Here is a 144,179-nt window from a genome sequence, read left to right as displayed (position 1 = left end):
AGATACAGTGAAAATAATCTTCTCTGAAGATATTTCACAATTCCAAAACTCAAAAACACATGCTCTCAATGCACTGTGTTTTCAGATATTCTGGGTCTAGTTCAGCTGGCGGATGAGCTGATTGATGTGTTCACCTCGATAGCCGGGTGAGCCCATCTCCTTGAGAAAGCCCACTTTATTCTTGGTAGCATGACGGGCCACTGAGAGTTGGAAAGGACGCAAGAACCATGAGATCTCCTGGAAATGCTTCCCCGGGAAGGCAATTTCATGAATGAGGTCTTCCAAGCAAATGACACCAAATTTCCCCAGGTGCTCTTCAATCACTGTGTTATCTGTCAGAGGGATGGTCTTATTCTTGACCTTGGCTTGTCCACGTTTCAAGATGAGTTCCCGGACAGACTTCAGATTTGGAAATCCCCAGGTCACATAAGGTTCCACCATACGCAGCAATTTTAGGCTCTGTGGGGTGACTCTAACAAAGACACCACTGAAAATTTTCTTTAGGCGAAGTCTCGCGATGGTCTTTTGCACCAGTGAGCTCACCCCATTAATCCTTTGGATGCGTACAACAAAGGCCAAAGAATGTTTATCCGGCAACTTCAAGGCATGAGGTTTTACTTCTAGTCGTCTGAGACGCACCCTGTCGCGTTGCTGCCGCCAGGAATCATGTAAAAACGATTCCAGTCGCTTAAACCTGGGCCCTTTTCCTTTCCTCTGCTCCTTCTTTGCCAAAAGTGCCTGCTTTGCCTGGGTGGCTTTGAGGGCTTGGTAAGCCTTCCTCTTTTTCAGGAGATTTTCTGGAACCAAAGGGATTTTTTTCCTTTCCTCTTGCTCCGCCATCTTTCCAGTGTTGCAGCTACTGATCATGCGCCTGCTTGGGATTTTTTAATAATGGGCTCTTCATTCCCTCACAATGAGCTGCAGAAAATGTGGCTCATTTTAGTAAAAATCCTGTTTATAGGGCAGCAACATTTCAAAATATTTTTTAAGAAAGAGGAGAAAGAAACTAAAACACTTTTCTATTTTGAAGTAGAACCTACAAATATATTTAGATTTTAGACAAAAGCACAGTAACTCAGAAATGATCATTTTTATTTTCTCATGTTTACTCTTCTTTCACCACAAATATTACAAAAGATAAACCCTCTGTCACTGGAGAAGTGACCCCACTTTGCGTGGTTTGTTAATAACTCTGCACTATCTATCACCTCTGATGTGTGTGCTGGCATGCGATGTATTTACGATAACATGGTTAGAACATGCTTTTGTTCCTCTGCAAGCCAGTGACACAGCAGGAGCTAACTGGCTTCATTTATCCTCCATCTTCCCTAGACATAATCCAAAATAGCACATTTACCAATCCAATATGTAGTTTATTAATAGAAATGCCAACATAAGCTGCATTTTGGTGAAAAAATGTTGACCCCAAAACAAAACTAATACTCACCATTTGAAATAAAGAATCGTATGCAATAAGATTGTACAGAACTGCTCTTAGGGAAAACTGGGAACACCCCCAACCCAAAATAATCATCTGAACTTATGCTATTGTTCAACACTTTTCTGAGCACCCTGGCCACTCAGAGAATAAGAGAAGTCTTTGAGTTTCCAAAGGATGCACTTCAGGCTTCTCTCCATTAGAAAATTGTCCTGCATTATAAAAGGAATTCAGTTTATATTAATAAAAACTAAACTGCTCCACCCTCAAGCATTTGAGCAAAGCTCCTCACTCCCTAACAGGGAACTATATAAAGTGACTCCCATCCAAAGAGTATAGTATGGAAAAGGAAAGGAAAAATAACTTTACAATAAAGAAACTTGACAACCCATGAGAAAAGTATCAGACAAACCCAACTGAGGAACATTCTATAGAATTCCTGATCACTACTCCTCAAAACTTTCAAGATCATCAAAAACATGGAAAGTCTAAGAAACTGGCCGGCCAAGAGTAGCACAAGGAGACATGACAACCGAACATAATGTGGTAGCCATATGGCAGCCTGGAACAGAAAAAGAACATTGGGTCAAAAACTAAGGAAATCTGATTAAAGTTATGGCATTTAGTTAATAACAGTGTATCAATGCTGGTTCATTAGCTGCAACAAATGTACCATAATACGGTAAGAGATTATTAATATGGAAAAGTGGACATGAGCTATATGGAAACTCTCTGTACTGTCTTTGCAATGTTTCTATAAGCCTAAAACTGGCCTAAAAAATACAGTGTATTTTTAAAAATTATTTTAAAAACTTAACCACCTTTGACTTTATAGGAATATAACTGATCACTCTTGTGTAAAAAAAGCTGGAGAACTGGGTGGATTGTAGTACCACCTGTGACCCAGTGGAGTCTCTTCTCCAAGAGAAGTCCCATAAATCTTTAGGCACTGTTTTATCCACAGGCCTGTGTGGTGTGAGGTTAATGGGCAGCTCCAGAAAGATGCCTTCCAATTCCTTCCCTGGGAATCAGTATTTTATAGCTGCTGTTTTGCCTGTGATGGCTCTTGATAGAGGGGAAATTAGTGAACAGAGCAAATACCATCAAGGACAGCCCTGAGGCCAAGACAACCCTTCTGCCCACCCACGAGTGTGTTGTCTGAGGCTTCTCGGGATTTATTTTCTTTGTTTGGCTGCCATTTTCTTGAAAATGATGGAGAATATTCCTCATCAAAGCTTGTGCAGCATCAGATCAGACCACCGTCCCCCTTGAAAGATGGCATCCCTCTGCTGGGGGTGCCAGAGGGAAGGAGGTCGGGAGCAAGAGAGGTGTTCTCATAGCCCATCCTGCCGCTGCTTATAGAAGGTTAAACCTCTGCATCTGAGAGTCTGTCATTTTATCTCTAGTAACTGTAAGTACAGAGTCAACAGATCTTTCTGTTGCGTTTCCAAGGAAAGTTGCGTTTCAGTTAATCCTATGATTTAAAATAACAGATCTTAGACTTGCTGCTTTACTATGATTCTTTACAATTCAATCATGTCCCATATTTATATAGGGCCACCACGCGCTGGATTATGGGAGACACGAAATGTAAGAAGCTTTGGTGGTCCAGAAACCACACCCTGGATTCAGTTCATTCTTTGGGTCCAGAGCCATGGCATCCAGCAGGGAAACAATTCTCTCTGCCCTGGAGTTAGAGGCAGCTCCGTGTTCTGTGATCCCTAAAGACTCTATTTGGGGTTGTCTCTGCTTTGGTATGGGGGCTTTGGGTCCACTTGCCTTGTCACCAGCTTGGTACCCACTCAGCCTCTTGTGCAGCAGTCTGACTTAGCATGTGTCTTAGTCTACTCAGGCTGCCATGACAGTATGCCACAGACTACGTGCCTGAGACATCATTTATTTCCTCACAGGTCTAGAGGCTAAAAGTCCAGGACCAAGGTGCCATTGGCTTGGTAGCTAGTGAGGCCTCTCTTCCTGGCTTGCAGACTACTACCTTTTTGCTGTGTCTTCACACGGCCTTCCCTCTGAGTATGCAGGGGAGGGAGAGAGAGATCCCTCTAGTATATATTCCTCTTACAAGGACACCAGTCCTATTGGATTAGGTCCCCACACTTATGACCTCAGTTAATCTTACTTACCTCCTTAAAGGACCTATCTCCAAATAGAATCCCACTAGGGGTTAAGGCTTCAACATGTAAATTCATAGGGGACACAATTCAATCTATAACAACATAGAAATACAGGATAAGTAGCTTAAATAATGTAGAAGGAAATCATTAGTTTTAGAGTCAGAAAAACCGAATTTGAAACCACGCTTACTAGAGGGATCATGGAGTATAAGCCACGTGCCTTCTCTAATCTCAGTTCCTAATATAAAAAACAGAATACCTATACTTATAAATAAACACCTATGAATCAGATTTGTCACAAAGGTAAAATGAGGCAAAGCCTGTGAAAATGCATTGTCATTGTTAGCAGTCCTCAATCATAATAAATTATGGGCCCATTGGTTCTGGAAGTAAGTGCTACAAAAGTAAAGGATTCAGAAAAAAGTAGTAACAGATTCTAGTGGTATCTCAATCATAGAGCAGCCAGGACAATCTCAGGCATCCCAGAGTGTGACAAGCTGTGGACTTCCCCTAGCTCCAAAAGAAGGTAAGCCATTGAGCCTATCTGAATAGGTTCCTACTACAAAGCTCAATCAGGTAAAATCTGCACCTTGGGACATTTATTGCTGCTAATGAAAGGAATTTAGGGAATTAGGTTGAGGCAGTTGAGTGCTGCTAATTGCCTGGATCTAAGCTAATAAAAACTGAAACCTCTGTTTAAAGGACTTATCAGCAAATGGATTGAATCCCCCAGTGGCCAAGATTTTTGCTTTGTACAAACAAATCTCAACATCAAAGACAGAATTTCTTTGGTCCAATCGACAGTTCTTTATTCCTAAAGCCATACGTCATCCTCATCCCAGGCAAAGACCTGGCCTGAGGCCTCCTGCTCCTGGTCTACAATTATCCAAGGTATCTAACAAATAATATTGAGCACCAGCTGTGCTAAGTTCCAAGAAGACAGCAGAGAACATAGCCAGATATTATTCAGCCATCATGGAGCTTACACCCCATAATTAATCAAATAATTAATCAAATATTACACATACTTAAAAAATAAGATTAGTACTTTCATTATTACTTTCAGAGGTATGTGACATCATGATAGGTCAAGGTGAGTGGCCCTGAGGACTTAAGTGACCATGTGAGCAGGATCTGGAGGATGAGAACCAGTAGCTAGGCAGAGATTAGCACAAGGAGAAGTTAATGATGGCCGGGGGAGTAGGCTGAGTGTCAGGGCATGGAGCAGAGCAGGGTAGTGGGTGCTGGAGGCAAAGAGAATGGGGAGTGTGATGTGAGATGAGGCTGGAGAGACAGGCAGTGGGAAAACTACAGGTGCTTACAAGACATGGTATAAATTTTTATTTTCCTAGGAGCAATGAGAAACCATTAAAGTACATTAAGCTGGGGAAAGGAAGATGATATGATCAGATTTGGTGTTTTGGATAGATGCCCTTGGTTATAATATGGAGAACTATTCAGATGAGGGAAACATATCAGGAGGCTCTGGAAGCTGTTCTGGCCAGAGCCCATGGTAGCCTGGACTAGGGTACTTGGTGGAGATTCATTCATCCTTGCATCAAATATTTATTGAGTTCCTCTATATGCCAGGTTCTGTGCCAGGGGCTGGAGATAGACAGAGGTAGAGAGATTTGAGCAGCAGTAAAAGAGAAAATAAACATGACTTGCTGATGAATTGGACATGGAATGCAAGAAGAGGGAGCTGTGAATGGATAGTGGAGCTGGAAGGGTGTTTGGGGAAGAAGGTTGGTCATTTGGACCTGGATGTTTTGAGTTTGCAATGCCTTCAGAGCATCCTGTGGAGCTCTCGATGACTCAGCAGGTTAAGGGAGTCCACAGCTCCGAGGCAAGGATTATGAAGTGGCAGTGGAAGCAGTGGGTCAGATGCTTTAGGACAAGAGCAAAGTATGAGAAAAGATAAGGGCCTACAACTGCCTCTCAAAGGCCAACCAACACTTAATGGCTGAGGTTAGAGAAGGTCAAACCTGAAACAGAGTCCTAAAAAGAGCAGTAAGAGATAAAAGGATAACTAGGGCTACGCAAAGTCAGGGAAACCAAGAACAGGAGAAATTGGTCAATAGTGCATGATTCTGCCAATAGAGCAAGATAGAGCAGGACTAGAAAATATTCATTTGTTCCAGAACATGGAGATCTTTCATTACATTAGTGAGAACAATTAGATTGAGGGGACAGTGAAGGGATGAACCCTCTCTAGAGACATTTGCTATGAAGAGGATGGGAGGATGCAGGGTGGATACCTACATAATTTTCCCACTACTATGCACAGCTTTTCCTTGGCTTGGACATCCTAGGATTTTTACCTCTATATTCCCTGCTTCACAAAAAAGCACAAAAACTAAGACCTCAATTTGTCACAGGGGGAATCCTGAGGCTCAGCTCAGAGCAGTCAACCTGGCTCTGAAATGCAGGTGAATATATTGCATTTGTCAAATCATCCCAAGGGATAAGGCTCCGGAAAGGCTGTGGTCCACGGTCAGGAAGCTGTTTGGAAGGGTTCCAAGGATGAGAAGGAAACATTTGACAGCCAACAGAAGGCCTATATCTTTATTAACAAAATCACTGCTCTGGGTGATGTTTCAATATGAGCAAATGTTTCTGTTAATGCCATTGCGTTCACAAGTAACAAATTCAGTGCTTTACATGGCAAGCCATGGTGACAGATCTGCTCCTAAATACTTCATTTCCTTAACCGAAGCTGTCTGCTTCCTTAAGCATTAACTCACTGAATCCTGCCACTTAGATAAACTGCCTGAAGCACAGATATATTCCTTATGATTCCACAAACCTTCCTTCTCTATAGTTCCTTTTTGTTTTATTGCACAAGCTTTATGGTGGTAAAAGGTTGCAAACTGTCATTTGTCACTTTTTGGTGGCAGTAATTTAGCATCTAATGAGCAAACCTCACAAGCCCGCCAGGAAGTACAGAAGCTCAAGAGATAATGCTGGGGGAGGCAAATGGGAGAGACTTTATAAAGCGAGTAATTGTGCCTCAGACGTGGAAATCAAGCTGAGAAAACGGGCTCCAGGGTGTGCTTGGGCAGAAAACACAAGGAGGAAACTTTAAAGGCAGGTTATAGATGGATGTAAACTAAAGAGGGCAGCTGGTGCCATAGTAGAAATAAGAATAAAGTAATAATCATATTGGTGACAGTAATCCTGATTTATTTATCAAGTGCTGTGTCTTGTGGGCTCATGCACCATGCAAGGGTCTTGCCATTTAATTATTACAGGGATCCTGTGGGTTGTTCAAAGAATCCAACTGATCTGAACTTTTGTTTACAAGTCTGCAAAATAAGAATTATACTAAAGGACTCCAAAAGCATGGGCAACTAAAGCAAAAATAAACAAATTGGGCTACTCCAAATAAAAGTCTTCTGCACAGCAAAGGAAACAATCCACAGAGCGGCTTGCATCAGTTCTCCTTGTCCCTCACGTCCTACAAGTACACTGCAGAGCTGTGTTGAAGAGCTGCATGTTGAAGCTGTGCTTATAATGGGTCTGCATCATAGCTGGAGATCCCCAAGTTTATGAAACCCTAATCTTTTGGAAGGGGTCTATTAGTAAACCTGCCCAAATTTTGCCCCAGAGGGAAACACTGTGTTTATTATCCTGAGCAAAAAATACACCTTGCTTCTGCACTGGAGGTTAGCACTATATATTCCAAGGCTTTTTACTATATAAACATCCTTGAAAAAATGTCCCAAACAAAAGCGGATACAAAACATGCAGAAACACAAGAGACCCATAGATAATTATTGTCACTCAACCATATCAAAATACCTTAAATGCTTTAAAGGTAAGTGCTAAGAAAAGTCTTATAATCCACTATAATCAGGAGGTAAAAGGGAAAGAGGCAAGTTGAGAGGAAGTTGAAGTGTATTGATTTCATCATCAGTCATCGTAAGGAGTCAATGGCACTGGCTAAAAAAATTTAAGAGTAAAGATAAAGAAACAGCACATGGATATACTTGAAACATGAGAAATAATGCATGCAGCATCATTTGTAAAAACAAGATAACTATTTAACCTTGAAGTTTCAGCTGAAATGTCACTTCCTCGTAGAGGCTTTCCCCAAACACCAAGCCCAGGTTTGCAGTTCTTGGTATCAACTCCCATAACTACCAAGATCACATAACTAGTTAGTGGAGTAGCTGGAATTCATGCCCAAAGAGCTGGTGCTGAAGTCTACACTCAGAACAGCCAAGCTCTGCTGGCCATTCACTGATGCATCTAATTACATTTTACTCACACCTAATAGTTCAGAGTTCATTTTGTTCTCTAAGTTTTTAATATACAAGTCTTAATTCTCCAATGTTCTTCTAAGGTACCCTGAGACATAACTTATGTTTTCTCAGTATGGCCCCCAGGACCTAGTACAAAACAGGTACCCATTGAAATCATTCAATGAATGATAATGAACACGCATGGACATTTGGGGAGTCCATGCAAGTGCAGATCACCTGTACTGCCGTATAGTGCACAAGTAGCAGAGAGAAGGAGAAAAACCAAGACTGACTCTGTGCCCTGCTACTAACCACTAGATCATTATCTGTCTCTAATGAATTATGTGTGAAATTTCTGAGGTTATAAGGGGAAGCCACACAGAGACCTTGAAATAGCTATAAAGGGTGAATAATGCATGCTCTATATTTAATGCATGAGAAAGCAAAATGCAGAAAATTGCACAAAAAGAGGTCAAATTCCTGTTCCCTGCAAGGAGGATGCTATCTGTCTTCGTAATAAATGAATCACTGGTTGTCATATATTTTTAAACATCTGAACAGCTCCCCAGGGATACATAAAGCCTGTTTTTCACTGATCTCTTTGTTGCAAACCATTCTCCTGATCACGAGTATAATCACCTGCGTAAGTGATGCCATGGGTTTTGCACCCTTCTAAAAAGTGGGTGTCACAGCCATATTTCCTATAAAACTGGCTGCAGTGTTGCAATTAGAGGAAAAATAAATCTCACTATCTTGATGATAGCTTGTGCAACTGAAACCAGCTCTAAGAAAATGGGATCTTTGACAGCATAATTTTAACACTGCCAAATTATTCATCTTTTTTCCTTAAAACTCAATACTTTAACACAGATATTACTTTTGCCACCAAATATCACTTTGGAAAAGTTAATAATTCAGAAACTTTTAAGTGTTTTTTTAAATGGTTAATACAACAAACACGTGAGATGCCATAATCAGATAGTTCTCCCATCTTGCAAGTTTGGTGTAATTGCTTCAGTCTCAAAGTAGCGTATCAGAGAGAAGGGAGTGGCATTAAAAAGGCACTTTCAGTCATCCGGAGGCCAGAGAGCCAGCAGCAGCATTAGAAATGGTTTAAGAGGATGCTGTGACTTTCACTTAGAGTAGGACTTTTATTTTCCTATCCAACAATAGTCTTTTCCTTTTAAGGTTTTCTAAAACTTAAATAAGAGATCTTGTTATCACTAAGACTTTAGTCTTTGAGATAAAGCTCACTGGTAAAGGAGCTTTCATAACAGTGATGATGATGATGGTGGTGATGATGATGACTACAATTGAGTTGACTGAGAGCTCACCAGGTGGCAGGCACTGTCCTAGATACTTTACATATGCTACCTAGTTTAATTCCCTGATGTACCCCACAGGATGGGTAATATCATTATGTCCCATTTTACAGATGTGAAAAATGAGGCACAGGGTAACTTAGCTAAGGTGACACTGGTAGTATGAGTCATACCTGCTACAACCACTACACTTTGCTGCTTCCTAACAACAGTTACCAATTAAGTACATGCCAATGGGCCTCATAGTAAGCGTTTTCTCATTTGATTCTCACCAAAAAAAAGTGGTAGATCTTTGTATTCTTCTTTTATGCATGAGGCAACTGAGGATTATAGAGATCAACAAGCATACTTCCCACACAGTTTACCAAACCAGCCAACCCTACACCCTGCAAGCCAAGTACCTTTGGCAATGGAAGAGAACTGGCTGTAATTGTCGAGGTACTCTCTTCAAAATTGCCTCTCTGTTTGAGAAAAAGAGTTAAAAGGAATCGAAGAAAACCACCTCATTCCTATCTTAGAATCTTCAGGGATGTGACTAATGAAGACTTTGCCTCAGCACACCACCTTTCAGGGCAAGACTGCCCAGTTTTCTTCTGGGAAATTTGAGATAACAGGCCTCGGTGAATGGTCATGAAAGTTCAACTGTTCCATGAAAGGTTCCTCATAGGAGGCTCAAAAAGGGATGAAATCTAGGCAGACCTCACCACTGTGCACTAATGGGAGCAAAGCCCTGTCTGTAACAAATGGCAGAGCTGAAACTTTTCATGCTGTGTTTTCTTCAATGGTGCTATATTTCAGCTAACCACAAAGTGATGCAAAATCAATACTTTCTATATTTTTCCAATGCACACCATCTAGCCCAATCCAACTCATTGTGTCACACAATGAGTGACACACAACTCATTGTGTGTCACTGAGCAGTTGCTCAGTGACACACATGAGCAACTGCTGTACACAAGTCTTCACACCTGCTCCTGTCAGCCTTGGGGTGGTACTCTTCAAACCCCTCCACTGTCCATCCCCTAAACCTGTGGTCTCCAACCCCTGGGCAGCAGACTGGTACCGGTCTGTGGCCTGTTAGGAACCAGGCCGCACAGCAAGAGGTGAGTGGCAGGTGAGTGAGCAAAGCTTCATCTGTATTTACAGCCATTCCCCATTGATTACATCACTACATAAGCTCTGCCTCCTGTTAGATCAGCAGGGGAGTGGGGCATTAGGTTCTCATAGGAGCACTAACCCTACTGCAAACTACACATGCGAGGGATCTAGGTTGCATGTTCCTTATGAGAATCCAATGCCTGATGATCTGAGGTGGAGCTGAGGCGGTGATGCTAGTGCTGGGGAGCAGCTGCAAATACAGATTATCACTAGCAGAGAGATTTGAATGCACAATAAATGTAATGCACTTGAATCATCTCGAAACCATTCCCCCATCCCCTGGTCCATGGAAGAATTGTCTTCCATGAAACTGGTCCCTGGTGCAAAAAATGTTGGGGACCACTGCCCTAAACTCAGAGCATGGGCTAGCGTCTACACCTCCCATGAGGTTTTTATATCAAGGCTTCTGCTCTCACTGACACCCATCCTCAAGAACGCAAAGGAATGCTTCTTATATATACTCTATTTAATAATTTTCTGTAAGTGATAGAAAAATGCTTTTCTTCCTAACTGTTAAATATTAATTATTTAAAGATAAAGACTCTGTCATTCATCTCTTCCTTTTAGTCACAGCATAATAGGCTCAGTAAATATTTGTTGGTTGGTTCATTATGACTTCTGTGTAAATAAATGCTATAATACAAAACTGAAACACTTCACAATAAAATATTCCTTCCTCATCCCTGATCTTAAGAACACAGCATTTTAAAGCCAGAAGGAACCTTAGAGATCCCTCATTGGACCTCCTCATTCCTTAGATTAAATGACTGAGGCTAAGAACACTGAAGTGACTTGATTAAGGTCACGCAGCTAAAGGGGAGCCAATCCGAGCCGGGGCGGGATCTGCAGACTTGCGGTGAAGGTATCCCTTCCCGATAGGAGCACGTACCTTGGGATTGCACTATGCTTGTAATGTGGCTGTAGCAGTTCAGTAGAGGGAAAACCAGACTGAGAGTTAGCTGGCATTAGGCCAAGTCCTTGTTCTTTCACTAGTTCATTATGTGGCTTTGGAAAAAGCATTTAACCCTTTGGTCTCAGAGTCCACAGCTGCAAAAGGAGGGATGGTAAATCCTACATAATTTAACCCAGAGTTTGGCAAACTACAGCCCAGCAGCCAAGTGTGATGTGCAACTGTTTTTATAAATCAAGTTTTACTGGAATGCCCATTGATTTGCCTGTTATCCACAGCTGCATTCATGCTACAAAGGCAGAGTTGAGTAACAGTTAACATAGAAACCATTTGACACGCAAGGCTGAAATATTTACTATTTGACCCCTTACAAAAATAACTCATTGATTCCTAATCTAACCTACATATAGTATGGTTATATGAATCTGATATAGTTCAACAGTTTATGCAAAGACTGTTTTAAATGGCAAGGTGCTATACTCACATTGTAAAAAGTAGTAGTATTGACGATAATAACAGTAATAGCAATAGTTAATCGTGAAAGATCATTGCAATAGGGGCAATTAAAATTTTCTTTGTTTAATAGGAAGCATCTAAATGTCAGTATTGCTTGATTTGAGATTGCTTCCGAATTATTCATAGTAACATGTTTTTGCAGAATCAAGTGATAATTTTAATAGATTCCAGAAATAATTAGATCATTTGTGTATAAAAAACTAAATTCTTTTCAGAAGAACAGGAGGTCATCCATGGAAGGATCTGCTCTCACTTTTATCGCTGACTTGACTCACCAGGTGGTCACCATGCTGTGTTGTAAGTACCTATAACTACTATGTCATGGAATAAACATTCACCTGGAAGTATTGACCTACACAGCTAGATCTTTCTTTCATGTTTATCTCTGTTGCTCTAAATGCATTAAACTTTTCCATTGACACTTTTGAAAAGGAGGTTGGTGCTCCCAGGTGGTTGCCCTGGTTTATGCTCTGAGAATGGCCATTAGCCAAGGAAGACAAACTATCCTCAGGAAAGTGAGAAAATTAATCATTGGCCATGACCAATTCACCGCCCTTCCCACCCTTAGGCCAGAAATTAAAGGCCCAAGAGTCAGAAAACCAAATTCTGCTCAGCCATCGCCAGATGGATGACCAAGGGTAAGTTATTTAACCATCCTGGGCCTCAGCTTTCTCACTGAAAACAGAGAGCAAATACCTGCCCTCTCTTCTTCATGAGTATTGGAAGGAGAAAGTGAAGAGCGAAATAATAAAAGTAATAACACAAACGGTTCAAAAAGCCTGAAGTTTCATGAAATTGCAAATTGTATTATGTATAAAATTAGTTACTGTGTAGATAATACTAATTATTAATACATTCCAGACAGCATTCTAAGCGCCCTTATTAAGAAAATAAAAGCAAGGTACTGTTGTAAGTCCTTGACATGCATTACTCAATGAATCCACCTGACATCCTATGAGGTAGGTGTTATTATTATCATCACTATTTTACATATGAGAAAAGAGACCCAAAGACATTAAGTAACTTGCTCAAGGTTTCTGACTAGTGAGTGGAATTGCTGAGATTCAGACCCTGGCCATCTGCTCAAGAGCTCACGATACTAACCACTGCACTTCACTACCCTTCTTGTGCTGTGAGAAGGGATACGACAGGTGCAGGCATGATTGCACTCTTCAGTCAGTGCTACGAAATGGTTCACACATACGGGCTTCAGAGAAGGGAGATGGCCAACCAAAAAGGGCTTCCCTGAGGAGGAAGGGCATAAAAGAATCTCTCTTTCCTCATTGTTATGTAGCATGTAGGCATTCGCAGGTGGAGGTTGGGAGCAGAGGCCATCTGCAGCTGATGGGAATGGCATGTGCAAAGTCATCAGGAGCAAAAAATAATAACAGAGTCACTCACCATTTCTAATGTGGAAACAGGCCCCCCTCGGGCCTACAGCCTCTTATTTGATTTGCATGGCCACCTTTTCGAGGTAAGTTGCAGTTACCTGTCACTTATAAGTATTTCAGAGTTCATCTCCTAAAATTCATCTCTTAAATTTAAGGGCATTTCCTACATGTGTAAAGCACCATTTTTAAACTTATAATAGTTTATAATTGTTCCCTAATATCATCTAATATTAATATTCATATGTCCTCATTGTCCAAAAAACAATCTTCAATTACCTTTTCTTTCAAACTAGAATTCAATCAAGTTCTACCCATTGTACTTTGTTTTTATGTTACCATGATTTTTATTTCTTTTATCTTCTCCTTTCTCACATCCTTTGGAATTTTCTTTATTTTTCCCTTTTATTCCAATCAATTGCAAAGTTATAACAGTGTTATATTCTGTGCTTTCAGAGGTTATTCTTCAATATTAGCATGCATGCCTGCCCTTGGAAAGTTAAAAGCTAATCACTAACCTCCTAACAAAATAAGGACCTTAAAAGACCTTCACTAAAATTATACCTCAATATCTTTCATTTTATTGGTGTCTAGTATTTTAAATTTAGCTTTTTTAAAATCCTCTATTTGTGATAATACTAGTTCTAGAGAATATTATGGTTATAGTCAATGCTTACTTAGATTTATCTATATAGTTATCATAATAGTTTCCTCCTTTATCACTCTTTCCTTTTTGGGTTACTATTTTCACATTGAAGTATACTCTTAATAGTTCTTTCAAGACTAATTAAGAACAAAAAACACATGGAGGGGATCGGAGAACATTATGCTAAGTGAAATAAGCCAAACACAGAAAGACAAATACCACATGCTGTCACTTATATGTGGAATTTAAAACAGTTCAACTCTTGGAGGGTGGAGGAAGAGTGAGGGAATGGAGAGATGGCCATCAAAGGGTACAAAGCTTCAGTTAGACAAAAGGAATACATTTGATTTATTTTCTTTTTGTGAGATGAATTACACAGCCTGGTGAATATAGCTAATAATTGAGAGCTGCACATCTAAATTTCAGCAAGAGAGTAAATTTCAAATGTTCTTATAACAAAATGGTTAAATATTTGGGGTGATGAATATGCTAATTAGCTTAATTTACCATTCCACATTATATTCAAAAATCATAACACCACTTTGTACCCCATAAATATATACATCTATAATTTTTCAATTAAAAAACCAAAGCAGAGAGATAAATACAAAATTACAAGAGCCATGTATTACAACAGAGAAGCGCGTGGTGCTACCAGGGCGAAGAAAGGGAGATGGGATCTGGGCAGGGTGTCGGGGAAGGCTTCCCTGAAGAGTGATGACTGAGCTGAGCTCGGCGGAGCAGGGTAGGAGTGGGAGGCAAAAGGTGTTCAAAGCACAGGGAAAGCACAGATGCCCTGAGGAGGCAGAGCAAGGTCTCATCCAGACACCACAAAGATCAGTGATGATGGAGCCCAGAGGGGCTGGTGTGGGATGAGCAGATAGAGGTAGGTGGTAGCAGACCATGCAGAGTGTTGTGAGCCACAGCGATGACATGGGATTTTATCCCAAGAGATATAGACGGTCATTTGAGGGCCTTCCTCTGAACCACAGTGTAGAGAATGGGTGGGTGGTGCAACAATGGGTGAGAGACGTGGTTAGGGAGCTGTAGGACTAATCCAGGCAGGAGCTGAGGATGCCTTTGACTAGGGTGATGTGCAGGTGGGGATCAGCAAACCCAGCAATGAAGAGCTGAAGCTGGGGTGATGGAGGGGCAGGCGGAGAGGGGAGGTAGAACAGGTTCTGGCTTTGTATTTGTCCAAACCTAACCCAATACTGCACAAAGGCAGTTAGGCAGAATCCAACCAGATCGGCCTTCCCCTCAAATTTATTGCCTGCCTCTATTTAAAATGGACTTAGAGGCCCATAAAACCAATTCTAATTAGGGCCCTTTATTCCTCTCCAATAAAACTGAAAACTTTCATTAGATCCAGTAAAATTCTTAACAACATCTTCTTAATTCCCTCTTTAAAAGGTCATTTTTACATGTTCTAAATATAATAATTATTTGGTAATGACAAAGGTCTTCCTAATTAAATAGGTATTTTATTATATATTATCAGTTTAAAAATGCTTAAAGTCTCAGATCTGTCAGGAAAATTAATTATTTTATTTACAAGAGTTGGACTGAGAAACCTGATCTTCTTGTACAAACAAGGCAAAACTGACCGTGATGATGTGAGGCAGGATTTATTAGGCTCTATGGCTGAGGTTCCTATTCCCTCCAGTGATTCCTCTCCCTGTACTTACATGTGCCTATCTATGTCTGTGCATTTATACATGTCCATGTGTGTGCATACAGGAAAGAGAAGTATCTGTGAGACATGAATCTTCTCTCCCCATCACTAAAATATTCCTATGAAATCTCTATGTCAGAAAAGAGCCTGAAACCCCTAATGGTTTAAGGCAAATATCCCTCAGAGAGGTGAAATAGGAAACTCTGGTCAGCTGTAAATGGCTCGGTGATAACATAGGTGGTAACACAGGTATCAGATCTTTCATCTTCTCCAACATCTGAGAATATAGCATAGGAGCCATGGGAGCTTTGATGAGGGGCACATTAAAATCATAAATTGGAGACCTAGTACTTGTAGGCACCATGATGGGAATATCTAGAGCACTGGGCACTAGCACACAGTTGGTTGAAGGAATGGTAACCAAAGACCAAATTTCCAATATCACAACTTTATGGAAACCAGCCCTAACTCCTAACTTAATCATCTATCAAAGTTGGGTTTGGTTTCTGTGCATGTGGACAGGTTTCTCCAAGCCTTGTCTTGGCCCAACCTCCTACCCCAGAAGTTCTCTGGATGTTATGAGAATAAGGGGGCTCTAATCATGTGGAATGTACACTCAGCTTTGTGAGTTTGTTTTCTAATAGCAGGAATGGACTTGTGCAGACCAAGGTGGAAAACTTGTGACTTCACATGTGCCCCCCCAGTTCCCCAAATGCAGCCCCTCAACTGAATCCAAACTTCACAGAACAAACCCCTTTATTAAAAGGATTTGGATATTCTTTCTTCTTTTTTTAGTTAGTCTAGCTATTGGTTTGTCAATTTTATTTACCTTTTTGAAGAACCAACTTTTTGTTTTATTGGTCCTTTGTATTTTTTTGTTTTTGTTTTGTTTTTTGGTCTCTATTTTATTTAGTTCTACTTTAATCTTTGTTCTTTTAGTTCCTTGAAGTGTTCCTTAAGTTGTTAATTTGTGATCATTTTACTTTTATGATGTAGGCATTTAATGCTATAAACTTCCCTCTTAGCACTGACTTAATGGTACCCCACAAATTTTGGTATATTGTGTTTTTAGTTTCATTTATTTCAAAATTTTTTTTAATTTCCATCTTTATTTCTTCATTGAAATATCATGAAGAAGCATGTTGCTTAACTTCCATGTATTTGTTCCTCTTCATATTGATTTCTACCTTTATTCTACTGTGGTCTAATAAGATACTTGATATGATTTTGGTTTTTCAAATTTGTTCAGACTTGTTTTGTGGCCTAATATGTGATCTATCTTGGAGAATGTTGAAAATAATGTATATTCTGTAGTTGTCGGATAGAATGTTCTATAAATGTATGTTAAGTCCATTTGGTCTAAAGTCCAAATTAAGTACAATGTTTCTTTGTTGACTTTCTGTCTTGATGATCCATCTGGTGCAGAGAGTGGGGTATTGAAGTCCCCCACTATTATTGTGTTGCTGTTTATCTCTTTCTTTAGGTTTAGTAATCTTTGTTTTGTGACTCTGGGTGCTCCAATATTGGGTGCATATATATTTAGGATCATTATATTCTCTTGATGAATTGATTTCTTTATCATTATATAATAACCTTCTTTGTCTCTTCTATCATTTTGATTTAAAGTTTGGTTTATCTGCTATAATTACAGACAATGACAACTAAATTTCAACATGAATTTTAAATGGGACATTCAAACCATAGCAGCTATGGACATGGTTATCAGTTACGGAAAGCAAACCCCTCTCAGGAAAATGGTAAAAGTCATCATTGGACCCACCAAGCACTCCACCCTTCCAGACCTTAGGTGAGAGTAAAAAGAGCCTTTTCCCTGGAGTCAGAAAATCATTTTCTGCTTTCTGTTCCACATCCTCCAACTATCTATCTGGGTTTCCATTTTCTCCTTCAATACATGGAGTCAGCATCTTTTCATCCCCTTCTCATAAAGAGTTTTGAGAAGAAAATGAAAAGCAAAATAGAAGTTACAATGAACACAGAATATTTAAAAATAATGAAGTACTAGGCAATTGTATAATATAGAGAGAAACTAGACAATGTTTATTAAGTTTTCATTTTGTGCCAGACATCATTCTAAGCACTTTATATAAAATAAAACCTACTGGCTAGTAAAAGCAATAAAGAAATAAATTTAATAGAAATTTATCCATATGACCATTCATAATTTTCAAGCATAATTCCAATGCTTTTTAGCTTTCTCCTTGAGATTAGTCTGTCCTAATCTCAGGAAGGACAAAGGAATGTGGTTGCTGAGCCTTATGTGATCTGCAAGAAAATCAGTGCAAACTGCCTTCCCCCTAAATGGCCTCGAGTGCAAGGCTCTTGGTCTTTGTGGTTCTCAGCTCAGTGGATGGGAAAATAGTCTTTCCCAGAGGGGTGGGGAATAAAATTACAACTTCTCCTTCTGATACAATTCTCCCTGCCAGCATTAAGGTATTGACTGCAATTGTAAACCCTGTGGATGAAAAGATAACTTAAAATGCACATTTCATTCCACTTGTGGGCATTCTAAAGGACTTTGGGGTTGATCAGGGGACAGGAGGGCAGTAACATGATAGTTATTTAAGGAAGAAGAGGATCGAATAGCTTTGTTCAACTGCTTCTGGACTGACATGCCCACAAATAAAAGATTAGAAATTTGCCCCCAAGTGCAGGAAATAAATGTATCCTGGCTTTTTGTTGTTGTTGTTGCTGTTGTCTTTGTTTTCCTTCTACAGAAAGTAATATCTGAAATGTAAGGCCTGAAAGTGAAAGTTTCTTTAAAACAAACCAAAAAGTCTCCAATGAAATAAAATATGGGTATGACCTAGAGAATGTGCAGCTTGTTGGTCATTGGTGTAAATATGGTAAGAAATAAAATTTTGCAGCTGATGAGCTAAATGGTTGTTGTCACAATCATTCATTTTGTTAATTGAGCACTTTTTTGTGTATCAGGTACTGTATCAGGTGCTGGGTGAGATTTTAAGGGGAATAATATACTTTCTGCCCTTGAAATTACCAAGGTGTCATTTCTCAAGTGCTACTATGTTCTGAGCATTGTAGTTAGTACCCTACATGTAATAGTCAACAAATCCTCATAGCAATCCAAGAGATAGGTGCTATCATTATCATCACTATTTTACATATGAGAAAAGAGACACGAAGAGATTAAGTAACTTGCTCAGGGTCACTGGCTAGAGAGTGGAATTGCTGGGATTCAAACCCTGGTCATCTGCTCTAGAGCTCACAATACTAACCACTGCACTTCACCACCCCTCCTGTGGGAGAGGGGATATGAAAGGTCAAGGCAAGATTCCACTCTTTGGTCAGTGCTACCCAAATGTTTCATATATACAAGCTTCAGAGAAAAGAGATGGATGATCAAAGAAGGGTTCATTGAGGAGGAAGGTCACAAAAGAATCTCTCTTTGCTTATTCTTATGTAGCATGTAGGACTTCACAGGCAGGGCTGGGCAGAGGCCATCTGCAGCCACTGGGAATGGCATGAGCAAAGTCATCCTAGTACAAGAAATATTTAAGAACAAAAAGCTGTTTAGCACAGTGCTTCTCAGACTTTGATATAAATACAAGTCACTGGTTTCTTGTTAAAACCCAGCCCAAGCTCAACTTAAGGCTGCACAGGGGTGTTAGTGAGAACCCAGCCAGATGAGACTTTTCCCCACAAATTCATTTTCTGCTCCTATTTTAAATGAACACACTGGCCCATAAAACCAATTTCTATTAGGATCTCTTTACTCTTAACAGCCTCTTTTTTATTTCCCTCCTTTGAAATCTATTTTATATGTTCTAAGTGAAATAATTACTGGCTAGTGAGAACATTTCCCTAATTCCATAGTTATTTTCTTAAAATTAGCAACTTAAAAATGCTTACAGTCTGAGATCTGCCCAGGAAATAAATTATTTAATGTGTATTATAATTTTCTCTCAAATAATTTTTTAGGAGATGGAGAGAAAATGAATTAGGCTGAAAAGCTCCAGTGTGTTAATTTTAGTACTAACCTCCCTGGCAGAAATCAAGCAGTATTTAATACTATGAAATGAGGGAGGGTTGATGAACCTCTGTGGCTGAGGCCCTGGTTTCCTGTAGTGTGTGTATGTATGTGTATACACATGCGTGCATGCATGCATGTTCATATATATGCATCATGTGTGGATCCACGCAGGTGTGTATACTCATGGATTACCATAAAAAGTTGTTGTCTTGGAACAAGAGGCTCATCTTCCATCTCAGTGGCCAGAGTTGAAATATAGTGTCTATGTAACAAATGCCCTCCTGTCCCACTGAAAGATTGCTCTCCACATCACTAGGATAGCACCTGAAATGCATGTTTTTGAAGCTAACTCCATAGACAGGTGGCATAGGATACTCTAGTCAGCTATTAATGACTCAGTGGGCATGTAATTATCAAATTCTCTGTAGTATCAAGTGAGAATAGATCCCTGGCTAATGGGAGCTCTGCTGGATGGCATGTTTGTATCATTAATTGGAACGTGGGCTCTTCAGGACTCCTGATGAACAAATACAGAGCCCTGAGCATCTTCTGTGTTATCATAGCATCCTGTCCCTCTTTAATCATACTTTTTATCTTACATTTTAATTATCCTCTCATTTGAGTTAGACAGATGTCACTGAGGGCCATACTGGCCCTTGAAATCAGGGAAAATTAAGTTAAAGCTCCAAATCCTTTGGGCTAAGGAAGTCCAATCCCTCCACAGATGTCTGCTGAGACTCGAGGTGAGGAGAAGAGGGTGTTTCCATAGGTCATCATACATAACTTTATTCTTTATATGAAAGTTCAGCTGAGTCCTTTCCTGAACATGAGAAACGATCCTTGCCATACACTTCCAAAGGACTATTATTATCAACCCAACACCAAATAATATTGTCATAAATGAGATAGACACTAAATGGAGGTTTCCAATCCCTAGCTAAGCATAGAGTGAGAAGCCAGTTACTGTCTGCTGAGACCTCGCAGGGTGCCAGACACTGTGTAAATGATTTGTACACATTATCACAAGTGCTAACAGGAACCTTATTCTCCCATTTTACAAATTAGGGGCGAGGCTTAGAGAACTGAGGTGACTTGGCCAAATCCACACTGCTCATACACAGGAAAACTGGAAATAAGACTGTTTTATCTGACTCCAAGACATCAAGCTCTTTCTCCTACACCACACTACTGCAAAAGTTTGATTAATCAGAACATGCAGGGACTGTTGTCATGGAAAAGGCTTTCAATCTGGATCTTAATTCTTCACCAACCCTCTGTGGGACTTGGGTAAGTCACATCATCTCTCTGGCTCTTACTGAACTCATCTGTAAAAGGGGCTTAGGGGATACATTATATCTATTGGAGAAAAAAATAAACAGATAGTGGTTACCCCAGGTGTGGGCATATATGTCTTAAAGAGAGCGCAATGGGGGTTGAGGTCTGGTAATGTTCCATTTCTGGACCTGAATGCTGTTGCAAGAAAGCATTTACTTTGTGAAACGTCATCAATCTGCATGTTTGTTATTGGTGCACTTTCTATATGGATCCTGTTCTTTGAGAAGAAAGTTTACATTAGAAACAAACAAGCCAAAAACATGCTAACCATTTCAAATCCTAAACGGAAAATAAGGCTGAGTATAAACATCAAGAAAAAATGTTTTTAAAAGTGTTTAAACCTCCAATGAATGCTCATCTCATTTGTAAGGATAAAGTAACTATGAGAAGGGAAAAAACACCTCAGCTCCGGCCGGGCGCGGTGGCTCACGCCTGTAATCCTAGCACTCTGGGAGGCCGAGGCTCAAGGTCAGGAGTTCGAAACCACCCTGAGCAACAGCGAGACCCCGTCTCTACTATAAATAGAAACAAATTAATTGGCCAACTAATATATATAGAAAAAATTAGCCAGGCATGATGGTGCATGCCTGTAGTCCCAGCTACTCGGGAGGCTGAGGCAGGAGGATTGCTTGAGCCCAGGAGTTTGAGGTTGCTGTGAGCTAGGCTGACGCCATGGCACTCACTCTAGCCTGGGCAACAAAGCGAGACTCTGTCTCAAAAAAAAAAAAACACCTCAGCTCCAAATCACAATGGGCAGCAAATCCTTACATGACTATCTAACACAGGTTTCCCTTCTGGAATATGGCTTAAATACAGCATAGCTGGATTTGTTCTAATACCCTCTATTCTGAAGCGGTGTGGCATTTAATAAATTGCATTTAACAGCCATTAAGCTGAAGCCTACTGTCATCAAAACCATAGTATCATAGCAGTAATATGGTCACCCTATAGTGCTATGATCCTACAATGTAATGGGACAGTCAGGGTGTCAGGACACAAGGAGACCAGGAGCATATGAAAAGGGTCACAGTCAGTCCTGCTAACAGAGATCATATTTAGATAAAGGTAACTCTTTGCCATTAAAGGCAACTGTTGGGGCTCAGAAAATAGTACCCCAAAATGAAGGCCTCAGAAGCAAAAGTTTTTCTCTGACCTCTCCAGTCCTCCTGCCTCTCAGGCCCATTCTCCCCCAAGGCTAGCCATAGAAACTAGAATTCCTCTTCCCCAAGGCAGGCCACAAAAGCCAGAAATAAAACCTAAAATTATTCTGTTTATAAACTGGCCATAAAAAAATGATCTGACCTACCTTGTTTGACTGTAGGTCCTAAGACCCCCATTCCAGCAAGGGTCCTGCCCCTCACCCAGAAGGAAGGAATGCCTGCTCCAAGAGGTCAGGAAGAATCTAGACAGATAGGATTTACTAGGTTTCCCTATTCAGTCTATTAACATTAGCTCATACCCTTTTGTCCAATCATATATCTACACTGCTCTCCATTCTTTGTTGAACCTAACTTTTAAAATGGACAATTTCCTTTATATCTTTGGATCTTCATTCTGAAGATTCCCATGCATACAGGTTGAATAAATTTATATGCCTTTTTTTCTATTAATTAATCTGCCTCACATCAGTGATTTTTAAGCAAACTTCTAGGAGGCCAAAGGCCTCAATCCTATACAACATTCTATTTTAGTGGAACCTGTGTTAACAATAAATGGACTGTACACAGTTGGGGGTTAGGAGGAAGGAACTCCAATACTTCAGACACTGAGGAAGCATGGTAGCTTCAGCTCATGAAACAGCAGTGAAGAAAGGATAATCTACTCAGGTCACTGTGGGCCAGAGCCCCAGCCCTGTGTCACTGAAAGTTCAGCACTTGTCCCCAAGGTCACATCAGAAGAATGAAGACAAGTGGTTTGAGAAGAAGGAAAGGGAGGTTTATTAATTTGCTGGAAAATGAGGAGAATGTCAGACTCACATTTAAAGTACCATTTTCCTATCTATAAGCAGAGACACAGAGCTTTTAAAGGGAGTTTTCAGCTTTGGGCTAATACTGTTTAACTATAGTAGTATCTCTGGTGATCCCATGATCTTTGCTTGGACAATTCTGTTGAGCCATGTCCCGTGGTACAAAGAACAAAGGACACTCCCCTGCCCTTCTGATCACTGAATCACTGGCCTCAGGCAGGAATGCAGGTTTGAATTCTCAAGAAGAGTGGGGGAGGTTTTAAAGAGACAATTTTTAAAACATTTTATCTTTTTTCAGGCCATTCCTTCTGTTACACTTGAACAGATACCAGCATGTCTCAGAGGCCCTCAGGCAAGCTTGCAGCAGAAAGTATTCTCTGGCAGAAGTCAGCACCTAAAGAGGTAATCACTACTGTTAGAAAACTGAAGTTTTATAAATGCAGATCCATGGGAGTATAAACTGGCACAACTGTATTGGATCATTTCCCCACCATCCTAGGAAAGTTGAGGGTATGCATCCCCTGTGACCCAGTAATTACACCCCTCAGGAAGCACCCTGCAGAATCCCGCCTGTAGGTGCCCATAGAGACAGGAATAAGAATTCTCCCAGCAAAATTGTGTGTAATTCCATCAACAGGAGAATGGATAAATAAATTATGATATATTCATATAATTACACACCTTCCAGCTGACAAGATGCCAAACAAAAATGATGTATAACAACACACATTTATCTCACAAATATGTTTTTGATTATAGATCCAAGTTTCAGAAGCATACAACATGATAATATTTTGCAAATTTTAAAAACAGGCATAAATAATGATGTAGTTTTTGTTAGGAAGCCATACATATGTAGCAAAGATAAAAAAGAGTAAAGATAAAATTGATGAACAGCAAGTGCAGTGACTTTGCTGAGAAGGGAGCTATGAACAGGAAGGGGCCCAGGTATTCATAATGCAAGGCAGAGCAGTGAGTTCACAGTTATTCATCGTGTTAGTCTTTATAACTTTTTGTATATCTCATATTGCATCAAATTTTTAAAAATTTAATCTAAAAAATAAAATTAGAATTCATTCACTCATCCATCCATCCAAATGTTCATTCATTCAATAAATATTTATGAGTATCTACTTTATGCCAGGCGCCCAAGAGGTAAATGAGAGAAGTAGAAGGACAGTCAGTGACCTCAAAGGTTTATAGTCTGGCTGGGATAAAGAGACACATGGGGAGATTTAGACAATAGTGTGAGCATTTAACAATGAAAGAATTTGTATCTGAAAGGAACACACAGCTTGAGGCAAAAGCACACACAGAACCTGTTTCTCAGGCATGTGGCTAAAGATGAGGGAGGTCCTGGGAGGAAAGCAAACCTGACCCCATGGAAGCATAGGACATAAACCCCACTCGGGATTGCTCTTCCTTCCAGCCTGCAGCGCCATCCATTAACTTGGCAAGTGCTCCCCACTTACGCCTGGGATATTTCAAACACCTTTTATTTATATAATACAATGGCTGAAATTCTGCACAAAGGTTGATTTCATGCTGTGTTGTGCTCCTTTTTCAATATAAATGTCACAACTCTTCTAGGGGAGGTGTAACAACGATGGAGCTATATTCATCAGTCATTCTGATGCCTTGTGTTCGAAGAGCACTTGCAGCTATTTTTTCCCCAGCTTCCTAATATAAGAACATATTGGTGGAGACTAAAGCCTGTGATCTTCTCCCTCACAAAGGAATCAAAGGATGCATTGTAGGAGGGTACAGTTGTTCTTGTTCACAACTATTTGTGTAGGACTGCAGAAGGGATGATACTGGTCATTGCACAATATCAGAAATTGCACAAGGGTGGGGGGCATGGCAGCCTCTTTGACTCTATCATACTCAAAGGAAGAAATAACTTGCAACATTTTTTATAGCCTATATGATGCTAATGACAGCAATAATTAGTAAACTAAATAGGGAGCGACATACATACACATTATTCAAGTCATAATTCCAAAGATGTTCATCATTATTAAATGGCATACAGAAAGCCCAAAAGTAGTTTATGGTAGAAATAGTATTACTTCTGCACTAAATACCTATTAGACATCTGGAACAAAATGAATAGTAGCTAACATTACTAATGTTACCCATATCCACGATTCTAAATGCTTTAATAATATGCACAGGTGTTAATTTATACTTCATAGCTCTTCACAGCTTGTTACAGGAGGACTAAATCTAACCCTCGTGTTGTGCAGATGAGTAAACTAAGACTTAGATGGGTTAAACAGCAAAATCTAAGAGTTAGTAAAAGAGCTGGGATGAGAACCTCGCTCTCCTCTCGCCCTGACACAGAGCTTCCAGACTCCCATCAATGCATGTAACAATGCTGAATCATTGGCAATAGCTCAGAGAGGCAGCGGCTCTCACCTAAACTTCCATTTGGGTTTGAGGTTTAGGGATTATTCTGAAATAAGCTGATTTTTGTGCATGGGAAGCCAGGGGCCCTGTTCAGAGAACCCTGAAAAAATTAGAAGGGTTGCTTCTCTCTCTCAGTAGAATGAGACATTGAGGAATAACTGCCTGCTGCATGCAGGATTCATAGCCACGAGTTTCCTTGTTCAGAACTTGATAGAGATCATTCCTACCCTCTGTTAAAGGTAGCATCTGTGCTATAAAGAATCAGAGTACATGCAAGAAATATGAAGTGTAGCAAGCTCAGAATAAAGGAGCAATGGTTTTAATTTGCCTTGAAATATGTGATGAAATGGAGCACTGGGGTGCAGTTTGGGGTGGGTCGGTTGGTTGTTTATTTGTTTTCAACTGTAGGGGAAATGGAGATGCAAGACAGATCTTCCCTAGACCTGGACCTGTGTCTGCAGAAAGGCTACATGTCACCACGAATTCTCCGGCATCCCATCACTCACCTAGTAAGGTCATTTACCCTTTCATTGTGTCCTGTAAGTCTGAGCACTGGTATTCATGTCTGAATCGCTCTGGAGTCCAAGAGACATGCACTCAGTCCTAGAAATGCCTGCCACCTGCACATGTGACCCAAGTTCTTCTCCATGTGTGAGCCTTTAGTGGTCCAGCTTTGTCCCAGTCAGAAAGCAGGGTCACCTCCATGTCTCTGACTGGCTATAAGAACAGGTGATTCTCCCCAGAAGGCAGTATTCATGAGGTTGACTCAACCACCTCTCAGGTAGCTCCAGGTTTTGCCTGAGCACTCTCTGTTGAGTGGGAAGTGGTAGTTTTCCCAATGCATTGACCCTCAAACTTTGGATACTCTTGTTTGGATTGGTAAGAGCTGTATGTGTCATCTTCCTTTGACTTGGTTCTCTGAACCCAGTCACCTTACTATCTGTTATTTATTTTTTCTTAGGATTGGATGAAATGTAGTGTTTATCTTGCACTTGATAGTTTTACCAGAAATTAGCCCCATTACCGGAAGACATACAACTTCCAGAAAACTACCTAGAGACTCTAATACTGCCCTGATCAGCTTCACCAGCAGGGCCTCTAAACCGGTGCCCACAGAGCCATCTGCTGTAAAGCACCAGAGAGTTTAATGTGGAGGTGACCTCTGGTCCCATAGAGCATGAAGCTACCAGATAGGATGGGCAGCCAGGAGTCATAGACCCAGGTGCTGTTCTCAGGTCACACGCCTTCATGACTTTTGCTCTCTCCGTCCCATGTTACATGACTGGCCTTAAACAGTTAACTTCTTTGAGGCCTAATTTCATAATTTATAAAATGAGAATAATAACCCCACTCAGTGAGGATCACGCCCAATACATTGCATATTTGGGCACATAACAGAGTCTTTCAATAAACAATGGCTCTTATCATCATTGTCATGATTAATAGAACACATGGAAATTTCTGGAATATTATAGTTGCCAAACAAGCATTTGTGGAAGAATGCTGGTTGTTTCAAGGCCTTTTTCTTTATCTCCTTACAAATGTATAAGAAAGCAGGTGCCCATCAATCTTTTCACCTGCTCCCACCTTTACTATGTCTCTTCTTTCCTATATCATGTAATTATCTCTATGGCCATTACAGGGTCTCAGAGGGCAACACAGGACAATGTCAATAGCGATGTGTGAGCATTTGCGTAGCACCAAAACTGTTTGCATTCCTTATTGATTACACCCTTACAGTAGCCAAGTAGGGCATCTAAACAGGTGTTATCCCCATTGCTTAGATAAGGTCATTGAAGACCATCTAACCAGCTAAGTGGCAGAAAAGGCACCAAAGCCCAGATTGTATAATTTCTCATACTAAATTTCGATTCCATTCTACAAGCTGAGTCTATTACATGCTCCAAATCTCCCCAAAAGTGAATCAGGTGATCAAAAGCAACTGTGCCACCTATAACCCCTCTCTTCTGTTGTATGTCTATAGTGAGCAAAGTCATTCTGCAGTGCATCAAACATCAACTATTAGTACCCCCATCCTAAGTAGGGGGCAGTGCTGACTCTGGAGCACCCTTTCTAACTATAGAGCTCCTGTGGTCTCATCGGAGGGACAAGCATAGCTGTCATGATGAAAGCAGCATAAGGCCAGATATATTTTGTAGCCATAATGTAAAGGAAGGATCATTAGAAGATATATTAGGATCTGAGTCCATGTGCATTGGGTGCTTGGATTTTAAGTAATTCATTTGTCTTCCTTGAGTTTAAAGTTACCTGCAGAAGGGTTTTTTGGTTATCCTTCTCCTAGAAAAGAACTAGAAATGGGTCAAGCAAAAATAACACTTGGACAAAGATAATAAAATTGTCTGCTTAAGACCTGCTTCAGGTTAGGAGAAAAGATTTCCATCACATGCACACACACACACACACACACACACACACACACAAATTACCAGCACAATCAAGCTAGAAGCAAAAAGCAAAAGGCATTGCACTATTTTTTAAATCTCTCTGTGCCTGGAACGCAACTTTTTACTTTCTGCTACAACATTCCAGGAGCTGCCATTTGGTCTGTTAAGGTGCCTTGATTTCCTGATGAACATCTGTATGTCTGTAACATCTTGTAGATCAGGAAGAAATAAACCTCCGTGGAAATGCGGTTGGTTGAGACATGGCAAGATGGAAACTCATTAGAGAAAGCCAACCCCCATAAAGGGGAATAAAACTTGAGAAGAATTGTTGAAAGCCACCTATGTCACTGGATAGCTTCACAAAGTACGTTGTTGCACACAAAAGAGACGTTTGTAACACAAGAGCTCCTGAAATTGGAAAGTTCTAAATATATTCACAGCTGTCTCCCCTCAGGGTGGAGGTGTTATACACTGGAGCCAGTTTAAGCGTCTCATTTCAACTGCAAGCTTTTACCCAATCTGAAATGCACTGAGATTCCATCAGGTAGAATCCATTGAGCGAAATTGCTTCCTGCAATGATATATGATTCATTCATTCACATCTCTGAGCTATTTAGAGGAAATTATCCATGGATTGTATCATTAGTTTAAAAGCCAATGCACTTGTTTTTCTGTCTGTATAATTTTAAGCCACATAGGATCATTAGTTGGGAAAACATATTTGAAAAAGGTATATAACTAGTTCTCTCACTGGAACGGTATGATTTATGTTGGAGAAACACAGCATTGGAAATTAAACTGTGAAGCATAAGTCATCCTTAGGAATGACACCTGAGCCTATCCTCTCCCTTGCCATACCCAAGTGCAATCCAGAACAGGAATTCACAGATTCAAAGATGTCCAGAAAATACAAGGATATTTCCAGGGGGCACAGAACACTACTGTGAAGACATCCCCTTAACAGCTGCAAAATTATTGTGATAATAAAATATGTCTCTGTTGGTTCACACAACAAAAAAAAAAAAAAAAAAAAAAAAACCAAGACATTCTACAGCTTCATTATTCTAGTTGCCATTATTCTATTAGACCATAAGTGGCCTCAGCTTTCTTTCTAGGTTTGGTGGCCTGTCAGTGTTTGGCTGCTGACAGCTTTCTTGACCTTGAATTAGGAGGCAGATGTGCCGATTATACCTCTGCCCAGATCGCTAATGCTGCTGTCTTGAGTCTTGTCCTTGACTTTTAGATTACTTCTTCCTCTCTCCTATATATGAGAGTAAAATCCTATGTGGGATGAAATTCAATGTGAGATCCACAAATGTGATGCTGTGGTTATACCACCTAGAAACATCAGAACAAAGGTGTGCTCAGCATCTTACCTTTCCTTCTTACTGTATTTCTTACTATCCAGTACCTCCTGAGCCATTCCAGTCTTTCTTGAGGATAGAATATAGCCTGAAGTATCTCCATATACTACTTAAACAGAGATGGAAAAGTCAAGGGTGAGTGAAGCCAACAATTTTAATAGAAGGAAAAGATTAGGGTTGGCTTGGCCATGCTTTGGGCTACCCTCAGGACTTTGATTCTATGACTTGCACAAATTAGAAGTTACAGAAAGATCCAAATATGATGGTCCTCAGGGAATCATGGCATCTGTTCCATAACTTTTCCCTGACTCACCTGTGATAGAAAGGGCTAGAAGTCCAATCTCAACTCTGTCAACTTAAAACAGTTTTGTGATTTTTGAGTAAATCATTCTACCACTCTGAGCTTTATAATCATCATATGTAAATTGTAAATATGAAAATGTAAAAACTAACTGAATTTTGAGAGCTAAATGAGATAATGTGGGCAAAGCACTTTGCCTCCTAGTGCCTAGTTTATATTAAGCAAATAAAGAGTTGCCATTACATTAGTATTACATTTCTTCATGAGGACTTTATAATTCATTTTTAAAAACAATTTCTCTCTCCAATATACAAATAAAGGAGAAAAAATATTCTCAAAATCCTAATTCATATGATTACATGATAATCAAAGCTTTTTCAGACAACCCACTCTTCCCAACTACACATTTGTGGGAGGTAAACCAAGGTGATCCAGTCCTATAGCAGTGGTAGGATCTGCTGGGTCATCTCCAGGATTAGGATGGGCAAAATCTCAAGATGGGAATGAGGGTGCTGATTGCTGGGAATTTCTGATGCTTTCTCTTTACAGCAGAAAATAACTAGGCATCCCTATTCCAAGATTTATAAATAACCATAATAATAATTTTAGAGGCCCAAAATACAAACTAGGGTTGTGTGTTGCATTTAGACATCACGTCTCATTGGTCTCTTTGGTGTTAACAGTCTTTCCTTGTCTTTCATGACATTTTTAAGAGTACAAGCCAGTTGCTTTATAGACAGTCCCTTGTTTTAAGTGTTTCTGCTGTTCTGTCATAACTTTTGCATTTTTTTACAAAAATCCCACCAAAGTGATGCCATTGTCTCTCAGCGCATTGTATCAGAAGGCACATGATATCCATGAACTCTGTAATGGGAGATGTTAACTTTATCATTTGACAAAGTGCCTGCCGGATTTCTGTGTTGTAGAGTTAATTGATAACAACGTTGTACGTATTTGAAGCTATGTCTCAGGAATTTGGGGTTCTGCATCATGAAAAGTCTTCCTGCTCAAGAGAAAAAATAGTGTTCCCCAATTCTCAAGAGAGGACTGATTGTCATAACTTCAAACAAAGAGTGAGGATTGATTAAATAATTTAAATAAATTAACGTAAGAGTATGACTTGTCTCATTCCCTTGTTGTCAAAACCAATGGATAGATTCTCATCCTCATTTTATTTGACATCTTAGTGGCATTTGAGATTTTGACCCTTCCATATGTGAAATACTCCCTTGCTTTGTTTTCAGTGGTGCCAGTCTCTAGTGTCTTTCTCCCTAAATGGCTGGCAAGACCTACTCCCCCATCTGTTTACATATATTTTTGGTTTTTTTATGTATGTAATGATATATAATAATAAATGCATTTATAGATAAATTACCTTTTTGCCAAAAAGAAGCAGCTTCTTCTGGTTACATAATTTTAGGTGGACTTTTTCACTAAGTGAAATATTGAGAAAATTTTCCTGTACCTCTAAATATTCATATAAATAATTTTAATGGTGGCTTGGCATTTCATAATAGAAATGCACTGTGATTTACCTATCTCATTTGGGGATATTTAGGTTGTTTGCTTTTCAAAGAAATGCAGTGATGCTATAGCAGGGGACAGGAAAAAATACAGTAACAATAGAAGAAAAGGAAAAAGAAGTTATTTCCCCTTGTAACAAAATTAGTGCAGATGCACATGCACAAACACACATATGATTCCCTCAGGACCATTGTATTTGGATCTTTCTGCAACTCCTAATGTGTGCAAGCCATAGAATCAAGGTCCTGAGGGTAGCCCAAAGAATGGCCAAGCCAACCCTAATCTTTTGCGCAACTATCATCATTCATCTGCAGAGCAGTTTTCATCTTTCCAAACTGAAACTCTGTATGCCTTCAGCAGTTAACTCCCCATTCACCCTCCCCTCAGTCCAGCAACCACTATTCCACTTTCAGTCTCTGTGCATTTGACTACTCTAGGTACCTCATATAAATAGAATCATACAGTATTTGTCTTTTTGGGACTGGCTTATTTCACTTAGCATAATGTCTGCAAGTTCCGCTCATGTTATAGTATGCATCACAATTTTCTTCCCTTTTAAGACTTCAATTTTCTACTATTAATATGTGTATATGCCACACTTTTTATCAATTCATTTGTCTGTGGACACTTAGATTGCTTGTACCTTTTGGCTATTGTGAATAATGCTTCTATGAACATGAGTGTACAAATATCTGTTCAGTTTCTACTTTCAATTCTTTTTTTTTTTTTTTTTTGAGACAGAGTCTCGCTTTGTTGCCCAGGCTAGAGTGAGTGCCATGGCGTCAGCCTAGCTCACAGCAACCTCAAACTCCTGGCTCAAGCAATCCTCCTGCCTCAGCCTCCCAAGTAGCTGGGACTACAGGCATTCACCACCATGCCCGGCTAATTTTTTGTATATATTAGTTGGCCAATTAATTTCTTTCTATTTATAGTAGAGACGGGGTCTCGCTCTTGCTCAGGCTGGTTTCAAACTCCTGACCTCGAGCAATCCACCCGCCTCGGCCTCCCAGAGAGCTAGGATTACAGGCGTGAGCCACCGCGCCCGGCCTACTTTCAATTCTTTTGAGTACGATTCTAGGAAACAAAATTGTTGGAGGAACAGAGTAGGTGAGTACATTTTAATGTTTAAATTTATATGTCTTACTTAATTAGTGAAGAGTCACATTTTGACCATTTTTATGGGTATTGGTATTTCTTAATTTGTGACTTTGTATACATTTTTGAACATTTATAATAATTTGTCTTACTACTGAGAATAGTAACTATTTTTTCTCATGTAACTTGCAAGTATTTTTGATATCATTACTTTTTACTTCACTTAAACATGTGTCTGTTTGTGTATGTATTTATTTTAGGAGCGAGAAGAGAGGGATGGAATGATTCTTTCTAAAATAGATACTTACAATGTGAAAACTCCAAGTTCCTATTCCAATGTGAGGCATGGTCTTACAGAAGGGGTTTCCAGAGAATAGCACACCTGACATTTGATTCCTTGTCTTTGCCATGATCCTTGACAAGCAGGCACACCTGTTTCACAGACTAAGTTCCCCTTTGCCCAGCATTTTAAAAAGTGATGTTCTTACAAGCAATAAAATAAATCTACAGGAGAGATGCCCATAAACTCTTGTTCAAGATGCTTAGTGTGAAAGACTTTGGCGGAAATGGAAAATTCCAACTATATTGTCACTAAGCTGTTTGAGAAATAGTCAATCGAGTCCTGATTACTGTGCATTTCCCACGTCATTTATGCCCAACCCCTCTACAGTTTACTTCCAAAAACTCTAATACCTGGTCCCAGAGGAAATGCCACTTTCACTGGCTGTGAGATCTCCTTGCCCCCTGCGTCCAGGGCTGTTTTCCGGGACACCCAGACAGCAGCCAGGTAGCCCAACAGAGTGTAAGAATTGTCAGACTTAAAAAACAAACAAGACAAAGGTAAAACAAACAACTCTCAAAATGAAAGATCTACTTTAACCACTTTGGTACCAGCATCGACTATCGTGGATAGCCACGGATGAACACGCACGGCAACTTTAGCTGACAGCCATGATATGAAGGCGCACAGCCAAGTGTTGACTTTAGCTGACAGCCGTAATATGACTTTTCTAATTTTTCATTTATCAAAATAAAACTGTGGGCCGGGCGCGGTGGCTCACGCCTGTAATCCTAGCTCTCTGGGAGGCTGAGGCGGGCGGATTGCTCGAGGTCAGGAGTTCAAAACCAGCCTGAGCAAGAGCGAGACCCTGTCTCTACTATAAATAGAAAGAAATTAATTGGCCAACTAATATATATGGAAAAAATTAGCCGGGCATGGTGGCACATGCCTGTAATCCCAGCTAATCAGGAGGCTGAGACAGAAGGATTGCTTGAGCCCAGGAGTTTGAGGTTGCTGTGAGCTAGGCTGACGCCACGGCACTCACTCTAGCCTAGGCAACAAAGCAAGACTCTGTCTCAAAATAAATAAATAAATAAAACTGTGAACATTTGAAAATAATGTAATGAAAACATATATGTATATGTTACGTATTCTGATTTACATTACAAGTAAAGCTGCCTGTAAAGTAAAACAAGCTTTCAGTGCTTTCAAGCTTTCCTCATCACACAAGAGCAAAATGGATTCGCCGTCAATGCACAGCACAAACTATCTGCGGACTGTGAGTGCCCGCTGTGGGCAAGGTTTTATGGCCGGTGAGCGCAGTATCGAAGTGGTTAAATCATAGCCCGCAACCTTAAATTTTTTAGAGTCTTTTCTTGTCTCACTGACTACCAGCTAACTCTGCTTTTCCTACTTACAACTCAAGAGTGGCATTAGTATGAGTTAGTCAAGCAGAAAGGCAGTAGAAAATTTGTCTTTACTTTAAGGTTAAGATCAAACCCACTTCTTTACAAAAGTGTTTCTCAATCGTTTTTTCATCATCATCTCCCTAAGGAGCCCTTTAGACATTCTTTCCTAATTGCCCCCTCCAATAAAAGTATAATACTACAGATACATTAGATCTGTACTGTATGCACATCTATACATTAAAAGAGCAGGATTTTTGTCACCACCTCTCCCAAAAGAACTAATTTTTGCCCCCTTGAGAGCAGAATCATCCCTGTTGAGAATAAATGATCTACACTGTTTTCTCTGATCAATACACACTCACATTTAGAATCACAGCATCTCAGAAATATAAGGGAATGTATGGTTCTGCTAATTGAATTGTTCTTACCCATTAGTTTGTGGTAGCCTCATTTAGGAAGATTCTTTCTTTCAAAATACAAATGTCAGGGATACATCCACGATGTCTTGTATCAGACTCCATACTTAGGCCCTAGGTAATTTTTTTAATGCCAAGTGATGTAAGCCTCTCATCAAGTCCAAGCTTTATCTATCAATAACTTAAAAAAAAACAGCCTACATCTATGGAATGCTAGTGATTTTCCAGGCCATGTTCTAGTTCTTTATGTCATAGATTTCATACAGTAATCCTATGTGTTAGGTACTGATATTATTCCTTTTTTTACAGATAGAGAAACTTAGGCACAGATGAATTAAGGAATTTGTTCAGTGATACACAAGTCCAAGTAATCTGAAGCCAGAATCTTGATTTTCAATCATTAGTACACATAGCCACTAGAGCCCACCCCTTCCAGCTGATGGGATTCACTTTTTTGTGTAGTAAATTCTGGGAACATCTTCTTCAAGATTCTGGTTGATCTCTTTTCCTAGTGAAGAGTCATACCCATATAGAGCCCATGGTGATGAATTAATTCTTTATCCCTAGGACTATGAATATTTCCTTATTAACATCCTGGCTTTATTTGGAATAGTGTCTGTGTATCCCCTGTGTAGAAAAATCTCATTTACCTGTGCAAGAAGACTAACAGGGAATAGATAAGAATGCACAGAGAGGAAAAAATAGAGTCCACAGAGAATGCATCCACTTTCAAGTTTGTGCAGCTAAATAACAGAGATAAGGACATAGAGAAAGAAAGATCATAGTGAAGGCCAAAAGTAAAAGAAAAGGGAAGGTGATCTCTGTGAGGATGAGGATTGGAACAATGAGAGACAAACGGATGGACTTCAAGGAGTATGAACTGGAGAAGTGTAGAGAGAAGTATGCACAAGCATGAGATCTGATCATCCAATCTGGGGAGATTTGAAATCAAATTACTAGGCTTGGACATCTTTTGTCTGAAATCAGGACTGGCCCAGAGAGGGGAGGATGACTTGATAAGGGAAATGAAAGGTTAGTCCGGTGGATCATTGAGAGAAATGGGCAGCTTGCTCTAGCAGATGGGACAGAGACCTTCTTGGCTGTTCTCGTCAGTGCTCCCATCTCTTTCCAGACTGGGTCTGAAGAATAACCTGGCAACATGTTTTCTGTTCTGCAGTTTTGATCAACTTATATACTGAACACGGATTTTATAATCACCTTATGTTTGAAATGAGCTATTTCTGAGAAGCAGAGGGAAAAAAATTAAGTCATGGCCTCTCTTCCTGTAGCTTATAGCAGATGTTTGAATACTCAAAGCAGTGACAGAATGTGATTTCCCTGAAGTGCAGGTACAGAACGGAAGTTCTGCAAGACCAGTGTTGTTCAGAACAGTGGAGAAGCCTTCAGATGGGAAGTGGGCTCTGAAAGATGGAAAGGATGTCAGATACTGCTGTGACATAAAAAAAAGATGGAAAGGATTTGACCAGGTGAAGAGTAGAGAGGGAATTTTCAAGGCAAGGAGAGCACATGAGTGAGGTATAGTCTGTGGAAAGAAGTCAGGCACATAGAGAGCCCAGCCTGGCTGGGTCAAAATATTCACCTAGGTGCCTGCTCTAATTTTCTGAACTCTTTTGTCACCTTTCTCTTTTTACACTCTGACAGCTCTCACATTGTATTGTTTATACTTTTCCTGTCTGTTTCCTATTTTATTAATTAGGCTGCAAACATTATAAAGGCATGGTGTCACGTTCTGTACCACTAGAGTCTAAACCAATGCCCTTGAAATGAAGGACTTCTAGAATTCGGCAGCAGGAGGCTTTAAAATCCTTTTATGGTGCCACTAATGGTTTTTCTCCTTTCCTGACTTAAAAGAAAAATAACTAATTGCTCTGATGAAACTGGATGTATCCAAAATATGCCAAACTTGTTTGAAATGAATATACATTACAATTGACTGCCACCCAGTCCCAACTCCAAGACCCACAGAGAACAGGGAGAGGAAGCGAGAAGACAGGGGTGGTATGAGCTTTACTTGGGTAGTACAACCCCCAACCAAGCAAATGTTGTAGGTTAAGGGATAAGTCAGTGGTCACTAGATTCAGGTGGCACTTGAGGTGCTCCTCCTATTGTCTGTGGAGTAAACAAGAAACTGTCTTCAGAAACAGGCTCATGTGACCGTCTCATTGTGTTTGGAACAAGCATCTATTTTGTGAGGGACTCAGGAATCTGGGGACCTTCTCTGTCCTCCATGCAAAATATTAATAGTCACTTTCAAATACATGCTCTTCAACAAATACATCTGAATATTTCCCACTTTGATACTACTCCTATCTGGTGCACACTTCAAATGCAAGTTCAATATCTTTATTAGTGGAGGTCAGTACATCATCTATCCCTTTGGGGGCCATATGGTTTCTGTCACAACTGTGCAACTACATGACTACCCAATTCTGCTGTTGCAGTGCAAAAGCAGCCATAGGCAATACATAAATGGATGCATGTGTTCCATTAAACTTTATTTACAAAAGCAGGTAGTACACTGGATTTGGCCTGAGCACAATAGTTTGCCAATCCCTTTGTTAGATAACCCTGAAATAGAGTTTTTCTCCAAGACCTTTGAAAGTCTGACCCTCTGTGGTGCTGTGTGTCTCCCAACTTGCTAATGAGACTATGTCAGAGCTCACAGAGAGCAAAAGAAGCCAAATCTCACTAATGAACAAAACCCAAACAAGTAATATAATGGGTGTAAGCACTGGTTACAGAGGAATGAGATTGAATGTATCAACTAGCATGTCTGTTCTAATCTTTCTCTTCTAGTGTCCTGTGCTCATGAAAACTCCAGAGTCTGTGCCTAAGATCATTCCCTAAGATGCCAGTACAGGAAGCGCGGGTGGGGTTCCCTATGGAAAGGGGAAAATGGTCCCTTCGCAATTCCATGCAACATTTGTTCTCCCAAGTCCCAAGGGGAAACCGCTTGAGCCTGGAATCCCACAGAGCCCCCATTACAACAGCTCCCTCACTGTCTCCCCGGACCCTCGCTTGGCAGGGACCAAACCTAGAGCAGGGATTTGGTGGGGGTGTGGGGAGCCTTCCTTTCCTTCTGCCAATCCCTCCTGAATCAGCCCACAAATAAATATATTTTTGCCAAAAGCTAATAACAGCCGAACAAAAGCCATGCATTTCAATTCATGCAATGCAATTCATTCAAATTCAAGCCCACTCTGACCCCAGCCAGTCCCCGCTGCTAACTGAGAGCTGAGGGCAGCAAGGCTGCCTGGACTGAAGTTATACATCCTTCCATGCACACCACGCCCCGCACCCCAAGCTTTCCCTGCTGAGGCTTTAACAAGTGAAAATTGGCTTTTAGGAAAGTGTCATCCCTGCAAAGGGTAGCCTTGTATTTCTCTGTGACTTGAGCCATGTCAGTAGTGCCCAGAGAATGGTGAGAGAGATTTACTGCTTAAATGGCTTCTCCATATCTCATTGGCCTCAGCAGAGATACACATCCATAATTTAGAGGAAGTGATCAATCACTAGAAAATACATCCTGCCCATTAAAGTGAGCTGTCGGCCTCCTGCCAGCCCATTTCACTGAACTGGAGGGTCTGGGCCAAGGGCACCTAGGACAGCCTCTCTCTGCCATTTCACAGGGCACAGACAGGAATTTTGTCATGGCCTCAGAAGTTCTCAGACCTGTAAAGGAGCTGGGTTTTGGAAAATAGATTCATGTGGAGGCAATAGGAGGGGAAGAGTGGTCTATGTTTCTTTCATCAGGTCTGGCTAAAGGGAGAAGCTCTCAGCTATTCCTGCAGGTGACAGAGAAGCAAACTTGAAATGAGATTTGGAGATTGAAGGCTGGGAGCCAAGCTGGGGTCATAGAGATGCACAAGGAGCAACTGCTTGGCTATTCCACTTGCAGAATAAGAGGAAAGGGCAGCATAGAGAGTGAGGGGGCACCCAGGAGAGCAAGTGAAGGACAGAAGCAACCAAAGAAGAAAAAAGAGGTTAAGTGTTTACTAATCAAGAGCAAAGGGAGAAAGAGGAAGTTGAAACCCAGAATCATAATTGCCTGCAATCGCTCAGCAATCCAGCTAACTTGGCCCAAATCCAACGTCATTCTCATTTTCAAATGCTCAGGAGCTCTAAGAGATATCTATAACTTGTTTCCCATAAGTTAAGAAAATAGAAAAGCTCAGACATTCGGTGTCACACTGGCTTGAGCACCCACTGGTTTTCCTGAGCACACAGAGGCAGCTCTGGGGCCACCAGGTCCTGACCCGCAGGTCCCATCTGTGAGTCCCTGCTCTCTGGAGAAAAGGAAGGCTTTTGGCCAATAGGAGGACTGGGAGATATTCTGTTCCCTTGCTCCCACTGAGGCACTGCCATAAGGGCCTCTGTGGACCTGAAGGAGAAATAGCTCCCCACTCGTTACTGTTCCTTTCACTCAGGCATCTCATAAGAGAAAGCATCCACCTCTCCCCCAATGCAACCCACTTACAGAGACATCATTTATACTCATTTATAAGTGGGACTTCCTCCCACTTGTGTGTTTTCACATTTTAATTGGGATCAAGCCCTAAGAATGAATTGTAAAGAGTGGAACTTAAGGCAATAAACAGTCTTAGGAGTGAACTGGAACCCAGTGAAATCACCCTCGAAGTGGCCCTCCAAGACCCCAGAGGATCTGGCCTCTGCCCGGATCTCTGACTTACATCCTACTACTCAGGGCACTCATCTTCCCCTTCAGACATACCACCATCCTATCATACAAGGGCCTTTGCACGCTCTTCTTTCTCTCTAGAACTTTCTTCTGCAGCTCTACGCATAGTTACCCATCCAGCTCAGCCTTCCTGCCTCCCCAGACAAGGTCAGGTGTCCCTGCTAGAGCACCACACACTCCTCCACAGCACACAGGTTCACTCCTTCTTTGTCCCGAAGGCCCTCGGGTCAGAACACACTTGACAGTTTCCACCCACCTGAAGAGGGCCAGTGTGGCCCAGGGATAATGGGAAGGGTGGAAAAATAGGTCAGAGAGGCAAACTGGCCGGATGGTTCCGACCCATGAAAGCTTCTTTCAGGATTTCATTCTACACATGATCAGAAGGGTTTTAAGCAGTGAAGTGACATGATCTGTATTGATCTATACTTTAAATGATCACTCCAGCTACTGTGTTCAAATGGATTGCAGCAGAGGACAACTTCAGAAGCACCTGGAAGGCTATTTTTGCCCCAGGGAGGTTTGGTGGAGGTGCAGACGGGTAAAAGGATTCAGCATAATAGGTCCCACACTGTACACTGATAGATTCGATATGGTGTTGGAGGGAAGGAAAAGAACTAGTTTTTGGCTTGACTAGTAAGTGCAGCATTGTTTATTGAGATTAAGAAGATTGGAAGGAGTAGGTCGAGGGGAGGAAGTCAATGATGTTGTGTTAAGTTAGATTCGAGATGTCTTTTAGATATCCAAGTAGAAATGTCAAAAAAGGCAATGGAATTTCTAGGAAAGGTCAGAGCTTAAAAATGGTACTGGGCAATTATTGACCTATAGAGAGGTTTCCCAGAGTCAGGGCTGCTGCTTGGGTACAACAGAGGCAAGGGCTGATATCAGTGATGTTTACCAGGAAGTGAACGTGAAGAGTCATAGGTCCTAAGTGGATGAGAAGGGAAAGAAGGATCAGAGAGCAGTGAGAACAGGAGGAAAGTAACAGGGTAGAAGATTGATGCTGTGTAATTGCTAAAGTGGGAGACCTAGAGCAGGTGAGATGGAAGGGTAGGAGAGGGTGCTCAGAGTGGATTTAAGGAGGCAGAGACCTCCTCTGCAGATGCACCTAGTTAGGCTGGCTTCCGTGTCTCAAATCCCAAGCCCTTGCTAGGCTAGGGGTCTTCCTCTGCTCCAAAGTATCCTCCCTCCTTTTTAGGCACCAATCCACCTGTGTTATATACTCTGTAACTTTAGACCAGCCTATGTGTCTGTGGCCTGCCCATGTGTTGACCATTAAATAGAGATTGAAAGAGCTTCAAAACCATCTGTGGACACCTTCCCAAATCACTTCCTGATTGCTATTGTGCTGCTTGATTCCTGACCTGGTTGAACTCTGCTTGGCTCTTACACTCTTTGCTCTAGTCTAGATTCTTGGCTCCATCATCCGTGCAAGATCATGCTCTTGCTCTGGATTGTCTTGGATGGTAATCACTGCTCCAGTTAGTTTCTTGGAGCTAAACCTCTGGCTGACATGGCACCCAGCTGGCTCCTCCTGCTTCTGCCTGTGGGAGAGGATGAGAAAAGACTCACAAGTTCCTTTGCGAGCTCCTTCACAGAACACCTTCTCTAGCAGATGCATCTCCATGCTGGTGGGGGACTCTTCTCGTTTTCTCTCCGTACATGAGAATATGTTCCCATCAACTTTGTAAATGTGTTCCTTCTGGCACGCTTTAATTGTTTGTTGAAATGTTATTGTGCTCCTTATCCATTTTTTATTTTTAACATATTTTTATAGAATTTGATATCAATATTTTTGTTGTTCATTTTTTCTGTGAGATTGGGTTCTTTCCCTAAATCCATGGTTCTAGAGCTCCCTCTTCTGCTGTCTTTGTGAAATGTTTGTGACATGCTCTTCCTTTCTCCTAGCTCTGTTCTCCTCCCTACTTTGAAGCAGGATTTTGTGTTTTCTTTGTATCTATTGACTTCATGCTGCTCACTCTGGGTCTTATTCCCAGTAGTTTCTACTCACTGTGGGGCTTTGTCTGAGATGGGAGTTTGTCTGGGGAAGGAGTTTTGTCAGGCCCCTTCTGGGCTGACCACCTGCACACACCAGGAGCGGAGTCTGCAAAGCTCCTCCCAGGTGAGCAGTTGTTCTCAAGTTTGCCCGCCGAGGTTTCCAGTGGACACCTACGTGCTTGTCTGGGGGCTGTGGCACACGTCAGACGCCCCATCGCTCCCTGTGCCTTCTCCAACACGGTTGTTGGTACAATTCGGGTCTTGCAGTGCTGGTGGTCTGTCCCCACCTGCTTATATTTAGGTTCACGAGGATACTTTGTCAATTAAGTTTGTTGTAAGTGTTGACCATAGATTTTGGAGGGCTTGGGCTTTTTTTCTACCTAATTGCTCTGTTTAACTTTATAATGATACTTGAAGAAATCAAAAAATTATGCCACCACTGCCATTTCCCTGTACCCCTCCCTCAATCCCCGGGTTATCTGTTTAAGCCACTTAACTCTCTGAGGTATTTGCCATTGTTGTTCTCATTATATAGATCAGAAACTAAATCCCAACAAGATTAAGCAAATTGCCCAAGATCAGACATTGTACGTGGTAGAAGTCAGATACGAATCGAGGCATCTGGCCTGTGAAGCACACACTACTCACTACTGTGCAAGGCTGCATCTAAGTGTCATTAAGCTATTAGCAGGATGAGTAGAAATTAAATGAAGAATAGGAATAAACCTGTTCTGGACTGAGAGAATAGGATAGATGGAGGCCCTGGAGCTTCTGTGCTTTAGAGAAATAGAAAGAAGCCAGTGCAGCTAGAGCTTCATGAGACACGGGAACAAATCATGAAATGATGCATGAAAAGGAAGGAAGCCAAAGTACATTATTCAAGACATTGCAAGCCAGGAAGGGATTTTGGATCTTATCCTATATACAATGCAAAGCCATCTAAACAGCTATATTTTGTATGCAGCATTTCAAGAGAACTCAGAAGAAGTATCACTTTGCTCCACTTAAAGGATCAAATTAGGTATCTTTGGAACTGATGAATGATTGGACCACAGAGAAGGTGGGTGAATGGCATGGTATAGTGCACTCATGGCCATGTCGTGCACTCCAAAGGCCAAGACAGGAGAGAAGATGGTACCTGGGTCAGGGAGAGTCACGAGATAGGCTGGAGAGCGAGGCTACTGGGGACCAGCTTGAGAAGGCCCTGGACAGTCCGTGCTTGGGGGGCTCCTGGGAGCCATGGCCTTTCTCCACATCGATTGCTACTGGGAGAAAAGTGGTGAGAGAGCCATGGAGCCAGTGGCACAAGCAGAACAAAAAGGAGCCACTGCTATAGACTGAATAGAGCTGCATATTTTTGGGGGGAGGCTGCATTCCCTTTTACAATTTTCAGAGCTCTGCATCAGAAGGTCAGCCACATTCACTTGTCAAGACATTTGGGGCAGTAATGACTCCCCTTTCTTCCTATTCTTATCAGCTGCCTTTTGTTACAGTCGCCAAGGTTTTGTGCGCTGGCTTTCTGATAAGTCTCGTGTATAATGTAATATTCGGCACTTTTCCTATTCTCATTCAAACTTCAGCAAAAATACCATGGAAAATGGAGGAAAGGATGATGCCAGCAACTCGAGCATTATTTTTATCACACAGAGTAAATTTGCTTAAATGCTGTAGAACTGTCTTTCTGGGATCTCATATATTCAATAAATATGTAAAGAGGAGCCACCTTTCCATGCTTCACTGACCATTTAATCTCTAGAGCTGCTTTCAGTTTCCATTTAAAATGCTGCCTTAATCTAAGTTTGAAATCATTGGGAATTATTTGTGGAAAGGCCACTGGATGATGGGACATTAGGCTGAAGGGAGGTCAGGCCAGGTGTAGCTGGCTATGTGCAAGCGTGTGGAAGGGAGGACAGGTGTGAGCCGTTGGCAGGCAGCACCTGCCACAGCTGGAGCATGAGCACATCCGCCTGGTCAAGAGAATCTGTGCAGGGCGCCATTAGCATCTGCTCCATGGGGCTTAGGTGGGCCCATATCCCTAATATTTCCCACAATGCTTCTGTCTAGCTACAAGGGTCTACTCAGTAATTCCTGTCTTTTCAGAAGCATTAATAGCAACCACAACTGTTATTTGCTCTGCAATTGTGTCTTAATGGCAGTGCTCTGAATTTGGCTTCCATCCTAAGCTTGTGGTTTAATGACCACACTTTTGAAACAGAAGCAGTTTCATTTTCCAACCCTGAAAGTCCTAGAATCTCTGGGATCTCTACATCCATCTGAAACTGTTTGCAAACCCACTTTCCAGGAGCTAATCTCTTTCTTGTACTACTTTATCAAATGTAATGGGTAGCAACCAGATCAGTTTCAAATTTGGCTTTAAAACAGACTAACCTGATGCTCAAGTTCATTAAAACACTTTCTGTTTTCCAGATTCCACAGGCAACAGTTTGACAAAATGTTTGCCAGGGCATAACACGAGTTGCCATTCTCCCAACATCCAGTAACAGCTTCCTCACTGCCATCCAGCCACCAAGAGGCCATGCAAAGATTGTGGATATTTAATTCTTTGAAAAAAAGAACTGGAACCAGTAATATAATTAACAGAGTCTATTACCCAAATTGGACCAATGGGAACCCTTTCCATGGGGATCTAGATTTGAAGAGCCCCTGTGAATGGGACCCAGATAGCTGCGGCACATTCCTTTCCACCATGTCACTACCTGCAGAGAGACCCGGTCTGCAGACACAGACAAATAAACCAGGTGAACAGACCAGGGGCAGTGGCTCACGCCTGTAATCCTAGCACTCTGGGAGGCCAAGGCAGGCGGATTGTTTGAGGTCAGGAGTTCAAAACCAGCCTGAGCAAGAGTGAGACCCCCCCCCATCTATACTCAAAATAGAAAGAAATTAATTGGCCAACTAATATATATAGAAAAAAATTAACCGGGCATGGTGGTGCATGCCTGTAGTCCCAGCTACTTGGGAGGCTGAGGCAGCAGGATTGCTTGAGCCCAGGAGTTTGAGGTTGCTGTGAGCTAAGCTGATGCCACGGCACTCACTCTTGCCTGGGCAACAAAGTGAGACTCTGTCTCAAAAAAAAAAAAGAAAGAAAGAAAGAAAAGAAAAAAGTAAAGCAGGTGAACAGAACAAAGCAGGTGCATGCCAGGCATGGACAGGCTTCCCTGGATTCCTGACACTTTGCCCTTTTCTGGTCCCAGATCCTTCCTGAGGCTCCGCTGCTTTCCTTTGCCTCTTTGAGCTTCCCTTCCACCATTTTTCTGATAAATTCCCATCGACATTTTACCATAGCTCAGTTGGTTTCTTGTTACTTGAGATCAAATATCCTCAACTAATTCATAAGAACATGCTATTCCTAAGACCGAAGTCATGCATCATTCCCCGTATGGGCCAGCACCCCAGCCCTAGGCAGCCAGACGCTAGACCAGATTGTCCCTGGTTGTCTCCCGATTCTCAAGTTCTACATGAGGTGACTCCATATATTCTCCCTGATGTGAGAAATCTTTGCTACAACTACAGCTCGTGACAGAGACGACCAGCCTACAGTGAGTGCACACCCTGCTGCCGCAGAAACACCTCCAAGTATATACGTTTATGCCCTTCTAGCTGCACACCAGCAACTAGTTAACACTAATCAACCCACCAACTTTATCACTCTCAACTCCCTCCAGTGGTTTAGACGCAGGTAGGAGATGGGTTAAGATGAAGGTGAGGGATTTGGGAGCAGTGCTGGGGCACATAGTAGATCACTCTGTCCTAGGAAGGGCCAGGCAATAGTAGTGATGTTCTCATGTGACAATGCCTGATATGAGTGTGATTATTTTCCTACTCAGCTCTACTCTGTGGGTGGAAGCAGGTGCCTCCAATTCTCTTCACACACACCTGCGTGAAACTTCCTACAGCACTCCCTGCACCAGGTGGGCCAGGGAACCTTCCACTCAGTGCTGAACCATTGGTATGCTAAGTGGAAGGTTCCAGAATTACCTACCGGTAAGAAATTCCAGGAGTAGGGCTCTGGGAGATCCTGATGCTCCCTGAAATGTATGATGCCAAACCTAGCTGCTATGTAGGAAGCATGGGGTGATCCCCGAAGTCTCCGAATCTCTGGGGACGTGGCGCTTTTCCTGCGTGGCCTGCCAGGCCACATCTTGTACTTTCCAGTCAAGCCAGACCCTGTGGAGGGGTCAGAAGTCAGGGCCAGCTGGAGGGCACTTCCTGGTGAACTTGCTGGAAGCCGGGGATCTCTGCCTCCCGCACAGGTACAGCAGGCAGGTTGCAGAACATGCCTTTTTCCAGACTCTTCCTCCTGCTGTCAATCCCTCCATCATCCATTGACAACTCCTTGTCACAGGCTGAAGGTCAGTCCACCTGCATTTGCCCAAGCAGCAAAAGAGGGCAATTTTCACAGAATGGTTCTCAGAATGGGGGGAGGGGACTAGGCTCATACACCCTGCTTCATGTGTGATGAAGAAGATGGTGATGATAGGGTCGCTCTCTAAAGATACCTCCTTCAGCAACAATAAGGGAGACTTGAAAAGGCTATTAAAAGACCATCTCCGCCAAGAATCTCCCCTACTGCAAAAATGAGGCAACATTTCTCTCCTCGTGTCTGTCACTCAGAGTCCTTTATAGAACAAGTTGCACTGATGTTTGCAGTAAATCCAAGTTGGGGGAAGTGAAGTTTGTTCTTGTTTGTTTTGTAATGCTTTGTTTCATTTTAAATAGAGTTTTAGAATCAGAAAGATCTGGATTTGAATGTGAGATACACAACTTACTTTTTGTGTGACCTGTAATCTGAGACAGTTTACATAACCTGACTTAACCTTCCCAGGCCTCAGTTTTCTCATCTCGCAGGAGGGGATTAAAATGTCTACCTTACAGAGTTGTGAAAATGACAAGATAATTTGTACAAAGTACTTAGCACTGCTCTATGCTGACTATATAAAGTACTTTTTTTTCTTTCCTGCTGTTCTTCTCTTTTACTTGCCTCTGTAATAGCTTTGAACACAGGAACCCCACGTGTGAGACCCCTTTACATAGGGGAAAATGAAGGGCATCACCTTGCGATTATTCCAACTTCTAATGATCTTTGTATTAATATGTTGAGTTCAAATTCCCCACTGAACTAGAACAGTTCCATTCTTCTATAAGCCTTTGAGGTTTGTGTACTATGTCTCCCTAGAATGTTAGAGCCAGTAAGTGCCTTCAAATTGGTCCATTTAATGTAATCTTTTCATTTTACAGATGAAAAAACAAGGACCACAAAAGTTGAAATGACCCCTCTGGGAGGCCAAGGCGGGAGGATTGCTCAAGGTCAGGAGTTTAAAACCAGCCTGAGCAAGAGCGAGACCCTGTCTCTACTAAAAATAGAAAGAAATTAATTGGCTGACTAAAAATATATAGAAAAAATTAGCTGGGCATGGTGGCGCATGCCTGTAGTTCCAGCTACTCAAGAGGCTGAGGCAGAAGGATTGCTTGAGCCCAGGAGTTTGAGGTTGCTGTGAGCTACGCTGACGCCATGGCACTCTAGCCCGGGCAACAGAGTGAGACTCTGTCTCAAAAAACAAAAGTTGAAATGACTAGTTAAGGTCATTTGGCTAGGCAATAGCAAAGCACAGATTAAAATCTATTCTAGTCCATCCTCCAGTCTGTTATTCTACCTAACAGCTGAACTTGAAGACACTCCAATTTTCTCTTGGTTGGCTTCCTGCTAAATATTTATTTTAAAAAATGAAGAAAGAAACTAATTCCTTTTCCCACTTCCTCTTGGCTCTAGATTATGCACTTAAGTTCTTAAATCAGAGGATAATAGAATAGGCATGATTATGGATTTATTTCAGAGAGCAGCAAGAACAAAGTAATTCCACAGAGCCCAAAAGTATTTAAAAAGCAATAATCTTTGCAGAGTCCAGTAAGGAAACACAGAGCCATCTCAGATCACCCATATGGCCCAGCATGCAGGAACACCAAGCAGGAAGCCAATAAGATTACTCAGAATGGGGCTAATTAAGGCATGTAGCAAGAAATGGAGCTGGGCCATTTGCGTCATCAATAACAATTGTAACATTGGTTGAATATTGAGAAAAGAATAAAATCCCACAATTGTAGTCGATCCCAAGAAACACATGCTAGGGTTTCTAATGTCAGGTGTGAAAACATAGAGCTATTCGGTTAGGAGGTCAGTATTGTGACCAAATGATGTCAGGACAGATTGGTGGGATGAGCCTGATGATTTCTACGTATGTGACTTGAATGCAGAGCAAGCCTATTTGCAGACGTAAGACTTGCACAGCAACTATATCTGCCAGCCAAGACAGTGGCAGAAGATGGAAGCTGGTCTCCTTAATCTGACTGCAGAGACACACTCATGACACTGACCACCAGAAACATTAAAACCTCAGTGCCAGGTGACTGAGACAGGCAGTGAGGGCAGGAGTCCAGCTGAGAAGAGACCCTTGGTAGGGTAAAGGAGGACTTCACTTTGCAGGTGAGGTCCTGGCTCTCCCCTCCTTCCTGGTCACCTCCTCTTGGGCCCACATGTAATAGCCCAAATCAGCCACTACTGATGTCTTCATGTTCCTACTCAGCACTTAAAGAAAAAAGTCAGGAACATGAATTCCTGCTTCTGTGCCACCTCCTTGTGTCCCCAGCACTGGCCCAGGCTGTGTGGGAAGCTCCTCACCAACCCAACCTTTCCACGGTGCGATGATGATGGTGTCATGGTCCTGCTTAGACATTTTTCACCTCTCAGGGCCCTTTACACTATTCATTGCCATTTCTCCAAATCTTCATGGCCCCTTTCCCCAACAAGGCTTCTGCAGCAGTCTCCTTTCTCCCAAAATTACTAATTTATTCATTTGTTTCAGTGGCTCTTGCAATCAGTGGGCTTTCTACCTACAAGTTCCCTTCACTCACGTCCTTGGAAGGTACAGCTCCTGGGTGATTGATGATTTGTGCTTATCTGTGTGACATCACTGGGTCTCTCCACTCTTCTTATCCACAATTACCTTGGACTTAAAACCACTGAGCTACCCACTGTATAAGAAAAATAAAATGGGTTTCTAAGAGCCTCTTAATTTTCCCAAGACATATGCTATGGTTGTTATCCTTAAGTATTATTGTGAGCATTATTTAACAGTGCACCGGCTGCTATGAAGAAACAAAGAGAAACAAAGATGTTCTCAGTGAGTTAACAATTTAAATCAGAAAAAAATTATAAATATATATTCTAAGTCAAGAAAAGCACGCAAAATACCCAGGAGACTGGAAATTGATTTTTTAAGGATGTTTTAACTGTAGGAAAGGGTGTGCATTTTTTATGGTATTTTGTGTTTAATAAACCCAGGAACCCACCAGAAGGTATTTGGGAGACCCTTGGACTGTTGCTTTGATGACTTATATTGGCAATGAACTAATTTCCAGCTGGAAAAGCCTTCCTTTAATCTGATTAAGCAGTAGATGTAAATTATTCTAATCACTCTGACAATCACCACAAGCCTCTGCATCCTGGGGTCATTCTTGGCCATGCTTAGAGGGGTCACACACCCTGCTATAAACAGGCCTAGTTCTGCAGATGGACCGTAACCTACACAGCCATTTTTCCTGCAGAAAGAGGTAAGTCTCCAGGGTGCATAAGGCGCTGCTAGCAGGCCACGGGGATACCGGTAAGCAAAGCAGACCAGGTGTCTCCCCTCCTGAAGGTTACAGTCCAGGGAAGTGCACCCCTCACCTGTGCACCATGCAATCATGTGTTTAATTACACCTGTTCTGGAGGCAAAGTCCTGTGAGAGCTCATGACAGGGCCCTGACCTAGTCTGGGAGTGGAGGTGGTCAGAGCTTTCCCTGAGGATGCAGTAATTAAGATGGTGTGAGAGCTGAGTGGGTTCTAATCAGGGAAAGGGGAGGAAAGGAGAAGTCAGCAGAGTATGGAGGCCCCAAAGCATAGAGAGGGTAACACATGTCAGGAAATGGATGGTGGCCAGTGTGACCAGAATACAGGGAAGACTGGGCAGATACAGGGCCAGAGAGCCCAACAGGGTCAGATCAGGCAGGGGCCTGTGGCTCACATAGATGATTTTGAGTTTCATTCTAAGAGCAATGGCATTTCATTGAGGGGTGTTCAACAGTTGGCTTTGGGGCCCAGTAGCAATGAAGAGCAAGGCTCAAATGTTTAAAGTATGCTCACCTTTGGCTGATATGAACAAGTAGTTCTTTGAATGTCTCTTCAATTTGTGGGTGTCTTGTGATACCTTTATCCCTTCAGCATCCATCAGAATCTCTGCTCCTGACTGCCCCGACGGGAGGTGGAGGGGGCATGAACCTGGTTGCTCTGGCTCTGGAGACAGCAGAGCCCTCTTGTGTGCTGTGTGTCTGTCCTCTTGTGCTTCCTTCTGAAACCCACTACTTTGTAAGGCGGAGTTCTGCAGCAGAGCACAATGGGAGTGCGAACTAAAGAGGAGGGTAGGTTGGGTCTGTGGGAAAACCAATGGCTAAGTCCCAATGTGGAAGAGAGTAATGCTGTCTCCCTCACGCTCACTGCCCAGTCCTCCCAGGACTGATGTCAAACACTCGAGTTGCACAAGCTAACATGGATAGCTAAGGAGCTTTGAAATGGATTAAATATCAATTTGAAGTTAGCAACCTGAAAATTGACCAAATCCATAGAGATTACTGAAGTCAACGTCTTGCAGCACACGTCAGTTTAGAGAGAGCTCAAAATTAGGAAGGAAATTTGCTGTTGATCCCGGGCTGCTGCCTCTCCAGATCCATTCTGGGGGTCATTTCCCTCCAACTAGTCCTTCACTCTCACGTACCCTGAGCAGCTGCTTCCTCTCCCTCCTCCCAAAGCCAACAACTACTCCTCCCCTTCCCGGTCCACCTCCTACTAACTTCTTTTCCCTTTTTAAAATTCTTATTGATTTCTTTATGGAAGTAAAATTAAATAAACGAAAATGTATGAAGAAGTTGTACACAATAATATTATATCTCAAGCAGAACCTCCTAAGGGTCAGCTGCATTACATGGCAGCATGAATTCCCAAGAGAAACAAGAAGAGGCCAATCACCCAAGTTATTTAAAAATCAACTGGACAAAGTCATCAAGAATATGCTGGCAGGAAGGCCCTAGTCTCGGCCTTTTACAATGAAGAAAATGATCCTAATAGGATTTTTCTCTCCTCATCTCACTTTTTCTCTAGGCTGAATTCTTTAACTCATGCTGAAATCAGCTATATCCATAGACAGCAAGATTCACTGCTTTCCTGTAGCCAAATTCATCAGAAATGAGAACAAAAGCAGGGGAGTGGATATTAAAGAACCCCTCCTTCAACTATCAAGAAGCCCCCTAGTCCCATGGGAGAATAGCAATGCAGGGCTCTCAGCTTTTATTCTAGGCCTGCTCTTTATTCTGTGATCAAAGGAAAAATTCTATGGAAACAGGAAAAATCACCATGTTATACATAGCTTCTGCAGTGACTGCATATAATTTTTGTTCACCAACAAGTAAAGTTTTATCCCTCAAACAGCACCTGTTTTCCCATTGCATATTTATGGCAATTTCTCTGAGGTCCATTTACTATTTTTTTGTATACATTCTTACAGAGCATTGTAGAAATCTTATCAAATTCAACATATGTGAAATATAAGCATTACTACATTGGGGAAAATCAACATCCTTATTACCTAGCACTCTAAGGTCTAAGGAAAAGCATTGCAGTTTTCTATATTAACATTGTCAGATAAAAATATCCCTTGATTTTACCCGAAACTTCAATGAAAAAAAATCTACATGATTCGATAATCCAATAGTACTTTTAAAAAAAGAACATTTGTACTTTTTAAGCTCTCTCATAAGTATCCACTGTTTTGATCTTCAGCTTGGGTATTATTAAGTGCATTTTACAAATGAAGGATCTGAAGCTCACAAAAGGGGAAATAATTTGCTCAGTGGCATAGAGTTAGCAAGGGGCAGGCTGGAACACAGTCCCAGATCTGACTCCAAAACCCTGCATTCTTCCCATTCTACCAACCTGCACTTCTCAGGGCTTTCAAGTGGGTGGGGAGGACTCAGCCTAGAAACATACAGATGATGAGTTTTATATGCCAAATATAATATAAATGTATATATTTATATGCATGTAATATATGCATCCTCCATTCACTCCAGGCCAAAAAACTACACACTCAAAATAGAGACAATATATTAATAAAAAGGGTATTTTAATCAGCGGCCCGGATGGAATAACTGCCTGTCTACTTCCAAGCATTTTTTATTCACAGGGAAATAATCATGCAAATCAATTTGGACTCTGTCTCCAGTAGTATGAATTAAGGCTTCACCTGACCACTGGAAAAGAAGATCCATTCTTTCTGCTCTCTTTGCAGAGCCCTCTTCTCCTAGCCTCCTTACCCAACCCCCTTCACCCCACCAGGCTAGGGTGCCTGAGCATGTTGGAGTATTAATAACGTACTGTTGATTAGGTTTAACAGGAAGATCAAGCACTGTAAACCCTCACCATGTCTCGAACAGGAGCTTTCTGTCTTCTGCAGATGACTGGTTCTCTTTGCCAATTCTAAGAACTATCAAAAACTACAAAAAAAAAAAAAAATGGCCTTAAGGATGACAAGGAGTAAAGGAAGCAACATAGAATAATGTGAACATGTGAACACAGAACAATGCCCTACTAAAGGAGACCTCAGTAAAGAACTTAATAAGACCCCCCACCATGCCTTGTGGGTAGACAGGACCTGACACTTGCTTCTAACCAACGGAATATAGCAAAAATGATAAGACATCACTCCCATGATCAGGTTACATAATCAAAGATGCTATCTCCCTAGCAGACGTGCCTAGCTGCCTTGATGAAGTGAACAGCCATGTTGCAGAAGCCCACGGGGTAGGAAACTGCAGGTGGCCCCTTGGAACTGTGAGTGGCCTTTGTGACCTGCAGCCACCCTCTAGCAGCTGAGAGCAACCTCCAAACAAGAGCCAGAAAGAAGCTGGGGCCCTCAGTCCTACAACCGCAAGAAAGTGGATTAAGTCCATATAGCAATAGAAAACTAATAACATCATACAAAAGCACATTCACCTAGACAATTAAATAATACTTGAGTGGGTCATTTAGACACTGAAAGGGTACACAGCTATGTTTTCAATAATCTTTTCTTGGCCAGGCACCGGTGGCTCACACCTATAATCCTAGCACTCTGGGAGGCCGAGGTGGGTGGATTGCTTAAGGTCAGGAGTTGGAAACCAGCCTGAGCAAGAGCGAGACCCCGTCTCTACTATAAATAGAAAGAAATTAATTGGCCAACTAATATATATATAGAAAAATATAGCCGGGCATGGTGGCACATGCCTGTAGTCCCAGCTACTCGGGAGGCTGAGGCACTAGGATTGCTTGAGCCCAGGAGTTTGAGGTTGCTGTGAGCTAGGCTAATGCCACGGCACTCACTCCAGCCTGGGCAACAAAGCAAGACTCTGTCTCAAAAAAATAAATAAATAAATAAAATAATAATCTTTTCTTAATAGCTAAATGGCCCTGATTAAGTGGCTTTGCCTCTCTGTATCTTGGTTACTGCATCTGTAAGTGGCATTAATATTAATAATACTTACCTCACAGAGTTGCTGGAAGACTCGGTGATGTAGTATGTGTAAATCATATCCATTCTCCTCCGCAACCTGGGTTTCTTTTCTTCTTTCTTTGGATTTTCAAGGCAGCTATGCCCCCAAAGGTCAGTAATGATCAGATTTCCAAGTAATATCTTTGTTAACTAAGCCCATGCTGAATAGTCCTCTGAACTTCTTATTTCTGTGTATTAATCCCTTGTCAGATGTATAGCTTGGAAATATTTTATCCTATTCTGTAGGTTGTCTCTCCATTCTGTTTATAGTTTCTTTTGCTGTGCAAAAGCTTTTTAGTTTGATGTAATCCTATTTGTCTATTTTTGTTTTAGTTGCCTGTGCTTTTGAGGGTTTATTTTAAAAATCATTGTCCACCCCAATTAGACAGTGATTTTTGAAAACCAACTATGTGCTCAGTTCTATGAGTTCTTTCCTGTAGATAAACAAATAAATTCAGCTATCCAATTATCCATTTACCTTGCTAAAAACCTTCTATATGGAAGAAACTATAAGATAGAAGTATTGATAAAAGATATGGTTCTCATTCTCAAAGAGTTTACATTCAAAACCATAAATGCAAGAGAGATTTACAGAATATCTATTAGGTATTCTTTAACCTAGCTGAAGTCAGGAGATATGAGCTTGAGATTAATAGTAAACCATAAGAACTTAGAATCAAGGACAGTCCCAAATTTAAATCCTACCTCTTTCACCTATTACCACTTACTGACTTTTGACCTTGAAGGATCTACTTAATTTAATTTTCACATTTCCTCATCTTAAACTTTAGTTATAGCTGGGCATGGTGGAGCATGCCTGTAATCCCAGCTACTTGGGAGGCTGAGGCAATAGGATTGCTTGAGCCCAGGAGTTTGAAGTTACTGTGAGCTAGGCTGACGCCATGGCACTCTCTCTAGCCTGGGCAACAAAGTGAGACTCTGTCTCAAAAAAAAAAAACACTTTAGTTAATACATGACTTCATATGGCAAAGATTCAGTTAAATGCATTAGGGTTGAGTGCTTAACACTGTGTATTCTTAGTACTTACTATTCAGTGAATGGATTAATATTGTTATCATTATTTACATGACAAACTACAATATAATATTCAGTTTAAATCTCACATATAGTACCCTGAAATTTATCAGATGGCACAAAGCACTGTTTGGTAAGTGATGGATCTATGGCCTTCAGAATTTGCAAATTGTCAGCCTATGGGTTGAATCCAGTTGACAAGCATGTTTTGTGTAATCCACACAGTGTTTTTTAAAACATTCAAATTTTTTTCCAACTTCTACCATCTAAAACCTAGAGCATTTTATATAAAAATCTGGATTGCTCTCTTCTCCTGACAAATCAGATCTGACAGTCCTGGAGCTGTAGTTCAGCATGGCGGCAATTAGCTGGAGCTGAGTAGCACCTGCCCGCTTGAGAAGGACCCACATTCTTCCTATGTCATAGACCCTATCCATTTGTATTTTTTGTCCAGCCCTTGCAGGCTTTAGAGTTTGGGAATTCAAATCAACAATTAACAAAGATAACCGTAGATATTCAGTCACTCTATCCTAACACATTTTGATATATGTAGATACACACACAGTGTCTTTTTGGTCACATATATTGGGAAATGCTTCATATTAAATCCTCAGCCATACAGACTGTACCGCTCACTGAAAAAAAAATAAATAAATAAAAAATAAATCCTCAGCCACCTGGAGCATCACGATTCACTTATGGTCCTAGAAACGTTACAAGGAAAAAAACATGTTCAGATTATTTTAACCCAATGTTTCGAAAATATATTTGACTAAAGAAGACTTGGTAACACTACATGCACAAGTGTTTTTGGAAGATGGCTGAGGATTATTGGAATAAATTTTAAAGAATCTGTGTTCAATAGAAGAGAATAGAAGAGAAGGTTCTATTCAATAGAATAGAAGAGAAGGTTCATAAGATGTAGCATATATCATGATTTCTGTCCAGTGTGTAGAAATGTTCTCTAAACTACGGCTTCAGAGTAAAGTTAATAGATAATCTGGAACTGAAGAGAAATTGAGGAAATGATATATATTAGAGATACAAGACAAAGGAATACATTCTGGTCTCTCATTTAAAAAAAAAAAAAAAAGAGAGAGAGAATTTAGGGAATTATGCCAAGTAAAATTTTGCTTCCCTTCCCTGAAGAGAAGCGACACCATGATAATGACATCCAGGGAAAGCAAACATCACTGCCAGCATTGGAATAGAATCTCAGCTTTGATCTGCTGTTTGTTTGGTGTGTCTTTGCTCTTTCTATATATGCTATATTATGACAAGTGAATAACATATTTTCCTTTTTGTAGTAAATAGACTGGTGAATTTGAGAACTGGTGGTCTACTTTTTTTCCACAAACTGCACTCAGATCTATCAGTAAACTTTCAGTTACCTGTGCCAGCAGAGAAGTCCTTTGGTTACTGGCTTCTGTCACTCAGAGAAGTTCTGCACTGCACCATGGGTTTGGCTTGGTGAGTCAAATATTGGCAAAACTGGCATTTTAGAAAGTGCCAATAATTTATGGATGGATTAATTCGGTAAGGCTTAAATTTTATTTTAGGAGGTGGTTTTCTGCCTTGAGTACTGGATGAATAGATATTAATTGGATAAAATTGGAAAGTACAGATAGAAGAAAGACAATTTAAAAAATCAATTAGGCAGGAAGATTGCTTGAGGCCAGGAATTTGAGACCAGCCTGGGCAACACAGAAAGATCCCATCTCTATCAAAAAAAAAAAAAAAAATTAGCCAGGCATGGTGACACATGCCTATAGTCCTAGCCACTCAGGAGGCTGAGTCAGGAAAATCACTTGAGCCCCGTTCCAGGTTACAGTGAGCTATAATGGTACCACTAAACTCCAGCCTGTTCAACAGAGCAAGACCTGGTCTCTTAAAAAAAATAATCAATTGGACATAGTATTAAAAGCTAATATTTTTATACAGTCCCTACAAACTTCTTTCCAAAGAATATGTAGTATGTGCATATGTACACATATTGTACATACACAATATATATGTATAGATATATATACAGACACTTTTGTGTACCATGAATTTTTAACCCGAGAATTTAAAAGATTCTATAAAACATATTTTTTAATTTATTCAAACTATCCTAATGCCCATCAACAGCCAAATATATAATTTGATTTGTTATATTCACATAATGAATACTATACACAATGAGAGTGAAATATCTGAAATAAACGATAGATAAATTCTACAAAAATATAACGTTAAGTAAGGAAAGTCAAACATGAGAGAGCACAAATGATATACCTCTCTTAATATAAAGTACAAGACTAGACAAGACTAATTTATGCTGCTAGAAGTCAGAGTGGCAGTTTCTCCTTGAGGAGGGACACCTGGGAGGGAACACAAGAGGCCCCCCTGGGGGCCAACAATGCTCCACTGCTAGATCTGGTGGTGATTACACACAGGTGTCGGCGTATGAAGATTCATCGATCTGAGAGGAACGTGCACTTTTCTGTATATATTTACATAGAATATTTTAATACAACACTTAATATTTTTGAGTTGACATAAGCCGTTTTTCAGAACTTACACATGTGACACACATCTGCAGCTGACCACAGTCATGTCTTTCTGCTCCCCCTTCAAGAAAGACTGAACGGTGCTTCATGCTGTCTTACTTCTTCCTTCCTTTTCCTCAGCCACAACTACCACCATGATCATTTAATGCAGGATATTTTTTACTTAACCAATGGCTTTAGTCACAGATCAAATTTGATTGACAGGGTTTTTTAATGTATTTTAATAGAGTTATTTTTAGTAGGATTCTGCAATATAGATGAAGGTAAGAAACTCCCTATCCTGACCATAATTTTCAAATGCCTTTATCATAAAATAAATAATTTCTGAATTATAGCCATGAATGAAATCCTCTATCTACAAAGGTAACATTATCTAGAAGTTGTATATTTTCCTCTGGTCATTTTTAGACATACAGTTCTACATGGTGCTACAGCCAGAGGTAAGTAATTTGGATCTCCTATTTTGCTTGCTTCCTGTGGGAAAAGAAATATGTTAATATCAAGAAGCCATTCTTTTTAGCAAGGAACCAGTTGAAAGCACTGTATCTGCAGTGATCTCTAAATAGGGATTAGTGTTACATTTGTTTCAAGCTGGCTTTGGGGACCTGTTTCACTCTGGTTTAATTATGCTATGTACTGTTAAATGTAAATGAAGGAGATTTTGCTTCTGGCCATGATAGAATAGCTATAACTTATCCTATTTATCTTATGCTATTTATAGCCAGCTTGACCTAATATTTATTTCTAGACCATTCCACCAAAAACTACAGAATGCACATTATTTTCCTTTCTTTTTTTTTTTTTTTTTTTTTTGAGACTAGCTCTCTCTCTGTTGCCCAGGACAAAGTACAGTGGCTTTGTCATAGTTCATTGCAACCTCAGACTCCTGGGCTCAAGTGATTCTCCTGCCTCAGCCTCCCAAGTAGCTGGGACTACAAGCAAGCACTTCCATGCCCAGCTAAATTTTTTTTATTTTGTGTAGAGACAGGGGTCTCGCCATGTTGCTCAGACTGGTCTCAAACTCCTGGCATCAAGTGATCCTCCCACCTCAGATTCTCTTTGTCCAGTCGGGACATTATGAAAACATTTGCTACATGTACAGTTCATTACCAGGTACTTTAATATACTTATCATTTTACTGGATCCTTGCCTCAATTGTGTGAGAAGATTTCTTCTTATACTGGGGAAGAAACTTACTGAACCAACATTTACTGCATGTCTCCCAAGTGCCATCACTATACTGTGGGCAGAAAGTTGAGCCAGGCAGAACTCCTGGTTTTAAGGCACTTACAATCTAAGAAGGCAGGCAGCAAGTAGACAAATAATTATAACACTGTGTGACAAACAAACCCCGCTATCACCATTCTATCTTATATGCATAGTATTAATAAATGTTAACGGTTGTCCTTAGTCTTACTGAGGAAGTCTTGCCATCTCTCTCCATGGAGTGGCCAGGGGGAGATCTAATGAGGTGGTGCTCTAGCAGAAACTTGAGGAAAGACAATTTACTACGTAGACCTTTGAGGAAAAGGGGAAGGGGCATTCTCCATGGAGGAAAGACAGCATGCAAAGGTCTGGAGCATTTGTTTGCAATATAGTGGGTTTGCTGACCTTCATAGTCAGGGCCAGGGTAAAGTGACTTGTCCAAGGTCCTGCAGCTGTTTAACAGCAAGGCTTGGGGTCAGGGATAGCTTCCGCAGCACCTGTCTCCCCAGCCAAAATTGGCCAGGCTCTCCCCAGCACACGGAGCTTCCTGAATGGAATGCTGCCTAACCAATTGCCCTCCAGATGGGTGCTCACGGCAAATCATCTCTGCTATTCTTGATTTCAAGCCACATCTCTTTAGACAAGCCATCTCTATACACTGGCAAATTGCAACAGTTATGATCACAGTAATAACATCACAAGAATAATCAAATGCTATTGAAACAAAAATGCACCAATTTAGACTGGGCTTCAGCTACTATAATGCGCATTTAAGTTTGTGCACATTTGTGATTTATGATAAAGATTATGCCCTTTATGACTCCCTGGAAGCTGTGATAGACTGCCCTCTGCAATCTGGTTTTGTTTGGCAATTTATTTCCCCTTCCCCTATCTTCAATTTTGAAAGGGAAGGAAACCAACCCACTTGCAGCAATCTGAGCTTATGCAAACTACATCATGGCTAAAGTCATGATGATCTTCTAATTGTTAATTCATTCCATCCTCTTTTCTCTGGCAGGACCAGATTGGGCTTTTGTAAATAAGCTCCACGCAGCAACCAGTTCGGCAACTCAGTCCCTTTCCCACTTTCTGAGACTGGCCTCACGTCAAGGTCTCACCCTGGCCACTCTGGTAAATTCCAGACTCTTGAAAGGACACAGTGTCTGCCACTAATTTTCCCTACAGAAAGAAGCAATCTGGTTGGAAGTTGAGCTAGAAGACTTTTTTGAAGCTATCATATTTGCACGGTGAGGACATTGAGTTTGTGTTTATCTGAGATGGCATGGAGAGAGCTGATGACAAGGTGTAATTAGACCCTTCAGTACCACTAGTGGGAGACCACTCACCAGGAGGACCGTGTTCTTCCATACCCATTTTACATCCCACAGTCCCAGGCAGAAGTCCTCTCTCTATCTCTGGTTACCTTGGCACTCTTCACCTATATCTGGGCCCTTTTTTATAGCCTGCCGGCTACTAGGATTACTCAGATTTGTGTATCTTTTCTCCATTAAAGGGTGAGCTAGCTCTTACTGGAGAGAATGCCGTAGTTATCTCTGCCTCTCACATACATCTTAGACGTTCAATAAAACCTGGAGAGCTTGTCAAAGATGGAGACGAGTTGAGTAGAAAGATTGATTTTACTCAGGCAATTGCAGTACAGAGAGCATCCCAGATCTGAAGATCAGAATGTCTCAACAGTGTGGTTTTGACTTAAACTTCTAGGGCAGGAGATGGAGGGTAGAGAAGTCGCAGAGGAGGTATTTTACAGCTGGGGTTGTTTCTAAAGCAGGGCAAGTCTCCATCAGTTATCAGACCAGGAAACAGCTTTCTCTGTGGTGAGCGGGTTTCAGGGGGACAAGCAGCACCACTTCCACTGAGCAACCATGAGGACAAGAGCAGGAAGTTGGCGGGGCCGTGTCCAGCCTTGTCAGCAGGTCCAGATAAAAGAGGAAAGGTCTGTGTTTGGCCTTGTCCCAGGTAAACAAGGGAGCCACTCACAAGCCTGATGAGAGAAGAACGAGTGGACACAGAGTCTTATCTAAGTCATGGAAGGAAAGGTGTCCTTTGTGGCAAGCTTTGTCCTGGAACACGGAAGGTCATGGGGACTTCTGGACTCTTGCTGTTTTCTGGGAGCACTGGGCCCGGGTAAATTTCAGCATCATCGAAGTGAACGAAAGCAGATGTGCCGTGTCCTTCCCGGGTGTGCCTGTCCTGCTGCACCTCTGTCCTTTCTCTCTGAGCATCTCTCTGTATGTATCAATCTCATTACCTTGCAGGGGCCCATGTCTCACCACATCTAGAGTTTGGTGGCGCTGAAACCTCTACTGCAGGTTGTTTCTGCAACCACCCGTCTATACCATGGCTCATGGCGTCAGGATGCCTTGGGGCAAGAATGATGCTTTTGCAAGTCCAGCCTGCTCAACAGTCAAACTGCTTTTTCTTCCTCCACATTTCTGTCTCAGAACATAGAGCTTTAGCCTATGTTTCTAGCCCAGAACAGAGAGGAAAGAATTGGGAGATTTGGGCCGGAAGATAAAGACCTGCAAAAGATGAGGAAGCTCATTAGAAATAGAAAATAAGCTTTGCCTGAAGTCTGGGCAGAAATTCTAGTTGCCCCTCCACTTTTATTTTTAATCAGTTTGTTTATCCCTAACAAACAGCAGATGAGCAGTTCCAGAAATAATTATTTTAGAAGAAAACAAAAGATAATCCTGTGTACATAAAGAAATTCTTTGCCTGTTGTATTTGATGGGGTGCCACGTTTTATTTCATTCTGATACTCTATCACCTTGTATAGTCTTTGGCATGTAGTAAGTGCTCAATAAGTAGTTATTAGTTGGCTGACTAAATATATTAATTGCCTTTTAAAGGTGTTTAGCTTTCTCTTCTCATTAGGGGATACAGCTCTACATCCCAACATTTTTGTGTGGTTTGCCAAAACACGACCAGGTTTGAACTGGCTATGCTGGTTAATCTGTCGCTGGCATTTTTAGGAAGCCATCCTTGTCATCAATGTTGCAGGTGAGAGACTTTACCTGAAGGCAGAGAAGGCACAGGCCTGACATGCCCAAAGGTAGCACAGGCGGATGCCCAGGAATTGCTAATTCTTGGTCAAAAGGAAGCAACGTTCTCTTGTGCTTGCCTGATGAAGCTGGACCTTTCCTTCCTGGAAAAGGAAGCTTTTCACACTACGATTCATTTTGTCCTCAGCAGCCAGGGTTGTCCTCCCCCTGTGTGATCTCAGCCCTTGGTCACAGTTCACCGGCACTGATCAAAGCGGAGAGAAGCATAAGATTCGTTTGGAAGCAGGGCAGGTGAGGTGAATGAGAGTGTCAGTGACGTGCCCGGGCTCGTGCCAGCAACCGTGAGGCGCGTGAAGCTGTGTCGCACAGAATCCCCTACCCTAAGAGCAGGTCTGAAAGTGCAGGCGACACCTCATGAAGTAATGGACACTCTCCGAACCTTTCCCCAGAGTGAGGTTTGGGGTTTGGATAGTGCCTGGGGCACTTTTCTCCTGTGACAGAGGGTGTGAATTCATAGGGAAAATTGAAATTGGGCAGAAAAGAAAAGCTTAGAGCTGGAGTCTTGTCCCCTGAGGTGAGGCTTCTGGAACATCTCTGCCAGAGGGTCACCCTGAGTGGAGTATCGTTTGGAAAACTTCAATATCTTGCTTAGTTATCGGTGCTTGCACCACCACTTTCTAACTTTCCCAGGGTAATTTAGAGAGGTGGGTTTTTTTTATTATTTTTTTTCCCCTCACGCTGTATGAGCAGATTACCCTGCTGGGTACCAGGGTGGTCCGTTAAGCTCAGCTCTTCTGGGGAACCTCCCTATCTCCTTGAGCCAAGGCTTCTCTCTTTGGCTGTTCTGAGGTGTTTCCTGACACTGGCCACCAATTCTCTGATTGTTGGGACACCAGCTCCAGGTGTTCAATGGTTCAATTCCATCTGACACCACCCAGAGTTAGCGCAGACCCTGCAAGTTAAGGGCTCCATCCCATAAGACTGCTCCCCCCTGCAGATGCCGGTTGTGAGTCCTGGGCCTCTTGTAATATTTTTCCAATGCTATGACAGCCAAACGATCATCAAATTTGGACAAGTAAGAGGTTCTCTGTTGTGAGGTGAAGTTGGCCACGATCATAAAAACGAACACTCTCCCTCAATCCCAAGCCCATTGGGCTCCAGAGAATATGGATTTGTTTCTGCAAAAAGTAATGGGGGACATGGTTCATAGTTCAAAGAGCACTGACTGCTGAGGTTGTGTGTTGATGATATAAGGAAAAGGCAGCTGGGGTAGCGAAGAGCAGCTTAAGAAGGAGACTTGGGTTCTAGATGCAGCTTTGCTGTAAATTAGGTCCCTTGTTTTGACCCTCCAACAAATCGCCTGACCTTCCTAGATGTGATTTTCTTCCCTTGTAATAGATAATAAGTTTCATCCTATGTGATGTAAGATAATAAGTTTCATCCTATTTAAATCGGTGGTTCTAAATCCTAGTTACACACCAGAATCACCTGGGGAGATATTTTTTTTTTTTAAATAGGATGTCCAGGCCCCAGCCCAGACCAATTAAATAATTAAATCACTCAGGCTGGAATACAGATCATAGCTCGCTGCAGCCTCGAACTCCTGGGCTCAAGCAATCCTCCCAGGCATAGGTGTTTTTTAAAAGTTCCCCCAGGTGGTTTTTCGCCAGATTTGAAGCCCAGTGAACTAGACGATGTATAAGAGCTCTTTCAGGTTTAAGATTCAAAATACCAGAAGCTTGATACAACAATATGAAGACAGTGTAAACAGCCCATTGTTTAGACTAAACAGGGTGGGTCAACAAGGTGAGTTGTAAATAGAAGTCATGGCGACCTTGTGATTTGGGGAAACTATTTGAAAGGCTGAACCCAATGAAATGAAAAGTTGTATGAGTCTGGAGAAAGAAGATAGAATTGTTGAACTTAGAGATCATCATCCTGGGAGATTTGTTGAATGTATTTGTCAATAAATAATTATTGAGCATTGACTATGAGCCAATCCCCGTTGGACTTTGTAGTCGAAACACAAGTATGTTGGACACAGATGATTAGATATGAGCATGATAGACACACTATCAGTGGAGACACTAACCACTTCTCTCTGAGCACCAGGAAATGCTTCATGGAAGAGAGTGTGTTTGGATTGAACCTTGAAGAATGCATGGAAGCACCTGCCCACATGGAATCTGGGTTGGGGGCGGAAGGCACAGTCAGGGCAGGAAGAAGTAGGCAAACAAAGCTTTGTACTTCACGCTCAGCGAAACTGAACTGTGATGCTCTGAACACCCCCTGCTCTTTCACATCTCCGTACCTTTAATCAAGGCATTCTGTCTGCCTGTGCTACCTTCCTTCTTTTCACCTAGACAAGTCCTGACCTTTTTTTTTTTAAGAGTCAGCTGAGATTAACTTCCTCTAGGAATCCATCCCTGTGGCTCCTGATTGTGCCTCCCAATACCTCCCTGTGCTTGGCTCCACTAGGCACCTACATGTAATAGCCCCAGGTATTCTGCGTACTCCTCAAGGACAAGGACATCTATATATTCATCATGGTCTTGTGTCTAGTGCCTACCCCATGCCCTGGCTCTTAATGGGTCTTCAATAATATTTAGTTAACTGAACCAAGAAAATGAAGTGTCATTTTAAAAAAATTAATCAAATTGTATCATTCCTTAGCTGAAAATCTTCTAATGGCTTCTTGTTTACTTATAATAAAATCTAAATGCCTTGTGGGAGTCTACAAAATCCTAAGCGGTTTGGCCTCTAAATATTTTTCTAACCTTAGATTATTTTCTGTCCTTTTTCACTACGTACATTAAAAAAACTCTTGAAAGGCTCAATATGATCCACAAGCGAAGCCTGCCAGAATAAAACTTCACACTTCTCTTAAGGAAGAATTCTAGGTAATCTATACCCTGGCATCCAACATACAGTCAAAATGTATTAGTTGTGTAAAAAAGGGAGCAAATGTGACCCATAACCAAGAGAGAAATTAGTCAATAGAAACAGGTACAGAAATGAAAGGAATGATGGAGTTAGGAGAAAGGGCATTAAAGCAGCCATCAGAGGAGATTAAAAGCGTACTAAAAAGAAAAAAAAATCTCAGTTAATCCTAAAGAATACAGGAAGAAGAAGAAAAGGAACAAAGAAGACAAATAGAAAACAAATAGCAAGATGGCAGACTCAAACCCAATTAAAGATAAATGGACTAAACACTCCAATTAAAGGGGGGAGGTTGTGTAGAAAATATAACAGAAAATAATCGCAAGGGAAATAGCAAATGTCCAGCTAGACCAACTCATCAGGTTTGGAAAGTTAGGTAACAGGAAATGGACTGGAAAGTTTGACTACAGCCAAATTATGTTGGGTCATAGATGTCAAATCCTATACTTACTACAGGCACTTGTGCCTTCTATGTGCAAATAAATAGTCCAGCCTATGAAATGGGATGACCTTCTGGAAGAACAGGTATAAAGCTGACTTACTTCCCAGAATGTTTTATTTCACAAGAAAAGCAAATCTTCCCTTCTGCTATCTCCTGATTTTTTCCTTCCTCACAAGGAACAGGCCAGCCATGGCCATGCATTCCAGCTGCCCAGGCCCCCGGTGCATAAATGAGCCAGGTGACAAACAACGCATTAACCTTTAAGCTACGTACGATGAATCTTCCTTTAAAAAGTGAAAATATACTTGGAAGGCGGAAGAAAGTAGGATAATCTTCCCTTGTCATTAAATCAATAAAGAAATTAAAGACTGCATTACTCAAAACTGTGGTTCTTGGAAGATACCTCCTTTTTTTATTATTGTCATTGTTATTATTGTTATTTCATTTTTCAATGGCCACCAACTGTGAAGGTTCCTAGAGTTAAAGGCATAGCAAGATACAGAAAAGATATTGCTCTTGCCTGAGTTTCATAAAGCTGATATCAATCTTTTATTTCATAAACTTCAGGCTGGTTATTGCTTTAAACGCAGACTTTGGTGCATTAAATGTGTGTGGCACTGCCGGGAATACAAATAGGAGAATTCCCAGAGATACTAACCAGGGAGGCTGGGGAAAGACTGACTTCCCGCCCACGCCTGGAGAACAGAATGCAGAAAAGTTCACAAAGCAGCCAACCTTGGTGATAAATCTGAGCTCGACTGACTCAGGGAATGACTCAGAGGTACAGTTTCTGCTGTTGTTTGTTTCCAACTAGAGGAAGAAAGGACAAAGGGTTTGATTGAACCTCCGAACAACGTCTGGCCATGGTGAGGTTGAAAGGGCCCAGACCTCAGACTTAGAGTTTAGCCCTAACTCAGCCCCTAAATAGCCAACCCCTCTGGGCCTCTGTTAGATCTGGGAGATGACAGCATTTTGCAGCAGTTAATCTCTAAAAGACTTTTCTGGGTTGAAATTATAAAGACCAAATACCTACTTATACTAAGCAATCAGAAAGATTTGGAAAATACTTTCCAAAACATCAACTGTCTCGATGCTAATCATGACTTAAGAGGAAAAAGGGGTATGTTTGAGTGAACTGAGGTTTCACTGAGCTGAAGGACATACAATTAGCCAACCAAATAATGGGTCTAGTCCTATGCTACAGGGCTTCTGGCTTCTAATCGTGTGTGCTTTTTCGTATCCCACACTGCCTTTTAACAAAGAGACTATAGGACTTATTTAAAGGAAACATTCAAGCAAAATGGGGAAATGGTGCTTTTGAGTTCCTTGGGGAGGATTTGGATCTGAGACCAAATTGTAAAAGCGGAATGAGCTTTTCTATAAGGTCAGGATTAAGAATGACATTTGCACACGACAAGGTATATATACCCAAAAGAATTGAAAACAGGTACTCAAACAAATCATGGTACAAGAATGTCATTAGTGTCAGGGGATAAGAACAAATCTTTATGTTGCTTGACATTTGGATCATTTCTCCATGGACTACAGAATAAAAGGCAAAATCCTTAACTTCCAAAGTCCCCCAAAATCTGGCCTTCTCCTGTCTTTCCTGTCTAATCCTCACCTCTTCCCTGTAGGTGCCGCATGCTCCAGTCAAACCAAAGGACAGCTCTTCCCTGTTCCTGCCACCACGTCCTTGCTCACGCTATTTCCTCGGCCCGTAATCGTGTTCTCTTCCTCCATCTCCACACATCGCCAGGATTCCAGGAAACGTTCTCTCATTCTTCCAGCTAGACATATTCCTTTCTCTTTCTCCTCCAAACACCTTCCTTTCTCCTCTGTATACTTTACTTCCCTCCTAAATTACCATTATTGCTAAACTAGCCTTATCTCCCCCTTCACATGGTACATTCTTTTAAGGGTAAAGGACTATGGATTCTCACAGGATGTGGATATAGCCATTCAAAGCAATCTTATCTTGACCTCTAGGGTGCCAGGACCTCCTAGCTGGCATCTCAAATTGGATATCAAACAGCTGGATACATAGGAAGTGCACAGTGATATTTGTTGAATGTCATTTGTTTACCTGTACATTTGATTTCAAGGTCATGTCTACACTAAAACTCTTAATTCGCTCTTTATTCACTTTGGAGTACTATTATCTAGTACCAAAACACATTTGTCAAAAAGCTGAGGACGTCTATGAGAATTTTTAGGAGATTTTCTTCTAAAAAACGGATCACTAAAGACCAAGACTCAGGATCCCACTGCTCAATTCTGATATCACCAGAACGTTAGCCTCAGAGACAGAATTTTCTTTGTGATATACAGAATTTTCTTTGTGATATATTTTTAAAGCCCCCAGATGAAAACATGCTGAATTGAAAGGCTATATTTTCATTTCATCATTTTAAACCCTTATTCAGCTAACTACTAAAACATATACCTAATCATGGCACATATTTGAAGCCATTAAATATTTACAATGCAATACATAAGAGAGCTGACATATAGTATATTCATTCTACAGGTCAGTAAATCCTAGATACAAAGACTCAAATTGATGCTCTCAAGTTATCATGTCAATGTAAAAATTTCTTTAAAAAACAGTTATCTCCAGAATTTCATTTCCATGCTAAAAGACAGTGTTCTGTAGATATGTCTGAGATAACATAAATAAATCTAGGCTCTGACTCTTTCCTACAGCCATCAAAGTACATTCTGCCTCGAGGATGAATCATTTCTGAACAGGTGAGACCGTTCCTGCTGCTCCTAACATTTTAGAGCTACCCCATAAAAGGCTACGTCTAAGTACATATTTGCTAAATGAAATAAAAATTCTCAGTTGAATTTCACAGAGCTCTGAACAACTCCCCACTACTGTTTTGATGTCTCCAAGGATGTGACAGCACATCACTGCGTCTGTAATCCCGGGAAACCACAAGTACTCGGAGCAGACATGAGTTAAAGTGGGACATGCCAAGAGCCTGTCTTTGTTGGAGACTGGAACCATTTTACTCATGTCTATATTTTATTCATTTGTCTCTTTAAATCGCGGTGCCTCTTCAACCTGCTCTTCTCCAGCGATAGCATCGTGATCTTCTGTTTTGTTTTCCTTTCTCGCTTTGTGCAAGTGTCACTTGCTCAATAAATACGTGTTGAATCAATAGAAAATTATTTATGAAACTTTGCTACCACATGCCGGGTATTATGCTAGGTGCTGGAGAGGAAACTGCAGAAGAACAAACAGGGCCTCTTACACTGCAAAGTTACAAGAATGCCATCAGCCAAGTCATCGCAGAATAAATGCTGATGTACAGACATGATAAACGCCAAGACGGAGTGGCGTACATTGTTCCTAGACGGTTTAGGGTCAGGGGCTCTGAGCCACTCAGGAAGGTCAGGGAGAAATTCCCTGAGAGAGCAAAGCTGTAGCCGAGATCTGAATTGTGAGTGGGAGGGCGCAGGTGGGGACAGTGAGCGTCCCAGGCAGAGTGAATGGCACATGCAAAGCCCTGTGGAAAGGAATCCGGAAGTTACAAGGGCCTGAAAGACAAAGGGCTGGAGTGAAGAGAGTCGGGAAGAGCGTGTTGAGAGAGAAGTCCAGAGAGCAAGGGTAACATCGGGTCATGCAGGCCCCAAGGGTTCCAGGGTCTTTATTCTAAGAGCCACAGAAGTGTTGGAGGATGTTAAGCAGAGGGTGGATGTAACTGCATTTGGGTTTCATAACCAGAGTGAAAATTATTCATATAGAAGGAGAAAAGCAGAAGTAGAACTCCTGGCGGGAAGAAGGAAATATTAACCAGAAGGTCAATAATTTGCTTTCATTATGAGCTCTTATCATGTCCTCTTCTTGTTGCTAAACTGACACATGTTTCCAAAGGAACAATCTGTTTGAAATCATCTCCAAGTAGACCCTCCAAGCCCACCCCGTATGGCAGCCTTTTTGGCCTTCAGAGACGCTACCTTTAGGTGAAAACAATGGGAGGAAGGTCGTCAGACTGGCCTGGCCAGTACTGCTCCTAGTGGTCATTAACTCGTTCAGATGCAGCTGGAGACTGGGGCTCAGAGGCCACCATGGCCACTGGGAAGTGCAGTGTCCCTGTGCAGCCCAAGTCCAGGCTGCACTCCTGCCGGGATGACCATTACTGAATGGTGGCCTCAGTCACATGCGACCTCACTCCTGCCAGAACTCCCTTGGGGTCCTAGGTTGATCACATTATTTCTGCGTATGAATCAATGACCCTTTTTAGTTTCCCTCAATGGTGTTTTGATGACAATGGATTCCTCACTAAACCCCTGAGCTTCTGGTACACGCCACAGGACTGTCCTATTACTGAGGGAGCTTTTGAAGTGAGAATGTTACCCACTTGTGCACTTCATCATCTTGGTGTGGGTTTCAGGACTAATGTTGGGAAAACTGCTCATTTATGATGGCTCCCTCAGCACCAAAGACATAGGACATCCTAACTAAGAATTTGAGCCTTTATTCTGACATCTATCCTCCCAATTAAACTGAATAGTCTGTCTCCTGGGGAGGGCTCTCACTGGGTGTCAAACCTGCCATGTGTGTGAATCCAGACACAATCTCACAGGGCCCTTTCACTCTCCCTTGGTTGAAACTGCACCAATCGGCATGGTCCACATCTCGGAAAATACTTCTCCTGGTGGGCTCTTCCTGACCCTGCCCTCAGGAGCCCATGATATCGTTCTTCTTTAAATCCTCCCAAGTTTTTATATCACATGTCTCCTTTTATACAAATGCCCTCCATACCATTCCTAGATAATAAGTTGCTTGAAAGCAGGGGCTTCACAATGAGTATCTACTAGAATGTGCTGCAACCTTCAGGGGATATTCCATGTGTGAGTTTAACTTTGACTTCCAGAGGGTCCCTGAAAACCCTAACTTATTCTCAGCCCTCCTATGGTTGTCTTGACAATGCAGGAAAATGTATTTCTCACGTTCAAACTGCTATTTCCATAAGCTGGGCTGAGTCTTCTTGCTGCCAAGAGAATAATAACATGAATCCAAACTTAACAAATGACAGGGGTTTGTAGCTGACAGAATTGCAATCCCAAGCGTATAGATGTGTGAAAATTGCTAAGGAGAACAATGGATTCATGTCAGTTACTATGTATAGGGGGCTTACAAATTTATTTATAAATTATTATTTATCAATTATTTATGTAAGCAGTTGTCTGCTCTCCTTACAGAAACCTAAACTGTTTAGGAATTGGAGCTATGTTTATTTTTGTATCCACAGTACCCAGAACTATGCCTGGTTAGTAGGAGAAGCCCCACAAATATTTTTGGAAACTGATTTCTGGTATGCCTTGCCACCGTGACCAAAGCAAACTATGTCACTAGCAATATGTTACCACTTCCCAGATATACTTGTTCTAAAAGAACAACTGTAGATGATAAAACTTAACCTAGATCTTTAATACAGTTGGCTGCTTGGGCTTCTGCAGACCACAGATATAAGATGGCCCACGCACCTCTCAGAAGATACTCTGTTCTCCCAGCTCTATTCTGAGTTCTTGCCAGTATTCCTCAGGCACCTGGCACAGATTTGAGCACCCAGAAAGAATAGAATACAAACTTTGTATTTCTGACCAATACTATGGGCACAATGTCAACAGCTATGGACAGAGCTGCACCTGTTGCCCCTGCCAAGCCCAGCACCAGAAATGGACTCCATAAAACCAGGCCATCCTATGCCGGAACATTCTCGCCCACCCAGGAAGAAGGGCTGTCCAGGTCTTCCAAAAGAAACAAATCCAGGCAGAAAAAAGAGTATGAATAAAAACCCATTTGGTTCTGTCACTTGTGAACACCTACATCATCACCAAGAGATTGTCAAACCAGGAAGGGGAATGCCCTCTTTATCCCCTCAAGGAATTCAAAGTCCACCTTCAAACAGCTCTGGCTGTAGAAAGTTCATCCTGATATTGAGCCTGTCTTCCTTGCAACTTCCTCCTGATGCAAAGAAAAATCAACTCTGATGGCAGAGATTCTTGTCTTTTTTTCACTGCTTGTAAGCCCAATTCTAGAACAGAATTGTTCTAGATAACTTTGACTCACAGTAGCACTCAATAGATATCAGTTGAATAAATGAATGAATGAATGAGCGAGTCTTAGCTCTGCCTCTCAAAGCCACGTAGAAAAAGTCTGACCTCCTTCCACATACCACCCTTTCAGACACTCATGGGTAATCAGTACACAGTATATGTTTACCTAACCTTCCTGCCAAAACTTCTCTCTTCAGACATGTTTCCAAGCTGCTTCTCCATCATGGTCTGTCTTCTCTACCAAACCAAGGTTCTCAACAGATTGGCTCCTGGTGACTTCATCCCCTCATCCAGGCTACAAGCCCCACAAGAGCAGGGGTCATGATAATAATCATTTCTGTAACCTCACCTGCCTGGTATGCACATTGTATCACTGTATGCAGTAAGTGCTCAATAAATGCTGATGAACAAAACTGTTAGGCTCCCTTTAGGATTGTAGGCTCCCAGCCTGGCTAAGCTAGATTTCCATGACAAATCTCTTCCCCTTTGTTCCTTTTTGTATTGTCTCACTGTTCTCCAGAACCCTCCCAACCTCAGAGAACTGGTCCCTCCTTGGATCTAATTAGAGATTCCTATTAATCAAGAAAATTGACAAGATACACTATAAGTATAAAATGGATAGCACTTTCTTAAATCCAAGATTATTCACACACACATACCACCTACACACACATACACACACACACACACACAAATTTTTCATCCTGCATAGTAGGAATTAAAACCAACAGGGAAAAAAATTAGAATGATCAATGGGACCAAAGTAGACCCTGTGGGAGGAAGAGCACGGGTCCCCTCATTCATGAGTTAAGTGAAACCTTTGACATGAGTTCATGTCATGACTTTAACTTGAAAAAAATTATCCTTTAACACTTTCTAGAAGGCTAGAAGAACAATTAATTAGAGTGGTATCAAGTGTTTTTAATGAACCCCAGACACATCTTGGTTGGGGGTGTAACTTCTGCCATCTGCCCAGCCCTTAGAGATCCGGCCCTCAGAGAAGGTCGCTGGTTGTCCCCATTTTATAGATGAAGAGCTTGCCTCCAATCGCATCCTAGACCAAATGAGCATTTATGATCTGCCAGACACGTAGGCTCGCTAGTTCACTCCACCTCCTGCAGTCTGTGGGGAGGAGAAAACTGAAGTTCGGATGACTTTCCCCAGGTCACTCGCTCAGCAATTAGGAGATCCAGGATTAAACCCACGTCACTCTGATACCAAAGCCCGTGATCTTGGTCACTAGATCACACTGAAGGCAGATGAAGAAACAGAGATCTAGAGAAGTCCCACAGCTGGGACAGGAATTGTCCCTCAGGCCGACAAATATGTCAGGAAACAGACGTGACTGCTCCTAGAGTCTCCAGCTACTGCCAGCCAATCCTGTGACCTTTGTCTTCAAGTCCCTGTTCTGCAGAGCCTTCCTCATGATACACAAGGCTGAGCTCTCCCTGTCCCGCAGCCTCCCAGCACTCGCCAGTTCTCCGGGGCCCTGTCTTTAATCTGCACCTGTTTATGAGCCGTGCAGCTCTGAGAATGTTCCAAAGTCATTCTAGTGTGTAACTCGGCTTTATGTTCCTTTATGGCAGAGAAAGAGCTTTGTATATTTTTTGCAGCACCAACCTGGCTTAGGCCCTGCGCACAGTGGCATTTAAAAGCTCCTGGCCCAGACATGCCGAGGAAGAAGGCCACTGCTAATGGCAGTGAGCAGGAGACAGGCTGCCGTGAGAACAGTGGCAGGTGACCTGTTTGTAAATAAATGATCTTCAGATAAAATTCAGGGCAGGAAGCAGAATGGCCACTGGAAAGGTTCACATGAAGTTCTAGAGAATCATTCTAATTTGGGGTGTAGGAAAAATCAGGGCAGGCTCCAAAGACAAGGTAACATTTCCTCTGGGCTTTGAAGGGTGGTAAAAGGTACATGGGAGGGAACAGGTGTTCCATATGGACAGCAAGGACAAAAGCCCTGAGGTGGACAATCTCGGGAAGGACACGACAGGGGAAGAACAAATCCATTTCTCTGGATCACTGGGTGCAGGAAGGGTGCAGCAGGGAACTGAGCTGAATGTGTACATGGGGTTCAGAGGGGGAGAGCTGGAATGGCAAGACTGGGGATTTTATCTCTAGTCTGTGGACAATGGGGAGCCATAGAAGGTTTCAGAGAAGAGGAGTAGCATGATCTAAAATGTACTTCAGAAAAATCCAGCTGTTATTAACATGGAAAATGTATTGGAAAGGGCAGAAACTTGTAGCAGGGATACTGGTAGGAGATTATTTCAGTAGCTCAGAAAGAAAGAACAAAGATCCGAAACAATTAGGGCAGCAGCAGAAGCACAGGAGAGGAGAGGGTTGTGAGGACCCTCAGAGACAGAATGGACAACATTCCACACGGGAGCGTGGGACGCCGGGGCTGGGAACAGCATAGGTCGCTGTCTCCTGGGTGCCAGGCACCATGCAGAGCCCCCGATGCCCATCTTAGCTCATGGATCCTCAGAAACTCCCTGCGGAGTAGACATCATCATTTCACAGGTGTGCTCACCAAGGTACCAAGAGGTTCGATAAGTTGCCCAGGTGCACTCAACTGGTAACTGACAGTGCTGGGATTTGAACCAGGACACCTGTCGCCACAGCCCACCCTCTTCACCAAAGCTGGGCTGAGTCACAGAAGCTAGGGATCCAAGAATTCCAGCAGGTTAGGGTGGGCAAAGGCTGAAGAGAAAGAAGGAGACTAGAAAGCACCGGAGAGCAAGGAGGAGATGGTGGGAAGTGCAGGGTCAGGGAAAGGGAGATTCCGGAAGGGAGCAATGGCAGGAAACGGCCCTACTTACCGAGCACTCCCTCTTCCCGAGCAAGCACTGTGCACCTTCCCCTCCGGGAACTGCGACGCGGGGCCTTTGCCTTCATTCCTCAGTTTGCAGGCAAAAAACTGAAGCTCAGGGCTTGTGCATTCACGAGATGCTGGGATTTGAACTCAGGTCCCTGTCATCAAAACCTGAGCTCCTAATCAATACTTTGCCAAAACTGACACAAGGATCAGCACAAATGAGGAAAAAAAGAGGCCACTTTATATGGCTACTAAGAAGGGGGGTGAGCAACCACATGCCTTAAAATCCAAACCAGAACACTTTTTTCTTTTTTTGAGACAGGGTCTCAATCTGTCGCCTGGGCTAGAGTGCAGTATTGCCATCACAGCTCACTGCAACCTCAAACTCCTGGCCTCAAGCCATCCATCCTCCCGCCTCGGCCTCCCAAAGTACTAGGATCACAGGCATAAGCCACCGTGTCCAGCCCAAACCAGAGCACTTTAGAGAGTGAAACAGGTGCTCTCAATAATTATGCTTGGAGAACTTGTGTCACATGGGATCTTCCCAGGCAACCTAGCATGAAAAGGCCACTGGCCACATAAAATAAAATAATGGAATGGCAGTGAGCATGGGAGCCAGAGAAGAGTGAATGGAAGAGAAATTAGATGTGAGGAGCTGGAGAAAAATGAAGATGGACTCGGCTTCCTCAGAAATAACTCCAGACGGAGCAAGACCAGCCCCACAGCAAGCAGACACAGCACCTTGCACCGTGCCCTGCACAGATGCTTTGAAATATCTGCTGGCTCATTATTGGGGAACAGGGAAGGGATTGTTTTTTAGGATAGAAAAATATAACTGTAGTCAGAAGGAGAGGACTCTTGGGGGGGGGGAAACGATAAATGATGCAAATGCAAGAGAAATTAATAAAATAAAGAGGGCTGGAGAGCCTCAACGGCGGTAAGTGGGAGAAGAATTTGCCTTGAAAAGGAGAGAGAAACTTACTTCTTGGAAAGAAGTAATAAAAGGAAGCAATTGTGAGCGAAGGGCTTGCAGGTAGGAAGCAGACGGGCTGCTCAGCAGAGCACACTGAGGAGCTCAGGGTGAGGGCAGGGTATGGGCGACACCTTTCCCCTAGCAGCTGTGCGCAGAGCACCTTCCTGCTGGAGCCGCCGCAGCTGCGCGCTGACCCGGGACGAGGAGGCCGGGAGTGGAGGGGAGCCCCTGAGCTGAGCCTCGGAGGCCGGGGATCAATTTCCGGTCTGGAAAGAGCTGACTTGCTTTGTGACCCGGAACAAAGCATTCCCCCTCTCAGGGACTCAGTTTCCTCCTCTATCAAATGCAGAGGTTGAACTTTACCAGCAGGTCCCAAAGGACTAAAGGCCCAGGTTAGACAAGGAAGTGTGTTTTTGACAAGTCAGGGGTTGTGCAGACAGAAGAGTACATGCTTCGTAAGTTTACAGTTCTCTGAATTTTCACAAGCTGAACGTGCTAGGAAACCAACCCCCAGATGAAGAAAGGACATAACTAGATAACTAGTCGCTCAGAAACACCCTGCCGTACACTAACTCCCCACCCAGGGGAACTGTATCCTGACCGCTGACTGCATAGACGAGCTTCACCTGGGACGGGCGGGTCTCTAAGGGACCCCTAGGGTGTGCACTGTTTTGTGTGTGGTTTCTTCCACTCAGCATCGTGTGTGACGCTGTTGTGTAATGAGGAAGTCTGCAACAATACGTCCCCCAAAATGTGAAAAATACAGTACTGTGACTTTTCATCAAGTTAAATGTGTTTAAGTTAAAATGACTGTCCTTTATTCTGAGATAATGTTCTTCCATTTATTTAGTAATAACATGTCTTTTTTAAAAATCTTCCTATAGTACTGGAACTTTGGTTGGTATTCTTTGTTGCTAATATGTATATTTTGTCCTTATTTAGCAAATCCGACTTCTAAACTATATTGTCTTGAAATTTGAGTGGGCTAGGCCATCCTAAATGGTTCTGGGCACTGTGATTCTTGGGTCGAAATTTGAGACTCTAAGCTTCCAGGTTAGAGCCTTCTCTGATGGCTGAATGTGAAAGAAGAGCAGCCCACAGGCTTCCAGCTGTGCTGCAGAAGCCACAGAAATAAGACATCTGACTTTTCTGGAGAGAGAGAGAGAGAAGGAGGGAGGGAGGCTTGAAGCCCCACACACTGTCTACACAGAGACAGCAAACAGTAGATTCAACTTCCCATTAAAACAAACCAGGTGAGGTTCTGGCAGGCAACAAAGAAGTCTGGCCTGAGAGTGAAGGGTGGAAGGGGATGGGCAGAAGGAAACGTGTAGCTCACTGATGGCACAGGACCAGAGTACGGAGCAAGGCAGCGTGGCCTCAAGTCTAGTGTCTTCCACCCAGGGCCCCAGTGGGAAGGCAAGAGGGGCTGTGGCTGTGTCCTCAGGGGTCCCTCAGAGCTAGAAACAGGACCTTGGAAGGAATGCAGGGCCTAATGACAGGCACTCAGTTTTTTAAAAAGAAAGAAGGGGGTAGAGGGAGGGAAAGGAAAGGAAAGAGAGAGGGAGGGAGGGAAGGAAGGAAGGAAGGAAGGAAGGAAGGAAGGAAGGAAGGAAGGAAGGAAGGAAGGAAGGAAGGAAGGAAGGAAGGAAGGAAGGAAGGAAGGAAGGAAGGAAGGAAGGAAGGAAGGAAGGATCTTGCTGCACTGGCCTCTCTGGCAAAGGGGCAGAGAGGTTAGGAAAGTCTGTACAGGAAATAAGTAACAATGACCTGTGCTGTTGCCAACAGTACCAGTTGTGACAGAGTTTAAGTCTATCTGTGACAGCGTCCATCCAAGGTGAGCACCCTGTGGAGGAACCTTAAAAGAAAAATTATTCAGGATTATTCCCTACCCTAAAGGAGCCTTGCAAGACAGAATAAACATGAAATTTAAAAAAAAAAAAGAACAGAACCCCAGTGTGCCCAGTTCTTAAGGAATAATTGGTGAGAGTATGTGTTCTGTGATGGATCTGTTCACAGATCCATCAAGATCTGTTCAAGGAGAGGTTCCTTCAAGAAATACTCCAATCTCCCTTTCCCCAAGAGTTATATACCCAACTTAATCTCCTTTAGGGCAATCCATTATAGGACAATTCCACCTAAAATGAAATCAATTTGAGGCTATGTTCACATCGCTAGTTTGCAAAAGGATGCACCAAGAGTTCCATTTAATAGGTAGTGTCCTGGTCCATGTGACATAGGGTTCCTTATAAACAGAACTTTTTTAAAACCTTATATATATAAAGCAATAGATATATCAGCGAGTCTCTATAGTTGGCTGTTTTGCCATTGTTTCTATAGGGGGACGTTGTGTTTTGTTTTGGTTTTGTTTTGTCTGTCCAGCACTCAACACCCCCCCGCTCCATTTCTGTTAGCACCTCCATCTCCTGTTCGGGCAAATTCCCCAACTTACAAGGTTTTGGCAGAAGAGAAGTCCCAGCCCTGCCACCATGCACTGCCTCCCCTACTAGGGGAACTCAAGGGGACCCCATGACTTCTCCACCATCTCCAATAGGGCCAGCGGCCCAGGCATGACCCGTCTCATGTTTCTTCCAGGGACTTTAAGCCTTGGCCTAGTGATGCTAAGTCAGAGGAAATGTGAAGAGTGGACTCAGCACGGTGACTCCAGCCTTTAGACAGCCTTTAGACTGCTCCTGGTGCTCCAACACCAATGCCACCAATAACTTTCCATAAGTCCCTCCCCTTCCACCTTTTTTTCTTCCTAAATATGGGCAGAGTTGGTTTCTGATTCTTGCAAATGAGAACACAGCAGGGAAACTAAGGAACTCAGTTTCCATCACACGTACAATGGATCCATATATCCACGTGATAAACTCCACCCCCAATACATTGCAGGTTCTGCAATGAGAGAGACCACATTTTCTATTGTCTCTTCCCAGTCCATCAATGAAGTAGAATCTCAACAAAAGAGTTGGGTGACACTAACCGATATGGATTAGATGACCTCACAAATCAAGGTGTCGAAACTTAGCATGAAGTTCACTGAGAAGAGGCCAAATAGAGGCATCTTAAAATATCCTAGAGTGGATTTGGTTTTAAATAATACACTAAGTTAATATACTAAAGTGCAAGAATATAAATAACTACACTTCATGTCTGCCTCGTGAGATATTGTGTCTTAGGTATTTAATTTTAAAGTCACACTGAACATTATGTTTTAATTAATGAACCTTGCTTCACAAGGCAATGAGGAACATTTATGCCAATTAGTGTCAGATTTGTCTCTTCTACACACGTCCTCTAACTCTGCGCTTGCACACGAGGTGGTGGGGGAAGAATAATAAGCTCCCCTTCACTTTATGCACCCACTGGTCCCACACCTTTTGTCATCTCCCTGCCAAACGAATGTCTCTGTCTGCAACTGTAGATGCCATTCCTTGACCTCTGATCATGGCAAATCCAAACTCCTTCATAACAAAATCACCAAGAATGCCCCCCAACAGCTCCCCAAGCCTTCCCACCACACACAGATCATGCGAGGCATGTGCCCAAATCTGCAAACAGCAGCTGCCTCCCTGAGGCCGGCATGAGGCCAGGGACAACACTGCCTCTCAGATGCCAGTGCAGAAGAGGAGTATGGTCCTAGAGTCTGGGTGGGGTTGGCTCTGAAGGTGAGGACAAAAGAAGACCATTTGGGGGCTGCAGAGATGGGGATGCAGGAAGTGAAGTCATGGCATCGTGACAACAGAGCCAAGGTGAAAGGCACTGGCTGTGATCACGGAACAAAGGAAATCCACTGGATCACCTGAAGTCCTGACAACGATTCTTTGCTTGGCCAAACTTTAGTCAGGCTTCAGAACCTTCTCCTAGACCCATCTGTGTACTTCTTTGTAAAATCCACTGTTAGCAAAGAACCTTGCTAAGTGTCAGTTTAGCAAGAACCCCCAACGCTTGATACCTGATCACCCTCACTCATCCTCCAACTCATGTCAGGTCCCCCTGGCCTGTCTTCAGAAAGAATCCTGTTAAGTCGGTTTAGCCAGAAGCCCCCTCAGCCTTGATGTCTCCTCTTAGCAATTTTCCCTCCACCAACCTCCACCCTGCTCCTTGGCTATCAGTTCCCACTTGCCCGGGCTGTGTTCACAGCTGAGCCAATCTCTCTCGCCCACTGCCAGACCCTATTGCAGTGGCCCCTATACCTATCACGATGGTCCTGATAAAGTCTTCCTCGCCATGCTTTAACAAGTTTCATTGAATGATCTTTTCTTTAAGTTTCAACAAAGGATTTTGATCTCACTGGTGCGAAGCTCCAAATCGCTGAACTAACCTGACTACCTGCGACTACAGACTACAAAGCACAACACACAGAGAGAGCAGAAAAGGATTCTGGGGTCAGAGTGAACACAAACATCCAGTGCTATCACAGCACAAAGCCTTTGTTTAAATAGGAACCGGCACAGTAGAAGGCAGCCCTTAGCCCTCTCCTTCCTATTGCAGAGAACTGAGTCTACCGCAGGTTTCCTGCTTAGGACAAAATGGAACAAAGTCAGAGGAACGTCACAAAGGGGTGCAAAGAAAGGGTCCCAGAGGGAAAGAAAGGCTGGTGACGTTGTTGCCAGTAAAGATGAAAAGGCTGGCGAGCGAGGCTGGGGTGACTTTCCAGCATGGTGATCTTCCTCACACAGAGGCCAGAGGTGGCCTGTTCTAACCAAATGGACTCACACATAGCTGGGGGTCTGAGCCAGACCCAGAGGTGCCAACGGCAGAGCACTGGGACCCAACCTGGGGACACCCTACAGAGGTTCTACGGAAGCCTCCTGTCTGTCCACGTGCATCATAACCTCTCCTGCACTGTAGTCACATTTGGACGTGTCCTGTCTCTGTCAAAGCACATGCTTTGTGATGCATCTTTCTGTTCCCATCACACCAGCTGAGGGTCCATCAGAGCTGGCATTTCACTCCATCTTTGCGAAAGGAACTCTACCTACATTCCTGCCTACAGCCATGGCTGGGTACAGTGGCCTCTAAGAGGACACTGAGTGGCAGCCACATGCCAGTCTCCACATCAGTACGATAGCGAGAGCGCAAGCTCCTGAGCATCCTCCCCTGGCCTTCCTCAGCCGGCTGGCAGGTCCCACTCCCTCCAAAGGACCACACTGCCGTCTGCTGGCAGAACACACGGGGGGGGGGGGGGGGGGGGGGGCCTTGGATGCCACCACTGTGCCCACCTGCAGGGTGTGTGGGAATTCCCAAGGCCTGACCCCCAGAGTAACGCCCTCCTGCCCCTTGGCATGCGACGCTGTCAGACGTAGAAACCCCACATTCTATTCCTTATGGCTTTTCAAGCATCTCCCTGTACTCAGCCTCCTTTTCTTCAAAAATCTTTCTCTTGTTCAGAAACAGGTGTGCTCCACCATCCCACCTGGGCACACTGCAGACTCCCCTAACCCTCTGGTGAAGAAGAGGGTGAAGAAGAGAGCAGGGAGTGGCGGGGAGAGCCAGACACCGCCCCTCTGTGACTCACCCCTGCCCCGAGGGCTTCACGCGGGATCACAACAGCCAAGCAGGCTTGATAGATTTCCTATAAAGAGATGTGTTCTATGTTTGTTTCACATTTTAACAACTCAGAAAGGAGCGTGCATCTTAGAGTCATGGGGATTTTGTGTGAAAACCTTCTCAGATACATTCTGGAGAGATCAAGAAAGCACCAGCATCAACGCATCTGGCTTTAAAGAAGTAAACTGTAGGATATGTGAATTAGAGCTCAGTAACGCTGCAATTTTTTTTTTAAATGGCGTCTTGGGTAGGGTTGGAGGACACACTCTCCAGGAGCTTCTCATTCAGTCCTCACAACCAAACAACGGGAGATGCCACCAATAACCTCATGAGACAGAAAGGGCAGTGAGGGCTCAGAGAGGCCGTGTTCAAGCCCGAGGACTGACAGCTGATACACCGTGCTTCTGCTTTAGAACCCATGTTTCTCACCCCGATAATACTCTCCTTTCACGTATTACTTCTATAAAGGAAAAAAATTAAAATTTCCTTTGTAGGAAAAAAAACAAACTTTCTCTTTTGATTAAAAAAACATTTATGGTAGGAAGCAACCGAGCTGTCCTTCAATAGGTAAATGTATAAATACGCTGGTGTTATCTATACAATGGAATATTATTCAGTGATGAAAATAAATGAGCTATCAAGCCATGAAAAGATATGCATGAATCTTAAATACATATTTCTGAGTGAGAGAAGCCAGTCTGAAAAGTCTACATGCTGTATGATTCCAATTATATGATATCTGGAAAAGGCAAAAACTATAGAGATAGTTTAAAAAGAGCCATGGCTGCCAGGAGCTTGCGGGGAAGAAGAGAGGTATGAATAGGTGAAGTTCAGGGGATTTTTTTTTTTGCAGGTGATGAAACCCTTCTGTATGATTCTATAATTGTGGGTACATGACACTACGCATTTATCAAAACCTATTGAACCTTACAGCACAAAGAGTGAACGCTAATGTATGCAAATTGAAAAAAATCATTTAGGAAGTCGAAAGAATCCCAGGATGGAATGCAGTATGTGACAGAATGATCTAACTATATTAAAATGTATGAAACGACCTCACTGAAAGGAGTTGGTGGCAGGGAGTGACCTAAGTAACTTTGGAAATGAATGAATGGAGCCTGCAAAACCAAAGCAAAAAGAGCTGCACATAAACAGTGCACTCGAGTTGATAGAGTTGTCACCACAGTGGTAAGGGTTAGCAGTCTCAGTATTTTTTATGCTGAATAATGAAGTAGAATGGATGGTGGGTGGTGGGAGCCAGGTTTCTCGCTGATGGAGTGGGAGGTTACAGATAAGCACAGGGAGGTGAGCATGGATTAGAGTTGGGGACATCAGGATGAATTCATGCTTAGTTTATACAGTTACATACAGTGACAGTCGCATCAGTAGTATCTACCCTTGATACTATGTGATGAAAATGGCACTTTAGCTCTGTGGCCGCCCTCCTGAAAGCCTAGAACCACAGTCTAATCATAAGAAACACATGAGAAAAATTCCCACATAGGGATTGTCCACAAACTATTTGTCCAGTACGCCCCAAAACTGTCAAGGGCATCAAAAACAAAGAAAATCTAAGAAACTGGCACAGCCCAATGAGACAAGACAACTACATGTAACACGTCCCCCTGGATGGGATCCTGGAAGAGAAAAGGGACATTAGGTAAAGACTAAGGAAATCTGAATAAAGTATGGTCTTTAGTTACTAATAATGTATGAGCATTGGTTCATTAACTGTGACGAATGCACCATACCAACATAAGATGTTACTAATGGTGGACACTGGGGGTGAGGCATAAAGAAAGTCTCTGTACTGTCTTCACAGTAAACCTAAAACTGTTCTAAACAACAAAGTTTGTTTTTTTTAAAATAATGATATAGGAAAATTGGGAGGTGTTTGGGAAGGAAACAATAGGGGACAATAATCAGAGAATTCAAAACAGAATGTCTACCTCTCTGTTCTTGAAAATACAGGTACCCTGCCATGGCAAACAGCCAGTGTTTACTGGGTGCTTACTGGGTGTCCGGCAGTTTGCTAAGTGATTTGCGCACATTATTTCTCTTACTACAGGCAAAACTGTAGGTCAGAGAAGATGGATAATCTGCCCAACCAAGGTTACCAGCTGGGAAGTGGAGGCACTGGGTTCAATTCTGCTCACACCGTCCACTCTGCTGTGAACTTGTTTGGAATGTCTTCATTCTATCAGTAAATACGAATTTACTGAGTATCTATTATGTGCCCAGTCCCGGAAAATAGCTAGTGTTGGACCCCAAGGAACTACAAGTGTAGTTGGAGAGACATGAGGAGAGTTAAATTTTAAAAAGGAAATATGAGCTACAATTTGTGAAGAAAATAAATGCAAAAGAAACAGAGCGGGCACTTCCAGCTGGAGCAATTGGTAAACACTTCATGGAGAGACATGGGATTTGACTGGATTCTAAAGATGGGAAGGAGTTAGAAGGATGGAGGACAGGAAGGGGTCCTCCTGGCAGGGGGGTTGGAGTCAGCAGCTGTTGCCCCCTACTTATAAGGCAGGCGTTGGGGAAGTAACACCATCTGCCTGCTACAAAGAACCCTGGTCTGTGAGCTGGAGACCAGGACTTGGCGTGATGTTGGTCTTGGCCTTTAGGCTGGAACTCATATGGTCTCTTACAAAGCTCTCTAAAAAAAAAAAAAAAAGATATTTAGAGTCCACCCTAACAATTAGAACATTCCAGATTGAGAAAGAGAACTCCAACCAAGTGACCAAGTGTGTCTTTTGCAGCTTGTCCTTTCAGAGTGCACAATGGGAACACCTAATCCTTAGGTGTCTGTGAGTGCTGCTCCAGGCTGTCACCTCTTCAGAGCAGCCACCTGGCCACCAGGCTGCCAGGAGAGGGGTGGCAGCCGTGTGCCTGTCCTGAAGGAGCTCACAGTTGCAGTAAGAAGCCACAACTGCTGCCCAAGCACCAATTTGAGGTCACACATTTGTTTTGTTCAACCCGCACCATGATTTTGTTTTGTTTTGTATAATGTTACATTGGCTGTGAATATTCAAAACCTGGGATATACCGCGCACACACACACACACACAGTTTCAGCTCCTCTTTAAAAATCCCATTTCACTCTTCCCCTGTGAAAATGGCAAATGGGCTGGAGATGGGACCTCCTGCCCCCTTCAGCAGAGTCCTGCTCTCCCATCTGTCATAGCCAATCTCACCAGCTCCAACTCATTACCCTGCCCCTGGCCACTGCTGGTCCTGTTTCGTTTTAAACTTCTTATTACCAAATTTAACACAGATACAGAAAACCACGTAAAACAAATGTGGGGCTTAATGAATTACAATGCACCTTCTTGTAACCACAGCCCCCTGTCATTCCATTTTCTTCTGACCTAAGCTGTTGTGAGAAATTATGATGATGATCTAATACTTTTTCCACTACAAGTTGCTGGGTTTTCTGTCTGAATATTAGAGGATTTTTCTTTTTCTTTAAAGTACAATAATTTGATTATAATATGTCCTGTTGGCCATTCCAGGTATATTTATTCCATTATAGGGATGTGCCTCTTCAAAGTGTAGTTTCAATTTTTTCCTTTTATCTCAAGAATGTTTTATTGAATTATAGTTTTTAATACTCTGTTCCCTTGCTTTAGTTTTCTTCATTGGAAAAACCTGTTACATAAATGTTGAGTGTTTTTGCCTGTCTTCTGTATTTGATGCTTTCTCTTAAATCCTTTTTATGCATTTTGTTTTGATTTTTTTCATTCTCCTCTTATTCATCTTCTACTTAAGACATCATCTGTTATGTTTATTCATTCTTGTTTTCCTCCGACTTCAGTCTTCATTATTTAAAATGGCTGGTGTTTTCTCATTTTTTACTGAGTTCTCTCAATTAATTTCTCAGCTTTTCTAATTCTCTGTTGGATGTTGCCTTTGCATATGCTATTTTTGAAACTGTACATGTGTTTTGAACATTATGATTTTCATCTGCTTTGTGGGCATGTCTTTGTGATGTGCTTTCATTCTACATCTTATTTTCCTTTTTACCTTTGCAGAGCATTTTACCTCAATCTTTTCCCCATCTTCATTTTTATGTGAAGCTAATTTTTCTAGACTTCTGGGAGACTTAAACTAGGAACGTTGTTTCTTATTTAGGGCTCTAGAGCTCCCTTTTTTGTTGATGTTGTGAAATGTTCAAAAGATGGCACTTCTGAGACCTCCTGGCTCTGTTCCCCTCGGAAGGAACCTTCTTTCTCCGCTGTCACTGCTGCACCTGTCCTGCTCCTGTTTGGGTCCCATCCTCTAGTGTGGGGCTTTGTCCTGGGTTGCTGACTGCCCCCTCGCCCTGCAGGCCTTTCCACACTCACCCACTGGGGTGCAAACTGCTCCCCATTTTCATGGCTGTTCTCAAATTGGCTCACTGAGATTTTGAGCTCCTGATGGCTATTTTGGGGGTTCTGTTCCCAGGTCCATGGGACACCCCATCACCTCCTTTGGCTCCCTCCCGCACAGATGCTGGTGACACCAGGGTTAGTCCTCACCTGCTCACATTAAGGGTTTGTGGAGATGCTTCTCACCTACATTTGGTGTAGATCTCGCCCATGAATTTTGGTTTTGCTATCCCAGACATTCAAACACTAAGGCACGACTGCCACCACCTTGCCAGAACCTGCATTTTTGTTTTAAACCTTGATCCTGTGAATTTCCTCTTCTCTGCACTCCAGCTCCTTTCAGGAACTAGCAGCCACAGCATGGGCTTTCAAATCGCCATGCCTCGCCAGCCCCCTCGGCCCTCCCAGTGCCCCGCCCCACCCCCTACAAGCCATCAGTGCTGGAGCTGCTGCCTGAAAGGCTCCACAAAGCGTGTCATGCTGGGTCTTCATGCTATTCCCAGTATAAACCCCCAGCCCCAGGGAGACACCAAGGGCAACACCTCCCCCATGGCTTGTTAGTACGAACTGGGCTCCTTTCACAAGTGCCCAGGAATCCAGAATGAGCCGGACGAGGAATGAAGCCAGGCACGGCCCTCAGGCTGGAGAGGCGCTGCGGGCTGGGGTGGCAGGGCCAGGCACGTCTCCTGGCAGGTGTCACAGGTGCGTGTTTCACCAGAGGGTGAACAAGCTTCCCAGAAGTCAGCCCCTGCGGTGTGCACGGCAGGGGCCCACATCTCTCCCTCCGCTTCCTTGAATCCTCACTACCTTGTACATAAAACTTCACCAGGGAATAAAGTGAGTCAGACAAGGAAACAAAATCAGCTTCCCTGGAGTTATTCTGTAAATTTAGCATCATGCCCATTTTCCTACCCAACATTTTTTTTTAACATTTATTTAAAAGTGAGGAAGAGTGATTTTTTTTTAATCTACATTTTTATCTCCCCATCTTCCTCCTGAGCTGGCACATTTGAGTTTTATTCTGGTCCTCAATCTTTATGGGGCCATCTTGCCTAGTTTACCTCTCTTGGACTTAATGCCAAGACGATGCAGGTCCGGGCAGGAAGCTCCGGGCACCGGCACCTGTTAACTTTCCTTCCCAGGCTCAAGCCAATTAAATCAAACTTTGCTCTGAGGCGGCCTGGGGAAGTAACAGGCTTACCAGCCTGATGAGCAAACAGCGGAGCTGCTGTCACACTTGAGTTATGGTCTGTTTAAACTCCAAATCAACTGCGATTCACCACTCCCATTTCCTGAGAAGGGGAAGCCTTTGGGATATCAAAGAAGATGACAGGCTGAGTCCTAAGGGGGATCATCCAGCTTCCAGAGGGATGACAGAGGAGAAACATGATTAATACATTCTATCATCTGGGGAGAAATTTCTCTTTCCAGTCCCATCTTACGGTACATTAGAAATATGAGCAAGTATGGACAAAAAGCATTTAAGAATTGATCTTTGGTGCATCCAAATACATCCTATTATCGGGAGGTGCACATCTATGCTTCCTGACCGCCTTAGAAATATAACCTGAGAAGCAAGAGTGTATATTGCTTCCTCCCACACAGCAAGTTGGAATCAATGATCCTTGAGAGAAAAAAGGGGAAGAGAATAAAAACAAAAACAAATGTTGGCTAGTTGGTTTTCAGGCACTCTGTCAATTTAGGTTTACCTTACCTGCAACGTTTTCTTAGCTTCCACCTCAGTTCTGAATGGCAAATGCAGATTGGCTCATTTCACCTTCTGCTCCCCTCAGGTGGAGAAAGTTGATGGACACTGACGACCATGCTTTGGTGAATGGCCAAGACACTTATATTTATTTTTCAAAGCCATTCAAATTAAAGATATGGTTTAAGATTTAACAAGAGGATTCTGGGAAGGTGGCAGAGTAGAAAGCACCAGGAATCCGTCTCCCCCAACCTAGACAACAAGTACATTGGCAGAATCTGCCTGATGTGCTACTTTGGAAGGCTTGCAACTTCCAGGGGAAATTTTGGATGGTAAATTGAGGTTAATTTCAGTCAATTTTAGCTCTCAGCACAGTAGCAGCTACCCATCCTCCACCTGACCCCTTGGCAGGCAGTCGTGCACATATTCCTGGAGCAACCTTTACACAGCTTGCAAAAGCTGTAATGGGCAAAGGGGACCTTGCCCTTCAAATATCAGGGACCTGTGCTCTGGTCACTGATTGTCGCTTATCACAGAAATGCAGACAAAGAGGTGGGCAGCCATTCTTGCACATCTCCCCATTGTTGGAAGCCCCTCCGTCCCCTTCATCTAAAGTGACTTCCAGGGGATTTGAAGGGCTAGTGCCCTTTTTCCTCCCTTCACTTTTCTCTTTTTCCCTTGTTGGGAGCCCAACATTAACCACTAGGACATTCAAAAACAACTGCACACACAGGAAAAATTAGAAAGTGACTTTGCACATGTCCAGAAAAAGGCTCAGGCTCAGAGAAGACCTGAAGTTTACATCTCAGGCTGATCCTTGGCACAGAGACCACCTACAGCAACAAGAAATAATAACAACAACAATAATAACAGTAAGAAAAACAGCAAACTCTAGGGAAGGGAGAGAATCTGATATCCAGAGTTACCATCTTATTAGATTCAAATGTCTAATTTTCAACAAAAACTCACAAGGCATACAAAGAAACAGGAAAGTATGGCCCATTCAAAGGAAAAAATTAATCAACAGAAATTAACCCTGAAAAAGCCCTGGTGACAGATCTACTAGACAAGGACTTTAAAACAACTTTCTTAAAGACGCTAAAAGAACTAAAGAAGCCACCTCACCTGGCCTAAAAAGGATGTAACGAGACTAGACTGGGCACAGTGGGCTCATGCCTGTAATCCTAGCACTTTGGAAGGCCAAGAGGAGGATTGCTTGAGGCCAAGAGTATGAGACCAACCTGAGCAAAAGTGAGACTGTGTCTCTAAAAAAAAACAGAAAAAATAGCTGGATATGGTAGTGCATGCCTCTCGTCCAGCTACTTGGGAGGCTGAGGCAGGATGATTGAGTCCAGGAATATGAGGTTGTAGTGAGCTATGATGACAACACTGCACCCTAGCCAGGGAAACAGAGCAAGAACCTGTCTCAAAAAAATAATAAATATTTAATGAGACTACCTTTAAAAAGGATATAGCCATACAATGGAATAGTTTAGTCATTAAAATAATTAGATCTATATGTATATATACATATATCAATATGGAAAAATAACTCAGATATAGTGCCAAGTTACAAAGCAAATTGTATGTGAACAAAATGATCTGTTTTTAAATGTGATGTATATGTTCATGTGTACATATATATTCTTTTATACATACACAAATACTCCTTCAATATTTTCCTGAATCTTCAATACAAAGAAAGAAGTCAGCAAATATATATAGCAGATAATACTAGTTATATCTAAGGAGTATGTCTTAGGTTGGGTTCCTAAAGTAGATCTTAAAACAAGGATTTGTATCTAAATGGTTTATTGGGGATGGTACCAGGAAACACTGATGGCAGAGAGGGGAAGTGGGACATGGGCAAGAAAGAAAATAAAGGGTGTGTAATTGAACAAGTGGGGAACTGGGGCTCAATCCCACTGGGAAACCCCAGAAGACATACAAGAGATACCTCAGATATCCCAGCCTAGCAATGAGGAAGTCTATTTGCCCATCTCCAACCATGATGATCTGAGGTCATGGGGACATTAATGCTCCCACCCCCTGGGGCTTGCCCCACATGTACAAGTCAAAAGAAAGCCTGCAGATTGGGAGTCACAGACACTTGTCACAGGATGCAGTCTAGAAATAATGCAACAATGAGAGCTGTGGCAATATGAGTGAGATACCTGAGGCATCTACCATGGGGTAGACTATGGGAAACTGTCATTGTTGACACTATAATTTTTATTGTTTTTTGTATATCAGTAACACACTTTAAAATGTGAGGAAAAAAACTGAGATAAAAATACTAGCCAAAATATTAGGTTTTCTAGAGAAAAGAAATAAAAGCTTACAATGAAGCCAGAAAATGTACCAGGAGGCCAGAGGTCTCTTCTCAAAGAGGGCCTCCCACCTAGCAGATGTCTGTCGCAGAAGCCAGCAGCTCTGGCATGCCAGGGGACAGCACCGTGAGGAAATAGACCGCTGAGACAAAGCACAGTTTTGACATTTTTATTCACTGATCATAAATATAGTCTCATGAACGTCAAGGTGATCATGAAGGATGTACTAGCACCTGGAACATGACCGTCATGGAGCACTCATCATTTTACCATCACTGGCCAAAGAACTCGGGGCGTCTCCCTCTCAATCAAGTGTACAGCTTTGTGGGGACCTTCCATCTGGTGCAGCAATTTTATTCTTGGCTCTTTCTCAACAATTAAAAAAATCATAAAAGACTGTTTGCAAGAAAATATCAAAGAGGATAGAAGATTTTCCATTCTTCTTAAAAGTCTAAAGTAAAAAGGGGAAGTAGGGAAAGGAGAGGAAAGGGGAGAGATGTCAGGGGTCTGCCACGTTTCTTCCTTTCCCCAGAGCATTTTGCAGTAACAAAATCCAGGGAGGTATTAATGCTGTTTGGAGATGGGCTCCGTCTCTCTGATGAGCCACTCAAGAGCTTCCTGTCGGCCCTGTTTCTGCAGTTCCTTCCCAATCACGTCCCTGCAGGTCAGGTGGTAATTGTTGAGCCAGTCGCACTGCAGGGGGAGAAGGACAGACACTATCACCATCACACCTTTACCAAAGGCTACACAGACCAACGGCAAGGCCCCCACTGCTGAGATCACAAGCTCAGAGTAAAGGGGAACAGAACACTTTTTCCCTGCTCATAGACAAGTGATTTCCTTGTGTTCTGTTTCCCTGGAAATAGAGGGACCAGGCTACATTGCTTATGGTGAAAATGCTCTGGAGCAGTTTACTCTCAGAGACAGCAGTCTCCAACCAATAGCTCCTGCATACATCTGTGTGGCTTCATTCCCTTCCTTACACATGAGACATCCTGGGGACATAGTGATGGGGGAAGGGCACCAGAATAGCCCCTGGACTCTGCGAAGACTCCTACTGAGACACACACCTGATACTGTCCTGCCAGTGTGCTGAGCTACAGATCCTCTACCCGCTGACAAAGCTGAATAAACTAGGATCAGCCAAGCCCATGTGGGTCTCATGACTGTGGCTGTCTAGATGAACCCAAAGCCTTTGGTGGTCAAAGACTGTGGTGCTGCAGAATGGGGTTGGGAATAAGCTCGACTTTCAGAGCCTCATCTCAGTGTGCCAAACAGCAGGAGACAAAACAGAGGTTAAAAGGAAGGAGGTGTTGGCAGAACTTGGTTCCTTGGGTAGAGGGAAAGGGGAAAGCTGATCCACTAGACCTGATGGCGAAAGCTCAGTGCCAGGTAAAAGAATGAATTCTCCTCCTTGTTTGGGGTGGGGAGAGATGAAGGCTGGAGTGAAGCAAGTTGTAGCAAGAGGACAACAAGGCACTTTCTTCATTGTCCACAGGGTAGCTGTAGCGAGGCTGATGAGCTTGAACTGCCATTGATGTGGTTGTCATAAATGAGCCAAATGCCATTCAGGGAGGCAGAGGTGTTACAAAAGCAGTGACTCCAGGGACTATGGTCCAGCCAAGTACCAAAGCCCAGCTGGGGCTCAGGATGGACACACAAGCCCACGGGGACTGTGAGCGGGCAGCTGGGGTGGTGCTGCCAACTGCCTTTGACCTAGCTAGGGTTCCAGTCCCTCCTGATAAGAGCCTAGTAGCTCCTGCTGGGAGTTCTGGGAGTTGGGGGAGTGATGGGGAGTAGGGAGGCAGAGGGTGTCAAATGGTGAGTTGCTCTGTGTCCATAGCAAGCCCACAGGGCTGTGAAGCAGCCTCCTGTCCTGTCCACAGCAGTTCAACAGCAAAGGAGAAAGTAGCATCTTGGTGCCACCTTGGGCTACAGGGAAACTCCCAAGGCCCTCCTGGTAGGGAGGACGGAGAAGGGAGGAGTTGGGGCACAGCCTCAGCAGGGCCTGAGCAACACCCCCAGGCCCCACAGTCTGCCGCTGCCCCAGTTCACAGCTGACTGAGATCCTTTGCTGCCATCTGGTGACAAATGATGGGAATGCAGACTAAAAGCAAAAACTCCCTCACGTGACAACAAAAGATAGGCTAGATGGTAAAGGGCAATGACCAGGTTTTTTAAAAGCCCAATGGACAGGGCCAGGTGCAGTGGCTCATGCCAGTAATCCAAGCACTCTGGGAGGCCGAGGCGGGTGGATCGCTCAAGGTCGGGAATTCAAAATCAGCCTGAGCCTGAGAGCGAGACCCCATGTCTACTGAAAATAGAAAGAAATTAATTGGTCAACTAAAAATATATAGAAAAAATTAGCCGGCCATGGTGGCGCATGCCTGTAGTCCCAGCTACTTGGGAGGCTGAGGCAAGAGGATCGCCTGAGCCCAGGAGTTTGAGGTTGTTGTGAGCTAGGCTGATGCCACAGCACTCTAGCTAGGGCAACAGAGTGAGACTCTGTATCAAAAAAAAAAAAAAGGAAAAAAAAAAAGCCCAATGGACAAAACCTTGATGTTGGGTATCACTGTGCGTTCAAACAGAATGAAATCCCAGACTTATTAAGTGGTACATAGGAAAGGGACCTTTTGCTAAAAAGGTAATATCTTTAAATAAGTCAAAGAGATAAGAAATGATACTATACTGTACTTGGAATGTTAAATACTGTCATCTACTGTTATCTGTGGAAATTTGCTTATGATCTCCAGGATAGGAAGATATTATCTGCCCTGTAAATGGTAACTGCCCAAAGGAATAGTTCCATGACTTGGGTGTGCAAAGCATAGCAATGAACCCCTGGATAAGACAGCTCCCACCGGTCTAGGTCCAATGTCATGGAGGTAGACTGAGTCACAGGTTAATAAAACTCTTTCTCCTTCAAGGGAAAATGGTCTTGCTTAATATTCCTCATACACTATTTCCCTGGATAAAGCAGAATGTCGTGGGAGAAATGCTTCCTGATTTGCATATTTTATGTGGACAGGAAGGACTGAATGACCCAGAATTACTTGGTAGGAAGCCAGCCTTGGGCTTCCAAGATCATGAAGTTACTTATTACAGGAGAGTCCCTTGCTAAGAGATCCTGGAAGCTGTGCCCAAGGGCCATTACAAGAAACATTCGGAGAGGGCTTCCAAGCAGGGTGGCTCCCACACCCATCTGTGATCTCGTTTCCTTTCACTTACAGGAGCATCACTTACAGGGCTGAAGAAGAGCCCCTGAACTTTGGGAAGGACTCTTCTTGCTGAAGAGACACACCTGACACTGTGAGGACAGGCTGTGTTTCCTGTTCTGTATCCATCTACAAGCTGTGTAAGCCAGCAACAGCAGGGTCCATCGGGGTCCCGAGAGTGGGAATGTCGGGCTGAACCAAGGGCACTGATGGTCAAGCAGAGGCACCGTGAGGAAGAAAGCTAAGTGGACGGGATGACCTTCCTCTGCCACCACCTGGGAAAAGCAGAGGCAGCTTCTATCTGGAAGAATCCCATCCCACGGCTCCTGTAGAAGGGAAGCTCCCGGACGCTCATAGGCCTTTTCCTTTACTGTCAAGAACAAGACCCAGGCAGACCCCCCTGAAGATATGCCCCTGCCTCAAGAGGCACTCAAAGTCCCCTGGGATGAGGCCAGCGGCTGCCTCAGGTAACAAACCTTCTCCTTGCTAGAGCAGCCCACCATGCTTATCCTGCCTTCAGCTTCCACCAGTCATTTGCTTTTTGCTGGGACTTCTGAGCCCTGCTTTGCTCTGGAATTTGTGTCCTGGCTTTCAGCTTCCAAGTTTGAGAACTGCTTTTTCTGCCCAGTGCTAACTGTTCCTGCCCCATTTTTGACCCTTGTTTCTGCTCTGACGTTGTTCATCTACCTGATCCCTCAAGCCTTATTCCAGGTCCTAGGTCTGCCACCGGACCTGGCCTCATGAGCCCAGGGTCTGAAGGGGTTTCACCTGAAGGGGTTTCACGACCTAAAACCCTCTGAGCTTCATAAGTGAGCACTGTTGTGCCCCAGGCTTGGTGAAGGCCCCAGAGAAACCATAGCAGTGACAGAGAAGGACTGGTATCACCTTTCTCCTCCTCTGTATGAAAACTGGACATACTACTGTATGTAGATACAATATGTATTGTACTATTGTAGATTTTGCTTATTTCCTTAATGTTTCGCCCAACACAAAAAATCAGTCTGATATATGCACTGGCCAAGAGGCCTCACCATCCCTCTGGCTTTCTATAGGGCAGACACAGGGGCCCATGTTTGCTAAGCACAGCTCAGTGCAGCTATGAAGGAAGAGCACAGCTATCTCCTCCCAAAAAGTAATGCCACACTAGTCCCACCCACAAAGCCCTACAGCCCCACAATGGCTGGAGGGAGCAAGACTATCTCCACCTGGAGACCCAATAAATAAAGAAAAATCTCCTATAGTCCTCAGGAGACCTAGGACTTACAGACTCCGTTGGATTAGACCTAGTCTAAATTAATAAGCAAGAATGGATTAGAGAACTTACGGCAGCTCTCCACCCCTACTAACACTTCTGCCCCTCAAGATGTCCCCATTACCTCTTTGTCTGTAAGAGAATCCACATCTATCATTTTGGTCTGAATCGGAACCAAAGTTAGAGGTTCAAAGGTGAGGCTTCCCCGGTTGTTGAAATTATACTGTGGGAGGAGAAAGGAAACAGAAGCTTTTACTAATCCCAACCATGATGAACCACCACGTGGTCATTACACCAGACACGGCCACCCCTCCGAGCCGAGTGTAACCGGGAGGTGAGAAGAGGTGGGCTGGTCACCATTTTTAACGGTACACAGGGAACATGATGAACACAGCTGATGCCACTTTCCGAGAAGTCCTCCACTGGGCAAACCACAGCCTGCGCCATCAGGAAAAGCCAAACAAAGGATGCTGAGGAGCTCCCAGCAGCAGGTCCAAGGCTAACACCTACTATGATAGAGGGGAGGCAGGGGCAGGGTGTGGGGGTGTCTGGGCTCAGGGGCATCTCTGGTTTTGATTCTCAAGACTCTGATGGGGTGTAAGTTCCCAAAATTAATTTTTTTTAACAGTCAACTGTGTGGCCTGCCTTTACCCAGTCAGGCACATCAGGTGTTAACACTGAGGCATACAAAAGCATTCTGGGTCTCTGTTCATGGCAGGGCCTTTGGGACTGAAATGGGAGGCCACATCCAAGAACAGTGACTTCCACATGGAAGAGAGCAGATTCCCACAGTCAACCTCCTTGTAGACTTAGGAAGCGACTTCCCTCCAACTGTTCATTTCCATAATCACCAATGGAGGAGGAGCAAATGGGTCTTTTAGGTAACGCCTAGCACCTGCAACCTCTTGGTGACACTGATGGGGGAGCAGGTGAAACACCTGTCTTATATTGCCTGAGAGGCCAAGCCATAGTTTAACTCAGGGTTCATGAACTTTAGCTGATAAAAATCACCCAAGAAGTGTGATAAAATGACAGCTTCCAGGCCGCTGCCCTGGAGATTTTGATTCAAAGTCTGGGAGGGACCTGGGAACTGACACCTTGACCAAGGAACCCCTAGCTAGGGAGACTTCATGACAATAAGCCACCTCTAATAAACTCAGAACCCCAAATCATGTCAAGCAGGGGACAGCCTGAGGCGCCATGAATTCCAGTTCTGTGTTCCTGTTCATTAAGGATTTTCTTTCTGGCTTTGCAGGGAGGCAAGTGGTTTCCAGTTAAGTCCCTACATCAGGAGAAGGAGGCTCCATGCTGGTCCCAGTATGGTACATTCTTGGCTTTAAAGACATAAGTCTTCATCTTCCCACAATGAAGACTAGGGAATTTCTTTAATAAATAAACACTCACCTTGGTTTTCATGGGAACCACCAGAACAACATTCTCAATGCGAATTCCAAAATTCCCATCTTCATAATACCCTGGCTCTAAAACAAACCAAACCCCAAAATGAGAAGCAGCCCACAATGATGTCCACAGGGAAGAGAAGCTTTCACTCCTGGGATGACCAACCCCCCCCCCCAAAGAAGAATAAAACAGGTGAAGGCCCCACTCTACCCTGGTGTAAGAGCCCCGAGATGTCACTTTCTCCCCCTTGGCCACTTTTTTATAGGTACTTGAGGTACAGAACAGGCTGTGGTTCCTGAAAACTGGCTACCAGGTAAGGAGTACAATAACAAGGGATCCACCAAATAAAGCATGGTGCATGTCCATAAGACACAATCATGCAGGCATTAAAATATATTCATAAATATTTGGCAATGACACAAGAAAAGGCAATATATTAAGAAAGCAGAATACAGACAATATGTCCAGTATGACATTTGACTAAAAATAAGGTATCTATACATAAAAATACCAAAAGCTAACACAGCAAAATATTGTCATGTTTCCCCTGGGTAGTTAGATTGCACATAATTTTCATTTTCTTTTTATACTGTTCCATAATTTTGTTTTTTCTAAAATGAATGTGTATCACTTCTATAATCAGAAAAGTTTGTTGTTGTTGTTAATTCAAGGTGACAGGAAGGGAAAATTATTGCCAATTTACTTTAAAATAATTTTAAAAAATAAGACACAACAAAGAGCTTCTAAAACGGCTAAGGGATCCACACGTGCCCTCTATGTGAAGGACACCTACCGTCAGTGACAATCATGCCTGCCTCCAAGGGCTCGTCAGAGAATGTTTTATAACTGATGCCACAAGGACCCTCATGGACATTTAAGAAAGACCCAACACCATGTCCTGTTCCGTGCAGGTAATCCAGGCCAGAATCCCATAAAGCTGAACGTGCAAAGGAGTCGAGAAGGTGGCCTGAAAGACACATAAAAACCACTTGATGATATTTGTACAGCACTTTAAAGATTAGATTTATTATGTTTGGCTCCAGAACACGAAACAGAAGCCAACAGGTAAAAGTTACTGGACAGTTCATATTTCAGCCCAGCACAAGGAAGAACTTTCTAACAATCAGAGCTCCTGAGGAGCTGGTCAGAGCTCAGTCTGAAGCTAGACAGTCACCTGTCTAGGCTTCTGGTAAGGGGGTGGACACCTACAGCAGATAAAGGCTGGGTTCAATGACATGGATGCTCTCTTCTATGGGACCCTAAGGTTTCAGAATTACCAAGATGAGATTCTAACCATTCTGCAAGCAGGAAAGCATGACAGAGGAGGAAACACAGGCTCAGGGAGATGAGTGCATCTAACCAGATTCTAGGTCCGGGTCTTGTCAACTCCCAGTCCAATGCCCCACCCGCCAGTCCTCAAGCAAAGAAATATGTATCTAAAGTCCAGGATCCCAGTAAAATAAATCCCAAGAATCCTGAAAAGAGTCACTGGCCCGGCACTCAAGGGCAGACAAGAAGCTGCATCAGCTGCTCAGCCCCTGAGGCCTTCATACCCAGTTTGTCCTCTCCTGGGAGCTGCCTGCAATGTCATTCAATACCATGAGTGGTCAGGAGAGAGGTGCACAGCGGACACCGGGACCATCCCAAGCCTCAGCTCCTGGAAGCCCTCTGGGCTCGGCAATGGGTCCAGGAGATCCATCGATGCAGCACCCCCACCCACCCTGGCTGGGCCTGAGCTGGGACGGGGACTACACAACAAGAGGAAGAACATGTTCTTCCACTCAAACTTTGACATGTTTGATTCTTGAACGAGAAAAAGAGCCTACCATATAACAGAAGGAACCACCTACCTTTGGTTCCAGTCGGGAAAACGGCTGCGCTCACAGCTATATGGCCTTTGAGGACATATGTGAAGCATTCCTGCCAAAGAAAACCCAGGGGGCACGATGCAGAATGAAGACAGACGTTTCCATCCTGTAGTTTTCTGATAGTTCAGAAAACCTTGCCTGTTAAAGTTTTTAGCAATACCACAGAGAAAACCAGAGTAAAAAGAAAAAAAAATCTGGTGGGAAAAAAACAGCCTTACCATGGGACCAATGTTCCAGAAAATCTTGAAATTAAATTTAGTACAAGAACACTGTCAAGAGAGCTGATCCCACGGAACTTTACCTTATAACAAACATTCTGACAAATGCTATGTCATGGAGCCTTAGAAAAACTGGAAAAGCAATAAAGTACTGGAAACCCCAATTCACGCTGCCTGAGCTCGTCCTGTCTGTATTAAGCACTGTACATTTAATCCCACACGTCATGAGGGAGCGCTATCATAATCCTCACTCTACACGGACTCAGTAGTGTGCCCAGATCACACAGTCCCTAAGTGGCAGCATCCAGCCTCAGCATCTGCGCTCCTTACCACCATGCTATCCTCAGGGGTTGTCCCCACTGCTCAGACAGGGAAAATGCTGCTCAGAAGGCTAGGGGCTTGCCAGTAAGGTGCAGGGTCAAGACTAAAACTCCATATCCTCAATCTGATCTGGGGTTCTTTCTACAGCACAAAAAGAGTCACACCAAAGGAATCCCCAACCCAAGTTCCAAACTCTACTAAGGCACGCTAGTGCATGCAAACGGACAAGGCAAGGGACCAAGACCAGGAAATCTGCCCCACTGCATTGCATAAAACCCTTTCCTTGGATACGCTTCCGGAGAGAGCTCCCATGGACAAAGAGGTTCACTCAGGGACTCAATCAGCATTCTCTGAGCAGTGACTATGACCCGAGAACTCGCTGGGCTCAGAGAAATTCACAACCAGCCTGGAAGATGGGCACCTTTATCCCCATTTTCATGGGTGGTGTTTTGTTCAAGGTCACAGAGCTGTTAAACAGCAGAGAAGCTCAGAAGCCAGGTCCCAGAGCGCAGGCACACACCTCTCTACCCCATGGCTCTGTCCTCCCTTTCCATGCCAATCACATCACAAAGTGAACAGGGTCTGTCATTTCAGAGAATCCCTAGACAGTTGAGCCTGTAAATAAGAATGCTGAACTTGAAAACGGCAGGGGAGCAGCTTTCAGAATCAAATCGAGACACTGCTTGTAAAGCATATATTTCACTACCCTAACCCCAACAACATTTCCTGACTCAAAGAAGGCCAGAGCTATTTAAACTTGAACCTGAGCTGCCCTGACCTTAACAGAATGCTTTTAAAATTTCTCCAAATGTCTTACCCTCCCATAATTAAGTAAATGGACTTCATAAAGCAGATAAGCCTGACTCCACACTAATGAGCAATTTTACTATACCACATATAATTTTTACTTCTTTATATAATCCTTTTTTACAAAAGCAAAGTTCTTCTCAAAGAAAGCAGAGGGCCTCTTGCATTTTTCCCCTCCGCCTTACCTTCTCGTAGGCTGTAGGGGTCCCAAAATGCATGGTCCGGGTCACATCTGTGGTTCCATCCCTTTCAAAAAGAAAGAAAAAATTAGTTTTCAGTTGAAATAAGCTTTCAATCAAACATGAGACAGGTGAGGATGTGGAGCAATTAGACCCCTCACAGACTGCTGGTGGGCATGTAAAATGGTACAGCCACTTTGGAAAGCAGTTTGCAGTTCCTTAAAAGGATAAATGTTTAGTCACCATATGACCCAGCAATTCCATTCCTAGGTATATACCCAAGAGAACTGAAAACATACATCTACACAATAACAGGTACATGAATGTTCATATATTCATACTAGACAAAAGGTGGAAACAACCAAATGTCCATCAAGTGATGAATAAACAAAATGGGATGTAGCCATACAATGGAATATTATTTGGTAATAAAAAGGAACGAAGTACTGATACATGCTACAACATGGATGAACCTTGAGGCCATCACACTAAGTGACAGAAGCCAGACACAAGGCCATACATTACATAATTCCATTTATATGGAATGTTCAGACTAGGCAAATCCATAGAGACAGAAATAGGGTAGTGGTTCTCTATGGTGGAGGAAAAGAGGGAGTGACTGCCAATGGGTATGAGGTTTCTTTTTGGGGTGATGAAAATGCTCTAAAATTAACTGTGGTGATGGTTGCACAACTCTGTGAATATAAAAAAAAAATTAACTGTATATTTTAAGTAGGTGAATTATATAGCACATGAATCTTATTTCAATAAAGTTGTTATAAAAAATGAGACAAAGTGTGTATACAACGATGGCTTAATAAAGTGAACTTAGCCCCTGACACATACACTCTTGGTCTACTGTGTAAGGGCTGTTTCATCAGAGACACCATCGCTGGGGTTTGAACAAGACAGAAGAGACCAAAGTAAATAGGAGCCTATTTCTAGCAAAAGAGGGCCAGAATATATAATAACTCCTCTTATCAAGACAGCAAGGGGTTTCCTGGACAGAGACCCTAAAAAATATCGAAACATCCACTTCCTTATAGGCAAAACAAACAAACAAAAAACAATAATTAGAAGTCTAAAGACTAAAAATTTTTTAATTTAAAATTTAAAAAATATATATCCAAGTATATCTCTTCACACACCCTAGCCCACATCCCTAAAAGGATAACTTTCAGAATCCTGCCAAAATTTAGAAGTGAACAAGTTCACACCATTACCAAGCAAGCCCTGTACCCTTAGCCACAGGCAGATATGGTTTCCACCCCTGGGTCCCAAAGCTGGGTGTGGTCACCATGTAATTGGCTAAGCTCATCTAATAATTAGGTCCTCCCTTAGCCACAGTCCCAAATGCCAGGAAAGCGGCAGACAAGAAGAAGGATATCCAGAAATTTGGGGGTAGCCCTCATTTCTCATTCATTCATTCAAAATTAATCCCTTACATACAGGAAGCCGGGCAGGCAGTTTATGGGCTGAGGCAGAAAACTTTCCAATGGTCCCAAAAGTCTGCTTTATTTCAGTTATTTACTGAGTATTTAAACAACTTCCGGCCAAGGACTAAATGTTTCTATCAAACAGTCTTTTGTGGGAACAGAGTCACAACTGGGCTATTTCAACTAGGGGTGAATTAAAGGACAAAACACAAGAGCGATTCCATGCGTGGCCAGCACACAATGTGATTACCAGCTGAGCACTCTCAGCTGGGGCTCAACTCGTCCACCTACTCAACTGCCTAAATCCAGAGGCAAGTTCCACAGCAGTCCCCGTTCACTTACTTGTACTGAGCACCCGAGTCAATGAGGTACACCTCATCCAGGGACAAGGTCCTATTCGTCTCAGGGACTGGCCTAACAAAGTTAACAAAAAATTAATTATTCCACAAATACAAACACTTGGTGAATCTGGGTGGAGGGCATACAAGAGTTCCTTGTACTATTCTTGCAACTTATGTTAAGTCTGAAATTATATCAAAATAAAAAGTTACCCAATAAATCATTTCAATTAATATTAAAAACTTTTCCTATTCAAAAACCCAGTCAATATATCTCCTCAACTAGATAAAGAGCTCAAGAAAAGGAAGAGTAAGACATTTCTTTATGTCTACCTCTGTTTGTGTCTGGAACAAAACAAGTAGTCAAGAGATAACTGTACAAAAATGAGCATGGAGAGAGGCCAAGCTAGAGTCTTGGGAACTGCGATGAGAGCAGCCTGGAGTCATCAGGCCTCACTTGTCTCCGGGAGTCGGGCCCCTGCCTCAACTTCCAGGCCATACTTCTTCAGGGCCCTCCACCACCTGCTTCCCAGACCACCAGACAGGGAGGGGGTGAATGTCTCAATTTGGGAGAAAAACTAAAGGGATTTTGTTGGGGAAAGGAGTGGATCATGACACTCTCAAGCTGGAGTACTTTTGTCAAATGAATATGAGGTGTTTTCAAAAAGTGATCCACTTTCCCCATGCTATTTTCTGGACACCACACCGGGAAATGCCCAAAGAGATGAAGACATCCCAAGTCTCCCCCCTGCAGCTGAAGGGAGGGTGTCCTTCACGTCCAGGTACTAGCCCCTCTCCAGCAATAAAGGCACCAGTTGGCACATGGGCTGAACAACTAAAAAACAATCAGAGCCAGGGCCAGCCTCCAGTGCCCTGCCTCTCAACAGGCCTCCAACAGCCCACAATGAAGAAATGCCAAAAGAGAAGCAAATTTCTCTCCCCTTGAAAAGAAACTGCTTAATGTTTTAATTATATGCAAAATCCCAGGACAGTATCCAGTCAGGAAATTCATCATCTGATCATCTGAGTTAAACATAAGATAAAAAGTGAAATCCTTTTGTTATTTTTATGTTGGAACAGAAATATTAATGTGAGAGAACTGTACTGTCACATCTGTGACTATCTCCCACACACAGCTTCAAAATCTGCCCCCAAACTAAAAATTCTACAAGCACTTATTAAAAAGGGCGTGGGGGGGGGGGGTTGTGCCCACAGAGAGACAGACCAAGTGTTCTTTCCATGACTGTGCATGTCCCAGATGGGAAGCATAAGACCCAATATGCCCAATGCCCAATGCCCAGTGCAAAGAAAAATGGCGTGAGCTGGGCAGAGCTGAGGCTGAAACCCAATGACCAAGCCTAATTATTAATACATCCCCACCAACCCCACAGGGAGCTGCCAGTCCTAAACATACCAATACCCCCACAGTCTCAGTTCACAGTTCAAGGAGGCACCACTCTTATAGATCACAGGTTCTTACAGATCATGTGGTAAAAATCCCCACAGATCAGGATGCCAGGCTTCAAGCCCAGGGGGAGAGGAGAGAGGATACTGGTCATCTCTCTACCCAAAATAAGGAGCCCCGCAACCTCGTGACAAATTTTTCTGGTACAGAGCTGACAGAGCCTGTAAGATATAAGGACTAGGACATTAAGAAGGCTGCTTTTATCAGGAAATAAAAACACTCAAAAATTCCAGTCATCAAGATTCAAGACCTATGAATATAGCTCCTGTAGCTTCAAACAGGAAAGAGGGATATCATCTGACTACGCTGTAGAGAATGCCAGGGCCACACTGCACCTGAGAGGAGCACTGGAAAGGCAGAGGCTTCTGGATTCAGAGAAAACAAGAAATAAGACCTCAGAGGTCTTTTTTCCCTTCATTTTACAGTCTCAACAGACACATGGAGGTGGGCACAGGGGCCTCTGGTAAAATAACGTCTCTGCTCTGCTCAGGCTCCGTGCGGAAGCGACAGCAAAGCCAGGCGGCATGCTCCTCCGCGTGCCTTACGCGTAGTGAATGATGGCGCCGTTGGGTCCCGTACTGGAAATCGTTGGGAAGCTCAGGTCCACAAAGTCCACTTGCTGCCTGCAACAGACAGACACAGAGTGTAGAGCAGCTTAAAGGTTTTACTGTGCCAAATATTTGGGCCCTTCTGGCCTCATCTGACTTGCAAGGGAAGCAGTGGAGGTTTGTGGCTCCCCCAAAGGGATCCTTACCTGCGAAACTCCTCAGCCTTGTCAGCAGCTGAGATCTCAGTCACGCCACCTTTGGGAACCTAGGAGAAAATTGCTTATAAGTCACCTGGAGAGAGAAATCCACGTTGTGCACCATACATGTTAGAGGAGGTCCATGAGAAGCTTACTTTGACCTCAATTTCCATAACCCAACTGTCCAATCTACAGGACACGGCTCAGTCTCACCTTCGATAAGGAAAGATCATCTAAAGGCTCTCACCAAAGCTAACTAAAGTAGAGGTTTTTTATTCATTTACTTTTTCACTCAACTATGTTGCCTTGGTATTTTATTCTAAAACTTCCCAAAACAATGCACCTAAGTTCAAAAATTCAAAAGTGCCCACTCCCAGGAAATCATCCTAAGAAAATCATCATAATGAAATAAAAAAGGTAAATGCAAAGATGTTATTGTGGGATTATTGGTAACAGCAAAAAGTTAAAAAACAACCTAAACATTTGAAAATAGGAAGAATGGGTAAGTAAATCAGTCTAGCCTCTAGATGCAGTTTCCATGTGGATCCTTTTTCAAGGCCTCAAAACACACGGAAAATAGTCACACTATGACTCTAAGTGAATAAAATAAACAAAATACAAAATTATATCTGCACACTGAGAGACATGTAAAAATGTCATTTTTAAAATGACATTTTTAAAATAATTTATACAGATGAACAACAGCCAGAAGGAAACATGGAGAAAAAATATTTACACTGGTAGGAATAAAGATATTTTCTTTTCCCAGTTAAAGAGTTGTTTATATAATACTAAAAGAGAACATGACATTGTTTAATCACAGCAAAAAGAAACCACCCTCTTGTCAACTACAGGGAGTAGAAGGGCAAGAAAGTAATGACTAAGAGTCAATTTAATATGAAAAGTTTTATGGCTTAAAGTTCAAGATGTACACAAGGTTCTTTTTCTTCTAATACAATCAGCTTGCCTATAATAATATTATAAGGGTCATTTTTCCTTATAATGAAACTCTACTTAGTTATGATTCCCTAATCCAAAAAGGATCTACTCTGTTATGGAATTTCTTTCTTCGTCCTTCTTACTATTTTCCACAATTAAAGAATTTTAAAATACACACACCAAATTTCCAAAATGAACTATTAAAATAGAGCCTAAAATTAGATTGAGATCTTAGACCTCATGGTCAACAGGCATGGAGGATGGCACAGTTAGAATCACATGTAGATATTTCCGAATAATTTCTAACAACCAACCTCTTTCTCCAGCCAGTTAAAGAGTTCACAGAGGGCAACGGCATCTTTAACCTGTGCAAACAATAGAGACATTTTTTAAAGTTAATACCGAAAATCAGATGGCCAGATTCAGAGCCTAGCCCTAATGCGACACTGAGAGGGCTGCACCTACAGGGCCACAAACCACCAGCAATCGGGGCTTTGCAGGTGGACATTTCCTGGAAGCCAGTTTGCAGCAATTCCCATTATCAGGGAAAGGGCTCCTCTGGTATTCAGTAGTTCAGGCGTAATCAGGAACAGCTGCCCCAAAGGTATAAACTCCTGCCCTACAGGGACCAAGAAAGACAGGCCCCAAAAGCCATCTCTGGGCCACAATTCTTTCTAAACCCACCCTTTGCCTTAAAACACAATCAGGCCATTTTATGAGGCATCACTATCATCACTATCATCTACACTATCATCATCAATATCTCTTTTTGTGTTGTGTTATTCTTTGTAAAGATCTAACCCATCAAGTCTTTCATTTCATTCTCATTAACTCAGGAAGCCAGGAGGCTGTGGCTCAGAGAGATTCCAACCTTGTGCCAAGATCAAGGCCACAGGAGGTAAGGGGGCAGGAGCCAGGCCTTCTGACCACCTCACATCCCATATTCTGCACCAACTGCTCTACTCACGTGAGCCCGCCTCATGCCTTCCAACTCGGCTGAATTCTTCACAGCTTTGGCGATGCAGATGGGGGTGTAAGGCATACAGCAGCGATTGTCCTAGAGGCAAAGCGCAGTAGGATGGGAAATCAAGCCTGCCCCACCTACCAAGACCAAGGCAACCACCTCTGCTCAGCCAAATGCACTTTAGACAAATCATTTGAAGAGCTCCCACTCGGGACCCACACACAGCTGTCCCCTAGGGATCCAAAGACCTACCCCTTTTGATTGATAACCCTAAGCTTGAGCTCATCCAAAAAGAGTAAGTACATCAAACAAGTTCTCTCTCTTCCATCCTCCGACCCCTCCCCTTAGCTCTTTGAGACTGCTGGCTGCCAGCCATCAGCAAGATATTGCTTTCTAAGCCTCTGTGGTTGTGGTCAGAGTTCAGTAACCACTCAAAGCTTGACCGAAATAACCCCTCTCTTGCTGCACAAAGGAGGCTTTTTCCCCCATCTAGGGATGCACATGACCTGAGGAGGGAGGTCTCCTGCTCGCTCCCCCTTTCCGCTCAGTGATCACATCTCAGCTACTGCTAATGGTCTCATCTTAAAAGGCTGAGAGAAGACCCTTCCCAGTTTAAGAACAAGTTAGAATCTAGTCGTGTAATCTGGCAGGGTGGTGGTGGTCAGCATACCTAGTACCTCCACAGAGCTTCTCAAATTGCTTTCACTGTCTTTACTCTTCTCTCTCTCTCTTTCTCTCTCATACATACCCCTCATGAAACAGGGAAGACAGGAGTGAGCCCTACTTGGGTCAAGTAAAGCTCTGAGCACCTTGCTAGAGGTAACACACAGTGACAGTGGCAGGGGTACCATGGCAAGCCAGGTCTAGAGGGTCAGGCCTGGGCTCCTCCCAGGAAGGATTCCAATCCTGCCTCAGACCCTAACCAAAATGAGGCAACAAGTGTGAGCTGCTTAGCACTGCCCAGCAGGAGCTCAGTAAAGTGCAAAACTGACGCTATCACTTGACCTTTGACACATCCCCAACTCCCCAAGCCTCTCTGGGCCTCAAGTCTTCATAGCTATAAAATGTGGTGGGGGAGGGGATGTATATATGGAGCGTTTCCCAAACCTCAGGTGTTTTCATACCACCTGCACAGCTTTTACCTGAGTTTCCTATACATGGCACCCTAATTTACTTAGTACTTTTCTTTAAATCATCTTTAAATCAACTTAGTTTATTAAACTAAATTTTGTCTTAAATAATTTTTATAGTATCATGGACTCATATGCTGGTTATATTTTTTTCTAGTATACATTAAATTCTGTTAAAACAGATACATTTAGATACATTTAAATAAATCTAAGTATTAATGTGTACCCCTAAAATCATCATTCATGCCACACTCTGGAAAACACAGGACTCAGTGAGCTCTCAGGGGCCTCTGACTCTCAGTACAGCTCCAGCTCTGACCCTACAGCCAGTCTCAGGGAGCTGCCTCAACAGCCTCTGCTTTGATCACATTGCTGCACTATGCCAGAACTGGTTAGGGGTGGCGGGATGTAGGATGGGCCAGAGTGGGGCCACCAACCTTGGGGATAGCCTCGCTCACGGCGTAGCTGGCCTTGTCACTGACCCACACCTTCTCCCTTGGGGAGACGTCAGCACACAGGGTCTTCAGCTCACTCAGGATGGACTTGTAGGGAAGCACCTGGATTCTGTATTCGGCTTCCAAGCCCAAGTCAAGAAGCAGGTGCTCCTTCACACTGGGGGTGTCTATGCGGTCACCATCAATGAAGAGCCTGCAGAGGGGCCAGGTGGGTGACAGAAAAAGGAAGGCACATAAGCGAGAGAGTGAGAACACAGACAGACAGACACAGACACACACGCATCAGGCTTTGTCTGCTGGCAACTAAAACCAAGCAGCTTTTCTCTCCTCCTCACAACTTCCCCAAATCCTGCTCTTCAAACCGTGTTCTCTGTCCCTGTGGGTTGTCATCCCCCACCTGATTCCCCAAGCGACAAACCTGAGCACTGTCCTCCTTGACACCCCCACTTCCCTGCCTTCATTAAGTCCTTGGGAACAACAGGACTAAGGAACCTAATCTCCATATCTGTACAGCTTTATCTCCAGCCTTGCGCAGTCACCACCCGGCCTCAGGCCACCACCATCTCTCCCTTGGATTAGTGCCACAGCCTCCAAGTCTTGTCCCATCCATCCAAGTTTCCACAGTTATAATATTCTTTATAATTTACAAGTCTGACACGTGGTTCCCTCTGAAAAATTCATTCAATCACTCCCGGATGTCCTCAGGACAAGAGCGTAAGCTCTGAACTTGACCCATAAAGCCTTTCTTTCATGTGGCTCCTACTCACCTTCTGGCCTCACATTAGCTTCCAATCACACTGGACTACTTTGGATCCTACCCATGCCATGCTTTCTCCTGCCCAGAGCCTGGAAATGCTGTTCCCTCTACTGGGATCACAGTTTCCCACTCCTCCTCACCCTGCCATTCACCTAGCTAACTCCCATTTATCCTTCATCTCTGCTTCGATATTACTTTCCCCGAGAGTGTCCTCTGACCCCCGAGCCTAGGTCAGGTCCCTCTTACAACACCTGTACTCATCTTGTTGACAAGTTGTCTGTATATGTGCCCAGATCCCTCGGGGAGAGGAGATACTCATCTCCCCATCTCTAACCTGGGACTCCTTCTGTCTCACTCACCCTAGCAGCTAAAGAGACCCCTAGCACATAGCAGGCACTCAATAAATGTGTTGTCCAAATATAGAAAGTCATGCAAATAGAAGGGCAATGACAGGAAGGCCACAAGCAATGCTCTGAAAAGATAACTGACAATTGAACAAAGCATAGTTCAGGGAGTTCTCCCATATTATTTCTGACCTTTGAAATAACTAGGTTTATTTGCATTGTGGACCCAGGATTATGTAACTGAGCCTATATACCCCTTTGCACCAGCTTCTAGAAAACCTGGAATTAAATGTGTAGCCTGAATAAGATCTTGCAGCAGGAATTTTGTGAACAAACCTCATTCCAGCTTGGTCCTAACAGCCTCACCTACTTCTTTTTTCATCTCATAGTACTATAGATACTTTCACAGATTTCAAATCACTTGGGGGGTTAAAGGAGAGGCAGGATATAAATAAACACCTACTATTGATGAAAACGAGAAGGGAAAGAGAACAAAGCAGCACATCAGCAAGTCATCAGGCAGTGACAGGTGGACCAAGACCAGAAAGGGGAGACTGGGGCGCCAAGGCACTGCAGGGAAGGAAGTTCCAGGTGAGAAGCAAACACTCACATGATCGACTCTAGTCCTATGATTGCGTAGGAGAAAAATACCGGATTGTGCTCCACATCTGATCCTCGAAGATTGAAGAGCCCTAAAAAGAAATCAAAGTCCTATCACCTGCCTGACTTGGGATTTTACAGCGTCACCTGTAGCGGGAGGGAAGAACTTTGGCTTGGAGTCCAGCTGCTGTGGAAGGATTCGGTGGCACTGCTCAAAAAAGCAGGGAACCTTACTCCCGGTTCCACCTCTGAGCTGCAATTGCTCATGTCTGCCACACGATGGCACCAGAACTGTTTAGAGAAGGGAGTAAGAGTTATTAGTCAGAAAACATGAGAAATGCCCCACAGACAAAGAGTTCAAATGGTCTGCGTGGTGGTGACCTGCCAGGCCTTGCCACAGACAAACCTCTGTGTACCCCCAAATAAAGAGGAAGGAGACAGCACTCTCTCCCTCCTGAAGCAAGGTAGCCTAGGACAAAAAAACTTAGACCCACCCACAAGGGAGGCCAGACAGGGCCCCCTCTGTAAGGGTCAGTGAGCCCCATCAAGGCGGAGCTTCCCGTCAGAGGCAGAAAGAAAAGGAGTGAGTTAGCAGGGCTGCGGCCCACGAATGAAACTGGAGCCTGGGGCCCACCCACAGGTTTGCTATGGCACCACAGCTGGGTGGGGACCCACTGTCAGCCAGTGTCAGGGGATCTGGTAAGGTCACTAAACGTTTGAGAAACTGGAGGGCCCGGTAAAGGGCACAGCTCTGGTCCCAGAGCTTCCAGCTCCTGAGGGTTTGCTCTCCTGAGGATCAGAGTGCAAAAAGGCCCTGGCATCAAAAGTATAGCCTCTATTTTAAAAGAGCGGTTTCTCAAAGTAAAGTGGTGAAGCAACGTTTTTTACCTACCGTACTAGCACTTTTTATAGACGATAGTATCTGGGGCTGGTTGAGAGTGTGGCAAGATGTGTGTGCTCAAATGCCACCATGCAAGCTTCTGTGCAGGTAAAGGGCAAGATGGGCCCAAAGCCCTACCATACACATACCTGCTAACCCGTAACACTACCCCTAAAAGTCAACCAGAAATAAAAGGAAGAAATTATCAGACATTAAGACTTGGATTTATGAACCAGGATTCTGAAGATAGCATTATAATAAATTGTGGGAAAACTGGAAATAACCCAAAGGTCATCCTTAGGGTTAAGTAAGTTATGGTATAACCACATGTTGTAATATTTAATACTTAAAAAATTATGCTTCTATGTGCTTTAAGTATACTGAAAGATTGAAAAAAGGCTACAAAATGTATATAATATTAACATATTACTTCTGGGTAATAGAATTATAGGTGATTTTTTTTTTTCTTCTTTCTACTTTCTCTTCATTTGCCAGGTTTTCCATAATGGGAATGTGTTCTTGTTATAATCAAACTGAGAAACTACTTTTATATGTTTTTTTCTCTAATATTCAGGTTATTAAGTTAATTAGGGATATAAGTCACTGATACCTTTAACAAAGTCTTGGGGATAGAAGAGATGAGAAGGGGACTGAAGAGCTAGGACACCATGTAGCAGGGTCTCTTTCTCTAGTGAGAAAGCAACAAGACAAAGCAGTGCCTCTTCTCAATTGCCCTAGCTCAAATCCACCCAGAAAACAGGAGACAAGACAGGATGATTCAACCAGATTTTTTCAGGTTCTAGAAGATGAGAGAAGGTACTAAACAATTGCATAAGGGTGATTATTGTAGAGAAACTGCTACAGTATCAAAGGGCTTGGCAAGGAACTTTTAGTTCCTGAGTTTTCTGAGGTAGAAATGTTTCCAAAATATTCTCGCTGCAAAGACCTTGGGAAATTATAGGAAAAGTATAAAGGAAAAAATATCTCCTACGATCCCACTTTTAAACCTAGAGAGAGGCTACCAGACATGAAATGTTCTTTAGAGGTGCCACCGTCCTGAGACTGGCCAGAGCTAGATGTCACTCTTGGATTCAACATGAGTCTCTGGCTATAACACTGCCCTGGGCAAGGCTACACTCCCTTCTCTTACTCCCTGTAATTCTTTCTCCTTCATCCTAATTGGCATCTCCTATACTCACTTGTTGACATAGTCTTTTGCTTATTCCCTGGCCACTCAGAAAGCTGAATGGCAGGAAGACACGGATTTCCAGAGACCCAAAGAGGAGATCGGGTAACACGCCCAACAGTGACACCAGAGCACTCACATGCAATCTCATCCAGAGCAGTGACCACAAACCACATGACACTCCTCTCAGCCATTTTCAATCGAAGGTCTGCAACCTTTTCCTTCCAGGAGATGCCTGCAAGAGACAAATGTGCTTGTGACTCCAGCCCTGGTCCCAGGAAGCCACAGAAGCCAAATGAAAGAACCCATCCCAAACATTCTTAACCAGCACCAGACCTTACAGGGTGCACATTGCTTGCACAGATAGGAGACCTAGATTCAAGCCCTATACATAAGAAGTGTGACTCTGGCTCAAGCCACCTGTCATGAGCCCTGATTGCCTTACCAGCAAAATTAATACATTTATTCATCCCACAAATGCCTACAGAGCATCCAGACTTGCCAGTATAGGTATGTGCCAGGCACTAGACCTAGTCCCTGTCCTCATGGGGGCTTACAATGGGGCTAGAAGAGAAGACAATTAAATTAATCAATTACACTAGTCTAAGTATTGATACGACAGGGGACACACAGGAAGAAATGTGAACACAGCACCCAGCAGAGAAAACTCACTCAGTTTCACAGGTCAAAGGAATAGCACCCACCACTTATCATGCATGTGGCCGCAAGACTCACCTATGCTAACACCCAGGAATTCCCTACGATCCGACTCACTGTGACTACCACTTCCAAATCACACCACCCTGTCAGACATGGCCAAGGCCTCCCTGCTGCTCCTCAGAATGAAGCAGCGGCCCTGGAAGTGGAAGAGCTCATCCCACAATAGCAGCATTTGTAACTCAGGTAACAGCCACCTGTAAACCAGGTAGGCATCTGTCTTACCCACCCAGCACCTGGCATAGTGTCCTGCACAGAGTAGGCCCTCAAATGTTTGCTGAATAAAAGTTTTACAACATTTGCTCTCCCTACAAGCCATAGCTCAGAGTTGCTGCTTCAGTGAAAAAAAATTCAAACCACACTGATGGAAAATATTTAGCTGACCCTGGGCCACTCACTGGACCCATCCTCCCCAACCTGCAATGCCCTCCTGTGAGGGCGGCACCCAGGAAAGCAAGCTGGGGGCTGCCCCTGCACCAAGGGCTGCTTTGAAGATCAGCTCGGGAATGCTGTTTAAAACTTGGCCCAGAGTCTGGGCTGTCATGCTTTCTTCCCAGGACCCCTCTGGGCAATCTGCCTACATTCCACAGCCATCCCCCATCCACCTCTGTTTCTTCAGCAAGGCGCCCTCCCCTGCAGCCCCACCTCCCAAGCCGCTCCCCCTGCCCTGTCACTGCTTCATAAATCACACAACCGCTCACAGAGCATGCTCCTCACCCAGCACTGTCACACAGGCCACAGAAACACACCCACACCCCAAAGCTTTTAAAGCAGAAAGCACAAGATGGAGGCTGAGGGCGCTTGGAAGGTAAACCTACAAATGCTAACAGCACCCAAAAAGCCACCCAGAAGAGCTCTGCAAAATAAATTAAGCCAAAGTAAGTGGCAAGTAGGTGGCAACAGTGGAAACAAACAAAGCTCCTGATTCCTCATGAGTCCCACTGGGCCAACGTGGGGCAAAATCCTCCCAGCAGCTCAAACGTGACTTGCATTTAGAGGACTAGTTTGGAGACCAAACCAAGAGGTGGGGGACGACAGCTGGGACCCGTTGGGCGCTCCCGTGGCTCTGACCTGCGTAATCCAGGCCCAGTGTGAGGAGGGGCTTGCACGGGCGCTCAGGACGGTCCGTCCAGATCTTGTCAACAAGGTTCTCCTTGACAGGAATGAGGTGGTGGCCAGCGCTTCTCAGAACCTTGGCCATCTTCTTCCAGTAATCTGAAGAGACACACACGTAGCCCAGCCATGAACGAAACACCCATTTCAGCTGAGGCAGGCAGCAGGGCCTAGAGAGCCCAGCACCTTCTGAAAGATGATCCTCCCGTAGCCCAGAGCTGCATGTGCACAACGAGGAACAGTAAAAGGACATCTTCACCAACAGCCTTCCTCTGCCTCTATCCCACAATTCTTCTCTTCACCTTGTCTCAATCATGACATCGAGTTATGCTGAGCCCCCAAATGCTCCATATCCCACAAGGACGGAGAGGAATCTAGAAGCTACTTCCATACCCAAGCAGGAAGAGACCAAGCTCACTCACCTGTAGGAATGATCATTGGGTCCACACCAACCCTGGATCCTTCAGGAAGCACACTCACCAGCCAGTCTTCCTGAGTTGGTGTGTCCTTCAGACCTATAGAGGGAAGAACTGGTAAGAGACAATTCCCAGTGGGCCCACGCTCATCATCCCACTCAGAAGGATGCAATTCACTGACATCATGATAGCAGGGTCTTTATTAAGCATCTTCTTTAAGGTGGATTGGCAGGACTTGGAAAATCTGAACCTCCCTTAATCCTGGAAGGCTACAGAAAGGGGAAAAAGTGTAAGTTGATGTGTAAGAAAAGCCTAAGGCAAGGGTGAGAATGAAGGGGGCAAGGGGGAGAAATGCATGATTTTCACTTAACTCCTAGTAAAAACATTATCCCAGGAATCACCATAACATAGGTACATGGTGCCATCCCAAAGTGATCACTTCCCACTACTGGTCACTTGACGAGAGCCTGGGTGGTGATCTGGTGAAGTCTGGGTGCTGGGAGCCTTCCTGACATCACACACCAGGTAGGCAACAACATGCACCAAGGCCTGCCTCTCCTCTGCAAGGGGCCCACAACTGGCCACTGATTGGAAGGCTCACGTCTCAACAGCACAAGTCTCAACAACAAAGAAATCTTTCCAAAGACTATAAGAGGGACACATGAGAACTTGCCGTTGTCTTTAAAATGCCTCCCTGGGCTTCCCAACTCCCAAGATCAGACAGCCCTTCTGAGATACTAGTCACAGTACACTAAATGAGCTTCCAGAAAAAAACTAAGATTATTTTATAGTCCAGTTTTTCTATAATCTAAGCCAGTATCTTCTATATCTAGCCAATATCTTTGGAAAGTATACTTTTTTAACCAATTACATTTTTGTTAAACATTTAACATCTTGGGTTCAGGCGTGGTGGCTCATGCCTATAATCCTAGAATTTTGTGAGGCTAAGGTGGGAGAATCACTTGAGGCCAGGAGTTTGAGACCAGCCTGAGCAACATAGCAAGACCCCATCTCTACAAAAAATAGAAAAATTAGCTTGGCATGGTGTCATGCACCTGTAGCCCTAGCTACTCTGGAAGCTGAGGTAGGAGGATCACTTGAGCCCAGGAGTTTGAGGTTGCTGTGAGCTAGGACAGCACCACTGCACTCTAGCCCAGGCAACAGAGTAAGACCCTCAAAAAAAAAAAACAAAAAATTAACATCTTGGCAAAATATTGTACATTTAGAGTAAAAGTCCACATATTCTAAAACAGTACTTATCCTTACTATTTTCTCTACCAACTACTGCTATAACCACACAACCACAGAAGGGAAGTTCAAAGGTTTATAAGGAAATGAGCTCATGAGTACCAGTTCTAAAAAACTACCTAGAAGCTGGCACTGAATTTTATTTTGCTATTTAATACTTTCTTATTTTTTTACAAACCACTAAAAACAAGCCACTTATTAATGAAATGTCTCTGAGTGTCCCTAGTGTAACTTTCACAGGATGAAAATATGTCATTCCCTAGCAGACAGATCTTTGGCAAAACCCCAGGGGTGAAGCACTCATTGGCCAACCAACCCACCAGAATCTCCCTACTCAGGAGACTCACCTGAGGAAATCAGAGAGGGGCTTGGGAGGGAGAAGGACTTCACCCCCCCACACCCCTTTCTGCCTGCTTTAAGGAACAGGCAGACAGTATTCGCTCCTCTGACATTCTAACCCCCAAAGTGCAAAAAGACCTAACAGCTTGAATCTTTGGGCCCCAAAGAGAGACACCCACACCCCAAGGATATACTTACTGATCCACTAGGTATAAAAAGAAAGTATTAGAACTTCTATTTGTATTTATTTTTCTAAAAATTTAAGAAATTTGGTTTTGGTAATATTTAGAATACAAATAGACAATAGCACATATGAACATACATGTATGTTGAGGGTGCTGGACCCCATTAACAGAGGCATACAATCAAAAAACTGTAAAGGTCACTAGCCTCTACGTTTACAACAGCCTCGAATGCCTGCCTGTGTGTGTGTGTGTGTGTATGAGAGAGAGAGAGAGAGAGACAGAGACAGAGAGAGGGAGAGAGAGAGAGAAGGGAGAAATAAAATACGGCAACAATCTACAGATTTGGTGTTTTTATATTTTGGAAAAGATTTTTGAGAAATAAAAATTTTAAATTATCCCACTGTCAGAACAAAAATGTTCCTAGTCCCTCCTTAAGACAAACAGCACGTATATATGTATATGGAGAGTGAATGGCACACATACATGAGTGCACACACCCCCTCAGTCGGCTAGCTGCCTGGGTCTCAGTGTCATGGCCCAGCCTTCTGGTTCCCTGTACTATGAATCTGGTGACAACTTCCTTTCCTTGTTACTTCCTACAACAAATAAGAAACATCAACTATTTCTCTTTCTTACTCAGTCCTAGTATCACCCCTTTTTCTCCTTCCCTATCATCTGTTCCTCAAATTCAAAATTCAGAAGGAAGACATTTTATACAACTACTAAAACTATGTTCCTAAAGCCTATTTTAATGACAAGAAAAAATACACATGGCATGAAATTAAATGAAAAGGCAGAGTACACACACACTTACTATTCAATAAACACTGAGCAATACATACACTTTCCATATATTACTTCTTTAATCCTCACCACTCTATGCAGGACTTACTATGATTAACCCATTTTATAAATGAGGAAACTAAAGCATGGCAAGTGAAGTCACTAGCCCAAGAAAGTTCCAGACCCAAGCTCTTGCCCTACATACTGCTCTTCTCCAAAGTTGAGCTGCCAGAAACAAATCCAGGATCCCCAAAGACAACCCCAGAGGGAGAACTTTCTAGTTTCTGTTGCCAGCAGTCCCTTACCTTTCTCTCACCCTGAATCATGAGGCAGCAAAAAGCAGCAGAAAGGTTCCCAGTGCCCAAGTGAAACATACGGCAAGCTATGTGACTTGCAGCCAATCACTTATCCTCTCTGGCCTCAGTTTCCCCTCAGTAAAACAAATATCTTGAACCAAGATCCTCCAAAATTGAATGAGCATTGGTATATATGTACAGGTATACCATTTTCTTGGTTTTGCATTCTCAAAAAGGTCTATGATCACATAAAAGGATTAAGATCCAGGAGTCCTGAGGATCTCTAGGGTCCTCTAGGGTCCCTGCCCAGACCGGGCTAACTAAATTTGGGCCGGCTATGCCTCTACCCACCCATCTTCATGAGTGTCCAGTTGCTGTCCATCTGCTTGGCAGCCTGAAGAAAGTAGCGCCCGTCAGTCCACATGGCCGCATGCTCTTCTGTGATGATGGCTGTGCCTAGATCAGGGGGCAAAGAGAAAGGTTTCTGACAACTGCCCAGAAGCTGCAGAGAATGGCAGCAGGCCAGGGAGGGCAGTGAGAGGCACCAGCTCCCAGTGGGGTAGATGGGTCCTCAACTCCAGGGACACCTCCAGGCAAGAAAATATGACGCCCCTGAGAACTGTGAATCAAGCTTTAAAAGAAACAGTCCTGAGACCCAGGCTGCCTGGCACTGGTCCCTGCACAGGAAGGACCCCATTTGTACAGTACAAGTCAAGGCCAGCAGAACAGAGGACTGTGGACCCATGGCCAAAGTGGTCTCATAATCAACAAGACAGAGGTAGGCATGGTTCCTACTCAGTGATCACAGCCATTCCTCTGCCCCACCAAACACCCCAAAGGAGCAATTTCACCTTTCCTGGAGAGAGACCAAGTGGACCCTGTGAGTGTTCCTGCGCCTACCTGTATCTGCCCTCAGCTCCCACAGCCCTGGCAGACCTTTGGGCTTTCCGCAGGGGTGTCAGCCAAAGCCAATCCTAACATGCCAACCAATACAAATACTTACGCCAAAGGAAGCAGAGTGCAAACCGCGAGGGGAGAGGAGCTCCCATCTAGCCTAGCTTGCTTAAGGGATGGACACCTGAAGGGGGAAACCCACTCTAAAACTCAGGGGCACAACCGTTCTGGGAAAGCTATGGAAGGACATCAGTGTGGCTCAACAGTAACCTTTGTTTTTTAAGCCAAAAGTGAAAATTGACAAAGCAAAAGCCAAGTGCTTGCAGAATTATTCACGACCGATAAGCTAAGGTAGGAGGTTCTGGGATGCTACTAACGTGTGTTTTCTTATTTGGGGTGCCAATTAAACAGGTATATTTAGTTTAATTGATGCAAATTTTTGTATGTACATTATATTTAAGAAAAAGTTCAAAAACTTTTTAAAATAAAAATTATTAAAATTTTGAAAGCAAAGCATCACTAAAAGATGACCTTGGGGAGCTGGGAAGGCTGGGAACCCACATCTTTCAGCAGAGGCTCAATGAGAAACATCTGGTTTGCTTTTTTTTTTTTTTTTTTAATTCTGTATCACAGGCTGAAACTTGGTTCAGTTATTTTTAGGAGGCAAACAAAGGTACAGCAAGAACAGAGAGAATTTAGTGACTCACCCGCAGAGCCATCGAATCCAGAGACAAAGGCCCGCCGACAGTCACACGGTGCAATATACTCACTCTGGTAAACAAAGATGACAACAAATTGGACCTCAATCAGTTGTGAGCTCACTGCTTTCCCCATGCTTAGCCCTGTGCTAGGCCCAGGGGGATCACAAAGGTTGGGGAATCCTTGGCATATTACCTCAAGGAACTAACAGCCTAGCTGAAAACAAAAAATTAGCACATACTGCAGAATACTCTAATTAATTTCTTTATTAATTTATTAATTAATTAATCAATAGCCTCCCTTCCTTGCCACTGACATTTAGGCATCTGTTATTTTTCTGAAAAGTAAGTCTGAATTTCTGTTTTAAGCACCAATAATTCCGACTTAAGTCTCTGTAGACATTGGCTTGTTTCTGAACTTCCTGTTTATGTCCCCCTCCAGGGCAGCATCACCAATCTCTCCCACGCAGACCCTGTCCTTTCCTGTTAGGGAGTAAGAGGAAATACTTCCTCCAACCCAAGAGGCTTCAGCAAAATAAAACATATCTAAAACCAGGTCCTTCCCAGCTGATAATCCCCTTGTTTCTGAATGGAAGGAGGTTAGGAAGTAAAGGAAGAAAAAGGTTTTCATGCCTGGGCCGAGGATACAAGCTGGGGTGTACAACTTCTGTTAATAGCCAGTGAGGCCCAGAGAGTTTAAGTAACTTGCCCAAAGTCACACAGCTAGTTAAGTAGCAGAAACAGGATTCAAAACTAGGCAGTCAGCTCCAGAGCCTGTACTCTGAAGCCCTGTGCCAGGGTACTCCACATGACACAGTATCTCTCATCCTTATAATGACTCTCCCAGATAAGACCAACAGCAAATGAGAAAACTAAAGTTTTCAAAGAGAGAATCTTTAAGTAACTTGCCCACTGACAGGTTAATAGCAGGCCAGAATCCAAAGCCAGGTCTGCTTCGGTACAGCACTGCTGCTCCTTCTATAGTTAGCAGGTTTCTCTCGAGCCAAAGGACCTGGCAGGGTTAAGAATGCTTAGGGTGGGAAATGGGGCTGCTGGCCAGATCCCAAGGCATTTTTAGGATAGCCCATATGCCATAGGGGGAAAAGGAGCCCATGTTCCACTCCTGCACATGCATGAGACCTGCCCCTTTCACCAAGGCAGCCTCAACTCAGCCACAGGGCCACCCTCCAGGGAGACTCAGGAAGGGCCAGCAGGGAGAACCACAATGGCAGGATGAGGGAGCTCTGGGCCACACTGCCCTCTAACCCAGGCCCAGCTGTTTGGTCTGCAACAAGTCCTGTCACCTCTGTCAGCCTCATTTCTTTATCTCTAAAACAGGTCATTTCAGATTGCTAAATGCAACAGAATGTTTTATTCCTAAAACATAAAGGAATATTCAGCAGACTGCCTAAGGAAATAAAAAGAAATGGTCACCAGCATCATTTATGAACTTCAGAATCCTCATTTGTTTATTAACCCAGTAATCATTAGAGATGAGACTTTTTTAAAAAGCAGAATTGGGATGGAGGCGGCAGTTGGAGGGGGGGGGCTGTCCCACCCCTCTCCTTGGACTCTTGTGAGGAACAGTGAGTTAACGTTTTAAAAACCTCACCAGAAACTTGAAAGTGCTGCGCATATGCAATGGAAGAGATATTATTAATCTCTTCTTCCTGAACAGCAAAAAAAGCATCTAAGGGGCTGGGAAAACTAAGTTAACAAAAATAACTCATGCTAAAAATCACTGTGCACAACAGCGTTACACAGCAAGGACACTCTCAACCAACAACATGGTTCCATGGGCTTGGGGCTCTCCTACCCATGGCACAGAGCAAGGATGCTGGCAAAATCGCAGTCCTGATCTCGGCCCAGCAGGGCTCTTCCACTCAGGGACACAGTCCTCTAGGGATGCCCCACCCCTCTCTGGGCAAGCCTGGAAGGAGAGACAAGGGATACACAGGGTTTATCTAGAGTGTTCCATTGGCAACAGCAGGGAAAGGGTTCCTCCAAAGAGAGGTGAAATTACAGCAGATGGACATGTTTAGTTTGGGATTGAGATGAGGTCTTGAGTAAGAACATCCAAACATGACCTAAGTGATCAACATGCCAGAAAGATATTGCTGAGTGAGACTGGCCACAGCCTCACCTCCACACTGACAGCCTATGCAGAGACGCACGAGACAAGCCCTAGGCATGGGCCTGCCACTTCTTTCCCCACCCATGAAGCTGGCAATGCCCAAGGACATTCTCCTCAGAGCAAAGCATAGGGCCTAAAATAAGCCACAGCTGTAGCACGCTAGGAAAAAGGGAGAAAAAAGCAGCACAGCTGTTGGCTTTTTCTCCAAAACCACCCACTTCTCTCCATGTCTAATAACAACACTCAGTCCAAGCCTCCATCATCTCTACCTGGACCACTGCCCCTCCAATCTACTCTGCACACACACTCGGAGTGAGCTTTTCAAAATGTGTGTATATGTTAATATACGATCATGTTAGCAAGCTCCTTAATACCCTCTGATGGCTTCCTGTCATATTTAAGATAAAATCCAAACCATAGCCCGGTCCCCATGGCACCACCTGATCGAACCTGCTATCCTCTAGAGCCCTCCTCCCACTCTCGATGCTCCAGCCACACTGGCTGCCTTTCTGCTCTTCACATACCCTGAGCTCGTTCCTGCCTCAGGGCCTTTGCACATGCTCTTCCTTGTGCCTATAAAAGTCTCTCTCACCCTCTCTGATCATGGCATGGCTAGCTCCTTCTCACCATTACATTTCAAATCAACTGTCAACTCCAGAGAGGCCTGCCATCCACTACCCAGCTAAAATGGCCACCCAGCCACTTTTAACTCTCTGCATAGCACATTTTCTAGATGTTTCTCTTAAAGAAATTTTCATATTTGTATTGTATTTTTCTTCCTCCCCACCCCCTAAGAATATAAGTTCCATGAGATCAAAGTGCTTGCCTTATTTGTCACTGTCCCTGTACAGTGACAGGGACACTGTACTGTCCCTGTACAGCAAAGGTGACACAAAGTAGGTCCTCAACTAACATCTGCATTAAAAATGAACAAGCAGAAGGAGATATGGACCTTTTCCCTTCCACCCAGTTAAAACTTCAACCGTCTCTATGAAGGTGGAAGAAGGGGCCTGAGCCAAGGAATGCAGGTGGCCACCAGGAGCTGGAAAAGGCAAGGAAAGGGATTCTCCTCTGGAGCCTCTAAAAGTGACATAGCCCTGCTGACCCATTACAGACTTCAGCCCTCCAGAACCATAAGATAATAAATTTGTTTTAAGCTGCTACGCCTCTGGAAATTTGTCACAGCAGTGATAGGAAACTTGCACATTTCCTAATAGAGAAAAGATCACAAGGGATCTTTTAAGTGGGGTTTCAAATTCAGATACCTCGGGGTACAGGCAGGTGAGGCAAACAAAGAAACCAGGACAAGGGGTGTCCTTTCTAAAGACAGCAGCTCTTACTCAGCTCTGATTTCCATCATGCTGGAAAGCAGGCCACATGTTGCCAATCTCCAATATTTCAGAAGAAGCTAGAAATATATGTGTTCATGAGAAATGACGTGTGTTCATGAGAAATGGCTATCTGTCCACAGGAAGTACCAGAGGTCGGATTGTGAATGGAGAATGCTCACTTTAGAGGGTTGAGGTGTGACATAAAGCAATTAGCACATGCTAAACACCTGATGGACTGCAGCACTTATTACTATGCACCAGACAACAAGCTACAGTTTATAGAAAACATAAGAAATTATCATCTCAGAGTAGACAATACAGCCAGCAAAATAAGACAGATACTACAGGAAATTAGCACTAATAAACAGCCACATAAACTATGCTGAATAGGCAGTATGGTATTTGCTATAAAGGACTCTCACATCTGTCTTAAACCCATCAGGCCAAACTCAGAGGTTTGACTCAGGCCACCAAGGACAGGTGAGGAGGAAAAGGACAATCCAGGTAGGGAAAGGTGGGAGAAGGTCCATAAGCAAGAGGCAAGAGGTCTGTGGGGAGGTACAGAGTCAATCAGCCTAATGGCAGGAGCAGGAAGTTCAAGGGAGTGGCTACAGAGATTTCTGGAAAAGCAGTCTGAAGACAAATGGTCCAATACCTCAGACTTCACATTAAGAGACTTGAACTTTATCCTGCAAGTTCTAGAAAGACACTAAAAGTTGAAGGGAGGGTGGTGACATGACCACAGCTAGTCAACATGGCCACATGCAGATGGAAACGAGCAAGAGAGGCTGATGGCTGACTGCCAAGATAAACATGGCTAAAGTTACTACAGCCCACGCAGGGATGACATCTTTCCCCCTCCCTGACCCTCCACTCCCATAAACCTGGAGCCTTGGCACAGTGCCTCAAGCATATCAGGTTCTCAGCAGAAATGAAACTGAATTAGTAAACAGCTATCTATTCACAGGAAGTACCAGAGGTTAGATTGTGAACAGAGACATGGGCTCCTTATTCCCAAATACTAAGGTAACTGCCAGTCTCGGGCATTTTTTATTCTCTCCTAAATAAAACCAAGTCAAGATATATGGAGAAAACAGCTGTCCAAAGATTCATGCTCCTCCCTTAATGTAGAAGAGTAGCTAGAAAGTGGCTGGAAATGAAGATTTCCCAGGTCCCCTTGCTTCACAGTGGGGTCACATGACTAGTTCTCACCAAGAGAATGTGGGTGGGAAGCCCTGGGTCAGGGCTGTTAGGAATGAGTGTGCCCTCTCCATTCTCCTTCCCCTTCCATCAGCTGGAATGGTGACACACAAGATGAAAAAAGCCTGGATCCCTGAATCACTTTTCTTCCAGGTAGAAGAAAGTCTCCCACCAACCAGGAACACTAGCTATGCACTGCTACATGAACAAGAATTAAGAAGTAAGCCTTCACAGTACCAGGCCATTGAAACCTTGAGATGGGTTACCACAGCTAGCATTACTCTAATTAACACAACAGATAAAATCACTCTGGGATAAAAATCACTACCCCTCACCCCGGGAGAAAGCCTGTTTAAGAAAACAAAACAAAACAGGAAGCTGACTCCAGGAGGAATGGAGTAGGGTCCAAAGAGTTTAGGAAAATCTGATTCATGACTTCCAGAAAGTCATAAGAAAAGCCAAAAACTCACATTGGCAGAATCAGCCCCTGACAAAACAGCAACCTTTAACTAGACCAAGACCAAGAGAGTACCAGACAGGGGTCGCACAGATGGGAAGGATGATTTTTCTAACAGGCAGTGCTGGCACAGCTCTGGCCCCAACCCATGATTCCCCTGGTGTGAAGCAATGGTACCCACAAACCCCAATGTTTGACTTAGATGGTAATGAAAGCATCCAGATTGCCAGAAAGAATGGGCAATTCCTCACTGTAAAAGCTCCACTGAGCCCAAACTCATTAATACCGCAACCCTGTTCTGAGTTGAAAATGAAGAAACCCTTAGAGTTGCAAAGCACTGAAAGAAGCAGACCACTGGAGTGCCAAGTCCTTGTGCAATTATGTATTTGAGGTACATTTTCTCTCTAGCAGGGAACAGCGTGTGGGTGTGTGTATCTGTGTTTTGGAAAGTACACAAAGGACAGAATTCAAGATTCCCCTTCTCTTCTCAACACCCTCCCTTCTCCACCCATTGGAAAAATTCCATCAACCCTGAATCCAGCCTGGAAATGAAACAATTAGGAACAAGAGCCGCAGAGAACAGCAGCCTCTCTATTACTGAGGAGGCTGCCATGGCAGGTCACACACAAAGCCAACCCTTCCTCCTTGTTCTCACAGGCCGGCAAGGACCCAGGGTCCCACTTAATAGAGTCACCACAACTGTGGCCTTCCTCTCCATAGGAACTGAAACAAGGAACCCATTTCTTTCTGTTGATGGCACCAAAACACTCTCAGGCTGCAAACTTCCCATCTCTCTGCCACCTGCCTGCAAGGTCCACACTTAATCTCAGTTCTACTACTTCTCCTCCAAATCTTTCCCCTCTTCTCCTCCCCTAATGCCAGCACCCAAGCCCAGGCCCTCTTTACCCCAACTCTGGGATCCTGCAAAGGCCTTCTAACAGGTTTCTCATTTCCAGTGTCTCCCTTCTCCATCCACACTAAACACTACTCCCTCTTATCATGTCACTCTCTTGCTCAAAGACCCTTAATGGGTCCCTACTATCTAATGAAAACCTAAACTCTTAACTCTGGTTATAGGTAATTCATGGGTGGCATTTTTCTTTCTTCTTCAAACTTATCATTATGCATGATGTCCTACTTCCAGATTTGCTTATGGTATTTCTTGTACATCTCTCCCTATTTCTATGTATCCAAAGTCTACCTGTCCATGTTCCAATTTAAATGCCACTTCCTCCATGAAGCCTACCTTGATCCTGCAGGCTTAGTCCTTCTCACCTACCACTTCAGTCCACACTTTATATAAACTTGTGCTGTCCATTATTAGCCACCCACCACATGTGGCTACTGAGCACTTGAAATGTGGCTAATGTGACTAAGAAACAGAACATTTAATTTTATTTCACTTTAATTAAGTTAAACATAAATTTAAAAACTGATACTCAAAATTCAGTTATTAGAAAACTGTTAAGTATGTTTAGAACAACTTGGGTACATGAGTTCACTTTTTCAATTATAAATTTTATGAAATCCAAATATAGATCAAATATAGATCAAATTTTCCAATGAAAATTTCACATTCAAACTGAGATATTTTATAAATGTAAGATACATACAATATTTCATCTTAGTATGAGAAAAAGGAATGTAAAGGATCTTATTAATAATTTTTACTTTAATATGTTAAAATAATGTTTTAGACATTAGGTTAATTAAATATATTATTAAAATTAATTTCACTGCTTCTTTTACTTTTTTAATATGGCTATGAGAACACTTATAATTGCATTTGTACTTCACATATTTCTACTGAACAGTACTGAGTCCCATCCTCTATGACATATACCAGTTTCTATTTGTGTGAGCTTTTGTGACTATGGTTTATCTTCTCTCCAGTCTCTTTAAGGAGAATCTCATTCATCTCTACAATAGCAATAATAACAATAACAATAGCTAATGTAATGAGACTTACAAGGTGACATGTACGCTTTAAGTATTTACATCTATGGTATTAACTCATTTACTCCTGACAACAGCCCTATCAGGTAGATACTGTCACAATCTCCTTTTTGGGTTTGGAGAAACTGAGACCCAGAGAGTTTAAGTGATACTTAAGGATTTGAGACAACTTGCCTGAAGTCAAGCAACTAGTAGGTGGCAAATTTGGCATCTGAACCCAGAGTCTTGAGAACTCATATGCTTACCTAGGTGCTAACCACCTGCTCTCTGCTTGCCCAGTACCTGGCCCTGAGGAGGCAGTCAAAACACAGGTACCAAACACAACATAACTTCCCACATATGCAGGACAGCTAAGCTACAACAAGAAATGACAGGTAAAGATTATAAAAGAAAAAGAGCAGAGGGGTGGTAAAGATCAAAAGACAGCCAAAGTACAAGAATATATTGTAAGTTTGTGAAGTCTAAACAGTGACTTCTGCAATAAGAGCAACAGCTAATATTGTGCAAGCCTGATGTTTTGTGTTTTCAGGGTGTTGCTGGAAAACACAATTATCTAGTATCAGAGCTTCAGTTCCCTCATGTAGAGAAGAGCCATCCAATTCTGATATTCCAGGATCATCATCAGAAGATAAGGAGCTGAAGCTTCAAATAATCCCTGTGGTTTGGCCAGCCTTATTGCCACTCCAAAAAGGAATTGCTTTGGGTGTACTAGGGCCACACATAATGTCAAAAACAGAAAAATTTTTAAATATTTTTAAAAATCAGGCCAGGGCGGTGGCTCACGCCTGTAATCCTAGCACTCTGGGAGGCTGACGCAGGAGGATTGCTCAAGGTCAGGAGTTCGAAACAAGCCTGAGCAAGAGCAAAACCCTGTCTCTACTATAAATAGAAAGAAATTAATTGGCCAATTAATATATATAGAAAAAATTAGCCGGGCATGGTGGCACATGCCTGTAGTCCCAGCTACTCGGGAGGCTGAGGCAGCAGGATTGCTTGAGCCCAGGAGTTTGAGGTTGCTATGAGCTAGGCTGATGCCATGGCACTCACTCTAGCCTGGGCAACAAAGCAAGACTCTGTCTCAAAAAAAAAATCAATCAGGGTGTCCAAAAATCAGCTTTATGGTGACAGAAAGAGTTGGCTCAGGAACAGCACCTATGACCAAAGACATCAAGATAAACTTGGATTGGCTACAACAATGTTCTCTACTAGTAAAGATTACATCCTAACTCTAGGCCAAAAAAGAAAATAAACTGAAAGTGAAATACAAAGATTACAAAGCTTCCAATACACTCTTAACCAGAAAACTTCAACTTTTAATTCAAGTAACACTACAGGTCAAATCACAGTGAGGCCTCCCCTGGAGGTGGAGGTTCACAAATAAAGGAGAGTTGTAAAAGTCTTCAGCCAGGGCTCCACAACAGCCCATGAGAACCTTTTCAGAGGGCCCCAATTTCAGACAACAGTGCCAGGGGACTTAAAAGAACAGTCTCAACCAACAGCTACATAATGTACTCCAGTCAGAGGAACCACCCTGCCCAATACCAGGACAAGGTAACTAATCAATCAAGCTAAGACAACACTTGAAAGGGAGAAAATGATAAACACCATTGATGAATCCAGCAGAGAATCCCTGTGACATGAAGCACAAGTCAAAATGCCTGGGACTGACAGGAGATGGGAAAGAGTTCATCAGAGTGTCCTGGGCAGAAAAAATAGAAACTCCTTGAGGATAGGGACAAGGTCTGCCCTTCTTAAGTGAGGGCTGGGGGACCCAGCTCCTCTGCTACCTACATCTCTGACCATGACACAGGCCCAAGCTGTGTCGGCCAGCCTACTTGCTCATCTAGTCCTTAGTCAAGATGACACTTTGAAGTTCCTATGAAGCTAGTAAATCTTATTTGCCTATTCTAGTGAACATAGATGAGTGGATGGATTTCATTACCAAACCCAATCCTAAATCTAACCAACTTATCCTCACCTCTCTACTGCCTACTAAATCTAACATTAATGTACCTCCCTACTGCCTACTAAATCTAACATTAATGTACCAGCCTTCACAGCCTCCTCACATGCCACTACCCCCACTTTCCAGCTTGATCTTCTACTTTTCCTATACTCAGCCAGGCTGAACAGACAGTGAACTCGTATCTGAACACACCTCATGCTCTCTCATCAACCCCTTTATCCACCTCTACACACAAGATCCACCATGGTATGAAAAGTACTATTGTGACAGACAAAGGTATTCCATGGAACACTAGATCCCCCTACCCCACCTCTGAGATTACTGTGGGAATTCCACGGACATTTAAGTCCAGAAGATGCTGAATACTTTATCCCCCTTTATCCCCTCCTTTGAGATGCACAGTATACATCAGCATATCAAAGCCCCTGAGAAGTCCTGCAGTTAAGAAACAGTCAAATGGGCAAAGGACTTAATAGACATTTTTCCAAAGAAAATGGCCAAAAAGCACATGAAAAGATGCTCAATATCACTAATAATCAGGAAATGCAAATCAAATCTACAACAAGATATCACCTCACATCCATTATGATGGCCACTATCAACAAAACAGAAAACAAGTGTTGGTGAGGATGTGGAAAAACTGGAACCCTTGTGCACTATTGGTGGGAACATAAACTAGTACAGTTGCTATGGAAAATAGTTTGGACAAGGTTGCTCAAAAATTTAAAAATAGAATTACCATATGATCTAGCAATCTCACTTCTAGGTATATACCCAAAAGAACTGAAAACAGGATCTCAAAGAGGTATTTGTAAACCCACATTCATTGCAGCATTATTCACAATAACCAAGATGTAGAAGCAACCTAAATGTCCATTGACATATGAATAGATAAAGAAAGTGTGGTATCTACATTCAGTGGAATGTTATTCAGCCTTATAAAAGAAAGAAATCCTGTCATATGCTACAACATGGATGAAACTTGAGGACATTGTGCTAAGTGAAAGAAGTCAGTCACAAAAAGACAAATAATGCATGATTCCAGTTATCAAATTGGAAGTAGTCAAACTACTTTAGAAACAGAAAGTAGAATGGTGATTCCAGAGCAGAGGGGAGGAAAGAAACCAGGATGAGTTGTTCAATGGGTATAATATTTTAGTTTTGTGAGATGAAAAAGTTCTAAGGACTTGTTGCACAACAGTGTGTGCATATAATTAACACTATAATATCGTACGTTTACAATGACTAATATGGCATATTTCATGTTATATGTTTTTTACCACAATAAAAAAATTAACTGTTCAGCTCATCTCACTATTTTCTTAACCACCGAATACATTTTTGCAGAGCATCTTACAAGATACAACAGTAATGCTGTAGAACATGGTTTGGGGAACCCCATTCTAAACATCATACTGTTGCCACAAATCATCCATTCCCTTTGTCTATTCATTCCAGCCCTTCATTGGCTCCTGAGGCCAGGAAATCCCATGTCTCCAGACAGAGGTCCAATCTTGAGGCTGTCCCCAGGTTAACACAGGCCTGACATTGTCACAACCATGTGGACTAGGACCTTTGGGGAGAGGCAGAAAGGAAGCCAGCCAAAGAGGACACTTTTTGGGATCTTTGCTCAGTTTACAGTAATATCCTTGTCTGCCACCCCTCCTCCCGTCACAGACCTTCACACACACACACACACACACACACACACACACACACACACACTAAACAGGACCAAGAAAAACCAAGCTGTTACACCAATCAAGTTCTCCACCCAAGACTCTGGATTTGGGATTAAGGTTCTAGCTCAATCTGGTATTTTGAAAGTAAGAGATAAAAAGATATAAATGTAGGAGCTGCCAGGTGTATACCACCTTACCGTGTTGGCTGAGAAAGAGAAAAACTATGGTATAGCAAGAGCTGAAAACCCTCGCATCCCAGTTCTTCTTGGGGGCCAGCTGCATTCCTGCCCTCGGGTTCCACACAACATCCTATCTAACATGTTATCTGACATGCATAACTCTGAGGGTACCATTCTCAACCTGGGGTTGTGCCAGTGCAGTAGCTCTGACCCTAAACTCTTATAAAACACTTTTATTGCTCAAGGTACCTGAAGGTAGTTCTGAAGAATCCTAGAACACCAGCCTTATTTCCCACTATTGCTTTTTACTTCCCTGGGCTCTTGCCAGGGAAACACATGCCATTGTTTCTGGAAAGCACTCCAAGCTTCCCTGCTTCTCTGCCTTTGTTCCTACTAATCCTCCTACCTGCCATGTTTCCCCAAAAATAAGACCTACCCATAAAATAAGCCCTAGCAGGATTTCTAAGCATTTGCCCAATATAAACCCTACCCCAAAATAAGACCTAGTGATGGGCATGGCTATGCAGCATATCTGCACAACCCATACATTCTGTCACGGAGTGAAAGAAGACAAGCAGCCCTTCTCATCTGCCCCATGAGAGCCCTATTGCTCGACAGGAGAGATTGGGACCAATGGTTCTAAAGGAAATAGATTTGTAAGAAATTCAGGATGGAATTCGGGGTTTGGAGAGTTATGATGATGTTCCAAAAGACGACTTAACTATATTTGAATAAATGTAGATTGTTGTACCGTATTTTAAAACACATCCCCTGAAAATAAGCCCTGGGATGTCTTCTTGAGGAAAAATAAATATAAGACCCTGTCTTATTTTCGGAGAAACACTGTATAACTCCTTACTTCCTCCTCCACCTCCTGCTTCCATTTACCCAAACTCCACCCATCCTTCAAGGTCCACTTCAAACACCTCCCTCGTCCCAGGAAGACTCTGTTATCCTCCCCATTCGCTCTCAAACTTCCATAGGCCTCTGTCCAGATTTTGATAGCACTTACCACATTCTACCTTGCAATATAGATATGTATATGTACATCTTAACTCCATTACTAAACTGTATGCTTCTTAAGACCAGGAATTCTCACTTTTTTATCATGTCCAATACCTAAGGAAGGCAGTACATTGCACATAAGCAAAGGCTGAAAAAAACATGTAGACATGACACTATGGAAGAATAGCACTTTGTATACTGTTTCATCTCCCACAAAACCATAACCACCGTGAGGGCAGATATTCAATCTTAAATTCATCTTTATAACCCTATAGTATCATGACCATGGTGTAAGCACTCAAAAATTTGCTGACTCAACAATCTCAGCATGGATCCTAAAATCCTTTATCCTCCTGCCTGTCAGACCTATCACATGAAGTCTCTACCTCTCCAAACCTTATCTCCTCTACTCTAATAACTAGTGTTCTCAGAGGGAAGGGGCACTTAGTGAATTGCTTCCATCAAATGTGATGGTTGGGGTGGGAGTATTCAGTATTGTCCCTATTATATGCTAAGGAAGAGATCCATGACAACTTTCTGGTCACTCTTCTGGCCATACTAGAGGAATGGGGCAGGCTAGACAGGCAGAAGGGAAGCAGGGCAGACAATTCTCATAGGGACAAGATGTGGTGGAAGAGATAGGGGGCAGTATGTCAGCAACTCTTAATTTGTCCACTAATTCTTTCACAATTTATTGAAAGCTAGCTAAATTCACTAGAAACAAGGAAGCCAGAGCCAAATCTTAAACTTCAGTGAGACCTTATTAGACACAGGTCCCAGTGTCAAGCCCTGGAAGACGTGCTAGGTTGTGGGTTGATAAGTAGAATCCTACAGATACATGAGGGCTGGGGAGGAAAGACTGAAGAGAAAGGAGAGGCTGCTGAGTTCCATCACCCCCCACCTCCACTCAGTACCTGGTGAGCATCTCCTGACGGGATGATGTAGGCCTGGATGGGTTCTGTCACGTATTCGGAATTCCTCATGGCTTGTCTCAGCTGCCGAAGCAGCTCTGAAGTCACCTTTGGAGCCATTTTGCTGTCTGCAACAACAGAAGAGTTTGTTCCAAAACCAGCGTGCCCCCTACAATTCAAACTTATTCAAAGCGAGCTGTAAAGAGAAGTGCCTTCCATGTTCTGCCCCACCCCCAGCTGTGTCTGCAAACTGGCCACCCCACCACAGACCAAGCCCAAAACTGCCAAAAACACTGATGTTCACAGTTCTTAAATGCTACTTCCAAATAGGCATTTGTGGCAAGAAAAGTTTAGCTGTTAATCATTTCCAAATTGGTTACCTCTTTCACTTACAGGATTTTATTCTAAAGAGATAATTAAACAAGTACACAAAAACATAGGTGTTTACCTTTGTTTACAGTAGTACAAAAAAGAAGTGAAATACACGATTGGTTAAATAAACTATAATACATAATATAGGATAGTGTGCAATCATTCAAAAGGACACAGACCTAGAAAAAAATTACATCGGCCTGTATCTGACTTGGAAAGATGCCCAGATAGCTATAGTGAGTGATTAAAAACAGATTACAATAGAATATGTATAGACAGTTATTGCTTATTTAAAATTGTGCATGTGTATATGCAGAAAGAAGTTTCTAGGACAGTCACCCAAGTGTGATTAATAATAGTGACTAACTTTGGGTAGGTAAGTTTGGAGCAATTATTTTCTTCTTGTGGTATTTTTCTATTCAAGTTTGACTGCTTTAAAAGAAGTATGTTCCATAAACTTTTTGTTAAATAGACAACCACAGATTTGGAGAAGAAAGATCAATCCACTAGTAGTCAAAAATGTTCAGCATTATGCTCTAGTGAATACCTGCTGCCAAGCAGCTGTGCAGGTAGAAGGGCATCAGGGCCTCAGTGCTCCGTGTTCTCCTCTCCAAAATACGATGGAGATGGATTAGACCCAGAGTTTTCAAACTGAGCTCCAAGAAGGCCCAGGGGTCCAGGGGAGGCTATCACCTCAATAAAACCAAAGCTGGAGTCACCAACTTTAGAAAATACAAAGTAGGAATAGAAATATAAAAATCATTAAAAAAGAAATATTAGGAACATTAAATGTGGTCCTACTAGAAATTCTTTAACTTTTATGAATTTGTAAGTAGTGAAAATCACTTACAAATTCATAAAAGTTTAAGAGACTATTTCTATGTGATGAAGGCACAGATGACACAAGCTGACTTCACCACTTTACTTGGTTCTTCAAAAAGATTTTTTCTCAATAAATACTGATATCAGTTAATGATCTGAAAAACATCTCAGCTGTAGTGCCATGGCTATATAACAAAACAACATCACAAAAAGCCAACTACAGAATAGTAATCATGCATATTTTACTACATCCCATATACTAGCACAAAACTATACTATTAGAATTCAATGTAAAATAATGAGTTTTTCCAACTCATTTTTAAAAGACTTTATTTTTAGAGGAGTTATAGATTCATAGCAAAACTGACCACAAAGTACAGAGTTTCCATATAGCTCCTGCCCCAAAACACACACAGCCTCCCCCACTACCAGTATCCTCACCAGGGTGGTACATTTGTCACAATCGATGAACCTATATTAACACATCGTTATCACCTGAAGTTCATAGTTTACTCTTGGGTTCATTCTTGGTGTTATACATTCTATGGGTTTTGACAAATGTATAATGATATATATCCACAATTATAGTACCATACATTGTATTTTCACTGCCCTAAAAATCCTCTATGTGCAGCCTATTCATCCCTCCCGCCCCCTGTCCTCCAACCCCTAAAAATAACTGATCTTTTTTACTATCTACATAGTTTTGCCTCTCTAGAATGTCATATAGTTAGAATCATACAATATGTAGCCTTTTCAGATTGGCTTCTTTCACTTGGTAATATGAATTCAAAGTTCCTCCATGACTTTTTGATAGCTCATTTGGTTAGCCCTGAATAATATTCCATTGTCTGCATGTATCACAGTTTTATTTATCCATTCACCTAGTGAAGAACATCTTGGTTGCTTCCAAGTTCTAGTAATTATTTAAAAAGCTGCCATAAATTATTAATAAAGTACAGGTTTTTGTATGGACCTAAGATTTTCAACTCATTTGGGTGAATATCAAGAGTGTGACTGCTGAATAGATGGTAAGAGTTTGTTTAGTTTTTTTAAGAAACTGCCCAACTATTTTTCAAAGTGGCTATATCATTTTGCATTTCCATCAGCAATGAATGAGCACTCCTATTGCTCCATATCCTTGTCAGCATTTGGTGTCATCAGTGTTTTGGAGTTTGCCAATTTATTTTTTAAACCAATAAAAAATATTTTACTTAACCAAAAACACTGTAATGCACAATGCTGTATGTAATGCAGAGTTACATCGAGGCAATCACATCAGGTTATTTTAAAGGATTGACACCCTGACTCATGGTGGCTTATCCTCTGCTGGGTACAGATCCTTTCTGGTTCTTTTTCTTAAATATATTCAATTGCTTCTTCCCCTTCATCATCACTAGCACCTTGGGCTTCTATACCTCAGTTGCTATGGTTATCTTCAATGGAATCCCCTATGAGACACTACACTGATCTTGAGAGTCACTGAAAAGGTACCCCATTTATCTGCAGCAAGGGCAACTTCAGCAGCGGGCCTCAGGGTTCCACTTCAAAGTTTTGGAAGGACTGAAGTACTCAAAGGGAGGGTCACTGGAAACCATACGATTCATGATTCAAGCATATCCATGTTCCTTGCATTACCACTGCTTTTGAATACTGTTCAAGGGACCATTCTTCCCTCTTGATGTTTTTTTAAGAGAGATGAGGTCTTGCTATGTTGCCCAGGGTGGACTAGAACTACTGGGCTCAAGTGATCCTCCCATCTCAGCCTCCCAAGTAGCTGGGATTACAGGTGCACGCCGCTGCACCCAGCTATTCTTTCCTTTTGTCTAATCTACTAAGCCTATAATTTCTCACCTATCGGAGAAAGAAGGCTCAGATGTAACTGGTCCGATCTGAGTTTATATATCGACACCTCCATTGGGTTCAAAATGAAGCCTCGTGTGACCTCAGAAACTTGCCGGCATCTGAAAATTTTACTCTGCTATCTTTCAGGAGCTTCCGAATAGATTTATCATGTTTGCAAACCACATTTCTGAGCAAGTTATCATTCTTAAAAAGAGTCAAGCAAAAATGAAGACTTCTTTAGCATCAGTACTTCAGCCTTGGCTGCACATTAGAACTACCTGGGGAACTTCTGATTTAATTGGTTTGGCATGCAGCCTAGGCCTCTAGAATTTTAAAAAGCAAAATATGATATAGGCCAATATACTTTCTTTCAAGATCATTAACTTCCTTATAGAATCTGGCTTCTACTTAGGCACATTCTGACTTAAGGATTTTGATGGTACTGACTAGGTGTTTAGCACTGACTGAAGTATCAACATTATCAGTCACTAACTTCATCAATGAAATCAACATTACCAATGGCAAGCACAAAATTCTGACCTAGGCTGGGCGCAGTGGCTCACGCCTGTAATCCTAGTACTCTGGGAGGCCGAGGCAGGCGGATTGCTCGAGGTCAGGAGTTCGAAACCAGCCTGAGCAAGAGCGAGACTCCGTCTCTATTATAAATAGAAAGAAATTAGTTGGCCAACTAATATATATAGAAAAAAAAATTAGCCAGGCATGGTGGCGCATGCCTGTAGTCCCAGCTACTTGGGAGGCTGAGGCAGCAGGATTGCTTGAGCCCAGGAGTTTGAGGTTGTTGTGAGCTGGGCTGGCGCCATGGCACTCACTCTAGCCTGCACAACAAAGCGAGACTCTGTCTCAAAAAAAAAAAAAAAAAAAAAAAAAATTCTGACCTGCACCACCATCACTGGCCTCATCATCACACTCCTCCTCCTGACTGGTATATAAGGCTTCCTCAGAACCATAAGCATCATCAAGCCACTCTCTACCAACATGGCATTTTCACATTTCTCTCCACAACGCCACCTGCCGCCACTACACACCCAACCCCTTCCCTCTCTCCTTCCTCCTCATCCTCATGCCCTTCATATTGGTCAGTGTCTATGGGCAAATGGCTGAGGCAATGGGCTGCAACAGCAGAGGCAGCTACCACCATGGTAAATAACGTGGTTGATGGAGACTGAGGGAGCTGAAGCCACACAGACAATAGGCCTTGAAAGTGACAGAATCAGTGAGCAACTGGAGCTGAGGAGAGGACAAAATTGGTACAATTATAAGTCCTAGCAATTAAGGTGGCAGCAGGCAAAAAGGCAGCCAAGATGGAGGAAGTAAAAGTCCTGGCTGATGATCCCATAAAGTAATGCTCATGAGGATTAAATAAGTTACTATATATAAAGCACTCAGAAACAGTGCCTGGCACACAGTAAATGTTATGTGTGTGTAGTTATTAGAGTCAGATACACAATTAACCATAAACACAACATGATAAATGGTGTAACAGGTGTGTACACCACTTCTCCTTAAGGCAGGTATCATGTCACTTCTATATCCATGTATCCAGCATAGCACCTTACACATACCTATGCTGACTCAAAGATGGCTAAATGAATGTCACAACATTGCGTGTATGATCTTTTCAGACCTAACATAATAAACAGTAACAAGCTTCCTTAGTGAAAGAAGCAAGCTAGGATCTTAGAAGATACTGTGTTATAACAATTGCTCTTTCCACATCCTATTACTTTTCAGAAATGTTAGAAACAGCCAAGAGCTAGGTAGAGTGTACAGGAAAGTGGGAAGCCAAGAGCAACAGGCTTAGACCACAATGAAACATTAGCCCGTACACTGCCCTATTTTTAAATTATGCCTTAAAGAGAATGACTCATTTAAAAGTTTCTTGCATACATGGGTCTGCTTTTAGAAATAAGTTCCCAAACCTTTGGCCTTTATCACAAACAAGATTTTTCACTGATTTTACAATAAAATCACACCATACTTATCTTAATGGGTGGCTAGGCAAATTAAGCATAACAAGTGTGAAAGCACCATGCACAGCATCCAATACATTGTAGAAGCTCAAAAAATATTTGAACTTGGATCGGAAGCACCAGCTGGGATTCCTACACATCTTACTATAAGAATAGAGGGGGCTGGTTTACTCCAATTTCAGCATCTTAACACATGCACAGATGCTCTTCCAGCATCAATAGCTTTAGAGATAGTAGTTTTGTTTCTCTGTTGCACAGCTGAGAGAAGGCCAAGGGCTTTACATACATTAGTGGCTAATTCTTACAATAATCCTCAAAGGGAGGTTTCACTACTCCCATCTTACCCATAAAGGAACAGGAGTTAAAAGGAGTTAAGTACTTGCCCAAGTCAGCTGGATCATCGGCAACCAGGACCCAAGGTCTATCCAATTCCCAAGTCCATGCTCTATTACACCACTTTGTCTAGGGGATATAACAGAGACCTAAAGCATTCTAAGACCAACAGAACCAAAACAAGTGAGCTCCAGTTTCAGCTGGGATCCACAATATCTCAGACAACTGAAGCTCCCTAACCTTTATTTCCTCATATATAATAAAGAGAAGTTGTCTTCCAGCTGTAAATTTGATGATTCTATTACTTTCTCCCTTTCTTTACTTTCTCTTTTTCCTATTCCTTTTTCCTCCTCCTTCTGCCACCTCCTAATATGACCCAAAATATGTTGAATACACCTATATTTTTTTTAAAAAAAGGACCTAAATTGCATGTAATTATAGCACTGATCTTCCAAAGAGAGATTAGATAGGCATGGTTTCTTATGTGCTTCACGGGATCAATTTTCAGTCAGCTAAAAGGAAATACTATAGTTCTAGAAATATAATAATATACTATTTTTCAGAATTCAGGTTTCTGGCAACCCATCAGACAACTAACTAATTCTGGGGAGAAGGGATGGACCCAGAAATTTTTCCCAAAAATATATTCCTAAATGTACACTCAATTTATAAATCACAATAACATAAACTTTTTTCATTTTATAATCTTACGATGAAAGTTGAAAGCTTCTTTCTAAGGCAATCAATAAAGGACTATATTAGAAATAGGAACAAGATTAGAAAAATTAGAATAGTATATTTTCAATAATAACTTATCTCCACCACCACAGCAAGAATGAGAAATGCAGAAAACCTATAATTCTTTTACTACCTAAAAAAGTGGTAAATATATAGAAATAGTAACCAACCAAAAACAAAATGGTTTTTAATTTTCCAGATACTCATCCCCAGCCATGATCTATTACTAATTCCTTACCCTCTCCTCTCCCCCAACTAGGATTTGGGGTGGGAAGATTTAAAATCCTTCTAAGATGCTCTATCTAATTTATAGATAAAATTATTACCTGTTTCCAGACGTGCGCCTCCTGAGTGTGTCACTTTGTCTGGTTCAATTATTCTTAAATTTTTCAGGTGAAAATCCTGGTGATTCGCCCTTAAGAAGAGAAAGAACAGGATGTTGCAGACTTTGACCACAGTAACGTGGCAAGGCTAAAGTCAGACAGGACACCAACTTGACTTAGCAGTTTTCTTATGTGACTCAAAGGAACTCTCACCCCAATATTGGTGGCAGAATAAATAAGTTTCAGATAAAACTTGCAGGTGCAAAACCACCACGGTGGGTGAACCTTCTCAATTTTAGTTTCTAATTCATGAATTCTCTTCAGCTATGTCTAATCTCCTTTTTAGACTAAGAAGATTTTATATTTAATCACTATATATTCACTTGTATAAAATTCTATTTGGTTCTTTTCCACATCTGCCTATTCTTTCTTTACAGTGTCCTATTCTTTTCACTTTGGTTTCTATTCTTTCTCTTACTGCCTTAATCATTTTAGGCCCTTATTTTATAATTTCTTTCAGAGTTTCCATTAGAAGGTCTTGGGATAGTAATCCTCATGTTTGCTGGGTCTGCCACTTCCCTCTCTTGGTGGCTCATTCCTTCTGTGCCTTTTAATCTTTTACTAAGATTTTATTAACAGCTTATCTTCAGGAGAGACTATTTACCTATGAAAATGAGAAGTGTCCTGATTTGTACAAGTATTACTATCATTGTTTGCATCTAAAACGAATTTTCACATTAATTTCTTAGCTAGAAGATTTGCACACAAGTTTCCTGACCCCATATGGGGATAGTCTAACGCCCTGGACCCCAAGCATGAAGGCCTATATCTGCATCTGATAATATTCTCAGGCTCAGGTTACCAGTGTACCGTTCAGGCTTTAAATTGCCTCTAAATTTCTGGCACCTGAGTATTTCTCTTTCTTTCAAGTTCATTCAGTCAACAACTATTTATTGAGAATCTTCCATAATCCAAGTCCTATTCTAGACAAAACAGCGAAGAAAATAAACAACATTCCTGACTGCAAGAAGTTTACATGGCCCAGAGCAGGGGGCCAGGAGGGAAGATAGAGAAGAGGCAACAGACACAAAATAAGTAAACAATGTCAGGTAATAAGTACATGTTCTATGGAAAAAAGTATATGTTCCAGGGCAAGTGGAAGAGAGTGTCAGGGAAGTAAGGAGAAGGGCTCTCTGATAACACATGACATTATAGCAGAGACCTAAAAAACATAAGGAAGCAAGCCATGTGAATGGCTAGGGGAAGAACATTCCAGAAAAGGAGATTAGCAAGTGTAAAGGCCATGAAGCAGGAGTATACCTGGTGTACCTGAGAAAAAGCAAGGAGGCCAGTGCAGTGTGTTTGTGACTGTCAAGGAATGAGGAGGTAAGCAGTTAGGAGATAAGGTCAGAGAGGCACCAGGGGCCTTATTGTAGGCTATAGAAAGGGTTTCGATTTTACTCAGCTATGAAATTAAAGGTAATTAAGTTATAATTTAACCACATTTTTAAGTGTTAGTAGAGGTAGAGAGGGCCACATTAGCTCAGTCCACCACATGACTAGAACCACTAGACCAGACATTTTTACCAGTCACTCCAGGCCTGCCTTCATATAGCTGCTACTTTAGTTTTAATGGACAGAATAAAATGTTCTTAACTGGAAAAACCATATATTCTTTCATTTAAAAGTCAGACACCCCAATATCTCTCATAAATATAAATGCAAAAATCCTCAACAAAATATCAGCAAACTGAATCCAGCAACAATATAAAAAAGATCATACACCATCACCAAGTAGGATTTATCCCAAGAATACAAGGTTGGTTCAGCATATGAAAAATCAGTTAACATAATAACCAAATCAATAGAATAAAGAACAAAAACTACATGATTACCTCAACAGATGTGGGAGAAAAGAAGCATTTGCCAAAATCCAATGCCCCTTCCATGATAAAAGTACTCAGCAAACTAGAAGAGAAATTCCTCAACCTGGCAAAGGGTATTACAAAACGCACAGCTAACATCACCCTTAATGTTGAGAGACCAAATTCTTTCCCCTATGATCAGGAATGAGACAGGGATGTCTACTATTGCCATTTCTATTCAACATTGTACCTGAGGTTCTATCCAGGGAAATTAGGCAAGAAAATGAAAGAAAAAGCATCCAGAATAGAAAAGAAATAAAACTATCTCTATTTGCAAATGACATTATCTTGAATACAAACAATGCTAAAGAATCCACACAAAAAAATTAGAACTAATGAGTTCAGAAATGCATAATGCAATATCAACACAATCCATTTTATTTCTATAACCTTGCAATGAACAATCCAAAAATGAAATTAAGAAAAGTCCATTTACAATAGCATCAAAAATAAAATATTTAGAAATAAATTTAACAAAAGAAGTACAAAATGTATAAAAACTACAAAAGATTGCTGAAAGTAACTAAAGAAGACCTAAATAAATGACAATAGTCCAGGTTCATGGATTAGAAGATTTGACATTGGTAAGATGGCAATACTTCTCAAATTGATGTAAAGACTTAACACATCGCCTACCAAAATTGCAGCTGGCTTCGACCCTAAAATTCATATGGAAACACAAGGGACCCAGAATAGACAAAACAATCTTGAAAAAGAACAAAATCTTGAAAATAATTCACCCTTCCCAATTTCAAAACTAAATACAAAACTATAGTAATCAAGATAGAATAGTACTGACATAAGCATAGGCTTTTGGATCAAAAAAGTAGAATTGAAGGTCCAGAAATAGAGCCTTACATGCCTCACATTTACTGTCAACTGATTTTTGAGAAGAGTGACAAGATCATTCAATAGGGAAAAAAGAGTCTCTTCAACAAAGGGTGCTGGGACAACTAGATATCTACCTACATACAAAAAGTTGAACTCACCTCACACCATATATAAAAATCAACTCAAAATGGATCACACACATAATATAGGAGCTAAACAATAAAACTCTTAAAATAAGAACAGGCATAAATCTGCCTGACCTTGAATTAGACAATGATTTAAGATACAAAAGCACAAGAAACATACGAAAAAACAGATATGCTCGATTTTATCAAAATTAAAAACTTCTGTGTTTCAAAGGGTACCATCAAGATAGTGGAATGACAACCCACGGAACAGGAGAATATATTTGCAAATCTGGCAAGAGATTTTATAAGTTTATAAGATCTTATAAGTTTATAAGATAGTGAGTACCCAGAATATATAAAGAACTATTACAACCCAACAATCAAAAGACAACCCAATTTTAAAATGGGCTAGGGATCTGAGTAGAGATTTCTCCAATAAAGGTATAGAAATGGCCAAGAAATACACGAAAAGGTGCTCAACATCACTAGCCATTAGGAAAATGCAAATCAAAACCACAATGAGATATTATTTCACAGCCACTAGGAAGGTTATAATCAAAAAGACTGGCAATAACAAGTACAGGTGAGCACGTGGAAAAATTAGAATCCTCAGACATTGCTGGTGGGAATGTAAAATGGTGCAGTGGCTTTGGAAAACTGTCTGGTGGCTCCTTAAAAGGTTAAACACAGAGTTATCATATGCTAGCAATTCCACTCCTAGGTATATACTCAATAATATCAAAAACATATATCCTCATAAAAACATGTACACAAATGTTCATAGCTGTACTATTTTAATAGCCAAAAAGTGGAAATAACCCAAATGTCTGACTGATGAATGGATAAATAAAAGTAGTCTATCCATACAATAGAATATTATTCAGTAATAAAAAGGAATCACACCTGCAACACAGGTGAACCTTGAAAACATTACACTAAGGGAAAAAAGCCTAATACAAAAGACCACACAGTGTATGATTCCATTTATTAATATATGAAATGTCCAGAATAGACAAATCCATAGAGACAGAAAGTAGATTAGTGGTTTTCAAGGCTGGGGTAAAGTTGGAGAAAATGAAGAGTGACTGCTAATGGATATAGGATTTCTTTGGGGAGGGGGGTGATGAAATGCCCTAAAATTGATTGTGGTAATGGCTGTACAACTCTGTGAATATACTAATAACTAGTGAATTGTACACTTTAATAGATGAGTTATATATAAGTAAATTATATTTCAACAGAGCTCTTATAAATTTTTCAAAGTAAGATATCTCTTTTTCTTGGACAGGGATACAAGTCACATTCTCACCCAATTTCCCATGACTTCATATGTCAGTTTATAAGATAGTGAGTGAAGAAAGTCAGTTTCTCTTTCTATATATATAAAGCTCACTGAACAAGTGACTGATTCAGACACATGACTAGAGAGGTGAAGGAGCTTATCCTGAGGTAGTCCTAGTCATTCATTTTACAGAAGAAACAAAGATAATTTACCACAAGCCATAGACCTCAATAGCTGCAAACCCAAGACCAGAAACCAGGTCTGACAGGTGAGCTTAGGCTCTCTACATGAGCATCAACACCTCTACCTTTTTGTCCGGATCAAGTAGCTGAACACTACAGTTGTCTTGCTCAGAAAGCCAGTGGCACAATAGATAACACGTCTGACTATGGATCAGAAGATATCGTTGCTCTGCTCTTGTCATAGCCCGGTCTCTGTAGAGTCCAAGATCCATCCAGCCTTCACTTACTTGAAGAAATATATTCTCAAGGCCGAGCGCAGTGGCTCACACCTGTAATCCTAGCACTCTGGGAGGCCGAGGCGGGTGGATTGCTCAAGCTCAGGAATTCAAAACCAGCCTGAGCAAGGGGGAGACCTTGTCTCTACTATAAATAGAAAGAAATTAATTGTCCAACTAATATATATAGAAAAAATTAGCCGGGCATGGTGGCGCGTGCCTGTAGTCCCAGCTACTTGGGAGGCTGAGGCAGCAAGACTGCTTGAGCCCAGGAGTATGAGGTTGCTGTGAGATAGGCTGACACCAAGGCACTCACTCTAGCCTGGGCAACAAAGTGAGACTCTGTCTCAAAAAAAAAAAAAAAAAAAATATTGCTGATAATGGGTTAGAAAAAGAAAAAAAAAAAAAAAAAGAAATACATTCTCAAGCTCTCTGTGAAGCACAACTATCATTAAATGTTAGAACTAGAAGAATGTACCTCAGGGACCACCTAACAACTCCCTCCTCTAGACAAACAGAAAAATAGAGACCAAATGACTTGCTCAAGGCCTCACAGCCACTGGGTGACAGAGCTAGAACCAGAAAACAGGCCTCTCAACTTCCAGCTCAGTGTTCTTCCCCCTCCCAGGACTTCCTCAGTCACACCTTCTCAACATCATGAGCCACAAGGTGGGTAAAGGGAAAGAGGCCTGCAGAGCACTTCCTGTTCAATCTTTGTATAAGATGGTTATGGCAGCACTACTAAAAACTACAGTTTTCTCCGTTTTTTTAAAAGAAATCCCAGCAGGGTTCTGGATACCTCACCCCTCACGACCACTCCCCCCAGTCCATGATGAGAATCATACACATCTAGTCCTCAGGATGGGGCAAAACAAGGAACAAGATGCTCAATCATGCCTAGTGAGATGAGACACTAGGAACAAGCTCTAGGGTTGGGAAGCAAGCGATGTTATCTTTGTCTACCCAGAATCCATCCCTCTTTCTTTATCATAACTTTCCCTTTGAGAATGTGCCTTCTCCATTTCAGTCCAGGGGTTTGAATGAGTCTCCCCAATCACCCACCAGGTTCTGGGACTCAGGCCTGATCAACCCATCCCTCTAACCATAATGATTGGTTCACAATGGACACAGAATTAAGTCAGCTCAGTGAGAATCAGATCTGGGACTTCTGCTCCATTAGGAAAGCGGACCCTATTTCTGGTGTGACTGTCAGCCTAGAATTGTCATAACTTCCCATAAGGAGAAAGTCTGCCTGAGAATAAAGCCAACACTGATGAAATCTGAGCCAAGAGATACAAGAGAAGCCAAGACTGATGTCAGGGTTGGTGTTCCTGGACTCAGCTATACTAGAAGCCAGCTCAACTTCATTTTACCTAAGTCACTTTGACTTCAGTTTCCATCACCTGAACTGGAAGAAGTCCTCACTTTTACATGGGATGGCACTTAAATTCTACCATTAGGGGAGGCACATGGAGCAAACAGCCTCCTCTCTCCTACCCTTACAGTGAACTTTTGTGTGAGGTAAAAAGGCTCTGTCAGCTAATACTGAAAGACCCTTCTGTCCCTAAAAGGTTGTGATTCTATATATGTAATAGACCACCTTGGTCCTCAAAGGCTACCTTTCAGCCTACAGCCTAACTCATTATTATCCACTTGCCTGGCTCCATTTCCAGCACTTAACTTACAGGAAGTTCCTCCCACATGGAAGTTTACCACCCCTAGCCACATTCTTCCATACGGTGAGTCTCATTCTCTGCTCACCTCTGACATGCTGTGACAAGGTCAAGTTCAGGTCAAGAAGGCTTTGAGATCTGTCTACTCACAGAAGTATAAACCATGGTCTATGTTCAGCAAGTAGGCCTAGCCATGCTGCCAAGTGAGTTCACTAAGTCTCAGCTGGTTAGAGGGTGGGTGACCCCTTGTGGACTGCCAGGAAGTTTGGCTTCTGGCCTTTGTGAACTCTGAACGTATAGCTCTGTCTCCTACTTTTGCCTTGTCTCCTACTTTATTAGCTGCTCTGATAAGTATACACTAGGGGAAAGGGGAGAATAAACGAAAACATGTTTAACTTGAGGCTGGGGGATTATCCTTCTCACTTCTTTGTGCCCAAGGAAAGCCCAGAGCAGGCTACTGGTGGGATTTTCCTGAAGGTTATACCAAAATATTCCCTTATACAGCCTCTGAAACCATGTGGGTGAGAAGGGGCCCGCGGCTGCCTATCTTTGTGGCGGTGACTGATGAGTAAAGAGAATTGCAGGTGTCAGTATTGTCCAGATTGTAACTTGAAGACTAGATCCCTGGGAAAGACCACCTCCCGACCCGGGGAGGAGCTAAGAGGGGCCGACTTCCTGCAACAGGCCTTCCTGGGGCCGGGGGGCGGTGACGGCCACCGCCCCCTCGGGCCGAGCGCCGCAGTTCCGCGGGCACACTAGTCCAGCCACCGGCTCGGGCTGTCCCCGGGTGCCCGCGGCCCCGCCGGAAGCCAACCGGATCTTGCCCGGCTGCACGGCGCCCACCCCTGCTCCCTCTCAGGGACTCCGGCAAGCGGCGGCCCTCGCCCGACTGCCTGCGGCCGGTGCGCGGCTCCTCACCCACTCATCCCTGACCTCCGGGCTGCAACACGCCCGGCCGGACAGGCTGGCCACGCGTTGCCCCGACGCCGGCTCCCCGGCACAGTCCCCTCACCTTACTCGCGGTGGCCTTCTGGAGGCTGCCATTCGGCGGTGACGTGCCCCGGCCCACGTCAGGGGAGCGCAGACCAGCTGATCACCGCCAAGGAGGGAGGGCGGTGCGAGAGCGGGCAGGCGCGCGCCGGGCCGGCCACGCCCCCCTCTGTGGCGTGCGCTCGCCCGTGGCCACGCCCACCCTCAGGCCCCGCCCACAAGGCTCCGGCTCCACGGCCGCGGCGCCACGCCTCCTGGCGGAGACGGGGCTCGCGTTTCTACTCTGGCCTTTGCCTCCGCCTGCCGCGAGCCGGGAAAGGACGCTGTGCTGCTGCTCGTCATCATTTTTGTTCAATTTTTTCTCGCTACTCCCCAAAGAGGAAAGAGAGGGGCTTTGCTGAATGAAAGGACTGCTGTCCCAGGGATTGTTCTGGCCTTTAGGAGGGCTGAGGGTGGGGGACCAATGCTGGAAGAACCTCGACAGGGTCTCCTAGGCTTTAGAGCAGGGCCAACTTCCTGCAGCTTTCGAGATGCGCCCAAAATGATTTCCCCAGACAGCTCCACAATCCAGCTGTCCACTCACTTGGATAGCTAATAGGCCCTTCAAATTCAACATGTCCAAACGGAACTGCTGGCCCAAGGCACCAAAACAAAACCAGACCCTTCTCCACCCAGCGGTCTTCTTCACTATCTCAATCAATGGCTACTCCAATCAGGGTGATCCCCTTGAATCGTCCCTGCCTCTTCTCTTTCACACCCCACATCCACTCTGCCAGAAAATCACGTTGGCCCTGTCTCCAAAATAGATTGCTAATCCGACCACTTGTCACCACCTCCACCTGTCACCCCTCTTGTGTGCGCCATCACTACCACCTCCCCCGTGGGATTACACTGATCTCTGGGCTACCACCCTGCACCTGCACAGCCTGGACGCAGCAGCCAGACCTCTGTGCCCAGCACTTTGCAGTAGTTCCTCATCTCACTCGGAGTGAAAGCTCTGCTTGATCTGCCCCAGCCTCATTTCCTACTGTCCTCACCTCGCTCACTCTGCTCCAACTAAACCGGCCTTCTTGCTCCCCTTGGAAAAGCTGGGCACGCTCATGCCCCAGGGCCTTGGGACTTGCTCTTCCCTAAATAAAGATTCTCTTCCTCATTTTCCTTAAAGTCTTTGCTCGAGTATCACCTCAATGAGACCAACCCGGACCACCCTATTTAAAAGTATAAATCTCTCAAACATCCCTAACCCTCTTTACCCTGCTCTATTTTTTCCATATCACGTATCACCTTTTAACATTATGTTTTAAAAGTACCAATGTGTATTGTATTCTGTTGCCAATACTGCCACCCATCCACACACAACATGATTATCAGTGCAGGGATTGTTTCTATTTTGCTTAATGATGAACAATAACTGGCATGTAGTAAGTTCTCATGATATATTTCTACAAGAATGAATGTCCCTAAATGGACTCTCATCCAGAGCAGGGGTGGTGGCTCTCTTGTTCTTTGTTATGTCCCTGGTGCTTGGAACAACACCTGGCACTAAATTAAAGTGACCACATTTTTAAAATGTGATCTGCACCTCCTCCTGCTTTGACCATGATGAAGGCCTAACACACCTGTATCAAATAGGTTCTGCTGCCTGCAAGAACTCTAAATTCTAGTTATTATCCAATAGGCATATAGACAAGCCAAATTAGACTGTGTAGGGAAAACATGAAAGAACTAAAGATGTGGTGCCTTGGAAAGCAACAGATGTCTGGTCCATTTCCCTAAATTTATAGAGCCAAAAAGAGAGAAATTGTAAATTAAATGACTGGTTCCAGCCCACAGCTGAAAGATGGTGAGAAAGATCAAATTGTAAGAGAGAAAAAGAGATACCAGACAGAGAGAAGTGGGACCTAGAGGGGACAGATATTTCATAATCACATTGCCTTGGAAAAAAAGGAGTTGGCTCAGAATTTATGGCATCTGGCTTTAGGAGAAAGAAATACTTCGTGTTCCCTGAACCATGTTTTGAATTCCTGTTTGCAGGATAACAAAGTGCCCTTCTCCCTCTCAAAGTTCTTTCAAGAGAACCTCAAGAGAAGAAGTTTTGTTTGTTTGTTTTTTGAGACAGTCTCACTCTGTTGCCCCAGCTAGAGTGCAGAGGTATCAGCCTAGCTCACAGCAATCTCAAACTCCTGGGCTCAAGTGATTCTTCTACCTTAGCCTCCCAAATAGCTGGGACTACAGACATGTGCCACCATACTTGCTAATTTTTTCTATTTTTGGTAGAGTGTGGTGGTCTCGTTCTTGCTCAGGCTGGTCTTGAACTCTTGAGCTCAAACAATCCGCCCACCTCAGCCTCCCAGAGTGCTAGGATTATAGGCATGAGCTATGGCGCCTGGCCTAGAGAAGAAGTTGAACTGAATTATCACCAGAAGATAAAAACACTAAGGGTTATGTAGCTTATTCTTCTGGCTCTAAGTGCTCCCATCTTTGAAGAGGTAGAACAGTAACACTGACTGACATTTGCTGAGCGCCATGTGTCTAGCCCACAACAACCCAAAGGGTGAAGGACTATTATCCTCATTTTACTGGTTGAGGAGACTGAGATTTTTCAGAGGTTAAGTCCCTTGTGTACAATCCTCTAGCTAGTAAGTGGTGGGACTGTGATGTACATTCAGGCAGCAGGATGGATTCCTGGCCCCCACACACTTCATCACAAAGTTATGTGGAAGGGACCCTAGAGATGGCCCCATCCAACCCCCTATCCCATGCAGCAGAAAGAGGGAGGCAGCTGGTTTGAGCATTCAAACCCAGACTGGGTGGGTCTCAGACGTAGCCAGAAACATTAAATGCATGGAAACATGGTAGAAATATGTTGAGTTGAATCACGTCCCCCCCCCAAATTCATATGTTGAAGCCCTAACCCCCAGTACCTCACAATGTGATCTTATTTGACAATATGGTGGTTGTAGGCGTAATTCATTAAAACAAGGTCATATTGGAGTAGGACGGATTTTTTTATTTAAAAAAAAGAAATGTGGACACACCATGCATACAAAGAAGGTGCCATATGAACATGAAGGCAGAATTGGGGTGATAAATCTACAAACCAAGGAACACTGAAGATTACCAACAAACCACCAAAAGCTAGGAGAG

At 42.9% G+C, this 144,179-nt stretch overlaps 1 protein-coding gene and 1 pseudogene across 2 annotated transcripts; both read right to left on the bottom strand.

Annotated features, from left to right (window-relative positions):
- The window catches only part of LOC105874768 (large ribosomal subunit protein uL30-like 1 pseudogene), a 1,203-nt pseudogene extending 336 nt beyond the window's left edge, over nt 1-867 (bottom strand).
- Nucleotides 868-87,465: 86,598 nt separating this feature from the next.
- XPNPEP1 (X-prolyl aminopeptidase 1) lies at nt 87,466-141,165 on the bottom strand. Of its 2 annotated transcripts, XM_012770905.2 has the most exons (21): nt 141,055-141,165; nt 133,750-133,838; nt 127,326-127,450; nt 114,511-114,574; nt 113,261-113,365; nt 110,065-110,157; nt 109,601-109,744; nt 107,952-108,047; nt 105,757-105,838; nt 104,028-104,238; nt 102,464-102,553; nt 101,811-101,861; nt 100,567-100,625; nt 100,358-100,435; nt 98,352-98,423; nt 96,580-96,640; nt 95,031-95,100; nt 93,974-94,147; nt 93,184-93,260; nt 91,904-92,002; nt 87,466-88,005 (listed from the first exon to the last, which is right to left on the bottom strand). In XM_012770905.2, exons 1-21 carry the CDS (start codon nt 141,084-141,086, stop codon nt 87,877-87,879), a joined length of 2,001 nt encoding a protein of 666 aa, XP_012626359.1. In that variant the 5' UTR covers nt 141,087-141,165; the 3' UTR covers nt 87,466-87,876. The 2 variants fall into 2 exon arrangements, with proteins under 2 accessions (XP_012626359.1, XP_075865913.1); XM_076009798.1 differs by lacking the exons at nt 113,261-113,365; nt 114,511-114,574 and having other exon boundaries at nt 141,055-141,163.
- Between the last annotated feature and the right edge of the window lie 3,014 nt (nt 141,166-144,179).

The sequence above is a fragment of the Microcebus murinus genome, chromosome 14 (genome assembly GCF_040939455.1).
Source record: "Microcebus murinus isolate Inina chromosome 14, M.murinus_Inina_mat1.0, whole genome shotgun sequence".
NCBI classification, from domain to species: Eukaryota; Metazoa; Chordata; class Mammalia; order Primates; family Cheirogaleidae; genus Microcebus; species Microcebus murinus.
The sequence above is the reverse complement of the archived record's forward strand: the minus strand, read 5'-3'. Positions and strand labels throughout refer to the sequence as shown.

Bases quoted from the DNA above. Each gene is read 5' to 3' on its own strand.
- XPNPEP1 (XM_012770905.2), bottom strand. From the start codon at position 141,086: ATGGCAGCCTCCAGAAGGCCACCGCGAGTAAG. The intron at 110,158-113,260 runs GTGGGTAGAGGC...TTCCCTCTATAG, and splicing joins CTGGACACTCATGAAGATGG to GTCTGAAGGACACACCAACT. The intron at 105,839-107,951 runs GTGAGTGCTCTG...ATTTCTTTTTAG, and splicing joins TGCTCTGGATGAGATTGCAT to GGCTCTTCAATCTTCGAGGA.